At 43.1% G+C, this 135,593-nt stretch overlaps 16 protein-coding genes across 40 annotated transcripts; 10 read left to right on the top strand and 6 right to left on the bottom strand.

Moving 5' to 3' along the window:
• Window positions 1-16,675: 16,675 nt before the first annotated feature.
• Window positions 16,676-18,194, top strand: LOC6541924 (beta-1,4-glucuronyltransferase 1). Its single transcript, XM_001969668.3, has 2 exons — window positions 16,676-17,392; window positions 17,546-18,194. The coding sequence occupies exons 1-2, from the start codon at window positions 16,718-16,720 to the stop codon at window positions 18,092-18,094; spliced, it is 1,224 nt and encodes a 407-aa protein (XP_001969704.1). The 5' UTR covers window positions 16,676-16,717; the 3' UTR covers window positions 18,095-18,194.
• Window positions 18,195-34,138: 15,944 nt separating this feature from the next.
• On the bottom strand, window positions 34,139-50,711 carry LOC6542983 (multidrug resistance-associated protein 1). 19 transcript variants are annotated; one of them, XM_015159451.2, is made up of 13 exons: window positions 50,395-50,711; window positions 46,940-47,065; window positions 45,356-46,867; window positions 45,069-45,206; window positions 44,504-44,650; window positions 43,632-43,716; window positions 42,752-43,571; window positions 42,296-42,666; window positions 36,581-36,801; window positions 36,015-36,232; window positions 35,436-35,942; window positions 34,998-35,379; window positions 34,139-34,936 (listed from the first exon to the last, which is right to left on the bottom strand). In XM_015159451.2, exons 2-13 carry the CDS (start codon window positions 46,991-46,993, stop codon window positions 34,745-34,747), a joined length of 4,647 nt encoding a protein of 1,548 aa, XP_015014937.1. In that variant the 5' UTR covers window positions 46,994-47,065; window positions 50,395-50,711; the 3' UTR covers window positions 34,139-34,744. The 19 variants fall into 19 exon arrangements, 18 of the variants coding, with proteins under 18 accessions (XP_015014937.1, XP_026834846.1, XP_015014939.1 ...); XM_026979045.1 differs by lacking the exon at window positions 36,581-36,801 and adding an exon at window positions 38,547-38,770; XM_015159453.2 differs by lacking the exon at window positions 36,581-36,801 and adding an exon at window positions 40,208-40,428.
• On the top strand, window positions 47,563-56,679 carry LOC6542625 (PIH1 domain-containing protein 1). 4 transcript variants are annotated; one of them, XM_026979061.1, is made up of 6 exons: window positions 47,563-47,667; window positions 48,004-48,075; window positions 48,152-48,263; window positions 51,573-53,978; window positions 54,394-55,262; window positions 55,362-55,528. In XM_026979061.1, the coding sequence occupies exons 2-6, from the start codon at window positions 48,007-48,009 to the stop codon at window positions 55,419-55,421; spliced, it is 3,516 nt and encodes a 1,171-aa protein (XP_026834862.1). In that variant the 5' UTR covers window positions 47,563-47,667; window positions 48,004-48,006; the 3' UTR covers window positions 55,422-55,528. The 4 variants fall into 4 exon arrangements, with proteins under 4 accessions (XP_026834862.1, XP_026834861.1, XP_015014437.1 ...); XM_026979060.1 differs by having other exon boundaries at window positions 47,667-47,705; window positions 47,818-48,075; XM_015158951.2 differs by lacking the exons at window positions 47,563-47,667; window positions 51,573-53,978; window positions 54,394-55,262; window positions 55,362-55,528 and adding exons at window positions 55,623-56,263; window positions 56,344-56,487; window positions 56,549-56,679 and having other exon boundaries at window positions 47,698-48,075.
• A 348-nt stretch (window positions 56,680-57,027) lies between these two features.
• Window positions 57,028-60,623, top strand: LOC6541151 (uncharacterized transmembrane protein DDB_G0289901). The gene is made up of 3 exons (XM_026978323.1): window positions 57,028-58,984; window positions 59,196-60,046; window positions 60,111-60,623. The coding sequence occupies exons 1-3, from the start codon at window positions 57,211-57,213 to the stop codon at window positions 60,165-60,167; spliced, it is 2,682 nt and encodes an 893-aa protein (XP_026834124.1). The 5' UTR covers window positions 57,028-57,210; the 3' UTR covers window positions 60,168-60,623.
• Window positions 60,624-60,788: 165 nt separating this feature from the next.
• LOC6542355 (protein D3) lies at window positions 60,789-61,807 on the bottom strand. The gene has a single exon (XM_001969672.3). It carries the CDS (start codon window positions 61,702-61,704, stop codon window positions 60,937-60,939), a length of 768 nt encoding a protein of 255 aa, XP_001969708.2. The 5' UTR covers window positions 61,705-61,807; the 3' UTR covers window positions 60,789-60,936.
• A 35-nt stretch (window positions 61,808-61,842) lies between these two features.
• LOC6541658 lies at window positions 61,843-62,900 on the top strand. Its single transcript, XM_001969673.3, has one exon. The coding sequence runs from the start codon at window positions 61,945-61,947 to the stop codon at window positions 62,656-62,658; it is 714 nt and encodes a 237-aa protein (XP_001969709.1). The 5' UTR covers window positions 61,843-61,944; the 3' UTR covers window positions 62,659-62,900.
• Window positions 62,901-62,949: 49 nt separating this feature from the next.
• Window positions 62,950-65,145, bottom strand: LOC6542458 (magnesium transporter NIPA2). Its single transcript, XM_001969674.3, has 2 exons — window positions 64,582-65,145; window positions 62,950-64,037 (listed from the first exon to the last, which is right to left on the bottom strand). The coding sequence occupies exons 1-2, from the start codon at window positions 64,880-64,882 to the stop codon at window positions 63,181-63,183; spliced, it is 1,158 nt and encodes a 385-aa protein (XP_001969710.3). The 5' UTR covers window positions 64,883-65,145; the 3' UTR covers window positions 62,950-63,180.
• A 338-nt stretch (window positions 65,146-65,483) lies between these two features.
• Window positions 65,484-68,047, top strand: LOC6541959 (ATPase family protein 2 homolog). Its single transcript, XM_001969675.3, has 3 exons — window positions 65,484-65,941; window positions 66,000-66,491; window positions 66,545-68,047. The coding sequence occupies exons 1-3, from the start codon at window positions 65,536-65,538 to the stop codon at window positions 68,044-68,046; spliced, it is 2,400 nt and encodes a 799-aa protein (XP_001969711.1). The 5' UTR covers window positions 65,484-65,535; the 3' UTR covers window position 68,047.
• Window positions 68,048-69,654: 1,607 nt separating this feature from the next.
• On the top strand, window positions 69,655-71,421 carry LOC6541235 (folate transporter 1). The gene is made up of 2 exons (XM_001969676.3): window positions 69,655-70,631; window positions 70,690-71,421. Exons 1-2 carry the CDS (start codon window positions 69,723-69,725, stop codon window positions 71,242-71,244), a joined length of 1,464 nt encoding a protein of 487 aa, XP_001969712.2. The 5' UTR covers window positions 69,655-69,722; the 3' UTR covers window positions 71,245-71,421.
• LOC6541541 (PRKCA-binding protein) lies at window positions 71,395-75,426 on the bottom strand. 3 transcript variants are annotated; one of them, XM_026979176.1, is made up of 3 exons: window positions 74,935-75,281; window positions 74,001-74,112; window positions 71,395-72,944 (listed from the first exon to the last, which is right to left on the bottom strand). In XM_026979176.1, exons 1-3 carry the CDS (start codon window positions 75,030-75,032, stop codon window positions 71,592-71,594), a joined length of 1,563 nt encoding a protein of 520 aa, XP_026834977.1. In that variant the 5' UTR covers window positions 75,033-75,281; the 3' UTR covers window positions 71,395-71,591. The 3 variants fall into 3 exon arrangements, with proteins under 3 accessions (XP_026834977.1, XP_015014934.2, XP_001969713.2); XM_015159448.2 differs by lacking the exon at window positions 74,935-75,281 and adding an exon at window positions 74,250-74,268; XM_001969677.3 differs by lacking the exon at window positions 74,935-75,281 and adding an exon at window positions 75,294-75,426 and having other exon boundaries at window positions 71,397-72,944.
• LOC6542192 lies at window positions 72,978-73,993 on the top strand. The gene has a single exon (XM_001969678.3). The coding sequence runs from the start codon at window positions 73,140-73,142 to the stop codon at window positions 73,941-73,943; it is 804 nt and encodes a 267-aa protein (XP_001969714.1). The 5' UTR covers window positions 72,978-73,139; the 3' UTR covers window positions 73,944-73,993.
• A 50-nt stretch (window positions 75,427-75,476) lies between the features above and the next one.
• On the top strand, window positions 75,477-76,571 carry LOC6543091 (intraflagellar transport protein 43 homolog). Its single transcript, XM_001969679.3, has 5 exons — window positions 75,477-75,585; window positions 75,644-75,885; window positions 75,939-75,962; window positions 76,021-76,143; window positions 76,197-76,571. Exons 1-5 carry the CDS (start codon window positions 75,496-75,498, stop codon window positions 76,456-76,458), a joined length of 741 nt encoding a protein of 246 aa, XP_001969715.2. The 5' UTR covers window positions 75,477-75,495; the 3' UTR covers window positions 76,459-76,571.
• Window positions 76,481-77,598, bottom strand: LOC6543000 (PITH domain-containing protein CG6153). Its single transcript, XM_001969680.3, has 3 exons — window positions 77,166-77,598; window positions 76,766-76,956; window positions 76,481-76,709 (listed from the first exon to the last, which is right to left on the bottom strand). Exons 1-3 carry the CDS (start codon window positions 77,576-77,578, stop codon window positions 76,585-76,587), a joined length of 729 nt encoding a protein of 242 aa, XP_001969716.2. The 5' UTR covers window positions 77,579-77,598; the 3' UTR covers window positions 76,481-76,584.
• Window positions 77,599-77,603: 5 nt separating this feature from the next.
• LOC6541998 (T-complex protein 1 subunit delta) lies at window positions 77,604-80,278 on the top strand. The gene is made up of 5 exons (XM_001969681.3): window positions 77,604-77,862; window positions 78,385-79,037; window positions 79,104-79,243; window positions 79,303-79,987; window positions 80,055-80,278. The coding sequence occupies exons 1-5, from the start codon at window positions 77,757-77,759 to the stop codon at window positions 80,070-80,072; spliced, it is 1,602 nt and encodes a 533-aa protein (XP_001969717.1). The 5' UTR covers window positions 77,604-77,756; the 3' UTR covers window positions 80,073-80,278.
• Window positions 80,279-84,203: 3,925 nt separating this feature from the next.
• On the bottom strand, window positions 84,204-114,019 carry LOC6541560 (POU domain protein 2). Of its 2 annotated transcripts, XM_001969682.3 has the most exons (5): window positions 113,720-114,019; window positions 111,093-111,802; window positions 97,019-97,876; window positions 89,713-89,769; window positions 84,253-85,976 (listed from the first exon to the last, which is right to left on the bottom strand). In XM_001969682.3, exons 2-5 carry the CDS (start codon window positions 111,595-111,597, stop codon window positions 84,667-84,669), a joined length of 2,730 nt encoding a protein of 909 aa, XP_001969718.1. In that variant the 5' UTR covers window positions 111,598-111,802; window positions 113,720-114,019; the 3' UTR covers window positions 84,253-84,666. The 2 variants fall into 2 exon arrangements, with proteins under 2 accessions (XP_015014933.1, XP_001969718.1); XM_015159447.2 differs by lacking the exons at window positions 97,019-97,876; window positions 111,093-111,802; window positions 113,720-114,019 and adding an exon at window positions 91,619-91,960 and having other exon boundaries at window positions 84,204-85,976.
• Window positions 102,725-104,835, top strand: LOC6542467 (neprilysin). The gene has a single exon (XM_001969683.2). The coding sequence runs from the start codon at window positions 102,826-102,828 to the stop codon at window positions 104,833-104,835; it is 2,010 nt and encodes a 669-aa protein (XP_001969719.1). The 5' UTR covers window positions 102,725-102,825.
• Window positions 114,020-135,593: the final 21,574 nt, after the last annotated feature.

Consider the following 135,593-nt stretch of genomic DNA (forward strand, 5'->3'; position numbering starts at 1 on the left):
AATTGGTGCCATGTCTATGGCTATGGCTCATTTAAAAGTGCATGCTAAAGTTGCCACAAGACCGGCAACGTGGCGTATGAGTAACATACTCCAAATGGAGAACGGAGAACTGCAGAATTATGCGCAAAAGCCAAAAGCATAACAATAATTTGCTGACAGGGCAAAAAGGAACACAGCTGCAGTGGGGGCTACATGCCAAAACCACCATCAACTTTTTTTAACCCCACTTCGGGCCAGTCTGTCATTTTGGTTTATTGACTTTGGCGAATAGTTGTCGGCTCAGGTAATAACATCAATGCAGTTGCCATTTTTTGTAGCCGCCGCCCACTTAACTGGCCACCCTCTTCGCCGTTTCAACCGCAGAAATTTATAATCCTTTGCCAACTTTTTTCTACGCTGCCCTGTCGATGGGCATTGCATTTTATTAGCAACTATTACACGTCCCCAAAGGAAACCTTCTGGGTGGAAAAACCAGCGGCAGGCCACAGCGGACCACATAAAGCCAAGAATTATTATAATGTGATTATTATTATGATTATGCGATCGTTATCGTAAACAATTTTCAATGCTTCGCATGTGCTTGGACTACAATTTCCCTCCTTCCCTCGCCATTTCCGCCTGCTTATGGAAATCCGCTTTGGCTTTTCGCTCCTTTTTCACGCTTTTCTTTCTTGCGGTTTCGAAGGGACCTCGTTTATGACAAAAACATGAAAATGTAACTATCGGCCAGCGAAATTATCACATACTATGTCAGCTACTTAGAGCATTTTGCTCTATGCAGCAGTTCATAAAGCAAAATGCAAAGTGAACACAAGGAAAGTCCTCATCATTTTGGCCACAACGCATAAGAAGTACGCGAAATGCAAATTAGATGAAAACGAGACGAAGAAATGCGGTTGAATAAGACGAAAATGTATCTATCCGACTTTGCAGATACGACTTTACATACATATATGGAGTAATAGATAGTTTCGAACTTGGCGTTGACGCTCTGAAGATTTTCTTAGAACACTTTTTCTTTAATCACATTAAAGAGAAATGCAAATGAACTATCTTAAATAATCAGTTAATCACCTATTAGTTGGATAATAGCATGGCACCATATTTTAAAGAGTTACCATGAAATACAAATTGTAAGTAATTAGTAATTTTAAAGAAATATATATGCTATTTAAATTCGACATTACACATTTCATGTTAATAGCTGCTAATAAAACTGCGTTTCACATGATTTGCACTTATTGAATATGATTGATTGATAAATTGGAATTTTTATACAGGATGAGTTAATTTCCAAAAATGACCATCAAAACCAATGTTATAATGATTTATCTGAATTTCGCCCCCAGTCTGAACTGAGCCAGAATTATATTTTAGTTTTTGATTTAATTAGTGGGCGGCACTGACAAGTGAAATGAACTGCTAATTACAGCTAATAACGTAATAAGCGAGTTATCAGCCACTAGATTCATTACCATTCGCATTTAGTTACAGTCCACAGATGCGGAAGTCATTATTCAAGCTAATGCAAATCTATTAGAACGGCTGAATTAGACATCAAACTAAATGTGAATATTATTGAAGTGTTTGATTTCATTTTAAGTTTAGACATGTCTTCAATTACTTTAAGTGGTTCGTTTTCAGTGTTCTGTTCTGTGTTTCTTTGCATTTGTTTAACTAACCAACACTCTGCGTTATTAAATATCAATAAAAAGGAAAGCACCGTAGTGGAAAATTTAAATGCAAAGTAAGAAGGCTAATAAAACTATATTAACGATTTCTATGAACCACTTTGCTATGATTTATAATAAAATCTCCGGCTGCTTACTTGGTGGCAATGTAAAGCGATTATTTCGCCTTAACTTCAAGTTGCCCAGAAACATGGCACACGTTTCAGCTTCACATGAGGCGTTATATTAGCCAAGACACATTCGAAGTGAAATAAGAGTAAATAGAGAAACTAAACGGGGAACCGGGATCGAGACTCAAAGGACCGAAGTAAGCAGACAGGACGAAGCGACGAGGCAGCATCAACTAATCGCCTAATGGTCACTTTGCAGATAATTACCAAGGCTTATAGTTGCTTGTAGGATTAGGGGCGCGCTGGAATGGAGAATGGAGAATGGAGTCCGGCGAACAGGGATGAGCACGGAACTGTCCTGGCAGGACAACTCAAAATGCGGACAGGACAACTGAAGTCGGCCAGTGGGCGGGGCGGGTCGTGGGCGGGATGAACAGCTCTTGGCGCTCGCGAATGCAACAAGCAGCCCTTGGACACCAGCACACAACTCAAAGGGTCATAACCATGGAAAGGAAGAAGACGGAATACACTAAAAAACAAGGATTTCCTTCTCCTTAAGCCCTACTGCTTATATAAAAAGGAGTGCAAGCCTAAATATTTATTTTTGAAAGGTTTATCTCGAAGGATCCTCCTCTTACATACATATGAAAATACTCCACAGGTAAAACCTTCTCCAACATATATATCTGTTACTATTACTACTAAAACACGTGTACCTACTAATTTTTAAAGCAGTTTTTTTTACCTACCAAAGAACTATGTACCTTATCGTAATAATCTCCTCGCACAGTACACTTTTTTGCCCATGTGTACACGAACTGCTTGAAGAAAATCAGAGAAAATGAGAAAGGCAAAAACCCAACCCAAGACATAAAACACAACCAGAAAGAATGTCCGAAATGAGTGTAAATGAGGATGAAGGAGCCCTCGAAGTGCGATGGAAGTGTTTAGGCCTGCTCCTCCCATTTCATTCCCTTCCATACAATCCATTCACTCCCTCTCCATTGGCATCTGCCAATCTGTAGCGAACTGAACCCAATTAGGTCACATTAGGATTTGCGTGGTTTAATTAACTCAAATTGGTTGCACGGACTGCAAATTCTCGGGACAGATAGCCTTATCTTCGCCTTTGACCAAATCCATTTCCACGACGCAAAGGACTGCCGGGAAAATCGGGTTATCTTACGGCGCCTTGGTTACAAATAGACATGTAATATTGGCTAAGTACGAGCCCTGTCATGTGAACAAAGTCGGCTTAAATAGAGTCCATCAACGAAATTATTATTATGTGAGAAATAGAAAACAGAGCAAATGTGTTTTATATAGTCGTGGTCTATTCATCACTGATTCCATTGCATTTTGAAACCTTCCTATATTATAAACATAAGAGCGGAAAGAAAATATGCATTTAAATTTTACAATTTATTTGGTCTATAAAGCGTTCAATACAACATTGTTCCCCCATTGAAGGCCAATTTCTTTAACCTTTCCCTTTAAATTATGTATATACGTTCCAGCCATCGACTTTCGCTTACCGTTTTGGCCTATAATAAAAGGAGTTCTGCACGTGGGCAAAAGTTGGGCTGAGGGTGATTGGGTGATTGGGTGGTGTTTGGTAGCAACGGCAACAAAGGAGCCACCGAAAAACTACTCGAGAAACAACTGGGCAAAGTGGACTTGAAAAAGTTCGAGCACTCGAGCGTCGTCAGCATGTGTAATAAAGGTTATTTATGTATATTTTATCGCCACCCCCAATGCACCTGAAGACGAACAACCTTGCCACCCAACCAGCACCCACCACGCACTCGAGAGCCTTGAGATTGACCGGCCAACTTGTTCGAGTGGTTTTAGGCTAGGTCCAAGATTTATTTCGGCCATCCAGCTTAGCAATTAGACGAATGAAAAGTGGCTCATATAAATGCTAATTCCGCGGCTCGGTCGAAATTGCAATTGCAATTGCAGTGGCAATTGCAGCTCATTACGCGAGAGGAGGGAAATGAATTAAAATTCAAAAGGTGACACGGCATTAAGCTCAAGGAACCAAGCACCTTGTGCCAAAGTGTCGAAACGGAAGTAATAAGTGATAAAACGGAAACACAAAGACAAGGAGCAGGCACCGGATGCGCATACAGTGCCAGAACTATTGCCAAAGCTAATCGCAAAGCAAAAAGGGCAGGGAAAACTGGGTGGGCATAGAGATCCGGGTGGAAAACTTTGGAGGGCGAGTTGAAGAGGTGGCAAATTGACATGCAGCAATCGACCTTTATTAAAAAGTTTTTTTTTCGCCAACCGCCAAACGAAGCGGAGAAAAAAGAGCTAGTGGCCCCCAAGACGCAATATATATGGGAAAACTTCCACTCACTTCTGCCACACCCTCCGCCGGAAAATCCATCTGAGGGTGACCCTCGGGGCTCCGCTGGCAAACCAATAGAAAAATGTTTGTTTGTGGCAGCATCGGGAGCTGGAGCAGCAGTTGGTGATGTTGTCCTTCTCGCAAAAAGCCGGGATGCTGGGAACCCCGAGCGATGACAAAAGCTTATTGACAGATTATTCAACTGTTGGCACATATTGCCGCCATAGTTTGGCACCATCGGGCACAACAACACGGCCAACAAATCAACCAGCGGCGTCCAACAAATCGGCAAGTGTTTCAAGCAAATAATTAAAAAAGTTGCCATTATTAAAACTGAGCCAGGCCATCGGCAGCTATAGGAAAAATACGAGTAGCAGAAGGCATGTGGCTATGGGATATGATTTTCGCGTATTTGACTTTTGAAAGATTTTATATATCCTCCTAGTAAGTCTAATAGAAATACCATAGGCATATCAACTTAAGGAAATTATTTATTAAAGAAATAAGGTACTTAAATCCATTTATTATTACTTTAATATTTTAAATAATACCCATAAATATTTGTCGTTTAAGGTATGCCCGAGTCGAATTGAAGTTCTCCAAAATCCAAGAATCTGCAAAGGAATTTAACTTGCTGCTCCTTGTAGCAATTCGTTCTCTAGCTATAATCGGTCAAATTCATTGGTCTCAGTCATCAACTGTCGGTTGTTCAGCTGGCCCGAGGGAAAGTGTCTGCTTGTTGAACCTTGTCTTAGCCAGGATTCGAGATACTAGTAGCAATCGTTAAACCCACATTCCACATCCATTTCATCGAGGACCACCACATACCACACACACTCCAGGGCGCTGCATTCAACTGCTTTATTGCTTTGCAGAGCAAAAGTTTTTCTATAAAGCACAATATATGTCTGCGCATATAAGAAACTTATTTTTTTATGAGATATCCCCGTTTCTTGATATTATAGTCGCTTGCGTAATACTCTTATTATTTGTTACTGATTCTTGCAAACAAAAGACTAAAGAGTGCTTACTAGTCATAAAATATAAAAGATTTAAATATCACATCATGGCTTTACAAAACAAGGCACATTTATAAAGTGGTATATACTTTAAGTAACTATTAATTGAATTATTCATTAAAATATAAGCAATAGTTCAAAATCTTTGTGTAACACATATGCACTTGTTTGAGCTATAAGGGTGTGCCAACATTATCAAGTTTCAGTTGTCATAAAATTTAACCAATAGTTGTGGGATCTTATTTGTGTATGCGGGTGTGATATACATTGTCGATTGTTTTGGCATACTGTGAGATATTGGGCGAGGCAACGTGGATGCAGCTGCTGCCGGTGAGTGCTTCATCTTTCCGACCACTTGGCGTATACTTAATATGCAGCTGCAAGTGCAGCTGCAACTCAAACACACAAACACAATGGCAAGCACCCAGATACCCGAAGTGTAAGCTTACAGAAACCTACTTGCATTTCCATTTTCGCTCCCGACGGTCGCTTGGCAATTGGGTTGATTCATGAGCCAAATCTAATAAGCATTAGACAAGAGTAAATTTCCAGGTTTTTTCTTTCCATTTTGGTTTTGCATTTCCATGGACCGCAGAAGCCCAAAGAGCAAATGCACAAAACTAAAAACCAATGGACGCCAGCAACAACATGCGAAAATACGAAGCGAAAACCCAAAATAAATGAACGAAATTCAAACAGTTTTCCGAGAGTTGCCAGAAACCGTTTTCTTCTGACCACTCACACACACACTCACAAGGGAAAAAAAGAAAATGAAGAAAATTGGTAAGAAGGGGTGGGCGGTGAGCGAAGTGAAGTGAAGAGAGTGGAGCGAAACGAACCGAGTGAACCAGTGAAAAACAAATCAAGTTGAAGTTTTCTCATTTCCATAACTAATGCAAAAATCCAATTTCTTATGCAAACATAAAATTTTCCACTCGCAATGGGCTGTTCGAATGAGGGGCTCGGGGGGTTTTGGGGGGCCATGCATGCATACTATAAAATTCAGGTCAAGCAAACCATAAAATCATTCATCATTTTCGTGTAAGTGTTGGGCCACACGTACAAACAAAACTCATACTGGTCGCACACACACAATCACACACACTCGCACACACCATCAAGCTTAGAATCCTTGCCAGTCCTGTGTGTTGGTGGGCGCCTGTGGTGGCTTTAAAAAAACGGCCGACGTTCGCAGTTCCACAATAAAAATCAAGAAGCGAAAATGCCCCCAAAAAGCCCTACCCACATGCTAGATACACAAATATAAAACAAAATAAAAATAATAATAACAATAATGAACGAACCCCGAGACTGTGCAAGCGAGACAGGTGACAAGGGGCCTAGATACACTCACACACGCGAGCATTTGAATGCACTCAACGAAATAGCCAGATAAATATTCAAAATAGATATGCCAAAATAAGATATCATTTAAAGTTAAGATAATTGGACCAATTTTGTTGGTATTGCGGCATAAATAATACAAAAAACACTATTGAAAAGTATATAAATATGTTCGAATATTTTAAACACTGAAAAAGCTGCGAAAAAAAATTATACCTATATTTTATTTTAGGTGTAGAGTTTTAGAGTCGAAGGGAGACAAGGGATAAGTGTCAAAAGAATTTGGCAATGCCTCTATGGTATGCCCATTTTTTATGCATCGTGAGTTGTTGTTGTGTTGTGAGTGTGTGTGTGTTTTAATGGTAAATAGGGTACACCCCGGCCTTTAAATTTGTGCATCCCCTTCGTGTTTGTTGTCTGTGCCTGCGTAGGCAATTTAAGCTTTGCTGACTCGACCGCCAAGAAAATGTTCTCATCTCTGTCCCCCTCGTCTTATTTTTTATTTCCAAACCGAACCCACACATTTATTTCTTAGAATTTATTGTTGCCTACCTAAGAGCACAGATAAAATAGAAGAGAGCAAAAAGAAGGGCAACATAAAAGTTCAATTTAAATTCGTTTGGATGTTTTTTGTACATTTTTGCTATCTTAATTGCCGTCGATATTGCCCACAAATCAAATAAATTGTACCGGCACTGAGAAATCGTTTTCCTTACAAGTAAATTAAAATGTCAATTTAAATAAATCTTTTCAAGGTCCCAAAAGAGAATGTTTTTGGTTATTGAGACTTTAATTTTCGTATTTTCGTAAATTACATTTATGTTTTTCGATATTTTCATCATCTAGAAATTCAGAACTTCCAAGATGAAAGCTGAAAGATTCCTGCCACTCACTTATCGATATCGAACTTTATACTCATAAAGACAAAAAGACTAAAAAGACTAAAGACTAATTACGAAATGAAAGACAAATAATTCGATAAATGGCTAAATTGCAGTCCAGTTTCGACCTTGTCGAACCACCCAAAAAACCACCCAGTTGCCATGAACTCTTATTGGCTTTCAGCATAATTGTGTAACACAATGAACCAATTTGTGTTCGAGTGATCTATATCTTTTTACACAGACGCCGGAAAGTTGGTAACTTAATTTTTTAGCATCAACACTATAGAAAGTTGACCGATGATGTGATGTATAGTTTTCTCCTAACTCCATCTACAGAATGTGGCCACCAAATTGGTCGATAGCACCACCCACTGTGCGCCATTCAGGAAGACTCCCCCTGGCAAGTAATTTATTTTATTTCGGAATGAAGCTGCTGATGCCCATGCTAATCAAGGGCAAAAATGTCGTAGAATAATTTATTATAGTTTTGCTAACCGCTAACCACCGAACAAGACAACACACAACAATGTGCCCCAGTCCCACAGGCAACCGAAAGTACCCCCAAACACCCCCACCCAGCCATTGTGTGTAGGGGCAAAAATTAATTGAATTTTTGTACCACAAATTCTTGAGCATTTTCCTTCGCCGGCATTTTCTGTTTAATTGCTGCCATCAGCGTGGCGGTTAAATTTTAGAACCGAGAGGGAGCCAAGGCCCCCTTTGTCGGTTATTGTCCCTGCAGCTCACTGGGAAGTCCCGTCCACCATCCACCATCCACGTCTCATATTTAAAACGCATTTTTGCTATCACTCCACCATCCGCCCGACCTTTTATCCTTATCATAGTTGTGGTTTCTGCTCGGTGGGTGGGGGGTGGCTGCTTTGGGGTGGTGGGGTGGTGGGGCGATCGGCGGAGCAGCAGCCTTGACTGCTCGCCTTGCGGTTAGTGCCGCCGGCAATCAAAGCAATTGCTTCTGCTTAGGCCCCTTTTTCTCTAATAAAATAATTGAATTGCGGCCATGTGGTAATATCTCCCCACTTCAAAGCCAATGAGCCAAATGCAATTAACCAACAGGATCGAATAGAATGAATCAACTGAGTTGCTTTAAACTCAATTTGTAAGGGAACTCGGCCAGCTAGTTCAAAGGAATGTTTATTAGATATTCATAACGGAAATGCGAAAGACATTCATGTTGTTCATTAGATTATGAACCTCTCTGGAACACAATCGGTGTAGTTTTTAAGCATCACAATAATATTTAAAGTGGTACTGATTACATATACCAATCTTCAATTTATCTGTCTACTTTCTACAATCTAAACATACTCCTTGATCTGATTTTATTAACGTTTATAACGTTACAAATAATTGGACCTTTAACCGATTGAATCGCATTCCTTTTAAGCGATCAAGTACTCCTAAAGAATTCCTCACAGTCTCCGAATTTTCCCTTTTAATCGCTGCCTTTGAAGTTATTTCGCCAAAATGCCTGCAATTACCCCAAACTGAATTGGCTGACTAACTACCAACGAACAAGGCAATCTTATGAGCTCCCTTTGAGCACTACAAATTGGTGTAAGGAGTTTTGTAACGGCGGTAAAAGAAAGGGAAAGAAATCCTGCCAGGTCCTGGCTGCAACAAAGTGTTTGCTGTCGTCATAGTCGCTGATGCTCCACTTTACGCATATGCAAAATATTTAAGTGCAGCCGGCAAAGAGCAAAGCAAAGCCTCAAAACACACTCGGCTGGAATCCAGCAGGCTCGCCCACAATTTCACCCAACTGCCAGTGCAGTGGGTGGGTGCCACCCACCCAGCAACGAACCCATCGCTTTCCACATTCTCCGGCCCACATCAAACCATCTGCGGCAGCCCCAATTGCAGCCACGCACTCAAAAATGTTAACCGTCTTATTTTCGCCACGTCGGTGTTGGTGATGGCGACGTTTCCTTCCCAAAAACACCACCGCCTCCAAAAACTCCCACCTCCGCGCCCGCGCCCGCTCCTGCTGCACTGCGTCTGCAACACACATTTCTAGTGCTGCACAAACATTTGCACAGTGAAACGAAGCGAGGCTGTAGGTGTGGGTGGGAAAAGCGGCGCCTAAATGTATGCAGCATATAATTATTGATGGAGTGCGAGTGTTGGAGCAGGCCTGAAAATGATGAGAGTATACTTACTGGCTATGGGGATGCCAGGATACACGTATGTGTGGACTCCCTGCTAGTTAATGTTGTTAGCAGGTGCTCGAGACATTTGCATATGTTTGTGGTTCATTGCAAGTGCGAATCCATTAACATCAAGTGAAGCATTAGATAGAGTGCACTCAGAGAAAAGCTTTGAACATCAACATCAAAGTTTGGCATTTTTAAAGAGTGCAAAAAACCGAAAAAGATTTTTAAAACACCTCCAGAAACTTGATCAAACATAGGGGGACTATTACTTATTACTACTATAAAAAATAAAACTATTATTACATAGGTTTTCAGATGAAATCCTGAACCATTTGCACAGTGTGTAGTATTCTTTTGCTGATAGGAGAAATCGCAAGGTTTTTGGGGAGGACTAAGATGAAGAGCTTTTGAGCATGGGGAGGGATTCTTAAGTACCCCAGTGCCTGGTTATAATTTTCTCATTAGTCAGCCTAAGAATTTCTATATACCACAAAGGCAATAAATCCAAGGAATCCCAAAAAAGTAGGAACGAAAAAATTCCAAAGAAATTCTACAGACAGCAGCGGAAATTGAGGGAGTGCACAAAAGGGAGCGGGAATGTGGAGCAGAAAGAAAAAAGTCAATATAAGGAAATTAATTTCCAAAGTCCAGACCGACTGGGGCAGTAGTCGGGAAAGTGGGGCGTATTCGGGGGAAGACAATCTTAAGGATTGGCGACCAACACATAAAATTCAATTAACCCGCAAATACACACGGAGAAAAGGCGGGGAGCAGAGTTGGAGGGCAGTGCACCCCCTGGCACTTGTCAGCTCACTTGAAGGAGTTGCTTGGACTTGGACTGCACACACACACTCAACACCCCAACACCCTTAGTCACACACACATAAAAGCAATTGAAAGAACATGCGAAAAACAATAAAAAGGAATTAAGGTAAAGTAGCAGGCAACGAGAGGATCAAGGGGGCGGGAAAAGAATCATTGAATCATTTAATTAGCGTTTAGATTGCACACCCACACACACATACACATGCACACACACACACACACACATACTATCAGTTTATTGAATATGTAAGCTCGTGTGGGTGACAGAGGGGCCGGACCATTTTCAATTAGTTTGCCAACCAATTTATGTGGCCACTACAAGAAACGAGCCAAAATAATGAAGGAAAGAGGATAACATGGCAATGAGTCTACTTACACACATGTGTGTTCCAGTGAAATACAGTCAGTGCCTTCGTCACATTTTCGGTTAACGAAAGAAGCATACCAGACCCAACCAAAAAGGACCATAGCCAGGACATTCTCTCGGCAGCCTGAAAAGGACGAAAACCACAAAACCGCTGCCAACAACAAATAGGCCCAGCGGGCCTCACTGAGAAAATGAGCAAGGGTCCTTAAAAACGAATATTTTGCGATGTAGTTTCTGTCTTATATTGATCTTTTAATACCATAGGGCAGAGGGTAAAAAGCTTTGATGTATGAATAAAGTATTGAAAAAGCGCTAAATAATAAATAAGATTATTATTGGTATTGTTTTCCGCCTCATAATGTCAGTAATGTCATTTTTAATTTGCGTTAGCAATGCGAAAACTTATGGCACTCGAAATTAAAATATGGATCGCCTAGTAACATTAATAAAATATATGTTCTTATTATCTCATTTAAAATTTTATATTTATAATGAAAGAGTGAGGTGTAAAGCTCAATTGAAGGTTTTTTCAAGTGCTCAATCGGCTAACTAGAGCCATGGAACTGAAGCCTTCGCTTCGCATCCGCTCGCAGCCAAAACCACAACAAGCCAAATAAAATGTTCTTCTTTCTTTGGTTCGGCTTTTTTATCCATAAAAAATATACATTATATATGTATGTTCTTTTTGTTCTCCAGGCAGAATAAAGAAGCGGAGCGAATGGCGGAAAACAGAGACAAACTCAAAGTAGCCACGGGCAATTCACAAAAGAGTAAAAATTATTGATTTATTTGCTACGGTTTCATTATCCACCCACAGCTGAACCCGCTGCGAGATCATTTTTATAATAAAATTGCAACAACGGCGCCGGGAACAGCAGCGAACAGAATGCAGACATCCTTTAACAATTATTATTCAATATTTACAGACAGATACGAACCGTTGATTATCACGATTAATGGGAGAGAAAATTTAAGTGTAATTTGTCGGAAAATTCAGAAAAATTCCTCTGATTTGGATCTCTCAAAGGAGATGGTCGCAATGGTAGCAAGAAACTTTACGGCAATCAATTATATATACATTTTTTTTGCAAGGAAGAAAGATGAAATGTTTTCTTTTTACTAGGGAAAGATAAATTAACTGATAGATATTTATATTATAACAAATACAAATTTCTTCAGTCACTGAATGAGTCTATGCAAATCCTTCCCCTACGAAAAAAAAATACAATTTCGCAATGATTATTTTTCTGCGCAAAAGAGGTAAAAAGTAAATTATATACTTATACACAGCTTCATGTACAATGTAAGCGAACTTTTACATACTCGCAAAGGCAGCGAATACAAAAAGCCAATCATATGCAACAGCTACATAATAAATAATGTCAACACTTACGGCCCGCAGTCCCTGGATGTTGGGGGAGTGGCAAATCATATATACACAGTATTATATATGCATTGGCCGGTCAATTGAAATGGAATTGGATTCTGTCAAGGCATATCGATAGTGGCCGGAATGAATCGCCGTGGGATAAGGGTGAAGTGGGGGGCTTATGGTTGCATGGGTCCGATTCATCGTTGTCATCGCAGTTGAATGACACAAATTTTTATTGCCTTTTCAACGTTCGACGGATGGGACGAGAGAATATTAATACGGATACCTCAACCAATCTGAAGTTGACCAGCACGTCAGGTCAAAGGACTCACTTTCAGGGATGGCAGAAATAGTGTGTGCTCAGGCAATATCTAAAATATGCATTTTTGTTTAGGTCTTAAATGCAATATTTTCTATTACGTTTCCTAACCAAACACTATTATAGCTATGCAGTTTCCATCGATATTTCATGTCCCATATCTCTGATTTGTAAGCATCTCTACTAGTCCGATTTATACATACTCGTATATAGGTATAGCTATATATTGAGTGCGTGTGCAGCAGACCAAACCGCAGACAATAATGTACAATAACTATATAATAGAGCTATTACCTGAACACAAAATTGCCTTCGTCAAAGCAGCAAAGCCAAACCTTCGACCACAATTTTGACCCCTTGCTCCCTGCCTTTCTCAAAAATTTACTTGATGGGTTTTCGATGCGAATTATGGTCTGGAGATGCGGTAGGCCGAAATGCAACCCTCTCCTAAGCTGGAAAAACGGGCGGAAAAAAGCGCAGAGCAGGAGTGTTTGGGCCAAAAACTGTCACAGCAAATATTTTTCGACATCCCATCCGAAATGTGCCGGAATCAGTCAGACGTAGCTTAAGAGCCCCACCCCCACCCCCACACACACACCACACACACACACACACACACACATGAAGGAGGCAAAAAGGACTCGGGGCAGGACCCAAGCCAGATGAAGGCAAAAGACCGCACTAAAGCTATTTTAACAAGGAAAGGGACTGGAAACAACAGCGGCGAGCTGCGAGAGCCAAAGAAAAGGGGAAAAACTCCATTTACGCTTGCTTAGTTCCTTTTAGTATAAAGTTTAAGCTTAATCCAGCATAAAATCAACTGGTAAATTTTTTATGTGCCCCTGCCCGGCGATTCCCCCATCAAAAAGATTAAAGAGTTAAATGTTAAACCCGTTGAGAGCGCCTGGGAATCGAGCCCAGAACTATATCATGGCATCGAATATGATTATAGGGGTTCATTCATGCAATCCCTACTCCATGTTTGCCTTTTTATCTGCCTATGCAACGTAAGCCAGTTATGATAGAAAGGACATGTGATCTAATCAATTGGCTTACAATAAATTTGTCGAATGTACCACGCGCAGTTTACAGATCAATGCTGTGGATACTGAAAAAACAGCATCGAAATATGTGATGTGGATAAATTCAGTACAACTACAGTTCTTTTGGGCTACTTACAATTTACGTTTATGTGAAGAATTTGATTTTTATTACAAGAAAATTGCCTACATTTATTTCGGCAATTTATTTTAGCAAGCTTTTAAATAATAGTAATTTCTTGAACAACTTACGTTTAATTGTATTTTACTTTCCTTGACCGTGCTCATCCTGTAAATGTGGATATGGATCCAGGACCAGTCCTTGATTTCGGTCCAGATTCTGGGACTGATTCTGATTCGATTCTGGTTCAGGTGCGGTGCGTGCAGCTGATGGCGGAAGCACGTCTGCCGGCCATTTTGTTTGGAATGTGAAATCAAACCGGAAATGTTGAAATATGCAGCGTGCCTCTGACTCTCGACCCGACCACACCCCCTTCCGCCCCCTTCCGCCCCGTTCCGCCCAGTCCCGCCTTCCGGCTCATTTGCATTGTCCTGGACGAATGTTGACGTTGGCTGGTGTCGACAGGAGGACAGAGGGTCGCATTAAACGTCATCTGGCATATGTTGGAGTCGGCTTATGCTATACTCGGACCTTAAATAAAATACAAAATTCGAGTGCTCCGACGGGAAGCTGTTGCAACTGTGCTTCCGGCCAGTTTGTGTCTTGGTCTTGGTTATCCGGCGTTAAGGATTAGCAGTGAATCGGCTCAGGACAGAAACAATCGGCTCGATCGAATGGCAAATGCTAACACCGAAATTGAATTATGAACCATGCTCGCCAATGGAAAACATTTTATCTGGCAAATTAAAGCTCGGTGCGGAGCAAAGACATTTGAATTGAAAATCGTTTTCGGTTAGAAAATCAATTGGGCAAATGTGAACAAGTGAATAAACATCAATCTAAAATGAAATACCCATTGTTATATAAACTAGCAGAAAATACATTTCAAGTGTGACAGTTGCATTTCGTTATTGGAGGAGGAGTAAATAGAATTACGATTTGGCTTGGTTTTATATTGTTAGCCACTTTTTATTGGGCCACAACCACATTTTGATTTTTAATATCATTTCAGACCAATTGAGCAATTTAATATATTCATTAAATGAACATTCTTCACACTTTGTCCATGTTTTATTCAGGATTTTCTTAGTTTTATAGTTTAATAAGAAGGGCCTGGACTTCTAGGTAACAACTATGTATTTTGTCTTGTCAGCTGACTCTTCCTTTATGAAACCCTATCCACCTGATTGCCGCTTACTCGCCCTGCATTTTCCTGACATTTTTATGTCGAATGCACAGGCAAATATGATTTCTTTGGGAAAAAGCACTTTAACCTTTCTCCCGGGGCCATTGATCCGCCCTGCATCAAAAGTTGCACCTGACTTCGGTGCAGCTTCCCACATTTTTTCCTTCGCTCTATTATAAACTGATTTATTGGTTCATTTCCAGGCACCTGGATCAAGGACTAATGCCAGCTCGGTAAAAGTTGATCTGGCGCAGGGAGCCGAGTATTGGTGAGGAGCAAAGGTAGACAAGGTAAATTAGATTTGGCACTGCCCTGATGATGATGCATGCGACAAGTGAGTTAGGGTTGCAGGCAGAGTGGAGACTCAGGCTGGTGCCCAGCAAGTTGAAACAATAAGAGCAACAGACGGCGAACGCAACTTTAAGCCGATATCAAATCTTTCAATAATTAATATGGCCCACAGCCAACCCTACCAAGGTAGGGTGCACATTGGCGTCGAGCTGGCTGGGCAAACAAACGCCGGCTCATAAATAAACACACCGAACGTTTCAGTTGGCAAAGTTTTCCATGCCGCACACACACACTGCCCAAAAATCAACATCACATGCAAATTCATAAGCTTACACCTCGCAAATACCACAGGCAATATTTTGAGCCCACTCAAAAACACTGCATTTACTTACTACTGCTTTATGTTCATGGCACAAATTGAAATGGGCCGCACTGCTCTGCTGCAATACCAAGTAATGACCAGCAAGACACTCCTCTAAAAATGTGGAACATACTCCTAAAAGCGTTGTTATAATAATAAGTAAAAATTAAAAAAAAATCTATATTACTTTACCTTATTATAAGTGCTTCAGCAATCTAATTTTCGTGGGAATGGGGTTTGTTTCACAGTCTCGCCGGCTTAGTTATTTCTCCAAGTGCTGTGCTAGCACACATCAGAACGTGTTCATTTCCGGCTACAGCATTTACCGTGCATATCCTGCCGTGTATCCTTGGCCAACTCTCCTTCGACTGTTGCTGTTGCGTTGTGTCCTGTTTCTGTTCCTGTTGCTCCTACCAACTGTGGCTGCCTAAGCCGTGCTCCATCGTCGATACGGAAAGCTTTCAGATTTAATTTTAATTAGGTGCTATTGAATTTATAAATTTTTCAGCTGCTGTCGCCTTCCTGCGCCCTTTGTCCTTCGCCCTCGTCCGCGTCCTCGTCCTTCGTCCTTGGTCCTTCGCTCTGCGCCTCCTTTTGGCTGCTCCTCCACCGCACACGGCGAACTTTGCCAGGCATTGGCAAAAGTTTGCAGGGAAATCCCATCGGAGAGGCCCTGCCTGTTGCCTGACACTAATAACAATAATCGCAAATTGTATTTTCATGAATTTTCAACTCGTAATTACTAATATTTCAATATACATACAAATACATAATCTATATACACAGCAGCCCCATCGCGCGCCCAAATAGAAGCCAAAACTGGCGCATAATTAAAATTTGTTGTCCACGGCTGCTGTGAAAAGGGCCGTTGGAATGGTTGGATTTGGGGCGAGTTTGGGGATTTACCTTTAACAATGAACAATGTACATTAATTTTCCGTATTAATTGTTTATTTGCGCAGCCTGCATATTAAAATGTCTGCTAATCAATAATAAACCCCATTCGTAACTGATTATTTTTCGTTGGGATTTCGTTTTCAATTGTTGGGGGCGAGAAGCCTTTTGGGAGTGGTTGGCTTAATTGAGTTTTAAATGCTCCTTTAAGCTTTCAATTAAGGAGAGCTTTAAGCGTTTTTAGCCCTCAATTTGAATTTATAAATTCAAAATTTCTGCCAAAATCCAGTTCAATTTCAATACTACCCATCTATTTATCGAGGAAGCACAGTTCAGTTTGTGGGAAACGGAAAAAGAAAATCGTAACAATATGTTTCGACTCCTTGACCTTCTGATCTCTCTCGTACTCCTTACCCTTGTCCCGAGGATCAATTGCCTGCAGAATGGAACCCTGGCCAAGCTGAAAAGGTTTGTGAACTGCGAGGCTAAGAACTACAAGCCGAGCGAGGTGATCTATAGGGACTACTGGGTGCTGCAGAACTATGTGTTGGCGGGTCACGGCAGTATTCCGTGCTATGCAAATGTGACCTACACCAGCCATGCGGACTACAGGTATCTGGATAATGTGGTGCCCCTCCTGGAACGCTGGCGATCGCCCCTCAGCCTGGCCATATACGCTCCTGGCACGGACTTCGAGCCCACTATACGGAGCATTCTGTACCTGCTGCAGTGCCATCCTGGCAAGCACCTGGTTCGCGAGCTGTGCAGCTTTCATCTGTACTTCGACGTGGAGCACTTGCCCCAGGTGGTGCTTCCACCCGACACATCGCTGAGGGAGCAGGCCAACTGCAGCGGACCAGCGCCATATGAGAACGTCGTTAAGTCGGACATGTACAGGACTCGAAACACACTGAACTATCCCGTCAATATTGGACGCAACATCGCACGCAGGGCTTCGTTGACGCACTACGTCCTGGCCTCGGACATCGAGCTCTATCCCACGCCAGGATTGGTGCGCGACTTTTTGAATTTTCTTGGCCGCCAGGTAGGGTTCATTATTGAACTTCTGCTTATGAGCCTCCACTTTTACCACTCGTCAGTAGTGTGTTCGTCAGTGTGTCCAAGATCGATCCTGAACCAAATTAACCACATAGATATGTAGCTAAAAATGAAATTAATGCTGTAATCTAAATCCCAGGTGCTTGGAGTTCCAGGACAGCAGCGCACTTCGCCGATGGTCCATGCGCTGCGTATTTTCGAGGTGAAGGCCAATGTTTCTGTGCCGAGCAGCAAGTCGGAGTTGCAGGAGTTGTTGAAGTCGGGCGAGGCAGTTCCCTTCCACATGGAGATCTGCGAGGTGTGCCATAGGGGCCCAGGCCTGGAGGAGTGGATAAATGCGAGCGTGGTCTCCAAGGAACTCAATGTCTTCAATGTGGGTCGCCGCTCGGAAAATAACAGCAACTGGGAACCTATATTCCTGGGCACCGTTGACGATCCGCCCTACGACGAGCGATTGACTTGGGAGGGTCAGCGGGACAAAATGACCCAGGCCTATGCCATGTGCGTGCTGGACTACGAGTTCCATATCCTGGATAACGCTTTCCTGGTCCATAAGCCCGGCATCAAGCAGCCCGGCTATCGCAAGACAATCTTCTCTCAAACCCGCCGGACCGACGGCCTGATCAGTAGAAAGATCTCCAAGGAGTTGCGGATGATGTACGGCTTTCGAGATGGATGTGTTATTTAGGTGTGGTTCTTCATATGAAAGGGATATTTCAAATTCAATGTTAGCTGAAATGTTTGTCTACGATTTTGGAAAATACAAATTGTGATAAGTTGGGCTTAAGCTAATTGAAATGTTTGGAATAAGAGTAAATGTTATGTATTTAAAGTCATATCTAAGCTCGAAACTTTCATTACTTTTTAAAAAGGGCACTTAAAATTCGACATTGCTTTTCCGCTTCCGTCAATGTTTGCTTAACTTTTTCTGTTGTGCAGTTAACAAAAAAAATCAACAATCAACTGCAAACGCAACAGCATCAATAGTATAAAATATGAACTGCAAACCTAAATAAATATTTATTATTTGCTGCATTCTACTGGCTGTGTGGTGTGTGTGTGTTTTATATGCCAGCGAAATTTTTAGCTTAATTGAATATCAATTCGTTTTAAAATGCGCACTATAAAAAGGGGAGTGCGGCAGTAAAAAGAAATCGAATCGTGGGTCAGGATTTTTAGAGGCTGATTGGAGGGGAGACCGAAGGGATATGGAATATTTATAGCGCAAATTATTAGCATACAAAATGCAATTGATGCCCTCCAGTGATTAATTAAAATGTTTCCGAGCGCATATAAATTCATATTGTTTATTGCGGTTCGTGCACAGACACAATGCACTCGTGTAAGTGCCAATTGCGAGGTCATGCGCCATTTTTGTGGTTCACAGCACTTTGCGGATGACCCAAGTGCCTCGTGCCTCGCACCCATCCTGGTCACCTGGCAGCAATCCACAGGCTTTAAGGGCCAGATGTGGTTTAATAACATCGACTCAAGGGCCTGAGCTTCAACTGGCAACTACTTGAGTTTCTATAATACAACAAGCTCATCAGAAAAATATTCAACTCGAGTATTGCGGAAGTGAAAGGGTCTTCATAACCTCCACCATCACCTATTTCTAAAGATAATCTTACAAATACTCCATATGGCGTTTATACATCGATGGGTTCCTACTTCCCCATGTTGGGAACCTTATAGCGCCGAAAATGTCCTACTGTCATAAATATGCACCAACCATAAAAAAGTGACCAGTGCGAGCTTCCTATGCCCGTCACCATGACATGGCAACTTGGCGAAACAAAGTGAGACGAAAAGTTTTCCGAAAAGACAAATGACCCCCAAAGTTGAAACTAACAGTGACTAAATGGAGGCAAGAGCAAAAAATGTGGCTCTGCCCAGGGTGCATCCACATATACGACCATACGAGTGGGTTACTGGGTAGTCAATGGGTCGGGGATTGCCAGGATTGGATGAATGAAGGAGTACGGAAACGAAAGCAGCTGGAGCTGCTTGCAAATCTTTTAATTGCTGCCACCAGTAGCCAAGCAAGCAGAAGCCTTCCATTTGTCTTCCAGCCAACTGCTGACGTTGTAGGATTTGCCCCAAACTGAGAAGGAGACAGCCTGTTCGATTACGTCCACTGGGCAAGAAGGAGATGGCTGCACTTGGCCTGGAGCGGCGTGAAATTGCAAAACTGTTTCCCCTGAATGGGGCTGAATGGTCCAGGTGCCCATGCTCAGCAAACATCTGAGACTTTGCTCAATAGGACAGGGACAAATATGCAAAGAACAACATAGCTGGTTAGTCAAAACTATTCGGCGAGGAGCGTACTTATAAAACTATTTTCCAGCAGAGCCATTATCACAAAATGTAGTAAAATTATGATTATGATTTAGTTATTTATAAAGTTTCTACTAGAGGTTTGAATGCGATTCCGTAATTGAACTAACCTGAAAGCACGCGCTTTTCATTGAATTTTTCACGAAAAAATGCAATAAAAGGATATGCAAACCATTTTAAATGTCCCAAATGACCCCATCGTTTAGGCCCAAACACTTGATAGTTTAAGGAAACCTATGGAAGTCGAGCCGACCCCCGACCCAAGATGCCTTTAGCATTGACCACAATGGAGGACAAAACCAGAGCAGCATTCAATAAGTCCTTCGGCCCCAACAGAAACACCCAATTTCCCAGCTACCTCTATTGTTATAGAGTATGAAAAACTAGGGAAAGCGACGTCGGGGCGAAACAAACAAAACGAGGAAAATACAAAAGTACCCGAGGAGGAAAACTAAAAAAGTGAGCAACAGCGGAGAAAGAACTTCAAACAATAGGCAGCCCTCAAAGTGAGCGATTGTTGCAACGTGTCGGGGCATCAATAGAGGGTCCAAGTGGACAGCGAACCAGAGGCTAATTCCCCAAAAGTATAACAACTCACCCAGCTTGTTAGCCTTCTAAGTTAATAGTTTCTGGAAAACAATACAATCGTTTAGCATCGACTCTTACATTACCGGCGAATTCAAAGTAACTATTAAAATTAAAAGAAAAGATATTTTTATCTAGGCATTTTTTAGGCGATTCTAGATGCAGTTGCAACCTAGCAGCATACTCATGTTTTTTTCAGGAAGTTTACTTGTCTAGATGGACAAACTTAGGGATTTCCCCCTAGCCAAAACCATTGCGGCATCAATTTTTCTTTTGAATAAAAGATTGCAAAGATGCGTTGGCTTGGGAAACCTTTTGTGCCATAGAAATGCTTGTTTGAAAATGGCCAGAAACTTTCTTAAGATGCTGCCAGTTTTTTAGCACCCCTCTCAAAGACGCAGCTTGGGCAAACATCTACCATTGAGTGAATATCCTTTCAATACAAATGCCATATAGATAGATGGATGGAGCGTCTTAAGAAAATTGTAATTTTGATGTCAAACAACGATTAAAAGCAACGAGATTACCTGATGCATATTGCATGAATGCATTTATTGTGTTTGCCCAGAGTCTCAGCTCCTTCGTCCTGTTGGCATATCCATTCAGCAGAGGATTGGCGGAAAGGGGAGCCGGAGCAGACATCGTTGAGCTCATTTGCACTTTGACGCGTCCTCAGCTCACAATTCCATGGCACGGCATCGTATGGCACAGGACGAATCAGGACGAAACAGGACGAAACTGCAACGTCAGACAGGTGCAGGTGCAGGTGCAACTGACGGCAATGACGATGTTAACGAGTCCACAAAACAGCTCCAAAGAACTTGAGCCCACCTCCCCACCCCTTTTTGTGGACCGCAGAGCCAAAAACCATCGCATTGCCCCATCGCCCCCATCACCCCCTCGTTTGCCCCCGCAAATCGATGCAAATAAGCAAAAGGCGCCGCTATTGCCCAGTTTAGAAGTTGAGTCCCCAAAAGCCGAACGCGCTTCGATACCCTTTCAAAAGGTACTTTGATTGGGAGCACAAGGTTGGCGGAAGCATTGTCCCCTAAAATTCATAAGAATGGGATTTAAATCAATAATAACATACTTTTTACAGAATTCCAACTGCGTAATGCGATTCTTGGGGGAAGGATTTGGATTATTTGGCTTTGGATATAATACTTTTATATCTACCTATTGCTGTTTGAGAATTATTTGTTCCAAAACCCAGACTTGCCTCTGTTTTGCGAATTCGTAGTTTCGATTTTTTGCTCGCGTGGTTGGTTAGTGGAAATTTAAGCCGCAATGTTCAAAACACCAGCGGAACTGGAGGAGAAAATCTGTTAAAATTTCAACAGTGGCAATAGGCGCTTAAAAAACGCTAATGGAACATATGGCTGCCGGAGCAGGGCCAAGCGGATCTTAGCCCACTCAGACCACGCCCAGTCCCTCATGCCACCACATATTCCCACAAAACTGAAGGGGTTTCGATTGCCGCTCCGCCTTCCAAATGTGCGGTGCACTGAAACAAATTCATGGCTTGTGGTGAAGTTGTAACCCAACTTATAAGGCAGTTTATGAAGCGCCATTATTTATAATGTATTTGTTACTTTACCTAGGCAAATATTACGCATACGTACCGTGGGTGTCGCACACAAAATTTCAAACTGTTATATAGTTATCATGTATAAGTTATATTGCCTATATTCATTTGATAATTTAACTTTATAACAAAGAAATAAATCACATTATATTTTTATAAAAATTTATACTATATTTCCCGAAAACTGTGCTACCCAATTTCGAGCAGTGCATCCTCTCCACGTACAATTTCCGGCTGAACACATTTTGTGGTCGGGTGAAATGCATTTATATTTAAGCAGCAGAAGCAACTACAATTCAAGGGGGTGCGGGGGGAAGGGATCGGGGAAAGAGAAAGCTGGGAATCAGGGAAAGCGGAGAAAGCAGGGCAAGGGACTCGAGGGGGGCAAAAACAGAGTGAAGTTACCATCGGCGACGCTTTGGAAAGCTTAAGCCATTTCATTTTTGGTTCGTTGGCGTTTGTAGCATTTGCTATTTTGCACTATTTTTATGACTCACTGCGGGGGCGGACGTGGCACAGGGGCCTCTGGAGGGTTAAGACGAAAGGAATCGGGAGGCTGCAACTTGGAGCTGCCGCTCGACCAGCCACGGGGCACTCATATTTCTTGGAACTCATACAAACATACAAACACTCACAAAAACTAATAGAGAAGGCCATCGAGTGCCGAGCAATATAAACATTGGCAAGCCCGAGAACTAACACAAATAACAAAAAAAAAGCACCGATCAATAAATGGTATATGGAGGGCTTATGCTCCAACTTCCTTATTGTAATTATTTCCAAAAAGGATACTTGGGAGGATAAAGAGCGAATAGCTCGGGATAATCTTTATGGTACTGTCAACAACTGGCCACCAAATAGAGTGGTTTCGGCCATTAAATGGGCTCTATAAATGAATTATTATGACAGAAAGTTCGTAATTATTTTGCTTAGGATACCAAATTGCCTTTGTTTTGTAAACTCACTTCACCTTTTCGTATGAACAATATGCACTCACCCCACCAGCTCATTACTCAACCAGCATTTTCCCATAACTAAGCTTTTCCTGTTCCTCCTGAACTTTCACAGACTCGGCCAGTCCCCCCACATAGCAAACATAAAACCCAGAAACAATGCAAATGCCTCTACTTCGATGGCTTATCATAGAAAAATCCACTTGGGGTTGGGTTGGCGAGATGGAGCGAGGCTCCAAGTTCATTTGCAATTTATTAAACGCAGCTATAAACAAATCGAAAGCGAAATGCCCGCCACGACCCCCCAATGGCCGCATTTATGTCGATTTAAGCCATATCGGCTGGACCGAGCCCATAAAGGAAGCCGGCAGGGCCGGGGATGTGGGGAGTCACTAAGTCAGTTGGCTGTGCTTATGCCCGTCCATTGGAATTGTGGCACGGCGTATTTTGTGGACTGCAGACACGCACCGGCCTATGGAACATGCATGAGGTCTGATGGAAGAGGCGCAGATTGCACATAAATAGCAGTCAGAAGTCGGCCGAGCTACACTGGGAGAAAGCAAGCCACTTCTTATTACTAGTACTCTCGCTTTCAACACTCACTGCCAGTTGGCTCGAATTGAAGTGAATTTGGAATACCTCGAAGGGTTTTGTGCCGTGCACCGAGAGGCACTAAGCTAATTTACTTTCATATGAACCGAGCTGCGTCCCGTGCAGCAGGGGCGTCGTTGAAGGGGGCGTGGCGGGAGCGGACCTAGCCGAACTAAACTGAACTGAACTGAACTGAACGAACTGGAATGGAATGGAACCGAACCGAACCGAAGCGGAGCGGAGCGGGCTGAATGCAATGAGCATCTACATAACGCCCAGGAGTGATTTTCTGTGTCATTTGGTTGTAATCGTGTCTGTTGTTTGTTACTTATTAGTATGTGTGCTGGCATTTGGGTGTGTGAGCGCATACGTATATGGCATATTGCATGTCCTATGCCATATTGCGCCATTTGCATGGATGAGTGTCTCTATCGGAGGTCCTTTTTGGTGCCTGTGTGTGTGTGACTGTGCGCCGTGTGCGTTTGCAGTTTGACTTGTCTTAATGGTCATGTTAAACAAATGTTTATCAGGGCATGCAGCTGCTGTTTCCATCCGTTGGCCTCCACCGCATGGCCCTCTTAACCCACTAAGACCCACCTCCAGTCAAGGCCATTAGTCAATTCGATAGTGGTTGTTGCTGTTGCATTAGGGAGAGCATGAGCTCCGGCTTTGTGCAGCTCAGTAGCAGCACATGAAATATGCATAACTCTGCAAAGAAATTGCTAAGGTTAAGGTTAAAGTTAAGTGTTTTGCCAAATGTGCATCAGGCCAAATGGCAAACGGACAAATTTCGTATGCAAACAACTAATAGATTCCCAACACACAAATGCCTGTATGTTCATACACAAACAGGGGTTAACTTATGACAGCGATCTCGCAAACAAGCTGCTGCCCGTACATTCAACCGGAATTAGTTATTAAATTATTATTATGCTCCTTGCTTCGGCATTTCGGTATCATCTTAATTGGCCTGCCAAGCAGGATATTATATTATTATGCTCCGTATCTAAACTAATGCGTACTTTGGTAACATAGTTATTCTATTTGTTTTCGGATGTGTTATCTGATTAACCAAGTGTTTCTTAGGGAAATTTTAAAATGATCATTGGCATATATATAAATATTAGTATATATTGTGTCAATATATTGTGTTGTTGTGTCAAAGAATCGTTCGATAGTGTAAAACTGAAATGGGTTTAATGAATGACATAAATGAGCAATAAAAAGTATTCATCTCAATCAATTTTAATGGGGCCATTTAAAATTGATGGTTTTTGCTTTTAAAGACTCTGGAAACTACGTGAAATAAGTAATTGACTCAAATTGGAGCAGTTTTAAAGCATTTTGATGGCATCTTTAATACTTAAATCCAAACTGCCAGTTCAAGTTATTATACAGCCGCTAGCTCGTTTCGATGATTTACCATTGCACATGTTGATTTTAATGCATATATTTATTAACACTCGAAGCGCGTTTGAAGCCTCGTGCTGCTGGTCATTTCAAGTATTTGCACTAAAAATCGAACGTTTTTCAATGATGATGTTCGTGCTGAGTGAAAAGCGGGTTTTTTCTTCAATTAAATTATGTTGAAATCACACTCCTGCGGGAATGTTAATAGCATATTTTTAATGTGCTTCGAATCGGCGGGGAATTGATATTCACCACCTGGAAAATGGTGAGTTGGTGCAACGCAACAGGTGGAAAATGACTTTCCAGTTTTCCGTTCCATTTCCTCCTGTTCGCATACTTAGGAGCAAAAATCAAACTCAATGCGCTTGTCAAATAAATATTACGCACACACACAAAGGACAGCATTTGGGTTTGCTTAGTCACACACACACACACACTCCCATTCACTCACACACTCGCATGTAGAAGCGGAAGCTAAATGCTATAAAAGCGCACTCCCACTTCCGCTTCCTCACTCCGCTGAATTTCCACTCCTCACTGTTTGCGCTACGTTTTCAGTTGAAAGGCAAAATTAACAATATGCAAAATTCATGTTAAAATATCGGAAAAATATATATTTCTTTCCTGCGCACAGGCAAGCAATCCCTTTCTCCTCCCACCTCTCTCCGCCCCTTTCTCCTTTCTCCCTGCTCCCTTTTTTTCTGCCGCCTTTGCGCTCTTTTCGTTTGGGTTGGCAGCAGAAATAAAACAGCATACAAACGAAATAACCAGGAAACTGGCGGCAAGGATAATGCGGCAGTTCGAATATTAAATATCCTTCGAAACCCTTATTCGCCAGTATTTATTATTAATTATTACTAATTTGCCAGCCAATTTGTAATAATGTTGAAAAAATCGATCTTTGAATGTGCCAAAAAGTTATGTTTCTTATTAATGAAGATTGTATAAATAAGCGCATTTCATAGTGTAAGAAGGCTTAAGCAATCGAGTCTTAGTTTTGATTTGTAGTGAAATATATACCTGATATATAGTTGCCCGATTCCGGCACAGAGTATGCCGCACAAAAAGGCATTAAAGGGTTGTGTGTGTGTTTCTTTTTCTGGCGAAATGGAGGAATGGGTTCGCCGGGCGGCTTTCATATGCTCCATGCCAAGCAATAAAATTGTAACTCCTGTTGTTGTTGCTCATGTAGATGTGTTGCTCTTGTTGTTTTTGCTGGCAATCCGATGGCATTGAATGAATGAATGAATGAAAGCGTCGACCCATCGACGACTCAACTTCCACGAGATGCAGAATTGAATCGAATCTCGAAATTCTTTTGGCCCCAGCCAAGTGAGCTCCATCGGAATATATATATATATAGTGGGTGATGAGAAGTTGAGCGTGTGCATATAAAAATACAGTTATCTGTTCTATCTGAGCATTTATAAATATTTGTTGCCTCAGCTCTCGACATGCACATTAAACCAAAGGAACCAAGCCAAACCAAACCAAACCAAACGGAACCGAACCGAACCGAACCGAACCAAAGCAAAGCAAAACCATCCGAAGCCAACATTCTGCAGGATGGGAGACTCCTTTTCGCCTGAGTTATTGAATTGGGCTTTAGTCAAGTCGGTCGGGTTGGCAACCTTTGGCCCCGCATCCAATCCAAGCCCTTCGAATCCCACTTCGTCCACAGCCCATCCCTTTCGACCCGTGGGATGCTGCTGACATTCAAAAGAATCGGGCCAAAATCTCGACTCAACCTTTACCACTGCTCTTTTGTTCGGCTCCGGTCTTTACTTAAATTGTTTGGGCATAAGTATGTCAAATTTCAAACCATTTACTGACTCCGGCCAGTGCATAAAACCGAAAAAAAAGCTGAAAAAACTGAAAAAAAGTATTGGGAGCTGATGGTTTTAAAGCGTCTTTTGGGGGTTTCGATGTACCAAGGTCAGGAGTTCAGTGCTTGCCGGTCGGAAAATTTAATAAATATTATATTTATGAAGAGATTATGTTGCGGAGTGAGATATTGTAATAAAATGGTTGTATTTTAAATATTCAAAGGGTCAGTCAGCGCATTTCACATACGCTCGTGCAGTCGTTACGTGTAATTTAAATTACATATTTAATAATCGCATTAAGGTAGCTTTATTTCAAAGAGAGAGCTTTTTTAAAGATAGTTTATTTTTTGGTTTATTACCATCAGAAAAAATTGGCGCTTTTCTAACCAACTTTTTTGTAAAATATATGTGTAGTATAATGTCACGAAACGAACTGTCCTCTGGGAACATTTTTTTCAGATACGTAAAATATGCTTATTGGAAAAATCAAATTGACTTTCACGGCATATACATGAAAAATTGGAAAAGTTTAAAAACTATCTCCAGCAAGGACACCCAGCCAACTCCCCTGCGGCCCAGCCCCCCACCTGCTCAAGGTCATATGGCAGCAGAGCGTTACAGGAACGCTCTGAAAAGCTGAACAAAAAATAAGTAAAATTTCATTTTCAAATTGCACCCCAGTGACACATTTAGCCGAACTCCTAACCTTTCACTTGCCAGCAAACGCAGTCTCCTTCCACAGATACGTACCCCCTTCCGCCCATCCAACTCCCAAGACAATCGAAAAACTTTCAGACGAGTTTTCCGCTTCTCGTTTTCGTTTGTAGGAGTTTTTCATTGTTTTTCTTACGACTCATTTCACGTTTTAATTTCTAGGCGTTGCGCCGACTTTCTGCGTCATTTGACACCGACGACAAAAATTTGTCGAGCAGTTGGACTGGATGAAGTGGATGAATCCACGGAAAGAAATATTATGCCGAAAAATCCTACTCTATTTTCCTTTCATGTCAATAATTCATCAAGCTATTATTGTGCATTTTCAACTGGAAACGATTAAGAAACAGGTAAGCCCTATATTACAATTTATTTAGATGGAATGAATTGCACACGTTTTTCTTCAAGTGCTGCGGGGATTTTAAATATTTGTCTTTGCCGCTACTTGCACTAGAAATCCAAATTGCTTGCCCCACTAAGAGTTCAATTACGAGCAGCTCGTGGAGGATAATAATAGAGTGGGATGATGATTAGGATGATGGGCCAGATGATGGCCCACATTGATAGCAGCTGCGATTGATGAGCGCGCGGAGAGGATGGGATTTTGGCGGAAGTGAACTGGGAGGTCTAGGACTCGCGTCCGGCCAATGGTTTAAATTTTATTTATGAGCTGCCATCAAATCAGCATAAGTAGGTTAAACGCAAATGTCAATCGTAAATTCGCTGACTTCCAGCCACGCCCACCACTCAAGACGCCGCCGCCCCAGCAAAGCGGCCAAATAAATTAAATTGTCGCCCTGTCGCCGCAGCTGAGCTGAAATGCTAACCAAAGTACGTGCCACCATCGATGTGCAGCATCTCCGTCAGGGAACCAGAGCTGACATCTCGTCCTTCTCGTCCTGCCCCACCCACGGAAATGCGAAAAAAGTGTTCCGCAATATTTCATAAGGCGGCGACGAAGGACGCAGGACACGAGCGGCAGAAGCTGCTTTATAGAATTAGCTAATGCTGACATAGATACCCCGAAAAGGAACCTAATCCCGGGGCATCGTTTGTTTAGCCTAAATAGGGAAGAGCCACGCCAATTGTAACCAGCAAAGTGGGTGGGGCGGCCGGGTGGAAAATCAGAGGAAGGTAAGCGAGCACAGAGCTCCGCGATTAGAGGCTGCCAAGTCCAAATGGACACGCTAATTGGCATTTTGGGCCAGAGCGGAGTAACATTCATTTTATTTTTGCTCCTAATAATTGCCTTTGACGGCAAAGTGACGGCGAAAAAATGCAGGGGATTTAACGACGATTTTCGAATGAAAAAGTATCGGCATTGAATTAGCCATAATTTGATTATTCCATAAATGCGCACTCACAACTAGTAAAAAAAAATTAATTCGCTTTTCTGCTCTATTTAACTGCATTAGTTACGGCCAACATTTTGGTTTTATTTATCAGCTCTCTACGAGACACGTATGTATATGTGAATCCAATTAGCTTTAAAGTACACAATAGAACGATATTCTAACCAGCACAAATAACCGTAAGATAAAGCCATCAGTCAGGCAAAACTCACTCCTGTCCGGGAAAACTTCGCTTGTTCTCTAAAACAAAGGAAAAGCGCTATCAGATTTGCTAAACATTTTGCTACAATGCTATTCACATTGAAGTGAAGCCTTTCAGACCTTGGTCGGGAAATCTCAGCGAAGGAATCTTATGGTAATCATGGGCGTATTGAAGGGGATTATGCTTAATATACAATTGAACAGTTCCTGAATAATTCCCAGACAATAAAGCTTAAGCAGTGCAATTTGCGGAAAAACATGCACGTGATTAGTCAATTTTTTATTGAAAAATACGAGCACATGTATGTGTCCTTCTCCGGACACGCCTTTGTTGGCCACCATGCACACATACCCGCTGTGGGACACGTGTTCATCCAAGTCTTTCAGTTAAAACTCAAGCATTTCTCACTAATGATGAGGGTGCCCCATCATCATCCACACCACAGCTGTGGGGCCGCCCAGCCCCGCGCCCCTTCAGCTATTCCGGCCACTATCTCCACACTTGTCCTTAGCCTGGTTAAACCTGTTAACGTTAACTTTTGCTCCATCCCCCTGCTTACGGGTGCCCGCCTCCACACCTCCAATCCTGCCGTGCTCCATCTGGGGACAAATTGATGGAGCCTCCTTTGGGGCTGCCCCAGCTCCCCCAGCTCAGTCGTGCGCACTTGACCACACATTGGCGCATTGTCACGCGCCGGCCTCTCCAGACCCCCTTCGGAATCCCCCTCGCCGTCGCCGTCCCTGTCACATGTGAGTGACCCACCAGCATATTCATCAATAGAGCAGCGAATGCTTCTATGCCATCACCCCCGTGTCACTCCTCTTGGGTTAACAAAAAATCTGTTAAAATAAATCACAACAATTTGTACATTTTCGCCTCGTTGGAGACTGAGGGACTCCGAGGGTTCCGGGGAGGTAGTTTCCCACAGCGGCGAAGATGATGGCAGAGGCGACACATGGCAGCCAGCAGGAATCCTTGCGTCCGGGGAGGACAATGTCTCCGCTTGGCTTGATTTTTTGGGCGATTAGGCTGTCATTTGGCTGCGGGTGGGTGTCGCCCAAGCAGGGGCGTCGTTAACGGAGAATGGATTACAAGCAAATATAAGGTGGCGTAACTAAAAAGTAATAGTTTCTAAGCCATTTGATTGCAGGACTGTAGTTTGGTTGTCTGTAGTTGGAGGTTTTCGAAGGTGACCCTGGAGTATCCCTTTCAAGGACCTGCCTCTGCCTTGGTAAACCTGAACGTGACCTCAGTTATTTGTCCTTCCGGAAAGGCTGCGTGGGCGCTGTCCTGCTCAACTTATGACAGCTTTGATTGCAGTCAATTTATTAGCAGCTTGCTGCCAAAATAAATCTGTTTGCCAAAGGTGAGCCAAGTGCCTGGGCTGGTGCGTGGTGCGAGGTGCGATTATGTGTGTTGTACAAATGTCAGTCATAATTGCTTAATCCCGCTTTTTAATTAGCCGCCACCTGTGGCCGCCGCAACCGAAAACAAACAATGCAAAACAAACCGAAACCAAAACCATGTGAAGCGAGGCGAGTTGAAAAAAATGTTTCACGCAAAAAAGCTGTGAATGTTTGCCAGGATATGCTTAAAACCCTATTACCATGGTAATCCTTTTGACAAATGAATTTTAGCTCGGTCTCACACACTCACGTGCACCGGAAAAAATTCCAAGCATGGTATTGCTTTTCGAATAAATACATATTTCACAATTAAAGAACTTAGCTTGTTTTAAATGAGTTGTATGCGTGCTTCAAAAAAGGTTCCTTACTTGTTAAGTAGTCAAGTTAAAATTGATATTATGGTAATTATGTGGAATAGTTTCTTTTATTGCATAAGTTTAGTTCCTCGCTATATGAACTTTGAAATTCCATAAATTTTTTCAGGTGCACGCATCGCGAACCAACACACACCCGCAAATCTCACACCTAGACAGCTGTATGTCACTTGAATAGAAAGCGAAATAGACGGAGACTGACAGGGAAGGAGGCCCTAAAAAGCGTGCTATAAAATCCGTATGCTGAGTGTCACCTCTGCGGGAGTTGGCGCTTCGTTTCCATATGCCTTGCATCACAGACAGGACATGGAAACCGAATGAAAGCATTTGGGAGTTGGTGTCCGACAGCGATTCGGTTTTTAGGTAATTTGCTGTTTTCCTGCCAACCCAACTCACAGCGATTTGGACTTGTGTGAAACTCTTCAAGAATAGTTTGCATTGGCAATAAATATTTCATTTCATAATTTCCGATCTACACATATTGCAGGTTTTAAAATACATAATTAACACATTTAATACTTTAGGAATTTTTACTGAAATCTGCTTCCTTTAATGGAGGGCACGCACTTTCACTCGATTGACTTTCGTTTATTGCCCTTGCCAACACATTCAGTTACATAAAATAAAATATGAAAATATTTTTATACAACATTTTGATGCAGTACGCAACTGGAGAGCAATAGAAATTGAAGCGCCGCATGAGATCCACCATGGAGCTTTTGGCACATCCGAAATGGCTCCTTTGATGCGTGAGCCAGGCGAAGGACCTGCCCCCCAGGAGCTGGGGCAGGGTCCTCGAAATATATTTTGTTTACTTCCGTAACACGCACAATCCCACAGCGACCATAGGAGATGCCCCTGAGCCAGGAAGGGATCCTGTTCCGTCTCCGCACGGTGGGCAGAACAGTGACTCCAACTTGATATTTGATTTTAAATGAAGAAATCGAGCAATAGCTCTTGGTATAGAACGCGTTCCCTAGCCAAGTAGATTCACTACTGCTCCCACTGTGCTGGGGGCCTCAATGGGCTCCTATGACTGCTGCTGCACGGCGGGTGGCCAATTTCTGGGCACCAACTTGCCATACATCAAAAATCTTTCACTTGCTTTCGGCTGCCTCTGATGCGCGGGCAATAAAATATTCATTTGGCCCCTTTTTTGGTGGGGCCGATGCAACTTTCAAAGGAGTTCGAGAGAGGGCGGCACCGCGTCACGCCCTCCCATTCTTGTCTTGAAATTGGGGATTGACACTCCAGGAGTCGGGTGCCGGGTGCCGGGCACCCCTCATAAAAATGTAATTTCCAAACAGTGAAGAACAAAAACAAAATATATGCATTGATGTGGACGTGGACGTGGTTTTCAGGGGCTGCAAAATAAGCAAAACATTTGAAATTTTCAAATTGAATTTGCCGCACGCTTGAAGTTTTGTGCTCCCGTTCCCCAGTTCCCCAGCTCCCCAGCTGCCAAACCCACGACGAGATATATGCAAAAGCCATTCTCAAGATTACCGAGTGAAAGACCAGGCGGCACACATTGAAAGCCGGCGATGGGGCTGGCTAAAAGGGGCTTTGAAACATGGCCAAAAGTGTAAGTGACATGAAAGCGGGCACACAAAGCGCACACAAAACCTTTAATAACTTTACGCTTTTTGTTTTCAAGTGCACTCCGCAGCCACGCCCCCCAGCCGCCCACAAAAACGGATATACAAAGGCGCCTTGCAACTTTCACTTTGAAGTTCGTTTTGTCATGCTGAAAAACAATACAAAAGTAGGGCCTGGCCAAGGACATTTAATTTTTTTTTGTACTTGCATTTAGAAATTTGGAAAAGAACTCGCTCTCTAATGCTCAGCCTATTCAATTCGTAATTTATGACCTGTTTATTGTCAATAAATGCAGCCTCCGAGCAGCCATTTTGTGTCCGAGCCTAAATAAAGACAAATGGAATGCTCATTTTCAGTGGGTGTCTCCCGGCAAATGTCTAAAATAAATACATATATCTCAAGTTGGCTGGGTAATAGGTGGCTGGAAATTGTCTCCAAACAGTTTAGACTGCTTTTCGGCGCTTATAAATATAATTTATGGCCCTTCGCTGCCATATTAGTCAGGCAAAATGTGAGGCTAAGGCTTTAAGTTGTCAAAAGCCAAGCAAAAAGGTTCGAAGGATTTCCAAGATGACAACACATTTAAAGCTAAAGGCTATTTTATAAATGCACTGTTTACTTTATGCAAACTTTCGCAAAATACCAAGTTCTAGGCTACCTAAGCTGCAAATAAAAACAGGGTACAATCAAAGACACTAGAATAATAAGATGCGTCGCCATACGATTTTTTCGCACACGATTTTTTCGGGCTGGCTCTAGAATTTTTGTTCAAGAGCCAGAGAGAGAGAATACATACATACGTACATACATACATACATACATACATACATACATACATACATACGTACACACATACATACATACATACATACTTACATACACACATACATACATACATACATATATACATACATACATACCTACATGCATACATACATGCATACATACATGCATACATACATGCATACATACATCCATACATACATATATATATATATATATACATATATATATACATATATACACTACACATACACTACACTCACTGCTCGACCGGTAAGATAGATTACTTGAACTATTTTGCGACTCTAAATTAGAAGACTAAGGCATGTCTTCACTAGAACTAGTTGGGAATTATAGGGCTACAAGAAAATATGTTCCCTAAACAAAAATCTATATTATTTGTTCTCTGGCAATCGAGTACAAAGTACTCGTTAGTAAAAAGTAAAAAGGTCATATAAATATACGACCCCATTACAATTATAATGTCCACCCCGTGGTGTTCCCTGGGTACCAAAAAATACATATATTACAGGTAATTAATAATAAAAATATTTATATGTAAACGGTAGCTAATTCGAGCGGCGATTTTAACTAAAGAATATTTAAACATCTTCTTAAAAAAAAATAATAGTCACGGCATCAATTTTTGAATAATATTTAGCTCATATTACAACGAAATTGACCAAAACATTAATCAAATTCGTTTCTTAGATCAAAATTGATTTCGGACCGAAAATCGTTTTCTAGCACAACTTTTTTATGGCCAATTATGGCCGTTACGCATCTTATTATTCTAGTGTCTTTGGTACAATGCTATAGTCGAGTTCCCCGGCTATTAAATACCCGTTACTCAGCTAGTGGAAGTGCAAACTTCAACATTTTCCTGGAATATCGGTAGAAATTGGCAAAAAAGTAATAAATTGAAAAAAAGCGAATCTAGTATACCCTTTTACTCTACGAGCAACGGGTATATCACACAAAGTAAATTTTTATTTGTATAATAAAAAAGCACATCTAAATTTAATTCGCATTTTGTTGGGCGTTTATTTTTGATTTAAGTATACATTCTACAAAAGTTTTAATAAATTGATTTAACTACATTGACCATTTTTCTCACTGATTTTATCAGTTGAAGGCAAAAATTCTTGAGAGAGTTTAAGTAGTATCTCAATCTTCTGTTTTGTTAATTTAAGTACATACAATAATTATGTGGCATACATAAGAGTTATTTTTTCTTTCTGGGCTTATGCTCCATCTCGCTTATACCGGTTCATGTTGCATAGAAAACTAAGTACAATAGACAATAGAAAAATACACTTGACTATGTAAATACATATACATATTAAAAACGAACATAGCGTAACCGACGAAGGCGCAACTGGCTTGAATTATTTCGCTTAGTCTAATGAACATTTAGTTGGTATTTGCTAATTTCTTCCGCTTATTGTTCCTTTGTTGTGTAAGCTTTGTTTTTCTCATAGTTATTTGTTCTAGCCATGAGGTAGAGCTGTCAGTGCCAATGGCTTAAAGCTACTGTTGAATGATTTTCCTAGTGGTTTTTGTTGGCGGAAACACTCCTTCGTTTGAGTTTCGTGGAGTTTCAATTTGACATTCATGGATCTTAAACTAGGTTGGCGTCCTTGGCCATGCTATAGAAGGCCGATTTGGGATTGTCCAGGAGCTCCGTGGGCGAGGCAAACTCGGTGATCTGGCCCTTGTCCAGCACGATTACCTTGTCCGAATCCAAAATTGTGTTCAAGCGATGAGCAATTGTGAGAACAGTGCATTCCTTGAACTCCGTTCGGATGGTTTTCTATAAAAAAAAATATATTCATGTAATATTGTAAAAATGTATACAAGTTAATAGCGCCCACCTGAATCAAATCATCTGTTTCCAGATCCACAGCGGCGGTGGCTTCGTCCAGCACCAGGACCTTGGTCTTACGCAGCAGAGCACGCGCCAAACAAACCAACTGGCGCTGTCCCACGGACAGATTCTCACCACCCTCGGCAATCTCGTGGTTCAGACCAGCTGCCAAACTTTTCACAAAGGACTTCAGATGGGACAGCTCCAAGGCCTTCCATATTTCGTCATCGGTTTTGATTTCAAAGGGATCCAAGTTGATGCGCAGCGAACCAGAGAAGAGCACTGGATCCTGGGGGATAATTGTCAGGCGGGAACGCAACATGTGCAGACCCATTGAGGCAATGTCCACACCATCGATGGAGATGCGACCACCGGCAGCTTCAATTATTCTGAATGCAAATCAAGAATTAATGGTGACCTTAAATCATTTATTTATCTTGCTTACCTGAACAAGGCCAATGTGAGACTGGATTTACCGGCACCCGTGCGACCAACGATGCCAACCTTCTCGCCACCCTTGATATTGAAACTAACACCGCGCAGCACCAGGTCCAAGCCTTCGCGATAGCGCACCTGGAAGTTCTGGAACTCAACGCGTCCCTCCTGCGGCCAGTTCTTCGGCTTGTTCTTGTCCTGCTCCAGCTCCCAGGGAGCCTCCTGCTTGGTCTCGCCGTACTCCTTGATGCGCTCCACGGACACGATATTCGTCTCAATGTCGGATGACATGCGCACCAACCAGTTGAGGGTTTGGGTCACCTGCAGGGCGTAGCTTACCGACAGGCCCACCAGGCCGGGATTGGTTTGTCCTCCCAGGACGGCGAAGAGCGATGCGAACAGAATAATCAGATTGCCCACCATCTCCAAACGAATGGCCAGCCATCGGTTGGCAATCACGGACGGGTATTTGCAAACCTGGTTCTTGTCCACCTTGGCATCGGATTCCTCAATAAAACTGAAGCAATTAAGTAAATTGGAATCTTTAGACATTTTTGCTTTATTTTACAAATGATATCCAAATACATACCGATCACCCACATTGTAGGCACGAATAGTCGATGCTCCGGTGACAGTTTCGCTGAAGTGCGAGTAGATTGGTGACCGGGAGACGGATTCCAGACGCATCAGCTGCCGCGAAGTAGCCACGTAGAAGCGCTGGGCGAAGTAGTACAGGAAGGCGATGGGCACGATCACGGCCAGGAAAATCGGCGTGGACAGACTAATAACCACAATGGTAGCCAGAACCTAACCAATAGCAATATAGCAATGTAAGTAAGTGCTGTCCAGGTAAACAGAAAATATGTCATACGTGCGGGAAAATGCCGGGTGTTAATAGGAAAATCAAGATGAGTAGAAATTTATAATGAATTTCCCTTTGTTTTGGATCAAACGCTCAAACTCAATGACATCGCATATAAGGGATGGGATATAGAGACGGAGAAGCCATGAGGCGCCGCCATAAGGATATTAATCTGGTCTAGTTAGTCGTTTTATATGCACAGGGTTAAAATGTCACTGAGATTTCTTTCGATGTGTGTACACGTTTTGTAGCAATTTGAAGACGGTTCCTAGTGCAAAGTGCTGTGAAATTACCTCGTATGCACACCAAATGCAATCATTAATGACCTGCGGCATATTCTGGTCGACCGTTTCAACGTCTTTCGAGAATCGAGACAAGATGCGACCCACCGGCGTCGTATCGAACATGGTCATTGGTGCTCTCAGCACATTTTCGAGGAGCATCGAGTGCAGGACTCTTGCGGCATGCAAACTACCCAATGCCGGAGCCAGGTCCGATAAGAATGACGTGATACCTGCGATTAGGCAATTCAGTATGGATGAAGAGTTAAATTTCTCATCGATGGGCATAGCAATAGTCAACCAGCTGAATTCGATGCTCGAGAGGGGCTCTTCGAGTAGGAAAATCGTATAGAGGTTGGCCTGCCGATTCCACAAAGGAATACGTGGTTGGCTCACTCTACAACTTAACAAATGCACCGAACCTAAATCATTTTACTCGATTCAATTGATCCAATTTGGAAATTGGTAGGAGTATTCAAGTATTGAAAACTTAGAGAAGAGTATTTTGGTAACTTTTCTGCAGATTTTTTAACTTAAGATATAGATTTTGCGAAATACATCTTTATTGCGGTTAAGGTTGCCAAATTAAAATTGTTAAATATTTATGTTTTGCAAATAATGATATAAAATGCAGTAATTTGTTTAGTTTTTCGAGTTTTTTGCCCTCAAGATACGATTCCAAAAAAGGGGAGACAACCACAGGAATCTTAAGTTAGAGTGAATGAGATTGCGAGATTACAACATGCGCCCGCCCCGTAGATTCGAATACTTATTTACATACTACGCTCTAGGGATGCGGGTTGCCAGGGGGCTCCAAATTGCTACGGGCTGAGAGTTTTTACAATGATACTTGTTAGTCGGTATTAGTTAGAAAATGGTTCTTTAATTGTCGGTTAGTCACAGCGAACGTACCCGGAATATTTGCGAGTTAAACACGCGTATTAGTTCTGGCAATACCACATCCAACTTGTAAATATCGTTTGCCAAACGATCGAGAATTCGTGCCCGGGGCTTTAAGTCGAAAAACGCTTGTGGGGCATGCAAAATGTGGCCGAATAGCTGGATAAATATTTTCCGGGTCCCAATCAGGGCACCCAGGTAAACGATTACCACACTGCCTATATAGCTGCAGACTTGGGATTTCAAACGGAATTTATCCTTATAAGATCGGAACGTAACTTACTTAAAAGATTCGCTAGTCTATTTTTGAACGACTGAATACAAGATTTGGGACAAAGGTTAGGAGACAAACTATTATTAAGCCTAGGTTAGGGTTTCTTGGGACAATACAAATGAAACAAAGCTGCTGCTAAAAAACAATTCTAACGATATTTTTAAAATCGCTAAAAAAATGTTTGGACTTTGAAACAATACTGAAACTATAATAACATTCATAACCCACTACTGGTTTCGATGCTTTACTATTATAATTGCATTTACAAAAAAGTTAATATTGGTAAAAAAAAAGATGTCAAAGGTATAACCATGCTCGCTTGAACTCCACTTTAAGGGATTACCTGAAATGCCGTGCTCATGACCATTCTTATATTAAGCGGCATTACCAAGTCCAAACAATTGACATCGCTTGAGCAGCGATCCAAAATCCGACCCTTGGGCGTGGTATCGAAAAACTCGGAGGGACAATGCATGATGTTGTTAAAGAGTCGATGGAAAACTCTGGATGAGGCGTGTAGGGTGGCTGTGAAAAGTGATATGGCGGCGCCGTAATTGCAAAGACCTAGCTTGATTTGATGCGGTTTGGAGAAATAGAGAAAGAGATCAAATGAGATATGGAGATATTTCAAATGCTAGAGATATGTATGAAAACGTGGGCAAAATCTTTCTACAACGAAAGTTCTGCAGGTACAAACCGTAACTCTTTAAGGGCTACAAATCAAAAGTTATCAATCAATAATAACAATAAAGGGGGGAGGAGAAATATACTGTAAAAAATGAGCGAAATCAATTATGCAAATACCATAAAGATAAAGGTCATAAAGGAATCCATGGTGGCGGGCAACTCTTCGTCGACAACATCCATATCGCCGCTGAAGCTGTTCAAGAGTCGCCCGATCGGAGTGATGTCGAAGAAGCGGCACACGGAGCCTCGGATTATGACGGCCAGCAGCTCATTGTGGATGGTCTTTGCCGCCTGGAAGCCGCCCAGGTAGACGATGACCACCGCAAAGTAGGCTAGCACACCTGGTACAATCGGAAATGTGGAAGAGCGGAACAGGTGTGCCCGTGAGCACTCGGTGAGTGTCTGGAATACTCGATTCGCATGGATGGCTGACTAAATGAGGCGATCTTCTAAGTGGGTCGTTCAACCAAAGCATAACATCAGCTCCCACTTATAAAGAAACCTTAACACTTAGGGCTCTGAGACCAGTACATCTGCAGAGTGTTTTGTGACCATAGTCCCTGATTAAGAATGGGCTTAAGCCTAAGTGGTTTGAGTTCCCCTTTCGGGCATTCGCACACGCAACTCGCACATCCAAAGAATGGGTATTCTGTTTGATGAGTCTTATATTAAGAAGAGCTTTGATCCAAAATAAAAGGCAATACATTTTGCAAGGCACTAGTGAAATCTAGCATAACGCTTAAATGTCTGAGTGGTGAAAGGTGGGGTTTATGATAGTTTGTTCGATAGTGAAACTTGGGAAAAGAATGCGATAAAGTGAGAGTTATAGATGTTGCAGGGGATTTAACAGAATGCAGGTTGAACGAAAATTAGTAAATTGAAAGAATAGTGCGAAAGTGCAGTTTTCATAGTTAGTAGTATGCAAGCTTTTGTTAGGTTTCTGGCTTGGGATCTAAGCTTCTCCACATTCCATCGGGCAATGGAGGAGGTTAAAGGGTCAATCTTTACCGCGAAACATGTGTTTAACAACTGTACTGTTATCCCGGGCAGTACAGTGTCAACCGTATCGACATCTTTCGAGTACCGACTCAGAATGCGACCTAATGGCGTCGTGTCGAACAGTTCCATCGGCCATTTGAGGCCTGTGTTCAGCAGCTTGTTGAATACATTCATTGAGGAATGGAGTCCTCCGATGGCCAAGGCGAGACCCGATAAATATTTGGCTAGCACTGTATGTAACGTACATAAATCGGTTTAGGTGCTAGGCATTACAATTAGGTGTTAGGGGAAACTAACTTTCTAAATTGAACTTAAGATTCCACTGATCATGCTTCTAGAATTTGTTGGTTCTGTAAGCCCCCCTACAAAGTTAGTGTTCATATTTACATATAAATACACAACATAGATCGTTGGAGTTAGTGCCACATAGCATGAGGATAAGACTTCTTATTGGGAGAGTGCCAATTGAAACCAGTTAGTGTGCATCATCGATTCAGTCTAAGGAGAAGGGTATAAGGAAACACTGCAGTAGATTCTTAACAATAAGTGCAACAAACTATCACATTCCCAACGATTTCCTTCAACCATATCTAACGAAAAGCTTGGGATTCAGATTCTTGCAAGCAGCGTTTTTTACAATAAATTTAGAAAAGATAATTGTACTACTCAGCCGATTCGGAAATCTGTCCTTGGAACTAATCCGACTTATATTGCTCATGAAGGAAATGATGATATTCAACTATTGAAGTCTTGAAACGCCCGCCTTAATAGACATTTACCGCAAACGCTTGACTGATGACCATGCGCCAAAGCATCGGCAGGACATTGTCGATGGTATCGACGTCCTTTGAGAAGCGATTGACAAGGCGGCCTAGGGGCGTGGTATCAAACAGTTCCATGGGCCATCGGAATACATATGACAGGAGCGTCTCGTGCATCAGCTTGGAGCAGTAGATGCATCCAAGGGCCAGCGTGAGAGAACAAAAGAGGTATGAGGTAACTGGAAAGTTCAATTAAACATGTGTTTTACACATTGTTTTTATTAATTTTCATTGAATTGCTAGGCAAAAGCGTGGACAAAACATTCTAAAAGAACTGCACTCAGATCTGAGCTGAGTATGGGCGATGGCGATTTGTTTCGGACATGTACTTTTTTGGGATAATTACCGCATACAATTGCATAATGATGAACCGAAAACTGAATGGCAGAATATTGTCAATTGTATCTACGTCCTTGGAAAAACGGTTCACAATGCGACCCTGAGGTGTGATGTCGAACTTTTCCATAGGCCAACGCAAAGTGCCATAGAGCAGCACGTTGTGCATGTACCGGGCGCTAAAAACGCAACCCAATGAGAGGATCAGGTCGGATAGGTACGCTGAAACAACTTCGAAGAGAGCGACAGTACGGGTATACCGATTAGTGACCAGAACCTCTTGCCCACCGACGAAGTTTACTCAGTCGTGCTCTCATTTTAACTGCCTCATACTTCAAACATCAAATAAATCATTAATTGTTCCTAGTTACTATAAATATCAATTAAGTAAAGATAGTTCTTTGCAAAGCGTAAGAAGAAAATGGTCAATAAGAGATGGCTTCATTAAAATAAAGAGCACGAAGGAGTATTATTAGATATTAATGGTAGTGCATGATAAGCCGATCCATGATATATAGAATGATCCGATATTCCTGATAGATAAAATATGGCCGTGCATGGATCCACTCCAATCAATTACCATATATGCCTGACCCATGACGACACGAATGTTGAATGGCAGCACATTATCGATTGTATCGATATCTTTCGAGAAGCGATTGACAATCCTTCCCAGTGGCGTCGTGTCGAAGAGCTCCATTGGCCAGCGGAGATTGTAGTATAGAAGGGTCTGATGTAACAAGTGCGAGCACTTGAGACAACCCAATGAGATGGCGAGGGATGCGAAGAAGTTCGTAGCGACTAGAATTCGATATTTATTCGATTTTTTCGATTTTTGCCAATCATTAAAGATTAGTTTTGATTAGGTAGGGTCGGAAGGTATTCACAAATTATTGGTGAATAGGTTTATTTACTATGCAACACATTTACGCACACAGACATACACACACAAAAGGAGAACCGTTAGTAAAGTGATTTGACTATTATGTTCAAAATCGATAAACCAAAATCGATTTTCAAAACATTTTTGTGTGGAAATAATATTAATAGCATTTATTAATATGAAAAGCCTTTCGTGTTCAGTTTGCCAAGCGTGCAGCCATATAAGAACTAATTTGTTCGCGGTGTTGTTAGTGCTTTTGGATTTGTGTGCATTTTCGTAATTTTGTGTAGAAAGCCGAAGATAGTGTTAGCTAGTTAGGTACTTTAACCGGGACTGAAGGTTATTCAAACCGCCTACTGGTAGCTGAGCAGCATGTGTTCTCTTGGCGCCAAAGGAAGGAAGCAGTTAAGTAAGCAAAACATAAATGAAATCCCCCAACCAAACATAGAATACATCGAAATTAAATAAATGTAAAAAATATGGTTTCATAAATTTAAAACATTTGTTAATGCACTGATACTTTTAAAGTAGTGCATTATGTTCTTTTATTAGCTAAAGATCTTTGTATTACCTCACACCATTTGCTTTAATATTTTGAAACCATTTTTTTACGAGTTAAGTAAAAACAAATATAAGAAATAAAAAAACATAAATATAAAGGGCATAAAATAGCAGCAAAACTAATGCAGTTAATAAAATACAGTTAAAATATACATTTATAACAAAACAAACTTAAAATAAAACAACCAAATGGACAAAACGAACATGAAACAAGCATAACTTCAAACGAAGAATTTCAAAAGTAAATCGAATCACAGCGGACTTACCTTGGCCAAATCCGAAGGCACCATAAACACCCAGATACATGTCCCTGAGGCCAGTGTCGTTGGCGACATTTTGATCGTTCGCCCATTGAGTCAGCCACAGATTCGAGCCGATTTGGAAAGCTTGGAATACAAAGTTGAGTACCAATGTGGCAACCGATAGGAAGATGCCAACACTCTTGATGTAGTGCTTGTACACTGCGAACTCCACGCCACCAGTCTGCGATTTCTCAGTTTCAATCAGTTTGCCCTGTACCTCCTGCTTCTTTTTCAGGGAAGCGGCAGAGGCAACGGAATCGTGGGAGTCTTGTCGCTTTGTTCGCCGGCGGAGACTTCCTCCTCCGCCCATCAAACTATCAGCAGATGTAACCGAACTAAAAAAGAGAGTTCATTTAGAAAGTCAAATAGTTTTAAAATAAATAATGTTTACTTCATAGTCCTTTATGAAGATGTACTCACATGGAATCGGACAAGCTTTCCGTGCGCGCCAACTTAATGGCCTTTTCGACAGTGCCTAACAGCTCAGGGACATCTCCGGTGCTGGAGATCTGACGCTTGATCTGGTTAAGCTCCTCCTCCTCTTCGTTGCCATCCTGCAGATGCTGGATAATGAAGTCGGCGAAGGCGCCCTTGTTTTTGACCAGTTGGTCGAATGTACCGCTTTCGCTAATTTCGCCCATTTTCATCACATAGATGCTGTCCACCTGGGGCAGAAAAGTGACGCCGTGGGTGACCAGCACGCGGGATTTCCGTGCCAGTATACCCTTGGGTCCGATAACCTCCTCAAAGATGTGCTTGCCCACATGTGAGTCCACGGCGCTCAGAGGATCATCCAGCAGATACAGATCGGCATCGCTGTACACAGCACGGGCCAACGAGATGCGCTGCTTCTGGCCACCTGATAAATTAATGCCTTTCTCACCGATTTCCGTGAGATCTCCAGCCGACAGGATGTCGATATCGGCACGCAGGGCACAGGCGTCGATAACCTTGTTGTAGCGCTTTCGGTCGTACGTCTGACCAAACAGGATGTTGTCCCTCACCGTCGCATTCTGAATCCAAGCCTGCTGCGGTACATAGGCCAACTTGCCCACAGTGTTGACAACGCCCGCAAGTTTCTCCATTTCACCGAGGAAAGCCTGCACTACAGACGACTTGCCGGAACCGACCGTGCCAACCAGGGCCACCAGGCTGTTCTTCTTCACCTCGATATTAATATTGCGCAGCGTGATCTCATCGCCCCAAGAGAACTCGCCATTCTCAATGCTCATAGGGTGGGCTGTTTGTATACAAAATATATTAAGGTAAAGATCTTCACAAATTTCTTGAATGTCCTTACGTTTGGAGGAGTCGTGGAGAACGCTGTTGGGATCCAGTTCCTCACTGTTCAGAAACTTATTGATACGATTCACGGAAACTTGCGTCTATTCGTTCGCACATGCAATATGGGATATCAGTTAAAATTGTTTTGCAAAATATACTTTGTTTGCATACACAAAATATGTTAGTAATAGGTTTGGGAAAGGAAAAATAATGTGGATATGGGGAAAATGTATATATCCGAAACTGAATGAATAAGGAACATCCTCGGATCTCCGAGGATTTCATATACCCCTGCAGAACGAACAAAGTGTCGACGGTTCGGCTATGAGAAATGGTATTAAGTTAATCATTTTTCAAAAAGATTACTTAAAAAAACATATACATAAATGTATTGCATTGCAACAACAAACTGATTATTGATCCCATTGTTCTTTCAGACAAATTTCCTTGACATCGTTATAATTGTAATTAAATCCCCCTTAAATGCCCTCTGCAAGGGCATATTGAAACCCAAACAAATGGTTGCTACGGATGAAATAGGTAGCCCACCACCAGATATATGACAAATCGGAACTGGTTTGGTTCGGACAACTTTCAATCCCACATGAATGAAACGTTGAGTGTATAATTTTGGAATAAATGAGTGTAAGGATTTAGTGCTGGGTGGGGACTTTGGTTTGGGAGAATATAGTTCTGTGTAAGTTCGATTTGGCTAAAAAAGAATTCAAATTAAGTAAATAAACATAAATCACAATCACAAAACGGCACAAAATCGACGATCACAATGGGGCCGTGGATCGGCATAAGTAATAAGGGAAGTAGAATCCTCAGCCCCACTGTGATCGACTAGAGTGGTAGTATTTGGTATTGCAATCGGGCGTAACTTACTTGCACCAGGTTGGTGATCAGCATGGGCAACATTGTTAGCGGAAATCGTAGAATGTTGAATAATGATAATGAGACAAAGGTTTTGGTGGCATCAAGCACGTTATTTTCATCGATTAAAACGTAAGTGGCGAATGTAACTAATGAAACCTAAAAGATAATACACAATTTCGTTTAAGGCGTTGATAAAATGGTTGTTTTTGATCCTTGATCTGAAGTTGATGGATATAGGAGAGCGGAGGTGCACCATAGCCGAAGAGGTTGTTAATCCATCGCCATCGTGGGAGCCGTACCTCGGCTATGTCAACACTCAGCATGGGCAGGATGGTCAGCGGGAGTTTCATGAGGTCGAAGAGGGCGATTGAGACTAACACCTTCTCGACGCTCAGCTGATTCGCCTCGCTGGTCAGCACGTAAGTGGCGAACGTGACCAAGGAAACCTTTGTTTATTCGGACACGAAGTACATATATTTGCCAGATTAGTCCAATGCTACACGTCCAACTCATCTCAGTCAGCTGTAAAGAAATCTCGGAGGACTCAGAGCCCTGCTGGGCTGGCATATCTTACCAGGAAGGGGGCACAGGACCACAAAAACGAAGTTCCCGCGTTCAAATAGGCAGTGGATCGCAGCGTCGCAATCTCCTTGTCACGGATATCCAACACTTGCTTCTCGAAACTCGGTTCCCAGGCGTACAGCTTCAGCACCTATGCGGATTATAAAAACGGATTATAAAAACTTATTGGGGGACAAAGAATGCAGCATCGACTTCTGACAACAGTCAGCATGACAGAGGATAATTGTTGTACTTAAGAGATTAGGCTGCTACCTAATCCTTAGTCTTAAGACCCCTTACCTTAATGCCACTCAGTACTTCGTTCATCAACTTGACACGCTCATCTTTGTACTTCATCTGTCTGATCTGATAGGTCTTGATGCGACTGGCAATCACACCGTTCACAGGAATCAGGATAATCATCACAGCCAAACCGGCCAGCACAGAGGGTCCCAGTTGCTGCCAGAGGAAATACAGGGCCAGGGCGATCTGCAGGGGCGCGGACCAGATCATGTTCAGGTAGGTGGTCAGTTCCATGAATCGCTGGGCATCCACGGCCATCAGGTTGACGATCTCGCCCACGGTGGACTCCTTTTTGGTGGAGTTCGAAATGCGCAGGGCCTTGCGGTAGATGGCGTTGATTAAAGCTGTCCTGATTCGCAGGCCCACAATGAACATGCGGTGGAAGTACTGACCCAGAATAAAGGTCTGGGCAGCGGCCAAAACGAAAAGTAGGACAGCGTATAAGATACCCTTCCATTCGGGCTCGGCTTCTTGGGCCTCAACGAAGCTGATGATCAAACTCAGGACTTGGGGCTGGGCAAATGTGAGGACGTCGGTGAACAACTTCATCAGGGCGCCGAACAAAAAGACGCCTCCAAAGGACTTGTAAATTGGCGGCATAATACTGGCCATGCCTTTTTTCCGACCATTCTTCTCTCCATGAGGATTTTCAAAAGTCACATTGCCATTGCTAAACTGGGCCTTGGGTTCTACGCGGGCCTTGTTCCTGTAGTTCTTGCGCACGTTCTGGTTCCAGTGGTGGGCGAAGATGGGCATGACCTCGGAGCAGCTGTCCTGGGGCCTCAGGTCCCAAAGATCCTTCTCCTCCAGTGGGTTGCGATAGCCCTTGAGGGCCATTTTGTCGAACCACATATAGGTGATCCTGGAAAGGAAACTGGCTGACAGCTCGGGAATCTCGTTCTCACCCCTCTGGTACTTGGTCTGCCTGGGCAATCCGTCCGCAAAGCAGTTCAGGATCAGCATGATGCTGGTGAAGGTGAAGAAGATAAAGAAGCTAACGAACTGGTACTCCTCCCACGAAAAGTCCTGGTCCGAGGGCTGCTGCGAATCCAGAATCTTCTGTCGCTCCGAGTCCAGGCGAACTTCGGTGCGGCAGCGGGGAATCGACAGCACGGTAAGCAGGAACCAGAAGATGAACTGACACCCCGTGGTCTGCACGCCGTACTTCCGGTTCAACGGGATGAATATGAAGAGCAACAGGAAGGTGGCGAACTTGATGATGGGACCCCAGATATCCAGGTCGTAGAGGGGCAGCTCGGAGTCGCCGCCCTTCTTGATCAGGGCCATAATCAGGTCCAGGGCAGTGATCACCAGCAGACCCAGATTCACCAGCGCTTTGCTCACGTTCAGCTTGTTCCACGGTATATTCCTGTCCAGACTGGCCTTCAGGTAGTAGAAGTCAAAGATCACGAACACCCAGTAGAAGGCGCACGGTGTCCAGACCAGGGCCGTCTGCTCAAAGCACGGCGTGAAGTCCGGATCTTTGGTCCACCATGTCTCCGTCGCGTTCTGTTCGTTGGGCACACGGAAACCATACATTTACACATGCATTCGCATCGAACACCAAGCTCATCTACTCACCCAGAATGTGGATCCGCAGAATCTGTCCATCGGCGAGCTTGTATCCGTCGCCATGGTCACTCGTCTGCTCGGCAACCTCCTCCACGTGCAACTGGGCTATATAGACTATATCGGGCAATGTGGTAACTGTAAGGGCGACAGGGAAACAAACGGATCTATATTTTCTGGCCCACAGCTGTTCCTTCCCAAGCCGCACAACTACAACAACCGCTAATCGCGACAGTGGGAAGTTGTGTGCACCGAGACCTGGTATTTTCTGGTATTTCACGGCACAGTGGGTGTTGAATGGAAAGTATGCTTCTGATTAAATTGATGTAATGTTACTACATAAATTAGTAGGATTATAATTAATTGCGTGAGCATTCGCGTGACACGCGGAAATAAGCCACAATCGGAAGAGCATGAATTCAAATCAAATCTTTATTGAAGTTAGGGTTTTAACTTTATATAAAAAAATCTATAGAAATAAATCTCCTACATTCTTCTTTTATACTTTTACTGCCTCTAAGCACCCTGCACAGAAAAACCCCTCAATTCTAGTATTTTTAGAACATTCCATGGCATTCTTAGTATTTCCACGAAGGGTCACACTATCACAACGGATTTCATTTAAATTGAGTTGACAGCTCCGCTCTGGCAAATAAAAATTGTGTTTTTTGCTCGTCGCAAAACGAATAAATATCATTCGGATTCGATTAACTCAAAACTGGCTATTGAAATCGTGAAACATCGGAAGAGCATGAATTCAAATCAAATCTTTATTGAAGTTAGGGTTTTAACTTTATATAAAAAAATCTATAGAAATAAATCTCCTAAATTCTCCTTTTATACTTTTACTGTCTCTAAGCACCCTGCACAGAAAAACCCCTCAATTCTAGTATTTTTAGAACATTCCATGGCATTCTTAGTATTTCCACGAAGGGTCACACTATCACATCGGATTTCATTTAAATTGAGTTGACAGCTCCACTCTGGCAAATAAAAATTGTTTTTTGCTCGTCGCAAAACGAATAAATATCATTCGGATTCGATTAACTCAAAACTGGCTATTGAAATCGTGAAACAAAATGGCGCGTCGTTCCAATTTTATTGAAGGCAACGACAATTTTCGCGACCAGAACTTGCGATTTGTGAGGGTGAGCAAAACTTTGGAAATGCGACGTGAGGAACTCTCTTCGCCACTAAAGATGGACTTGTTTTTTTTAAATGCAGAACGAGTTCGAGGACAACATTAACCAGTTCTTCGGAGGTGCCAATCCGGAAGACAACGGCCCGCAGCAGAAGCCGCCGCCACGGGACTCTTTAATTGTCCAGCCGACCGCAGGTGAGTGGCGTCCATCGCAACAACCGGAGTTGCACATGGGCCGGAAATTACTGCCGGTGGCGCAGAGAATCCAGGCGATTCTAGCCGGTTAGTAGGCATGACTCTGAGTTGGTCTACATGGTCTACTTGGCACTTGTGTGCACAGTAATCTCTGCGATAAGCCTCTCGCGTCGACATCGATTTCGCGTAATCGTTCGGAATGGTACAGTGAACCCGCGATAAGGCGAACGGAGCACGTCATAGGGCAGATAAACATTAAACCTATGCTAATAACAGCCCGAGATACGGCCAAAAGTGTGTGTTTGCCATTTAAGTATTTCTATATACAAATTTAAAAGCCAATTACCAATATAAAGTTTAATTAACGGCTCTGAATTTATTAATTATCGCCGTGAGGTAGTTTTAATTTGACCATACTGTTTTTGTATATGCAATTTCACAAAATCAATTTAACTAAAGGTTATTAATTTGTATTAATGGATAATTTGGTCAAAACAAAACCATTATTTTGAGCAATTCATTTGTTTTTATGCATGCACTCTTCAATTCAAACCAATTATGCACATTGTTATTTGACGAACTATCCTATTATATCAAACGAGGGCTGGGAGGGTAGTTAGTATTGAGTTTGTAATCTAGCCATCGGTATTGTGTGCTACGGCAGAATTGTAGGTGTTTACATGTCCAGGGCCACTTGGAGGAAGGTCTCATGGCGCCCACTTGAAACGCCCAGCGATTGTTCATTGCCAATGACAAATGAGCGACAAAACGGGTTTTCCCGACCTCGAAGAAGAACTAACTTACACAAACATACAAAAAGAAAGACAAGACTCGAGCTAATCTTGACTGGAGCCGCAAAATTTCGTTTAAGGCTTTGGGCAAGTCACATTTTATGGGCGCCAAAAACTTGTTTGACCGTACACGCATGTGTTTTAAGCATTTGGCTTTAGATAAAATTCTAACACATCTGAAACGAGTATTTTCAGTTCGATATAATTAACGGAGAAACCTGTTCCCGCAGCGATTATATAAGAGCAACACAACGGGCCGACGAAAACCCCCTTACAAAACTAATATGCAATTGTACTAAAAGTGTGTTTTGCCTTTACACCAGCGCGAAATTTCTCTTCAAAAACAAAAACATCAAGTCACGATGAGCTGTCAAGCGAAATGGAATGGAGATCTCTTGACTGCCACAAAAAATCAAGGGAAAAACATGACTTTCTTGTGCAAAAACGCCTCTCTCTTCAAAACCTTAAACACAATTTGTTTGTTCTGGATCATGCCAGCCGGCATTAATTGTTTACGCCGCCAAAGAAGAGTGATTTGTTTACAAAGTATCAAAGACACTCCACACTTGATGTCTTTATAAGTATAGAAGAGTAGAGATAAGACTGACTGGCTGCATTTGGCCAAGTGCAAACTCTGAAAAAAGCAACTTCCCCGTGGCGAGAAGGCATTTTACTGACAGCTCCTTATCGGGGACCCCAGAACTGAACGTTATCGGGTGCCCCTACTAGAGGATTCTATTGTGTTTGTCGTTCCAGTTATGAATTGCACATTGTAATCCCTATATTGCTCCTTATCGCACAATAGTTTGCTCTACATGCTGCTGCTTCTCCACACATTCAGTCCGAGCTGATTACTATCGGGCTGGGAGAGAAGCTGTCGAAACTTTGGGCCGTAGACCATCTTTCAAGGCCTCTGACGTCAGTGGAGCCCACGAGGCAAATTACTACTGTGGCCGTGTAAAACGTATTCGTACGAACACAAAGACAGCCTTGCGCACTCGAATTTTACACTTTTTCTGTTATCAATTAAATAATTGCGGTGCGAGCATGACAAAACATTAATGGTTATTATCAAACAATTTTTAAAGTGAATCATTAATTTCTCGTTTTTTTGTCTTCGAGGAATGTTTGCGCGGGATTTTCTGGAGCCCTTCGAAAATTTCACAATTTCAGGCAAAGAATCTACACACAGATACACATCACATAGATACGAACGCACACTGGCACACTTGTTCCGCTTTGGCGGAATCCAACAACCACATATCGACATGGGAATCAAAAATGTACGGTGGTGGTGGTGTTGTTGGTATCGGTGGGACTAAAATGTCACTTATAATTACCTCTACGTAGAGAAAAACTCGCTGCGATTCAAACGATTCGGCTCTGATCGGAGTGAATAGAATCGAAACGAGCCGTAGCGGTTGGGATCGGATCGGTTTTTGGATGGAGGTCAGCGGCGAGCACTTCAAATCGACGGACAACCGGCTCGTAACGAGCAAAAAAGGCAACTGAATGCGAAGCGAGCGCTGCGAACAAACTTATTTGTTTTCCCTTTCCGTGCTCAAAAAAAAAATGAGATAATAGCTCCCACCTCGAAGAGCGTTGGAATTGGCTCTTTTTGTGTCGCTGGTCGCCCAATCAATTAAAACCCCATGCCGCTGAGGCCCGACTCTCCCATAATGCCGAGTTTGGTCAGAACAAAAACCCAGCTGAAAGATACTGACTCTCTTCCGCGGCTTTAAGTGCATGTTTTCCTACTCTGGTGAAATTATTCTGAACCGATCTAAACACGACGGACGACACTCTTAAACGTTTTGTTGTCCCAAGAGCAACAGAAGTTGGCCCAAATGATAACGATATCAACGGCAGTCGTACAATTGAGAGGAACTACTGGGTTTTTTGGCTGCGCAGGCTTCACGATTTTGGTATAAGCATGACCATACCTATTTAGTTTGTACGTGGTACTTCGCTTGATTATCAGTTTAATGTGTTTTGATGCCATAAATATATTTGTTATAAGCATACTTTTGCCCATGCAGTGCTCAGTAGTTTCTAGAGAACCGAAAGGATTCGATCTGAGTATCGAAATTACAAACAAAAATTTGTTAGAAATGCTAATCTAATCGATTTAAGCAAATGTTCAATTTAAAATATGAGATGGTTGCAGTGATAAATTTATAGATTGACAAAAAACATCAAGCTTAGTCAGCATTTTGTTAACGACCGAAAAGGCCATCAATGCAGTTAAAATTCACTTTTTTTACAATTACTCAAACCAATTAAACTTTGTAGATAAAAGGAAGTTAAAATAGTGGGAAAAAGTGCAAAATAAAGCAAATCGATTATATGTACATTAATAAAGTTAGTATATATATTTTAAGAGAGCACTGCAAATCAAGTTTATGCCGTCATGAGTAGATTAGATTGGAATTGGTGTGCTAAACGTGACCATAGCTCTAACCCAAAACGTGTCTGCTTTTCTAAATTTCAAATTTCATATGTGGTACCATGAAATTAGGAAGCAGCGAGCTGGACAATCGGCGCCAATTTCTCCGCGACCTGGGCGCCAGTCGGGTGTTGGCCAACGCCCTGGCACAGCGCACCTTCAATGTGCCCAAGTTCAACCTGCGCCAGTTCCAGCGCCAGAGGTTCCGCCTCAGCGTCGAGCTGGGCGACAGTCACCAGGATGTGGTGGACAAGGAGGTGCTTCGTGCCATCGAGGATGCGGTGGATGGCCACGACGAAGTCGAGTCGCGTCCACGCACTCCATCGCCCCCGCGGAACATTGATTGGCACTTTGCCAAGCGGGATAATTCGCCGGTGAGGAACGACCGATCACGCCCTAGGAATCGTCAAAGGGAGGAAAACTTCCCAGACCGGAGGGACAACAAGCGCGGAATCGTGGAACAGCGGGAGCCAATCAATAGGAATGCTGGGCCTGTAAATGCTCCGATCAATCGAAATCGGAATATTAATCGCAATAATCTTGCCGAGAATCCTACAGTCGAATTCAGTCGTAACAACCGTGGTGCAATCCAGCAGGATCCCAATCGCGGTAATCGTAATGCAAATGCGCAGGACATTAATCGAAATAGTCGGAATATGGACAGAACTGAATTTAATCGAAATAATCGCAACGCAAACGACCTAGAACCCAACCCGGATAATCGAAATGCAATTTTCAACAGAAATGAGAGTTCACGTCCTAATCCACAGGAATTCCGTGGTCCTAACAGAAATGCAAATCCCCAGGAATTCAATAGAAATACAAATGCCCAGGAATTCAAGCGCTCAAATAGAAATCAAAATCCACAGGATTTCAATCGCCCTATAAGAAATCAAAATCCCCAGGAGTTCAATCGCAATAATCGTAATGCCAATCCACAGGAATTCAATCGTAATATCCGTAATGCTAATGAGCAGAAATTTAATCACAATCGTTATGCAAGCAATGATGAATTCAATCGCAATAATCGTAATCGAAACAATGATGAATTCAATCGAAATAATCGTAATGCTAACAACAATGCATTCCCTCAGGGACCCAACCGTAATAACCGTCTTGCTAATGCACAATTCATTCGTAATACTTTTGAAGAGGAACCCAGCTTCAATAACCAACATGTTCAAGGACCAAATCACAACACCAACTATCGTGGTCAGGTGCCAAACAGAGTTCATCCCTCAAACTATGATCATTCCCAAGTAAACAACAATCGCAGGCCGGGTAATCAGAAATTCGTTCCTATTCAACAATCCAACTTGGATCGAAATGCTATGATCGATGACGACATACAGTTGCCCACAGATCGATTCCGTTCGCCTGAAGCCCACCCAAAACATGGGCCATATATTGATCAGGATCCAAGGACCAACCGTGGACCACAAACGGGTCGCAATTATCAGCGCATTGTGAATGACAATCAAATAATACTATGCCGTACCGACTGGACTAACTCAAACGAAGGGAGTCCAGATCACTATGGGCAAAACGAGTACGTACCCGATGAACGCGAGCTGCTTGAGGATGCACATTTCATGGACGACACAGATGAAGCAATTATGAATGATGATCATTCTGGAGAGGAGTACGAAACTTTTAGTAGCCCAGAAGAGCGCGAGTTCAATCGGCGTTCCAGGGGTAACCAACCCAACCACCGAGATCATAACATCGATGATCGTAATGCATATGGACGCAATCGCAACGATCGTAACTTCGAGGGCATTAGGCGCCAGTTCGATCGAGAACTCGATCGCCGCAACTTAAACGACGACTTCAATCAGCGAAACAACTCTTCGCGTGGCGGTGACATCCAACGCTTTCCCCGAAGGGAGGATGACACATTCCTAGACTCAAATAACCCTGATTTTCCGCCGAACTATCAACAAACTATTCGCCGTGGATCGGGTTCTGGAAATCGTTACCACGACTCCAGTTCTAACAGACCCATGGGTCCCAATCAAACCAGAGTTGGCCATTCCGGAGGTCCTATACAATACGGAACTAATTTGAACCCAAACAGATCCAGTCTAGATCGTAAAATGACTAAAAATATAAACCCTGGAAGGAAGCCACAAAGCAGATCGAGTTCATACATCAGTACTGGCGCTCCTAATCAACCCAGGTCAAATTCAATCACATCTCAAACTCGTGGTGGCAGCAATCCAAATCGATTGGCAAGTCAATATCGCAGTGCAACCTCACGGAATGTCAAATCGGGTGCTCCCAATCTAGGAAGCGCAAGTCCGAGCCTATCTCGATATGAAAATCCTGGCATTCCAAACCAAAATATCAAGAAGTCAGCGGTTCCACCCAACAAACCTATGATCACCAATCCTGGTGCATCCAAACTTGGCCAGCCGGTAATCAAACCGAAACCACAGGCAACTAAGAACAACGCGGCCATGGCGAAACCACGCGCTGGTAAGGGATAAGCTTTTAAATTCTTAATAAATTCCACATTTAATGCGAACCAATTACAGCTAGCTAAAGCTTTTTAATTGGTTTTAAATTCAAGAAATTGTTGCCCCATTTACTTAAAGCAACATTTGCAAGAACCTTGGAATGCAAACCCGTTCAAAAATATATTATTTTCAAGTATGACCTTAAAGGATCTTCCCGATTTCAAAATCAAACTACCTTAACGGAACCATCTTTCCCAAACTTTAAAAATTTTTAAAAGATCATTTTTGAAACACGTTTTCATGGATTACCAACACACTTGGTATAAAAACTGTACGTTATTCTTCGAGAAGCTGATTATAAAAGTCCTTTTGTATGGTTTGCATTCTTACATTTTCGGATATTCCCACAACAAAATACATGTTTAATTTTGCAGGGCAAAAAAGAAAAGCTGAGGCCACAAAGTTAGGGGCTAACAAAGCCGAGCCAAAACGCCAGAGAGCGGAAACAGATCGCAGCTTCATCATAGGCGGAATTAGCCTACCGTACATCAACAGCAATATCAAGCAGCTGCCACAACCGGAGGCGGAGTCGTACGCGGTGACCTTCTTCGAGCAAACGCCCATCTACAACACAAACATTTATGCCAATGACGATGGCGATGTTGATGAAGACGAAGATATGGACGAGGAGGACATGTCCGATGCTGAATCTCTGGACTCGGACCGGTCTGGTGTTCAGTCAAAAGTGAAAGGACGCAACTCCAAGAAGAAAATGAGCGCCCAGCTGCGCAAGGAGTGGACAAAAATCTATAGAACCAATAACTACAAGGACTGGCACGCCTGGTGGAGGGATTACAAGTGGTGCGGCAGCGAGATCAACAAAAAGCTGGACAAGTACGGAGACCGCAATCTGCGCCACCGCTTTGCTCCCATCGGCCCAAAAGGCTTGACCGAACAGGCGATCAATCAGATTTTCAAAGCGGGCTACATGGGTCTGGAGAAGAACACCTTCAGCCATTACCGCAACATGCGTTCGATTTTCCTTCTGATGAACGAAACGTTCCTCCAAAGTTTGTCTGATGAGCAAATGGAAAAGTTGCAGGACCTGATACGTGGCATACCAAATCACTTGTGGCTCTACAAGATCCGCAGCATGGTCTACCTTTGGGAAAGGTACCACGGCACTCTTAAAACCCAAGGGCCCAAAAATATCAAAAGCACTAAGGAAATTCAAACCATTGCGCGAAAATGGAAAAATCCAGTCTTTCACTGGTTAGCCAAGCAGGCCTTTGATGAGCTTAAGGTGAGAACAACATTTCCCACAGCTGAAAGCATCTGGAAACCTTAGAAAACCCATGTACTTTTATCTTCAACTGACAACAAACCTTATCTTTATTTATAGGCAATCAGCGAGATCGCGTGGCCGGATCATAATAAAATCTATCCCGGCTTGAAATCGTAATTAAATGCGCAACGTATTGCCAAATGACTTGTAGCTTGATGTGTTTTAGATTGTAAACGGAATAAAAGCCAAATAAAGCAAGGGTTTTTCTTCTGCAATGGACAATACGCTTGAATCACCTTCATATTTATTAGCAGCCAGAAACTTTGCAGATAACAAACAAATATAAGCTTGCTCACCTTTTCTTTTTTACCCCATTAGGAATCTGCGTGAAAAGCTTCAAGACAAATAGTGATGAGAAGTTCTTCATCAACGTGTGCCAGGCACCGGAAGTTCCAGCTCCGCAAGATGTCACCGAGGAGGAACTGATTGGCATACTCGAATCCACTACTCCCGGCTCGTTTCGAGTGCCCATGAGTATCTCAGAACCAAGACTCACTAAGGATCGTTCCGGTAAAACCGTCGATGTCTGCGATATCGCCGTGAACCCAAAGTTTCTGGTGAAGATCCAGAAGTCGCAGCTCTTCCAAAATTTCTTTATGCAAATTGTCGCTGAGGCAATGAGCGAAAAGTATAATGTTCAGCTCAACTTGGAAAAGACTTTAATTCTGAACAATCGCAAGTTCATTGGCACTTTGGTCACTCATCGTGTGCGCAACGATGATGTGAAAAGGGTCCAGCCTGTGTCCGGCGTACCGGCTGCTCTCAGCAACCAGGAAGAACCTGTGCCACCAGACAGCTCCGGGAAACTGGTGCAGGAGATCAACGACAAGGATGCAGCAGCCATAAGGGGGAGTCGACAACCAGCAGGCGTTGTTGAGGAGTTGCAGTACAAACTTTGCGCTCGAGTTCGTCAGGAGTCCGTTGATGAAATCCATGCTGAGATCTACTTACCGAACTTCGTAAGATTAAAGAGATGCCCATGCATCGTCTGTACGTTTAAACTCGATTTATGGAATGAAAAATACTATTTAATCCGCAGGTTTCCTCGCAGGAGTTCAGTCTCGTTGTTGGCGAGGATCGTATCGCAGTGGAGTCCCACAAACATGGCTATGTGTTCGACAAATTTGTCAACTACCGTCTGCAGCAGGAGCGGGCTCAAGCTCTTTTCGATAAGACCACCAAGGTGATGCGCCAAACCAAAAGTGGAGGATCTTAATTTTTAATTTCTGTTCTTTCTTCTTTAGATGCTTCAGGTTCGCATTCCTGTGTTCAGCAACTAAAAACAAAAAAAAAAAAATTTTAATCAATTCTTATGTTTGTCATAATGAATCATCGCCGCTGTGATAAAGTTAATAAAGGCACAAGTTTAAAAATAGTTTTCTTTTTCAATTTCATCACAAAATATCCCAGCTGATGGTTGGTAAAGAAAAGAAGCTTTATTGGACTTATTATACATTAAACTAATATCAAAAATGGAATTTAGAACAATTTTTGCTAAAGGTATTTTTTTAGAAGATGGTTCGATTTGTCCGATCGAACAAAACCGAAAACCCGTGTATGGAAAATCGAACATTCATTTGATGGAAAATCTACAAGCCGAAATTATATATGGATAAATTAAATAAATATTTAATGATATTTGAAGCTAATTTTAAGGCGGTATTTTTCATTTAAAGTTGGTATTTTCACCGAAAAATACCAACGTCAAATCGGACTTATTACCATTTTGTGCAGCCGGCTTTCATTGCTTTGCAACCCTGGCTGTCAGACAGAGAAAAAATCGGGGAAAGGAAAGCATTTTTTGGGGCGCGTTTGTTGTGTTGGAAAAAATTGCAGAGAAGCCAGTTAATTGGAAGTAGCGGCGAGTGCTCGACGAAAAGGTAACTCCGGGTAAGCACTATTCGGAATGGACTACCGCCAAATGAAGAACGACGCTTACGGCATTGGCCAACGGCGCGGAATGGGGAGCTCTAGCGTCGGTGGCGGAGGAGGCGGAAGCGGAGGCGGGATGTATTCCTCAAACTTCGGCGGTGGCCTTGGTAGTGGCGCCAATTTCGGCGGAGGCGGCAATACCAGCAGCGGAGGCTACGGCGGCAATTCAGGTGGCGGAGGCTACGGCGGCAACAAGAATTCCAGTCCAGATGGTGGCAACTTTAATCGCGGCGGTGGCTACAACAACATCAACAGTGGCGGCAACAACAGCTACCCGCGTTCTGGAGTTGGAGATCGGACCGGATTCAATCCAAGCAACCAGCGTTTCGGCGATAATTACCAGGACAACTTTCGTGGCGGCCCGTCCTCCAATTTCGGGCAAGCGAACAGGGGCTCATCCAACTCGGGCAACGTAGCCCGCTTGCTGGAACTGGAGAACCGCATACCCGGTAACTCTGGTAACTTTAACATGGACCGCAATACGGACAGCAACTATCGAGGTCCCCAGTCGCAGGGAAGCGGCGATAGATTTTGCAACGATGAACCCAGAAATCAAGGATCTTTCGGTAACTTCGGTCCCAATGATGGACTCGCATTTGGCGGCAACAATAGTTCCTCCTTTAGCGGGAACAATGGCCCCGCTTTTGGTGGAAATAATGGCCCCGCTTATGGAGGCAACAATGGACCTTCCTTTGGAGGAAGCGATGTCCCTTTTGCTGGAAACACTGGTCCTTCATTTGGAGGAAACAATCAACGCAACTTCAACAATGACAATTTCCCAAACAGAGGTCATAACTTTGATGACCAGCGTTCTGATTTAAATGATTCCTACGGGCGCGGTGGAAATCAGGGCAATTTTGTCCAGAACTCTGGAAACTTCGGGGACAACAATAGAGATATCGGAAACTTCAACAACCGCAGACCGGCTGGCGGTGGCTCCGGAGGCCTAGGCTTTAACCAAAATTCTGGAGGCAACTTTGGCAACAACAATGCCGGAGGCGGCTTTAGCAACAACATTAGTCGCACCTTCCAAGACTCTCGCAACAACTGGAACAAATCGCAATCCTCCTCGTTCCAGAGCTCTGGCTATCAATCGAACAGTAGAGGTGGTGGCGGCAGCGGCGGAGGAGGAGGAGGAGGTGGTGGCGGAGGAGGAGGTGGTGGCGGCGGAGGAGGAGTTGGTGCCGGTGGCTCTGGATGGGAGGCTAGCCAGCGCGCCTTCAACTCGAAGCGCAATCAGCTGCAGAAGATGAATTTAAACAATGGCGGATCTGTTCGCAAGCCAGGCCCACAGCCTGCCGCCAGAGCGGTCCAGAACTTGCGGAACAATCCCCAGAAGGCTGCAGCAATCGTTAAAACCGCGGTCGCGCCCAATTTGCCCAACAACAACAACAGGAACAACCAACCTAACAAGCCCGCCAACCTGCGTCCGGGCAATCCAGCTGGAGTACAAAAGAAGCTGCCCATTGCAGCACCAAATCAGTATAAAGTCAACAACTTGGCTCCTAAGGCGAGTACGGCTGTGGTAGCCAACAAGAAGCCAGCGGTGACTGGACAAGTCGTGAGGAGTGGACCCCAAGCAGCCAGGACGGGACCACCGGGATTGAAAACTGGACCACAGCTACAGAAGTCGGGACCAGTGGCACCTAGGCCTGGCCAGCAAGCGGTAAAGGGTGGACCACATCTAGGCAAGCCAGCGGGAGTGCCTAATAGGCCACCAAATGGTCCTGGATTCCCCGTCCAAGTTGGTAAGATTTCGTTTTCTTTTCTCAAACCATAATGCTCAAGTAAGCTTAAAAACAAATTTTGTAAACAAGTTTAGTTAGGCTGATATTATTATTCCAATAAGTATATTCCGTGATGCTACAAAACTCTTCCAAAAACTTGTTTTTGGTAGACATTTCCGCAATCAGGAATAATTTTACAACACTCAAGTCCCTAATATGTGATGCATTGCAGGCCAGAAGCGTGTAGCTCCAGCTCCACCGTTGGAAACTGAGGCTGCCTCCAAGTCGGTCAAGAAATGGCGACGCGTGGCACGTAAGCGCGGATTCCTAATTGGCGGATTCAAGATTCCCTATCTAAACGATCAGCCGAAAAAGCTCCCACAACCCGAGGCGGACTCGTATGCCTTGACCTTCTTCGAACAAACCTTCAACTACAGTACAAACCAGGACGCCACCGAGGAGGACTTCTTAGAGGCCGCCGTAGTGCTCAACGAGGATTCGGAAGACGAATCGGTTGCCGACGACGCCAAGTCGGCTCGCAAGAATGCAAAGCGCAACAGAAAGCGTATAAGGTCCGAGTGGGGTCCGCTGAGCGAGTCGAAGAAATATAAAGATTGGGGCAACTGGTGGAAGGACTACAAAAATGTGGGCGAGGAGATCGACCAACAGCTGGTGGAGTGCGGGAACCTGAACCTGGAGCACTGCTTCTTACCCAATCTGCCCAAGCTCTCCACAGAGCAGGTGGTTTACGCCATCATAAAGTCGGCACACTTTGGTCTCGAGAAGAATGCTGACGTACCGTACGACACTATGAAGACCATCTTTACGTTGATGAACCGCACCCTCCTGGAAAACCTTACGGAGCTGAATATGGTGGAGATCCAGGACATCATTCGCGGTATACCCAACGACCTCTGGGTATACAAGTTGCGCAGCATGGTCTTTCTGTGGGCCAAATACAAGACCATTATCAATTCCAAGTCCACCGCCGAGGACGACGTGAAGGATCAGCAGGCAATCGCGCGCGAATGGAAGAGTCCATGCTTCCACTGGCTGGCCAAACAGGCCTTCGATGAACTAGTGGTGAGTTGATCAAATATTCTGCAACCTTGTTATAATCAACTAACTCCGAACTTATTTATTATAGGCAATCAGCGAAACTGAATGGAATGACCACCGCACCGTCTTTCCCCCTATAGAGTAAAGCAATTTGAAAATTAGACATGCCCTCCTTCTCAACACCCGAACATACATTGGTCCCAACATAAGACCGAATCGAATGTAGGTTCTTCTTCAGCATTATTTTATGGATTTTATAATTTTGCATCTAGTTGTATTAGAGACCTTTATTACTGCACACATGAAACACGAAGAACCATCCTGACTTTAAGAAGTAGTCTGTAATTAAATCAGAATGCTTTTACAAATAAAAAAGTTACCCAGGCGTACTGTGCGCTCTGGGAATTACTATAATACTGATCAGAAACGTTCTTCCTACTCAGAAGGTCGATAGCAATTTGTGTTGTATCTTCAAAACATGTATTTTGGTAAGATATATTAATTCAAGTTCATGAAATTGTATATGACGCTAGAAGAATCCTATTGGTAAAGAAGTAGATTGTAATTGGAATGAATAAAAAATAAATAACCAGCTCAAAAACTATTTTCTCATTAGACGTTGACGTTGTCAAACTATTAATAGAGATTGATGAAAGCAGCGTTTGATTAATATTTGGAAGATCATTTTAAATTTAAAGGTATATTAGATAACATAATATTGAATAATGGTTGAACTAGACTTTAATAAGTGGGAGACTTAAGGTACTTAAGATGTCTTTAACAATTTTATTGCCAGCAACAATGTTTTCAAAGTGTACATGGGTGTCTTTCATTTCTAGGTTACAATAGATTTCCGAATGAGGAGCGAATCCAATTCAAACTGGCTTATATAAGCATGGTTCATGGCGTGCAAATTAGGCGCCCAGCTGCTTGTAGAGGATCGGCACATAATCGTCGTACTCCGCCTGGTAGAGGTTACCGGCAATGGGATTGCCGAGAGCGTACTTCCTTGCGAACTCGGCGATCTTGAAGCCGCCGCGTCCATCTCCGCTGTTGTTGGGCAGCCTCTTCTCGTCGAAGGTGAGCTTGCACCGCTGCTCGAAGATCAAGAAAACGTAGCGATGGAGCCCGGTGTCTGGTGGGGGACCGGATCCCACGTAGGCGGAGAGAACCTCGCCCTTGGCGACATCTCCACCGGGTATGTTGCCCACCAGCCAGTGGTGCCACTCCCTGAACTTGGGATCCTTGCGACTGGGCGCGTCCGGATCGGTCATGCAGAGGGTGTACAGCTTATTGGCGTCCGCCTCCCACTTCACGCACGGCTCATCCTTCACCTGGGTGGGGGTCAGCACCTGACCCGGCTTCACAACAATATCGCCGGGATATTCCACCACAGCCGTCTGCGCCGGAGCCTTGGCGATCACATCCGGTACCACGCAGTGCTCCTCCATGGTTTTGTCTATTTTTTCGCAAGAATACTGGCGCTGAGATGCGATAAATGCAGAGATTGGTTCCTTGGTTAGGAAAGAATTGCTAAAAGTTTTCAGCGTTCTAATGGCGGCCGGAAAGGTGACAGCTGGATAGTTGACATTCACAGCGGTTGATCGGGGTAAATCTTTTCCAAGTCCACTTAGAGCGCTGCGATTGAGATTACGCAACACCCTGAACCGCATAGAAATCATGTTTATTGTTTAAGTAAACCAAATTGGATTAATTAAAAAACGGTTTATTTTTCTATTTGCTGAATGTCAATCGATAAGCAGCGATTCACCGGGAAGCGTTTAACTTGCTTATCGGTATCGATAGCATGTAGTGTTTTTGAATTTCTATTCTTCTTCGAAAATATTTGCACAGTCTACTGGAAATAAGCTTTCCTGGATTTCAAAATAAAGTTGTGAGTACTTGAAGCAACTGACAGCATCATGGCATGGGTGCCCAGGACGCGGTTCGAGCACGATCTGGTGCAATTGGAGCCGGGCTTTAATCTGATTCATGGACAGATCGCCTACGAGCTGATGAAGAAACAGGAGTTCGCAGGAGTTGTTCCCATAAATACCTACGAGTACTTGGCAGCCCGGGAAGATCTGCTTGGATATGGGACGCCGGGCGGTAAGGGGCGGGAAATCCGTCAAAGTCTGCAAATGATGGAGAAGATTCAGAGAGTAGCTGGCACCAAGCCGCTGGGCGAGCACGCTACAATGGAGGACTGGGAGGACACCACAACGGTAGAGAAGGAGGCTTTGGCCATCATCCGGAATTTCGGAAGAATGTCCATTAGACAGGACTCAGTACCCCTCCATCCGGAGATCAGCTTACCAAACGTTGTTCAAAATGGAAGCCAGCGATTTCATCTGATCACAGATCGCAAATTCTTCGCGCCACGGAAGATTCGCAGACCAAAGGAGCTTCCGCCAGCGGAGTACATTCCTAATAACTCAACAGAAGACTCATTCCACACCGCTGAAAGTCTGAGCAGCTGCATCTGGCTGTATGGATCAAAATATCTAGAGAAGAATAGCAAGGAGAGTACGCCGGAAAGCACGGACACTTTGTTGAATTACATCAAGTCATTCCCAGTTGAAGTGGATAAAAACAAGACGAGAAGGAGGAAACAACGACCCAGCAAAAATCCATAAAATCAAATTATATTAGCTTACACGATTGGAGAGAATGTAAATTGGAAGATTTATATTACAAATTGTATAAAGAATTAGTCAAATGCGACCATAACCAAGCTATTGAGCATGTACTGAATTATTTAAAATAATTAAGTATGTTGCATATAGGACGAATTTAAGATTGTGATGATTAGAAGATTATAAATCGCTTTATAATCGTTTTAATCACAAAGACGGTTGACAATGAATATCCTATCAAAAACCGACCATACTTATTTCGGGCCTATATCACAAACAAAACTTCAACTATACGTTAGTAAATCGTGTTTAATACAATATAACCTAAACCTACGTTCTTATACTAGCGAATGTATGAATAACAAGAGCGAAGGAACAATTTATGGAGATGAGATGTGTGGATGAGAATGCAGGTGATATGCACAGATATTTAGACCAATGTTTCGTTTACGGCGTAAAGCAACCTTGTCTTCAGGTCAACCGCTGCAAGGGATGCAACTAGACCTGGTATCGCTGCTTGTGTCAGGCTTTCCGGAAGATGTCGCTGGATCCGTAGGACAGGCGGCGTTCCTTGGTATTGCTGGTGACCAGCACCTCCTCGTCGAACTGCGCCACCCGCTGCATTTTCGGCCGCATCAGACCTCGTACATCGTTCAGCGATATATCAATATCTCTGAAGGCGTTGAGCAGGAACACGGCTGTGATAACGATGAGGAAGCCGCACACATCGCCGAGGATATCGTCGAACCGCATGTGGGTGAACTCCTTGAACAGGATGGCAGAGGCAGCTATCACCAGAGTGGTGAACATCACATAGTACACTGGGGTCACTATACTCGTGTTGAATATATCCAGCGCCTTGTTCAGATAGTTCATCTGGATGGCTATGAAAGTGACGGTGAGCAGGATCAGGAACCATGGCATCCATGTGAGGAATACGTTTCCTCCATTATTCAGCGTCTGCCGAATGGCTAGGCCCAATGCCTTGCAAGACATCACAGTCAGAGACCCGATTCCGGAGCACAAGAAGATATAGACCACCACATTGCTGTGTCCATGGCGTGGGGCAACAAAGCAGGCCACAAACACCGTGGAGCCAACGATGCAGATCACGTACAGGATGAACACCGGGTCCAACAGCATGTCGAATAGAAGCTGGAGATCCTCAATCTCCTTCTCCTTGGGCGAGTGAATCACAATGATGGTGGATCCAAGTATGCACAGAAAGCAGCCTATCTTTCCCAGCAGGTTAAGCTTCTCGTTGAGGAATCTGGAGGCCATCACGGCTGAGATGATTACACTCAGAGCTCCCAACGGGGTGACCAATGAAGCGGGGGCAAAGGCGTAGGCCGCAAAGTTGGCCGCTTCTCCCACGCCCACTGTGAAAAATAAGCAGAGTATGTGAGTCATAGTGTCAGTGTGATAAGGGGTTCTGGTGTTCTGATAATATACCCTTGCAGGCGGTATTCAAATTTCGGGAGAGGGTTCGACACTTATATTTGATTCTATAGATTAAACAAGTTTGTATGCACTTGTTCATTATCTCTGTTTTAAATGCGTTTTGTTGATAGTTACAAATTGAAAACTATTACAGCCCGACTTGTGTTTTCTATTTCTGAACTTAAAAAACCAATCGGTCTTAATCAGATTGTTTTTGGAAATATTTAAATGACGCACATCAGGAACGGAAGTTTGTGATAGCACGACATTTTTCTATGGAAAATATATGAAAAATAATGATTTACTAATCACATTAGAAATGGAAAATATGGAAACGGTTTTTAAGGCTTTCCACGCTTAGTTATCTCTGCATTATAATTTCACAGTGTCAACACTATTACTCGTGGAACATATCAACACAAGAAAATTCACACTGCAAGGGTAATCCGGAAGCCAAGTGTTTTTGTTTTGTTCTTCACTCACTTGTTAGAAGACCTGCCCACCAGATCCACTCCCTCAGATATCCAAATCCTCCGGCTGACGCCCGCACCTCGCCGTACCTGCTCAGTCGAATGAGCGCCTTCTTCTTGATGATGAAGCTGGAGCCGATGAAGAAGCAGGAGGAGATCGCCAGGCCAACGCCGATGTAGAAGTCCTTGTTGGACACCGCCTCCGCCACCGAAAGCGGAGCGGTGTCAGGCGATTGGTTGGCTTCTCCCGGGAGCATGACCCCCACAGTCATCTGGGGCATCTGCAGTGATGAGGCTTCGCCGTCGCTGTTCATGGGTAATCCGCTATGTGATCCTCTCCTGCTTCTCGCACTAGGAAGTCTGAGTCACAAACCAACAATGAATCTCAGGAGTGGCTGCATGCGGACAGCCGGAAAATACCGCCCTTACCAACACTGTCAGTGATGGCAGCTCGGCTGACTGCGTTTGCGGGCCAAAGATAGCCATCATTTATGTAATTTAATTTTTTCGATTTGCTCTTTTCAAGTAAAACTCCTCGGGCTTCCTTTATTAACACTGTGAAATTGTGAAGGTTCTCTTATTTTTATTATTTATTAAATTTTTTTTTTTGCCATTCTATTCATAACAAACTCCTCAGGCTTTCTTTAAAGACTCTGCGAAATTGTGAGGGCTCCTTATTTTTTCGTTGTTTAAAGATTTACAGAATTAACGTTTAAATTTATGCGTGGGACCTTTGTCATGTTTTAACAACTGAATATATATATACTTTTTTATATAAAAATATTACGCAATGAAATTACTTATTAAAAAGCATTACTTATTCGCGGTAACTGTATTATCTATTTAGCTATCCCAAGATCTAGCTATTTTTGGCTAGATCTAGATCTGCCAGAGCTGGCCCTCAGTTGCCATTCACAACGAACGTTTCCACCCACAATGAAAACAAAACGTGCAACCGGCCAACGAAATGCCGCCAAAGTCGAGCAGCAAGAAAAACCAGGTTACCTGGTACCACTGCGAGTCCTGCGGTGCCCACATTCCCTCGAAAGCGAGAGAGAACCACGAGGGCTTGTGCTCCGCCATCAGCCAGGACGATGTTGGCCAGGATTCCGAGGCGGAGTACGTCCGGAGTGGGGCAATCTATACGAGAAGTCTTCAGCAGCGAAACTTTGAGGTGGAATCCCTGAAGGAACTGCCCGCCAAGTATGCCAATATGCTAGTCTTCGTATCCGAAGGTGCGATGCAATTGGCACAACTGCACATTGGGCAACATGTGGTGATGGAAGCTCCTTCATCGTCGGAGCAGCCGCTGGTTAGGATTGTATGGCCCACATCAGAGCAATTCCTCACCACAGTATTTGTGAGCGAAGGGGGTACGTTATTCGAACTTTAAAAAGGGTTCTGAGCACTAATGAACATATTTTTAACCAGATTTCAAACTCCATTGCACGCAACTAAGAGGAAAGCTACTAAAGATCTCTGCGCTGCATCCCAGTCGCCTCACTGCGGCTGCTAGCATTTCGCTGAAGCATATAAACAGCACAGAGACTTCCCTGAAGTTAGGACAACTACAGGACGCCGTTGCCCTTCTCAAAAGAGACATGGTCAATAGGGTATTCTGCAAGGACAGTCTGATACACATGAATTTCTTTAACAAATCGCTGACTTTTCGCCTGGAGCGATGGCAGAGCACTGTGGAAGAGGCTCTTGCAGGTCTCAGCCTAGATTCCAAGCCCTTGCAGTTCATCCAGGTTACCAACGTTACCAAACTCCAACTAATAGCTGAAAATGCAAATCAGCAGCAGGAAGAGCAGAAGAAAAGTCACAGAATCACCAAATCCAAAATAGGCGGGCTGGATAGGCAATTGCAACTGGTGGAGGAGAGCATGGAGTACGCTTTGGGCTTCCGAACGTTGCCTGCAGGTAAGTGGAACCTAAGACTCACATTGAACATATTTACTGTTCTCATCATTTAGGCCTCAGGGTTTCCCGTGGACTGCTTCTGTACGGCGCCACTGGCTGTGGCAAGTCCATGGTTCTGGAAGCCATGTGTGCTGTGGCAGAGGAACGCAGTCAAGTACATGTCCAGCTGATACGCATCAACAGCGGCGAAGTCTACAGCAAATTTCTGGGCGAAACGGAACAGAAACTGGGTGCTATTTTTGAGCGTGCCTACAATCACTTTCCGCATCCAACGTTGCTGCTGATTGAGGATGTCCACAACTTGTGTCCCAAGCAGGAAAGCAGCGATCTTGTCAAGCGAGTCTCATTGGCGTTTTTGTCCCTGCTGGATCAGCTAAGTAATCCTAGCCAGCTAAAGGGAAGCAAAACTTTTGTCCTGGCTACAAGTTCACAGATCGATGCCCTGCATCCGAGCATTCGGCGAGCTGGTCGATTGGACACTGAAGTGGAGTTGGGTGCTCCCAGCTCTCAGGCAAGGTTGGAAATTCTCGGATGCCTCATGCAGTCGATGGAGCATCAGCTGAGTGCTGAGGAAGTGGGGCACGTTGCATCTATTACCCATGGCTACGTGGGTGCAGATTTGGCAAATCTCGTTTATGCTGCCATGCTACAGGCGCAACCTAATCCTCTACAGATGCTGCATCTACAAGCTGCTTTGACCCGCATTAAACCATCGGCGATGCGGGAGGTGCTCATCGAATCACCCAATGTGCGGTGGTCAGACATTGGCGGTCAAGCCGAGCTCCGTTTGGCGATGCAGCAGGCCATCGAGTGGCCTCTGCTGCATGCGGATAAGTTCCAACGCCTGGGTATCAAGCCCCCAAGGGGTATCCTCATGTTTGGGCCGCCAGGCTGCTCAAAAACCATGATTGCCAAGGCCCTAGCCACCGAAAGCAAGCTTAATTTTCTGTCCATCAAGGGACCAGAGCTCTTTTCCATGTGGGTGGGCGAATCGGAGCGAGCGGTGCGTGAGGTCTTCCGAAAAGCTCGCCAGGTGGCACCCGCCATAGTTTTCTTCGACGAAATAGACGCCATCGGTGGTGAGCGTTCGGAGGGCGAGGGTTCCGGCTCTGGTGCCTCCGTAAAAGAGCGTGTTCTCACCCAACTGCTCACCGAACTGGACGGCGTGGAGACCCTGCAAAATGTCACCATAGTGGCTGCCACCAATCGTCCAGATATGATCGATAAGGCGCTGCTTCGTCCAGGCAGAATTGACCGAATTCTCTACGTAGGCCTACCCCAATGCGAAGCACGCAGGGAAATATTAAGGATCAAACTGCGTGCCATGCCGACATCGAACGATGTGGACATGGAAAGGTTGGTGCAGCTGACGGAGGGATATTCCGGAGCAGAAATACAAGCCGTGTGCCATGAGGCTGCCCTGAGAGCCCTGGAGCAAAGCTTCGAAGCGGAGGACGTTAAGTGGACGGACTTCGAGCACGCCTTGAAGGCGGTACCTCCGCGAACTAGCCCTGAATTGCTAAAACTCTATGAAGAGTACCTCAAACGAAAGTAGTTTTGTAGATCGGGGGAAAGTAAACTTTGCAAGCGAAGAGCAAATTCTTGTAACTATTTAAAGACTTTATTGTGATAACTGTTTGGCAGAAATGGAGATAAGATTAGCGAAAACAAATCTGCTTAATTTGTTTACACAAATTACCTCGTTATTAACTGTCCAAAGCTCTTGACTGGATCAGCCTTCAACTAAACTGCTTATTGTAAAGTGACACCGATTAGAGATATACGGCCGACTTTGGCGTTTATACAGTTCCAAAATTATAATTTAGTGTCTACAGATTAGACTATCACGATAAGATGGCGAAAGCAGACTTATCGGTGATAACGTGAATGCTCTATTTATACCCTCTACAACGAATGAGTATCAGTCTCTTGGATTGTGAATATCAAGTGCCACCGTTGAGCTTTAAACAAATATCCAATGCATGCGTCACTTAATTGCCAATAAAACGATGTGGAACAGCCCAAGAATCTTCATTTTTGTTGGTGTGTGATAATTTAGCAGACTTTGCAATCATGCGAGTGAAGAGCTGGGTGTCACCAACATAAGAGCTATTTAGAATTTATCACTCTTACTGCTCTGTGATCTATAACCCAATACATATGTGTGCCAAGTTATTGTTTTTGAAATGCTCCAAGTTAATTGAATGCAGATAAATGAATATTTCACGGTCTTTTGAGGTCATACAGTAGCAGCCAAAAATATGTGAATTCTATGACTGCAATATTGCACGGTGGCCTTCAAGGGGTGCTCGTATTACTCTGCACTTGGACCAGGCTGTTAATTTATTCTTAATTTCCAGCTATTAGCACAGAATTAATTCAGAATCACTGAATTCCTATATTCCATGGACTGTACTTCGGAATAAAGGATTCAAGTATTGCTTTAGCTACCGTATTCGAATTTTTGTTCGGTATCAGTAAATCACAGATGAGAGTGACTGCCATTGCCATTTTCTGATTTTGGTAGTGGTCCAATTGTATCTACTACTAGTCTATCAAATGCGTGTTCGGATATCTCTCATTGGAGTCTAGGTAAGATTAGCTATTTTTGTTCTTTGGCATGTTTGACATTTTTATGCACTCTTTTATGTGTATGTTGTATGTGTTATACAACTGAATTTCATTTTGAAGGAAACACCCAAACAAATATTTAATTATGTTTTTAGGGGTCTTATCATTAACATTAACTGTCATTGAACTTGCGCACATGGGTTAAACATATACATATGTGAATATTTTCAATATAGGAATTTTATGGTCAAACAGTAGCTACAGTAAATTTTATTGAACGAAAAGTTGAAATATTTCGGATCCATTTCCTTCTCTCAGCCGCATTTTAGTAATAAAATATTGAATCCAAAATATGTTTCATATAACTCAGCTTTACCTTCACCCTACCTTTTAAAATATAACTATATGATAGATTATGATAGATACATGATTAGATATGATAGATTTTTATTTCTAAATTAAAAATGAAAAGATGTTCTTGTGTTAATATATTGTTATATATTATTAACTCAAATAATCTTTGAAAATCCTCTTACATTTATCGTATTGCCTTGTGATGATAGTTCTCCAACCCCTTAAAGATTCAGATTAGATTCTAGTCTTCCGGTTGTTGTGTGTGGATACTGCTGGCCACCACTGTAGTCGCTTTGGCGGAGAGCGATGGGATACCTTGCGCTCTTAATTCGCGCGATCAGTTGCCGGCTGGCGTTCGTCGCGTTGGTTACGACACTAATTAGTTGGCGAAACATCTGTCGCCGGAGCAGCTTGGAGCTTGGGGCTTGGAGCTTCCATACGCATAGCCCACCTGGTATCGCGATTTACGACATGAAGAGCTGGCTGAAGATCTCGCTGCTGCTGTGCACGTTTGGCTTTTTCCGGGAGTTTCGACCCTCGGAGCCGTACGTCACGGAGTACCTGGCCTCGGATTATGGCAACCTGACCACGGATCAGATATACCAGGATGTGTATCCCTTTGGCACCTACTCGGTGCTGGCCCAGCTGGTCATTGTGTTCCTCATCACAGATCTGGTGAGGTACAAACCGGTTATCGTACTGTCGGCACTGGCTGGGATTGCCCTGTTTTCCATGCTTATCTGGACGGAGAGCGTGAGAATGTTGCAGCTGGCACAAGTGTTTTTTGGCACATTCACGGCCGCGGAGGTGGCCTACTACACATACATGTACGCCAAGGTCAACAAGGAGCAGTATCAGGTGGTCACTGGCCACACGAGAGCTGCCATCTTGAGCGGCAAGTTCCTCGGCGGCCTGTTTGCCCAGATATTGGTGTCCACCGACAGCATGGACTACCGGCAGCTGCATTACCTATCGCTGGCCACGCAGTTGATCTCCCTGGCCGTGTCCCTATTCCTGCCCAGTGTGCCGCGGAGCCTCTACTTCTACACGGATTTCGAAAAGAATCCCCCTCCCGGCCGAGACGAGACCGCTGCGAAGTTCTCCTTCCCCAACGCCTGCCGATTGCTGTGGTACCACCTGGTCAGTTCCTACTCGAATCCCGTGGTGCTCCAGTGGAGTATCTGGTGGGCACTGGCCACGTGCGGTCAAGTTCAAGTAAGTTGGGGGCTTATTGCAATATTAATTATTATTCATATTATATATGCTTCTCCAGGTGATCTCCTACATCCAGTTCCTGTGGAAGGAAGTGGCCCCGAATCACCTAAGCGTATACAATGGCGGAGTGGAGGCCGTGGCCACGCTGCTTGGAGCGATCGGAGCCATTCTGGCCGGCTTGCTGAACTCGAATAAGCGACGCAGGTCCTACATGACGGGCATATCCATCTGTGCCGCTGCCCTGGGCGCCCTGCTCATCTATGCTGCCAGGACGGAGGAGATCTGGGTGGCCTATGTGAACTATGTTCTCTTCTGCGCCGTATTCTTCTTCATCATCACGGTGGCGGGTGCCGTGGTGGCCGAGAATCTGGTGGAGGACAGTTTTGGCTTGATCTTCGGTATTAACACGTTGGTGGGTCTAATGCTCCAGACCATTCTGACCATTGCGGTTGTGGAGCGAGTTGGGTTCGCTCTGGAGCCGCGGGATCAGTACGTCGTTTACGGTAGCTATTTTTTGGTTTTGGGTGGAATATCTATAATTGGGTCTATCTGCGCGAAATTGTTTTGCACGAATAACAAGGCAAGTGCGGAAAATGTGGTTACTTTAACGTAAGATATTATACCATTTTAGACAATTCCAACAGGACAATATTTCCTGTAAATCATACATACTGGATTGTTAATAATTCAAAATAGGAAACTATCTTATTTATTCCATGCTGTACAACAAATATATTTAAACAAAAAGTACAAACAAACAAAATATAAGTAAGATATTTGCTAGAACAAAGAATTTGGTTTTCATAAATGTAAACTGTACGATAAAGAATATACGTGAACATTCGTAGCAACTTTTATCCTATTGAATTCAAAGACTATATATATTCTTTGATATCTTCACAAAATACTGAAACATTTAATATTTCTCTAAAGCAATTCTTAATATTTGTACTAAGGAGCTTATTGCAGGAGTAGATCCATCTCCTCCGCATTCGAGGACATCAGATCGCGCTCCAAACTGGTGGTGGCTGCAGTCGCCTGGTTTAGAAACAAGTCGAAGTCGTAGCCATCATTCTGGGCAGCAATGGAGTCCTTTTGATTGCTAATGGTCTGCGGATTGGAGAGCAGGTCCACGTCGTACAGGCCCAGTTCCTTGAGCAGCGTCTCGTTCTCGCTGGTGGATGGGAAGGTGGACGAATCAACAGACGCCTTGGGCTCCACGTTTATAATTGCCGCCGGCTGCTCCACAGCCTCGAAGCCGCAATCGACTTGCGAAGGAGCGGAATGGGGATGATTGTTGGCCTCGATTTCATCGTCGTCCAGCTCCTGCGGCTTCAGAGTGCTGGACTTGTACTGAAAGTCCGTCTCCTTGAAGTCCACTTCAATGGGAAAGAGCGGCGGTAGGGAGTCCAGTCGGTCCACCAAACTCCTGTGAAGTTCGGCCAAACTTTCCAGCAGGCTTCGCAGCTGCTTGTTCAGATCCATGGCATGTTTGCATTCCAGCAGCTCCATCTTTTCGAGAACATCGGTGCGGAGTTTGGCGAATTTGCTGCGTGCATCCTGGCGACATCTCAGAATCAAGCGGTACTCATAGTTGCCCGTCTCGACGCGATAAAGTGGCTCCTGCAGGGCAGCAAAGCCATGCTCCTCATCATCCATCTCCTTGACCTTCAGGCAGTACGAAAGATATGTGAACTTGGCATCCGCATAGCGTCGTACCGTGAGCTTTGTGTCCGGAATGGCTTTATTCAGATACGTTCCCAGATCGGCCAACACTGGCTTGATCTGTTTGATGATGCCCAGGCCATCCTTCTCCAAGGTGCGATGGAACTCGCCGAATGTTCGAAACGCCTCCGATGCCCGCTGTTGCGGTTCATGGACCGATATTTGGGTGAAGCAATCGCCAAAGGATTTATATGTCTGCAGGAGATCGTAGTAGGCCTTGAGCATCCGGCGGGCATGCTCTACGAGACCCTTGTACATCAATTCAGTGCCCTCCAGCTCCTCCAGTCGCTTGACCAGCGAATCATTGCATAGTATCGCGCGCGAGAGACCCAGAGTATCCGCCGTATTGCTCGACAAATTGTCCACAATCCGATGCTTCAGCTTCTTAAGGATGATGTCCAGCGTCTTGCCCTGTTCGGGATCGGCGTGCAGCTTGTTGTAATGGATTACCACTTCGTCAGTGGCCGTCTGGATCATCTTGGCCACCTCTACCTTCGTCTTGCCCTTCACGCTCACCGAGTTCACAGCCAACAGTTCATCTCCGGATTGCAGGGATCCCTCCCGAGCAGCGGGTGTTCCATCAAAGATCTAGTGTTCAAAACATATGGCATTATAGTATTGTATTTTTTGGCAAGCGATTGATTATAGTTTGTAAATCATGGTTGTAAATCATACAGTACACATTTTTATAAAACCAAGCTAATAGTAGTCATAACTTTAAGTTTCAAAATTATCGTTTAAGGTTAGTCCCTAGCAACTGAAACCGATTTGGTTAGCCGAATTATGACCATCGCCAACTGGTATAATTGGTCCGTTGCCGATTCTAGCAATGAGTCCTATGCCAGACCCAAGTTGATTCCGGGATTCGACCAGTTGGATGAGAGGGTGAAGGCAGCTCTTCAGGAGCAAGACTTGGAAAAGCATCAGCGTAAGCGAAAACAGGCGGGTGGTGTCCAAGACAAGAGAAAGCCCAAGAAGCTAAAGAGGACCAAGATGCAGACTCCACGGGTATGCGAGTTTCAGAAGGTTTACGCCGAGAAACGCAAGGAGCTAAAGCGGTTTGCCAACACGCAAAATGCGTTCCAGTTCCGAAGCAGACCTGTGCCCGATTTTGAGCGATCTCATCGGCGATTGGAAAGGCGCCGGTTGTACCTGAACTCTCTGCAAAAGGTGACCAAGCCCCGGTGCCCTGGCACCCTGGCCATGCCCATGAAGCCGCCAAACAGCCGTCCAAAGAAGCGAATGCAGTGCCGAAAGACATCCGACTTTATACCCCGAATCAATCCAGGATCTTCCATGGACTACCTCAACCGTCAGCCCTTTACACCGCATGTCAGGTCCTCCTACACCCATCCAAAACCTTTTCGTCTCCATACGTCGGCACGGGCTCTGAGCCGCCAACTGTATGACGAGAGGAAAAGGATACGGATGGATCTGCGGATGGAACAGCTGGCCAGCGATTGGTATGCTCGGGAAAGGAGCGAGTTTTTCAAGCTACGCAAAATGACAAATTTCCGGGCTACACCGAATCCCTGGAAGCAAACAAGGGTCACCACTGGAGTAGGCTCTCAGGGAGCCTATAAGTAATATTGCAAATCAAATTTGAAAATAAAGCTGTTTGCGGAAGCTGAAGATCACACTTACCTGAACAATATACAGACATGGACACATGGGTGCTCCACCGCCAATGCTAATGCCAATCAGGTTGCTCTGATCCTTTGTGATGACGACAGCATTCGTGCTGACAGTCATGCCCCTGAATGAAGGTTAGTAGAGGGTTAAGATATTAGTTTATACAATTGAGATATAGTTTAAAGCGTTATCTACGCGTGCTACATGACTTGAAGTATATGGTTACATGTGGGTGATTTCATATCAGTTTTCCATACGTACATCGATCGGTGCGATTTTCTAACTAGCCATGTTACCAGTTCTAGCAAGGCCATTGTACTATATCAAGTTTACCTTAGGCTGTTTGGGAAAACTGTTGATCGGGGCAGTTTATTCAAAGACTTGGTGATACTATCGATTTCGAAGGATGGGACTTGGAAAGCCAAAGGACGCCTCGAATTCAATATAGTTTGTTACTAGCTAGCCTAGTTATAGGCTATAATGTTACGTATAAGCAGCTAAAGCTCTACAAAGAAAATTCATATCTGTCCTTTTTTGGTGGAATTAAAAAACTATAAAAATAAAAATTTCGTTAGTTCTAATTCCGTAGGGCTTACTGTACAACAAAAGGCTATAGTACTGTGGTCGCTCTTTGAAAAAGGAAACAATAATACAGAAAAAAATGTAATTGCATTAATATCAAATGTAAAATCGTTAATTACAGAAATGTGTCAAAATAATTTTGATTTAAATGGCTACTCAAACGTAATATTTTAAAAATTATATGTTATTGTTCCCGAAATACACCAATTTATTAACTTAAAAGAATGGAGTATCGAAGAAAAAATCAAGTGTGAGAAAATTTTTTTAGAAACTACAGGACTATAAAAGCCATAATTTAGAAAACAGAGCTTCCACAGGAAATATGTAGTATTGGAACGGTTCCGGGTCAACGGAGTTGACTTACAAACGGTCTAACTCATACTTCTGCCTACTGGCGGACTCGATGCCGAACCTGTCCCCGGATGCGGAATCGGAGGAGAAGCCCGCCGGGGAGCAGAGCATAACGGTGGCCTCGTTGGGAGCGGCGGAGGCGGAGTAAGGCTCCAGCTGCTCCGGGCGATCCTTGTGCCGCCGGACAGCCTGAGCACCATCCCCATCCAACTGGATGAGCAGCGGTTCTGGCCTGATTCCAACAATATGTTTCAGTTGTGGCGATTATTGATTTTTAACAGTTACTCTTCGGCACATCGCAACAGATTGTTGTGCGCAAATAAAGCTGGACGGCGGTATTTCAGCAACAAACTGGTTTCAATGGACACTTACATCTTATCCTCCTCGAAGAAGAAGTCATCCTCCGTGTCCGTCAGCATTTTCCGCTATTAAAAAATAGGTATTTGTTTATTTTGGCAACTTGAAGCTCCTCCTCCAACTGTCATCGGCGATAGGTAACTGATTTGAAAACTATCGCATCGCGGGGCGAATGGCAAGCTCCGGGAGTTAACTTGGACATTCCCACGGAGTAACCATGACCACTTGTTGCCTAGGAAACGCTGAGCAAAAACGTAAACAAAAGATGATGGACTGGGCTGAAGAACTCAAGATGACCATAAGAAAGGTGAGAAAGTGTGTTTAAATGGGTGCATATTAAAGATTCGATATATTTTCCACCCTAGACGACGGCCAGGAAAGGTCGGCGCTCTAAGAGTCGCGATGTTCTGAAGGAGGAGGATTCCCAGGCGGCCGGTGGCTCCAAGGACATCTCCATCGACATCACTCTGAATGTCCAGGCGGGTACCCCACCCACCACCTCGGACACGGCCACCTCGTCCACATACAACAATGAATTCGAGTCCCATCGACCACCCATTCGTCGCATTTCGGGTGGCTGGGCGGATTCCGGATTCAAGGGATTAAAGTGGGTATGATTGACCTCTTTAGGCACTTTACTGATTGCCCATATCTTTATAGGTCCAAGAAGAACTCGTTTGACGAGTAAGTATGGGAAAGCTTAGGGTTATACGACACTCTTGTAGCAATTCGTTTTTTTTAGTGAGCGTTTTAGGCAAACAAAGTCGGCTACAAATTCCATACCAACGGATGACATTCCCGTCATTCCAGATATGGATGATGTCAAGGACGAAATCATGCTCAATGAGATTGTGGAACCGCCTGCGTAAGCCTGTCCTGGTTAATTCTGTCCACAACAATAATTAGGCATAATTTCAGTATCGGCACTTCGCGATCCGCCGTCTTGAAGGAGGCGAATTCCGATTTGCTCTCCCAGTACGCATTTTCGGCTGTGGATGGCTTCGATCTCTCAATCCTTACCGATTGCCTGGTTCCACAGGAGAGCCTTAACGAGAAAGATGATCTCTGGCAGTGGGACAAGCTGTTCACCGAGGTCACGGCTGAAATCCATTCGGATAAAGTGCCCAATATTGGCATGAAGATCGGACCCGACGTGGTTCCACCCACGCAATACGCTTAGTGCAATACAAATGCTCAATATGTTAAGCTAATACAAATACATTTCTTGCCTTAAATGATCACAAAATATACTTTACAGAGATACTCAATTAAATTGCGCACTTGTTATCTCTATATCCTTACTGGCTTACTGGATGGCTCTGCCCACTCCATCGAATGCCTTTTCCTTGTGATCCGCTGCATTGGCACGCGCTTCGTAGTTACATATGGTTACGCCATGATAATGAGCTTCCGTGAACTCTCCTCGAAGACCTTCGGATAGCGACTTGCTGTTAGATGGTAACTAAACATAGATTGTGTGCCCTTACCTATATAGTAAATGCGTGTACTGTCTTCGCCAAAGTTACTGGGAAAGTACAGGGAGAGATGGTGCACGGAGGAGAAGGTGACCACTTTGGGCGAGTACTCGATTTCTCCACGGGCATCGCGAGTCAGGTGGAACTCCTGGTCGGGTTTGGCTTTGGCATCGTCGAAGGTCATCCTGGGTCGGTTCTTAAAGCTGAAAAATAAGACATATGAATAGGAATCGGACGTCTAATGAAACCCATCGTCTTACTTAGACAAACTAATTTACATTAGTAAGCGGCTATCTTTTTTAGAACTTAATATTATGACAGTAGTTGAATGGTAGCATATTGAATATGGATATTGTTATAGTAATATTATGGTATTTATGTTCAAGGAGCCACCTTGACTGCTGTTCCTTACATTTTGACCATGTTTGGGTGGGAGTCATCGTTGGCCCCACTTATGATGATTCCCTTGAGCTTGATGTTGCCGGTGAAGGGAATGTTGAAGAGGAGCTCCTCGTCGCCATCGCTCTCCACGTACTTGGAGAGATCCTGGCGCTTCTCGTAGGGCTTGAAGACACTTTTGCCCTGGCCCTCCGTCTCCTCGTTCAGGCACTCCACGTTGTCCAGATCGATTTTCGTGTACAGGCTGTACTCAATGCCCATTTCCAGGGCGTGGTCCACGTCCGAGGCCTCATGGCTGCAGCCGCCGTGATCGTGCGAGTGTCCGTGCGGCATTATTTCAATTTCAAGTTCAAAAACCAAACAAAAATTGAATGTAAATAAACCAGCCGAGTCACTACGGAGAATACGGTCACCCGAAATTGCCATTCACGGGCAAAGATATAGCACTCGATAAGAATCGATAAAACAAGTTGGCGGTGTATTTAAGCTCACCGAGTGCGGCCACACTTTCCTTAACATTTCGCAGCAACGTGTTCTGTGTAAATCGCTGTGAATTTATTGTAGAATAACTGTGTTTTGTTAACAACCATAACTTAACCCTACAATGGCGCCCAAGGCAAAAACGGTCAACATCAAGCCAACGGCCAAGGCCTTCAAGGACAAGTCGAAGCCCACCGATGTGCGTTTGTCCAACATCCAGGCGGCCAAAGGTGAGAAAATGCGAGCAAATTGACAAAACTATGCACTTTTGTGTAGAAAATTGTTGGTGGATATGCTATTTATTGAGCTACGACCCATGTTCATTCAATTCGGAGCAATGCCTCTCTAGAAATTCCTGCAAATGGTCTATTGAAAAAGCAGTTGGATGCCGGCTGTCTGGAAACTTCTTGGGCGGAAGAAGAAGAAGCGAGCATTACTCATGTGATGAATTGAAGCAACCTAAAAATTGAGGTTTTCTAATACCCTTTTGAGAGGTCCTTTGGCTGCTATAAGGATTTTGTTGCTTACCTTTTAATATGAGTTCCATTGCAGATTGCTAAATTAACACACGTTAGACCATCTGTCTGCTGTTGTATGTACACATTTATGTACATATGTATGTAAATTAGTCATGCCGTTTTGGAGTTTTTTGTGTGAAACTAAGCACATGAACTCCACTTAGCTTAGTGTCTCCGTTAGGTGTAACATAATCAAAATACTAAGTAACTGATTGAAATACTTGTGCCTTCCAGCCGTTTCCGATGCCATCCGCACCAGTCTGGGCCCCCGAGGCATGGACAAGATGATCCAGGCCGGCAACGGCGAAGTGTCCATCACCAACGATGGAGCCACCATCCTGAAGCAGATGAACGTGCTGCACCCGGCCGCCAAGATGCTGGTGGAGCTGTCCCGCGCCCAGGATGTGGCCGCTGGTGACGGTACCACCTCCGTGGTTGTCATTGCCGGCGCCCTGCTGGAGGCCTGTGAGAAGTTGCTGCAGAAGGGTCTGCACCCCACGGCCATCTCGGACTCGTTCCAGCGCTGCTCGAACAAGGCCGTAGAGATCCTGAAACAGATGTCCACGCCCATTGAGCTGGACGACCGCGAGACGCTGATCAAGAGCGCCTCCACTTCGCTGAACTCCAAGGTGGTGTCGCAGCAGAGCAGCCTGCTGGCCCCCATTGCCGTTGATGCCGTGCTTAAGGTCACGGATCCCGGCAAGGAGACCTCTGTGGATCTCAAGAACATCAAGGTTATCTCCAGCCTGGGTGGCACCGTTGAGGACACCGAGCTGGTCGATGGATTGGTCTTCACCTGCCGCTCTGCCGGATCCAACGCTCCCAAGCGCATCGAGAAGGCCAAGATCGGTCTTATCCAGTTCTGCATTTCGGCCCCCAAGACCGATGTGAGTATTACGCGATGATCCATACAATTGTTTCATTGTTCTCAACAAGTAAACTTGAAATTACAGATGGATCACAATGTGATTGTGTCTGACTACGCTGCCATGGATCGTGTGCTGAAGGAGGAGCGTTCATACATCCTGAACATTGTGAAGCAGATCAAGAAGTCCGGATGCAATGTTCTTCTAGTTCAGAAGTCTATCCTGCGGTAGGTTTAGATCACTTGTGTTTTATCCACTTTGTGCTGATAGTTCCCCATTTATTTAGCGATGCCGTCTCTGATCTGGCCCAGCACTTCCTGGACAAGATCAAGTGCTTGGTGGTCAAGGATGTGGAGCGCGAGGATATTGAGTTCGTGTGCAAGACCCTCCACTGCCGTCCGATCGCTTCGCTCGATCACTTCACAGCCGAAAACCTGTCTAGTGCCGATCTGGTTGAGGAGGTGGCCAGTGGCACCAACAAGTTTGTGAAGATCACCGGTATCCAGAACATGGGACGCACGGTCTCGATCATCTGCCGCGGATCCAACAAGCTGGTGCTCGAGGAGGCTGCTCGCTCCCTGCACGATGCCCTCTGTGTCGTGCGTTGCCTGGTGAAGCTGCGCGCCCAGATTGTGGGCGGTGGTGCGCCGGAGATTGAGATGGCCCTGCAGCTGGCCGCATTGGCTCAAACAGTGGAGGGTGTGGATGCGTATTGCTTCCGCGCATTTGCCGATGCCTTGGAGGTGATTCCTTCGACGCTGGCTGAGAACGCCGGCTTAAATCCCATTGCCACGGTCACGGAGCTGCGCAACCGCCACGCTCAGGGTGAGAAGAACGCCGGTATTAATGTGCGCAAGGGCGCCATCACAGACATTTTTGCGGAGAACGTGGTGCAACCGCTGCTGGTCAGTATTTCGTCGATCACCCTGGCCACCGAGACGATTCGCTCTATCTTGAAGATCGACGATATTGTAAGTGATACACGAATTGATTGATTGACTAAATTGATTGCTAATCACTGTGCTCATTTGTTCTCAGGTCAACACCTTCAGTTAAGCAGTGTGACCCGGATTTTACGGTTGTCTGTCGCTGATCAAGATCAATCTTCACGCAAATTCATCTAAAGCCTCACATCTTATACCCATTATGCGGTTGCGCATTAAATTTTGAATAAAATTCACATATACACTACGCCTCACCAGCTTAACATGTATTTAAAAATAAAACTAAATGATTAAATACTTCGCTAACCCACATAAAAACTTGATTTTAATTTCGGACTTATGGGAATATAATTGTCCATTCTCCTAAGTTGAGGACAAATTGGACTTGGGAGCATTTTATTTGCATAGGAATTATGGTTTCCCAGTCCGGAAAATTATAAGATTATGAAACTATCATACCAGATTTTGTTTTATAAATGTTTGATTCAAACCTAATACAGTATTTATGAAAATTGTGAGTCTTAACAGGAATATATATGCATTTGTGGATATGTATTTTCATAACCTATATCTAACAAGCTTTGCAATATAGTACAGCCTAAAAGTTTATCAACTAACAGAATCCTTATCCAGTGTGCAGCTCATTTTACTCGTTTTCAGCCACCACCTTGGGTTTCAAAGGGATAGCTCAGCCCCAACCACTTCGCACCCCCGCCCCAATCATTGTAGTTTTGGGGGTCCTTTTCGTCCTGGGCGTGTAAATAAAAATCACTTGATGCGATTTTTATGATGTGCGTTAAATGATTAAACCACTTGAACTGGTTTCAAATTGACAAAAAGGAAGACTTAGGGGTTGGGTTGCGAAAGGGTCTTTATCCTTTTGTTTTCTTAGCCCCATTTTGGAACTTCATGCGGGCGGGGTTTTCGCTTGGGTGTGATTAGACGGGGACTATCTATCGTGTCCGGAAACTTTCGGCGCGTGTAAGTTAATTAAATGTGTAAACATGTCAAAGGGATCAAGTTTGCCAGCCCACTATCTTCCACCACCCATCTAGGTGATGATGGCCGAGATGGTGTTGATTTCGGATCACGCCCTTGATTGGCTTTGATTTTTTAGCCCTCAAATAAAAGCTATTCCGCTAATTGGCTGATGAAAAGTTTGGGTGGTGGTTTTCCACCAGTTTACCGGGTTTCGCATGCAAATTTCCATTTTAAAGTTTGTTTCCCCAGCAGCCATTGATTTGTGTTTCCATTTTGGCTTGCAGAGGGTGGAAAAGCCAGCGCTCCCTTTCTTCGATTTACGTTTAAGGTGAAGCATATTCCATGTTTTTGAATGAGATATATATGATGATTACATAGGATCATTGTTGGCTCATTTTTGTAATCCCAACTGTAGAAATAGTTAATACATTTTTCCGAGGTATTAAGAGTACCAATCTCAAGCCTACATTTTAGCCAGCCAAAAGAATGAACTAAGCTTACGTCCATGTAGGGTATCAACTCATTCGATTTGAGCAGCTCCCATTTTAGTTATTTATTCTATTTTCGCAACTTTTATATTTTTTAGCTGTTTGCTCGACTGTCTTGGGGCATCGCCGTTCCACGTCCTCGTTCCCATTTCTTTCTTGAGCAAATATTGAATTTGCGCTTTTTTCCCGAGCTATTTGCCAGAGCCAGTGGCCCACACTTTTGAAACTTTTTATTTCGGGGGTTTTTCCTTTGTTTCGCCTGTTTGCTTAATTTCTGTATGCGATTTTCTTCATCTGCTTTTTGCTCATTTCATATTTTCATTGTAATTCAATTGTGTTTTCCCCCGCGCTGCTGTTGTTTTCGCCCAAATGTTTGCACAAGTCTTATGTTCTCCACTCGGGCGAAAAGGGCGAAAAGGGCGCAAAGGGGTGTGTCCTGTGAGTCCTGTGTGTCCTTGTTACATTTCTTTTTGCTAGACGAATTGAAATTCAAAGCACCAAATTGTCAGCCAGTCACGCAGAAATTTAACATATGTTCGCCATATAATTTGCGAGCACTTTTCATTTCGCCAAACTGAACTCAACTGAAATTGCCAGTGTCTGCTATATCTTAGCGCTCGAGTATCTAGCAGATTGAACAAAGGAATATGCAATAAATCAAAAAGGTTGCAAAATCTTAAGTTTAATAGTGTGCTTAGGGATTTCTTACCTTATCTATTTATATCTTCCATAACTTGTATCTACAATTCTTATTATTATTTCAGGAAATAAATAATCCATTTCCATTGGAAAAAAGATTTCAAGTGTTTAGTTAATGGTCCAAGCATTTAAGAGCTCAGTTCAACGAAATACTTTCATCTAGTTCATGCCACTCAAGGGGGCAACACCGAAATGAGCAACAAGAATAGAAATGCTGCAGCAAAAGCATAAAGGAAACTTAATTTTCGTTAGTCCTGCCAAGTGGCGAGTGATTAATGATGGCAGGACCACGACAATATTATGAAAACGCATTCGAAAATTTCATTAAATTGTTATAAATGAACCGGGCGAAATGAGAATGAAACATATTCCGGCTACAAAAATTCAATTTGCAAATGCAGCAAATGTTTGCCGTCCGCCAAACAGAAAGGAAATCGATCAAACGAAGCCCGAATGAAATCTCGACCGGACGATCTGCAACCACCGGGGGAATCCCCTGAATAATAGCCCACGGGGCTTATCAACCCACTTGGACCAGCTCAGGCTTAGGGCACTTTGAATATGACCAATGCAATTGAAGTTTCCGTCCCCCATTGAAAACCTGAAATTGCTCAAAGCCATTCTTTACATTTTGGCCATGTGGAATGGACGTACGTCGTCTGCACTGGACTGATAACATTGAAAGAGTCCCAAGCCCCAGGCTTCCCGAGCTTCCCGAGATTCGAGTGCTCGCCAATTCGCCAATTAAGTGTGAGTGCTGGCATCGATGGGCTATTCCTTTGGCCTCCGTTTGATGTGTGCTCGAGTGTGGGCGAATGGCCTGCAAATTAAATGGGGTAGGCATTCTGGTCGAGATTTCACTTCTGGCCAGATTAAAAATTTATTCGCAACTCCAGTCAGTTGCAGGCAAGTAAGTCTGCAGGTTTTGAATAAATATCGGTGAGGAACTAGAGTGCCTGAATGTGAAATTATTTAATATCATAGAACACTTTATTAAAATCGAATTTGGAGTACCCCTATAATATCAATATGTAAAAGACATATTGAGGATATTTTTGAGCTTTCCTAAAATGCATAGCAAATATTACTCAATAATATTTATCCAGCTTTAAAAAAGACAAAAGCCAGTGCTAAGCACATGTGTCCTTTCCACTCCTTTCCACAATCATTTACCTAATTTATGGGCACACCTCCATTAAGATATCTCCATCGAGGACTTGACTCGCTTAAGCGATTTCCAAAGGATACAACTGGGACAACATGAAATACTTCCACTGCCCACATCGGATTCCCGAAACAGCAAACAACAGGAGCTGCAGCCAGTACACGACCAAAATCAACCACCGAGGCCAGGAGCATATGACATAACCATGTGTGAATTGATGGCATGAACCCTTTGCCAACTTCCCCAACTCTATCATTTTTTAGAGATTCGTGCCCTAAACGAATCAGAACCCGGCAAACTTTTGGGAGCAGGGGCAGGCAATCCGGGCTGAGGGATCGGGGGTTGGGGTTGATAAAAAAGGATTTACACGCTTGCCTCGATATACAAATAAGGGTTCTGTCCGGGCTCTGGCTGCCATATTGACTGTCGCCGGGCCCAAAAAGATGAAGTGATTTCTTATCCAGCAAATCCACACTCGACAACCAAGCCGAACATGGAAAAAGGGGTTGCTGGTGTGGGTCCTTCGCATCCTTCGCATCCTTTGCTGTGCTGGCCCGCGTTTGCCAGGAAGTTTATTAAAAAATGGTCTTGTTTGCCTTTGTCGCGTGGCTGGCAAACGCTTTTGGAGCGGGCCAAGGAAATCAGTTAACTAAATACCTCGTTCAATATTTATTTAGGCGCTGCCTAATGAGATTCGAGTGCAAATCCTAAGCGCTGGCTAATTGAAAAATAAGCTAGGGCGTTTCAAAAACATGACAGATCTTTAAATATATTAGTACAATTTAATCTAACTAAATACTATTTAATAACAAATTAAACGAGGTGGTGCTAGACTGTATATCTCGAATTGGATCTACATAAGTTTGATCATGGCTTGCACCCAATATTAAAAGACAGTATATCGTTTTGTATAAATTATTTTATCGGAATAATTTTATTGAAATTTTCGAATGTTACGATCTAAGTGTGTTCAAGATCAATTTACAATTGGACATCGTACAACAACATCGGTATACATACACATCTAAGTCAATACACATTACTCGTAAATACAACTAGGGGACTGATTTGTGGCATAGTGGATATGGGGGCACAACAGATACACGTATGGCATTTGGGGAATAGTTAGAACTAGGAACTCTATATGCATACAGACACGAATAGGTAGTGTAGTGGAGCTATATGTACTCATAAATTCGTAATGGATTTTCTGATACGACTGGCTATCACCTAGTTTACTAAATACATCCATGGCATTGTTTGCATTTGATATGGAGAGAGAGTGGCGTGTGGAATGTTGTGGAAGAATTTGGAGTATAAGCTGACTATGTACAAGATTGGATGGATGGACTTCCACGGTAATCCCGCTTCTCCTATTCCCCGGAACTGATGGAGCTGCCGCAGAAGGAGCCCGATCCGGCCTCCATTTGCATGTGGGACATGTTCAGAGCCTGGGGTGGATACCCAAAGGCGTGACTGCTCAGTGGAGTGCCCGTGGGACTGTCCAGATCCAGTGAGGGATTGATGCGCTTCTCCTTCTGGCGGCGATTGCAGAACCACACCCGGATCACCTCCTTGTCCATGTTCAGGCGCTCCGACAGCTGGCTGATCTCCTCCGACGTGGGCTTGCAGTTCATCAGGAAGGCCTTCTCCAGCGTGGTCCGCACCGTGGTCTCGATGGAGGTGCGCTTCTTCCGCCTGCGTCCCAGGATGCTTTCCGGCGTGCTGCTCAGTGTGCTGGTCATCGTGTTGATGTTGAACACTCCGCCGCCCGACTTGGCCACTGTGCTGTCCGCATCCTCCAGCCATTTCTGGAGCAGCGGCTTCAGCTTGCACATGTTCTTGAAGCTCAGATTGAGGGCTTCGAAGCGGGAAATCGTGGTCTGCGAGAAGTCATTGCCGTACAGCTTGCCCATGGCCAGACCCACATCGCCCTGGGTGAAGCCCAGCTTGATTCTCCGCTGCTTGAAGGTCTTGGCGAACTGCTCCAGCTCCTCCAGATCGGTGGTCTCCTCCGGCGATTGCTCCAGCTTGGCCATGGCGGATGCCACAGTTAGTCCACTCGTGGGCTTGGGAGTGCTCTGCTGCTGCTGCGGCTGCTGCTGCATGCTGGGCGTATTGGGAGTCATCACGGCACTGCTCAGTCCCAGGGAATTGGCAGACATCGAGTTTGGCGGAGTTCGCTGCTGGGACTTGCTGTGCCTGGGCACCGGACTCAGGGAGGGACTTCTCAAAGGTGATTTGGTTAGGGGGGTGGAGTAACTGGGCAGAGGATCCTCCCTCTGCTGCTGCTTCATCTGCTGCAGGGCCTGAAACTGCGCCAAGGCTTGCAGGGAGTTCTGCAGCAGGAACTGCGTGGCCAGGTTGGGATTGGGAAAGGCCTCCGGCGCCAATTGGCGAACCATTTCTATGTAGCTGTGCAACTGCAGTTGCAGCGCCTGATGCATCTCCTCCGGCGCAAATCCCAAGGCCTGTGCTGGATTGGCGCTGGCTACCTTTTCCTCCTCCCGCTCCTCCTGCAAGTGGGCTTCCGCCAATCTCTTCGGTGGCGGAGCCAGGTCCAGGACCTCGTTTTCCAGCTCAGAATCCAGTTCCCTGGCCTGGCGCTTGCTGCTCAGGTTCTGTGGCATCTCGCCGTTCTCGCCCAGCTCCAGTTCTTCCTCCTCGAAGCTCTTGCCGCAGTCTGTAAGTAAGGGAAAAGGATATTTTTTATAGTAGATGATTGTGGGTAGTTTGCTTTTCAATTTTCCAACTCAATGAAGTTCAAGTAGCCGGACTGGTCAACGCACGCGTGGCATAATTTGATTTTAACCAAAAGACACTGCAAGTTTTTCAATATTTCTGCAGCTATTTGAAAGGGTATTTGAAAGGGTATTTCAAGGGTTTCATGCATTTGAAATCTGGCTTGAAAGGAGAAAAATAAATACCGAAAAAGCCCGTCTAGCGGGCTAAGCAAATTAATTACTTTTAATTTAAATAGGAGTTTTTAAGAAAATAATGTAATATGTATTTCCCGAATCCCTTTTAGGGCTTTTCTATTCACGCACAAAGTGTATTCATCCACCGTCTTTCGGTAAACATTTTCTCCTCAGCCTTTTTAAGTCAAATTTTATTCAATCTTCCAATCGAATGCCCATCCTTTCCCAGCTATCCTGTCCAATGTCTGCGTCCTGCGGTTAGCTGCGATAGACGCTCAGGCGGAAGGGTTCTCCTTTGTGGCCTCCACTCCCCCATTAACCTTCGACATACCCCAACATCCTTGTTGAAAACCCAACCATGCATAATAATTGAAAAATAGCCATACATCAGAGGCCACGGCGGAGTCAAACAGGATGCTTGCTCCTTTGTCTCCGATAAATGCGCAGTAGAGCAGCGAAAGGAGCTCAGATTTCATAATTTCTTAAAAGAGAATTATTGATTTTGATGGGAAATATAATAATGAGTATTTAACTTCCGACTGGAGAAATATGATCAAAGGTCTCGCGATCGATTCGATAATATAAAAGCTTCTCTATTTATAGCACATTTATAGCACTTTTCCGCTTTCGGTCCATCAAAAATCAACTTTCAAACATTTGTCTGAACTGTAAAAAATGTTAAACCGATTTCGAAATAAAGAGTATTGATAGTTTTAAGCGGATTCAACCCCATGTTAAACTCGATTCAGCGGATTAGGAAATGTTTCCAAAAATATACGAGTATATCCAATGCGGGCGTTTGAACTTTGCAAAATAAATTGCATGTGGGCAGCTGTTTTTATGACTCCCTTTATGTAGAACGGCGAAAGTTGAATACGCCGTAATAAAATTAGCCATTGAAAATGTATTGGAACCAGTCAGAAATGAAAATCATCCAAGGGTTAGGCATAGTCAAAAATTTGTCACCCTTTTTGCTTTGCGTTTTCAACCCTCCGCCGGCAGCGCAGTTGCGAATTTAAAATTCGTTACAATTTCGAATGCACGAGTTGCGGATTAGAACCGAATGCATCTCGCCATTGGGTGGAGATTTCCAAGTGGAGGAAAGGGTTCCAAGTTGCATTGTTTGGCTTCAAAAAAAAGGAAAGAAAGGAGGCAAGTCAAGAAGCCTCGCGAGCAAGTTCAAACCACTGTTGTGATCCTTTGTAAGTGCAATGCGCCTGCAGCGAGCGATCCACGAGCATCGAAACTCGATTTTTTCGAAACCCAAAACCAGGTGATGCCGCTTTGTCTGTCGCCGGGGCAGATGTGTTATCCTGCTGATGAGGACTACATGGTGAATGCCCGTTCCTCGTCCAGCCACAATGGCAATGTGTGAATGTTTCCACTGACAAATGAAGTGTTGCCTCTATTTGAAAACTCCAAATTTTCTGAAATTCTGGGTACTCCTTTTGCATGCAGTATTTAGGGGTTGCTTTTGCCTCTATGCCATAAAAGGGCATGTAAAGTGCGTTTCGATTTATCGGAAAGATACAACCGAAAATTCGGAAAGTGCACTGAAAGATGCGAGAAGGGTGATTCAGGGCAATCCAATTATGCTTGCATATCGCAAGCTGTTTATCTACATACAGGCTGGGAGTAAAAACCACTTTCAGAAATAAAATGAAACTTCCTGAATAGTCTTATATTGTAGCTAGAAATAAAATCTCGCAAAATAATCGGTACTTTTTAAGTCGATTTCTTATGTTCCCCATTATTTAAATTTAATGCTGAAGCACCTTCATTAAGTTTACTTAACCCTTCATCAAGAGCGCGTCACGCCCATCGACTCTTTTAAACTTGTTTGCATGCCACAATAACGCCCTTGAAACGCCCTCTGAACAAAGTTTTTAGAACTGCGAATAAATAAAGAGCACCCAATCAAAGCGGCTGATTGTAATATCCTTTTCGCGCTTCCTCTCCGGAATTACCCCTTAATTAACTTCACGCAACCAAAATCCTTTCAATTTGAATAACCAGAACGAGGGGAGATCGCTCAACAAGTGGTGCTTAAAAAATGAGGTGGCAAGGGTAACCCTTTGCTTAGGGTTACCCCCTCAATCGACTTCACACCTCGGCGCTATTCAAATGATATGTTAAACAGGGTTGAGCCGGATCAACAGTTTGCCTTTTTTGTGTGCGATGCTAATGTTACGGCACTTGAGTTTTTTAGCGGTTTAACAACCCTTTATTTGAAAAAAGGGTTCCCTCCTCCCGATTATTTTGACAACATTTGAATATGCATAATGGGAGGAGGAGGAGGGGTGTGAGAGGGGCTAGGGGCGCCCTGGGCTCGATTGACTCGCCTAATTTGTGTAAACCAATAAAAATGCAAGTTTAATTGTCAACTACTATCGGATGGCATTGGCAACCCTCTTAATGCGCCGCATTTATTCAAATGGGGTGGATTTCCATGCATGTTTTTGCATAGATTAGTTGCACTTCGTTAGGGGTTGTTGGCCTTGGTTTCGGGGTACTTACATAATTGCTCGACCCATCATTTAAATGCGCCAATGCAGAAATTTACATTTTGACAAATTGTTATTTCTGTTTGTTTGCGAACAGAAGAGGGTCGTGTTAGGGTCACCGGGGGAGGTGGAGGTGGAGGTCAAAAGAGCATATAGGGGTCTCACCAGGATGATCTCTGGCTTAAGCTTGTTGCCATGTGGGGGTTGTTTTCTCGGGGGAGTTTTTGGTGGGTGTGGTAGCGCAGATTTTGGGTGGCATTCCATGGAAATGGTTGAATAGCCGTTAAGGCTTGCATAATTTATACAAAGGCACATAATGAATGCGTGTTTATACCAATTATTTTCAATGTTGGGACCCAAAACTACTCAAATGTATAATACATAAATAAATCCAACTATTTTTAGCTAAAGTAGTTTTGAAAAATATATCTTTTGAATAAGTAAATTTGCTACTAAGATAAGCTCCTACAAAGTGTTAAAATTTTTGGTTCATTAAGTTTTCAGGTGGTTTTCCTATTTGTGCCCATGTTTTTTCACATTTTTGAATGATGAAGCTAAACATGTAGCCTTCGACCTCCTCGAGATCTCGAATTTATTTTTCAATCTCAAAGGCTTCTGGCCCAGCCTCGGTCACACTTCAGTCACGTGCTGGTTGCCCAAGAGCACCTATAAATATGATAGGTGTCCTAACCGAATGCCTCATTACCAATAACAGAACCAGGAACTCGGCAGTCCTTGGCCGCACTTCTGAGTTACTACCTAAGCCAAACCCTCAATATAGAGCCAAATGTGGATAGGGGATGCGGAAAGGGGATGCGTGGCTTATTGCATATTGCAAAAAGAGGAAAACTGAAAACTATAAAAATTGTCTGTCGTGTGAGTAATCAATTTAGCCACAAAGTAGCCACGTTCCGCCACGAGTCGGGCGCAGGATAAAAAGGACATGACGGCTGTATGCTGCCCAAGGATTAGCCATATTATATGTACATTTATTTACCTGATAGCGAGCGCAGTGGTGAGGGCGGTGTGGGAGAGTTCGACATGTGCCGCATAACTGCAAAGAGAAACAAAATATGTTTTTAATTTTTAATAATGCTTCAAAGCAGAAAACTCAAATGCAAATGACACGTACTCGTCATCCCAGACAGAATGGACAGTACAAACAGTGCTGAACCAAGAAGTGGGGATGGTGTCTTGGTGTCAGGGTGTTTTCATTTCATGTCTGGCTCGTAAAATGTCCATTAGGAGTTCGGACATAACACATTTCTTATGGCGTATATAACATGCAAAAATGTTTCCAGCTCTCAGCTGAGTGCTCGGTGGTGTAAAGTTTTTAAGGGTCAATTTCCGAGTGCAAATGGCTGGCATAGTTTTCACGCAATTTTTTATAGGCTAGGAAAAGTGCACTGCACGTAATGCCAAGGAATCGAAATGTATCTCAAATAGTTATACCAGTAGTATAATGCAACTCTAAGTTGTTGATTTAAATGAAACCCTTCAAAAGAACGGGGACCAAATCCTCACCATCTTTTACCCATTTCCAACCGTCTTTTCTCATCCTCCCTCGGATCTTTTTTGTGCCATTTGGTTTTTTGTTTTGCAAAGTAGATATTAAATTTATAGCTCCCTCGGGGCGTAAGCAAAGTAGTATCCTGGCCAGAAAAGGACAACGGGCAGCAGGGAAAAAGTAACATATTTTTACGACAATATATTGTGTGAGGACGCTCTGACTTGGGGAATCCTTGTGCATAATGTCCAGTGCAGAACAATATAAATATACAGATTACCATTGGACATTGGCCATGGGAATGGCGGTGTCCTTGTGGTTGGGTAATGGTTTGGCCCGATGGGATTGGGGTCGGCTTAGTTGGAGGCGGTGGTTGACCTCACACCTCACTTGTTGGCAGGATAACAAGTGGCATTAGTCAAAGGATATTTGGGATTTTAGCCGTGCACATGATCTGCATGCTGGAATTGCTCTTCCTTTTTATATCCACACACACCTTCGGCTTAAATGTAATTACAGAAAATTTGCCTTTTGTGGCTAATTTGGTTTCTTTCCTTTGTGCCATGCAAATAAAAATTACCTACGTCCTAGGCTGGAAAACGGTTTTCGCCCTAAAAAACTAAGGAAATGCCAGGAATGTTAAGAAAAAAAACAGCGTTTCCTTTCTCCTTTGTTTTCATGCAAAATACCCTCATGGAAGGCGGACAACGTCTGGGGCACAGGTAAAAAGGACACTGCCAGGATGCAAATGCAAACACAAGAAATCTAAAAACTACGATCACACGCTCGCACAGTGGGACACTCAAGGACAGCAGCTGCCCAAAAAAGGACACCGTCAGCAGCAGGACATCGCATCAAATCTATGGCAAAACGCCATGAAATCGTTCATCTGATAGGGAAATTGTGTGTGCCTCTTCTATATACCATGCGATCTGATCTGGACCTGGGATAATGTGTGGGCGTGTAATGATAATCGGTGGCCTTTGTGTGTCCTTAGTCCCTTTCTGACCAGATTTATTGCTTGAGAAAGTGAAAAGTTTCTGTAACAGGTACGGGTTGCTATAAATCTTGGTTTTCATTTGGTAAGTTGTTTTGGTTGACTTCCTGGCTGTGTATTATTTAAAAAATCAATAAAGCATTTCGATGCGTTAGATGAATAAACAGATTAAAAATTTTAAACATTTTAAAATTTTTCAATATTTAAATCCTGCTTTGTTGGTTGTTCTGACTGATCTAACCTTAAAAACTGAAATGAATTTCCAATTTTTAATAAATATTAAAATCTAACAAATTCCTCAATATGTTCGCCGAAGTCCGTGTGCACGTGACAACTCTAGCCACACGTATCGAAAAGCTTCCATGGCTGGTTGTAGGGTGGCAACCCTGAAAAACTCACATGTGTGTGCCGCTGTTGTTGCATTTTCCTGATGGCAAACTTTTGTTGGCGTGCTTTCCGCATTCGCCGATTGTTGTGCTTGTGTATTTGTGTTACTGGTTGTTGTTGCATCCCAGAGACGCTGTTGTTGTTGCTGTAGCACCATCATTTTTGCAATTTTTGCTTAACAAATGTCTTAAAAATTTAAATAATCCGTTGGTCACTTAAGCATGCACAAGAAAGGCAGTCTACGATTTCCTAATTTCCCGGTCTGCTCTTTTCGATTTCAGTAGTTGTCACGAGTACGGAAACCGGACCGTCTAGCTTCAACTTCTTCGCTCGAATGCAACTTAGAAACTGAATTGAGGAATCGTATTTTGCTGCATTCTCTGCTATGTGCATGCCACCTCTCACTCGCACTCGCTGCCCTCTCTCTCACTCTCTCTTCTGGTTGCTAGAGTGTGTGTGTGATATGCTTTATGATTTGCAGCCGTAGTTTTCCTCACTTCCTCTCCGCTCTCTCGCTCAGTTTCCCCAGCTATCAACCCCTGCACCGTTAGCCGAGTTTCAGTGTGTGTGTGTGGTGTGGAACGTATTCTTTGTCGCCGTGCATTCTGATCAGAATATCCTGGGACTTCATTGTGTTGGCCCTCTCCTGCATTCTCACATTTTCCTGCATTTCCACATTTTCCTGCATTAGCATAGGCCACAAGTTGACTTCTCCTGCGAAATGGGTGTGGCCTATGTATTATGCATTCTCCGACTTTCTGCGCAGTATGCAGCATTTCTTTGCATATCCCGACTTTCCCCCAGTTGCAAGTAAATCATAATTAAGTGCGGGTTTTATGTGCTCCTGGGAAGGTGTTGTCTGGCTTCTACATGGCTTATACATGGTTCGGATTGAACGGGTAGTTTTTTGGAGAAATCCCGGGAGCTCAGTTTGCTCAGATTCATTTTTATAATAGTTCATTTGCTTCCTTCTGACTTTACATTGAATGCATCACTCTTACTCGTATAATGAGTAATAGTAATCAAGTTAAATTATATAATATTTTGGAAGGTAAACGTTTTAACATATAAATCCGTTGTGTATATACTTTAGTAAATGTTTTATATGTGGAATATGAGATATATTAAGATGCTTTTATTGAAGGTTTATTATTTGTAAATCATTTAACTTTTCATTTTCTCTTCGCATATAAAGAATATTTTTAAACTTGAAACAAGAGTCCAACTCCAAATTGATAATGCCAGTTAGAATGCCACCACTTTTAATTGTTAAACTATGAATCTCAATCCAGCTTTTTCCGAATCCTGCAAAACTGCAGTTCACCCATCAAGCTGAGCATTTGGTGTGATTATATAAACACAAAGCTCATTCATATAAACATCAGCGCAGCCATTGAACCGAGACTTGCTCGAGTAATTACAACAAGTGTTGTTGCGCTCTCCAGCTGCCTCCGCCCCTTTTTCTTTTCCATTTTCCACCTCCCACCCATTCGATTTTCCTGCATTTCTGTGGGGGAAAAGCGGGAGAGAAGGACCTTTGCAGCCCTGGCGACAGCGCATACACTTTATGATTATGACTGTGACTGCACTTGCCTTTGCTTTCCTTTCTTTCTCTTTTCGCCAAAGTTTGTGGGTGTTGCAGGGAAAATGCTTTCTTGAGGGAAAATCATTCCCAGTCCCCTTCTCATTCCACCAACTTGGGCTCATTTCCCGTTTCGTCTGAAGCATTTTAATTAAAACTGCAAAATTAATGTTTCTGCCTTCAGGACTCGATTTCCTCTTGGCTCCGAGGACCAAAACAATTAAAGAATTTTGAAAGCACCAATAAAAGCAAACGAAATATAAACGAGCACTTATGAATATAAGCCTTCTTATTATTTTGTTATTTTTTTTATTATATAAAAGATTCGTTTAATAGATTCATAATTTAATACAAGACTGAAAAACAAGGACCTTTAATTTATTGTTGGTTGATACGGGTAATAATTATTAAGGTATTCCTAAAATATTTTACCTACAGAAACTTATGTATCCACTATAAATATTTACGCATTACTGCACATTAAAGTGCAAAAATGATTTAAGGAACAGAGGGAAGGCCAGAAAAATCAATAGCAATCGTTCAAGTCTCCCCCAAACTAATTTCAATAGTTATCCTTTTTGGTACTGGCGTTGCTGCTGCTGCTGCTGCTGATTAAACTTGTCACAGGGAGACAAAAGATAAACAGTTCCTCACTTTGGATAGTTTTCCCTGTGTTATTTTGCCTAGTTCTTGGGCGGTGTCTAGGCAATTTGATTATTTGCCAGGAGCAGACGGCACAGACAGCCAGGACATCACTGGACACAACGGGCAGGACCAACAAAAAGAAAGGGGGACGAACACCCAAATACGCACACATGTGCATAGCGACGTACGAGGTTTTTGGGCATTGAAATTAATCAAGAAAATAAACGCTTCGCAGCATCGCCGGAAAATCGAAAGGAAAAGGGAGTTTTGCGTGGATGTGAAAGCCTCACACACTTTGCATGACGAAAACAGACGGGACAAGGACAAGGACATCGCCAGGATCGCCGGCGGAGGAGGAAAGTGGAAAGTGGTTGTGGGCGCAGCACTAACCCGGAACCAAACAATGTCGGGTGGTTGTGAAAACTACGACATTTCCCTGTCGCTTCTTGTTGTTGCAACGCATTAAAATGACATACCAATTTGCGTTAAGCAAATAAGACGAGACTAGCATTCCGTCCTCAAGTTGATTGTACATTTTGGATAGGGAAATCGAAGGGGGAGCTCAAGTGGCTGGGGCAGTGGTCACAGTTGGGGCTCACATCTTTCGTCCTTTTGTGGGGCTTCTTCAGGGGTTTATGGGCATTAGTTGGCGTTTTAGTGATGGTACTGAAGCGTAGTTTAGTTTATGCAAATTTATGCCTAAGATATTCAAATTAGCAGCACAACTTGGCTGAAGCTGAGCTACTTAATGGCGTTGATATTTGAAACTACATTTTTATAAAATACCCGTTTTCCCATCATAAAAACCTACAACTTTGGAAACGAAATACAACCCGAAAGTAACGGTTTTCTTGAAAAACATTTCATTTTCTCTATCCAAAATGGGTTAAAAGCAGGCACATAAATCAATAGTGTTTTGCCCAAAAAATTGTGAGAAAATTTTGCGAGAATTCCGTTAGATATCCCGTACTTAATCAGAGTCCTGGCACCCAAAAGTAAAAAAGGAACCGCAATTCTCACCCTCCCCGAAGGCACAAAAATCGCACAAAAAATCACCCAAAAAATTGGCCATTGTTCAATTTGAATTTCTTTCAATTTCGAGCCGTTTTTACCTTAAAAAATTACGCATTATTGGGGTACATTCACCCTTAGGTAGCCGAAGCCAAGGGGTTGCAACCCCTCGTGAGTTTACCTTACAGCTAAGCCGTGGAAGATCTCGGGTAATCCTCGACAGTGATCCTCAATTTTTACCCTTGAGTCTCTGCTCTGCACGGTTTCTTCGGTTTTCTGTCCCAAAAAAACGCACTGAAAAAACGGCGCGCAATTTTCTTCGGCATTGTGCGGCGAAAAAATGTGAAGAAAATTCATTATTTTCTGTTGAAATATCAGACTATGGTCTTCGCCGAAGGGTTGCAGCGCCGATTGACAGCGATTTTCTGTGGCAGATTGCCGCTGGGCAAGTCGAAATCAATAAACGTTAATAAATAATCCAAGAAGGGCAGAATATGCGGCGCTACAAATGCGGAAGTAAAAGGACATTTAGAGGATGCTTTGTGCTCTTCCTCTATTGATTTCCGTTGCTGAGGTTTCCTCATCGATTTGCGCTCGCTTTAATCGGGTTCCTTTCTACTATTTTGGCGCGCTATTTTTGTGGGTTTTTTGTACAAGATGTACTCGGTGTTTTTGGATCAGCAGATGGAATGAGTTGAAAAGTTTTGGAGGGAGCGATTCGAGAGGGTTCCTTTTCTACCAACGATTGACGGCTTGGAAAACTTTCAATGGCTTTAACAGTACAAAAGCATAAATATCTATCGTGCTGGGTTTGAGATAAAACTTTTTAAGAGTAACAAATAACAGCATACTTAAATGGTAATTTGAAGCATTAGTGCGTTCCCTATGAATGCTTTACATATTTTAAATAAGTCATATTTAGTTTTTAGTGGTATAATAGAATTTACTGCAAAGTACAATTTTATTAACTTCCTCAGACATTAGCCGATTATTTTGATAGTTCTATAGAAGTACTTAAAATAATTCAAAAAATGCTACTTTATTTATAGATTTTTGATAAAAACTGAATGGCTACACTAATGACTCCATTTTTGACAATCCAACATTTTTTACAAATCAATCTATGCAAATCTAACCCTTATGGCGATGCGCAACCATTTTAGAGTCGGTGGAAAAATGTAAATCGCATTTAAATGGAGGTGCGGTGGTGGGTGAAAAACAAAAATGGATTTATGATCTTTGCTTTACAGCTTGTAAAGCGTTTTTATTGGATTTACGGCCACCCTCGGTTTGGAGTTTGGTCCCCGAGGCGGGGCTCAATTGGCCATAAGCTGCTCAGGGTACCGGGTCACAGTTGGTAGTGACACCAGTTTCACAGTTTTCAGAGCTTTTCACTTTGGATTTTCCCTGCTCGCCCATTGTTGGCGCGGGGTGGGTTCTATTTTCCTATTTTCGCTTTTTGTTGTGTCCCTGTCAAAGGTTACCTCATGCAATTGTGGTTCGGTTTTTTAGAACGCCGCAAGCAACCTTTTCGGGCAGCCCGACAACCACCCACCAAATGACCCCAGTCTGACCCACCCACCCAGTGGGCGGACAAAGTGGTTTTAAATTCCATTAAATAAAGTTGTAAAGGTTGCGCTGGTGTACTTGAGAATTTTCACGCATATTTCGTTCGCACTTTTGTAAAATTTATTAATATTTTAGTGATTTTAAATGGAGTTTGTATGTTGGCAATTCTGATGGGGTATTCTCCCCACTTTCTTCTCTTTTCCCTGTGAACTTTGCTTGGGGTGGCTGAGGGTGCAGAGGTATTGTATTAAGTTGAGAGCTTGTAATTGAGTTGAATTCGGTTTTATTCTGAACTTTTTGAGTGGTTGGATTTGGGTTACCTTGAATTAGATGTGAAATGTGGAATGATGTCTTTCTTTTTGAGAGTACAAAAAAATTGTAGAAAGTTATCTACTATGACATAATTGGATAATTATGAATTTTAAGTAGATTCCTCAATAGTTTAAATAAAAAATAGTCACAACATAACTACTAATTTTAACTTTAGATTGACCGATGTATGGCTTGGCTAAACAAATATGTGTATTGAACATATTATCACCATTTACTAACTAATCCATTCCTTCTCGTACCTGCTAAGCAATTAATTCGAGCATAAAACTTACCTTTGTTGGCAGGACGACAATGTCGGCCATTTGGTGCTGGCTGCTCGTAAATGCCGGGCTCCTTGGGCGGATCCGCAATAGTCGAGAAGGACGTGGAGTGGGGTGGCAGGACCTCTCTGACTGGCGCTTGCTGATGTGATGGCAGTGGTGTAGGTCCGGCCCTTGGTGGGGCAATGTGGAGCAGCCTCGTGGCATGGCCATTGGCATCGCAAACGACGCCATGCCAATGATGTTTGTGCTCCAGCTCAGATGGAGCATCGTGGGGCTTCCCCAGCGTTTCCTGCCTCTGCTCCTCGTCCTGCTCCTGTTCCTGTTCCTGAAGGACTTCCTCCTCGTCACGCAATTGCTGATGCTTGAGCTGGTGCTCCCGAATGAGGCGATCTCGTTCGTGAAAGTGCCGGACGAAGGAGTGGTCACCGGTGTGGTTCTGGTGATTTTGGTGATTCTGGTGATTTTGGTGGTGCTGCAGTGCTTTCGGTGGGGTTAACGACTTGAACGTCTCTGCTTTTTGGGGGGGATACCCGACCAAGCCGTGTGGCAGACTATTAATTAATGTGCCCATTGTCCTTTGCTGGTAATGATGTTGTTGCTGGAACATAATTTCGTGCAGCGGTATTAGAAAGTCTGGCAGGGATTTCTGTCTCTGTTTGATAGATGCCAGCGTCTCCATGCCAAAATACGAGACTGGCAGACATGTCTGGCCATCGCCACATGCGGAAGTCATCTGCTGGCCAACATCCTTGTTGATTTCCCCGCTCCCGTTGTTGTTGCTATTATAATTATGATATCCAATGCCGTCGGCGGGCCTTAGATACCAAGGATTTAATATTGTTTTGCCACGACAGCTTGTAGCCAGCGCTATAAATCACAGGGAAATATGTGGAAAAGCGGGGAGAAAAAGGGTTAAGCAATTGCATTTTTATAGACTAAACGAAATGAAGTGAGAATTTGGCGGAAAAAAGTGCTGATAAAATGGGGCAAAAAAGGGTAAAAAAAGGGTTTCAATATCATTATCAACACTTGCCGGCTTTTCACCCCTCCGATGGTAAGCAGCCCTCTTTCAGCTCCCCCAACCCCTTTCCCCGAGCATATTGCCAATGGAAACCGTTTATGTCACTATCAATTACTCATCATTATGGAACTTTGATACGCCTTTCCACCTTGTAACCCCCTCGATGCTGCACCCTTAGCCCATTTGGTTATGCTGCTGTTTTCGCTTTTTAGTGGGGGTTGTACGCCATACTCGCCATATCCAGTTTTCAATCAGTTTTTTGTTCTACGGCGCTCTTTTCACTTATGACTTTGATTGATTATGAAATCTGTACATAATTTTGATTTTATAGTTTTCGCATAGGCAGCGGAGGGAGTGAAATCCGAACATTTGTTCATCGAAGTGTGGGCGTTGTACGTCATCATTCTGAGTGACACGCCCTACACTGAGCGATGGGGTGACTCTATTAGTTGGATTTTAGGACTACTAATGGCGTAAAATTGAATCAGACGGGTAACAAGTACATTTTAAACATTTGTTACGTTCTATAAGTACTTTTAGCTTGCAGTTAGAGGAATATTGTATCCTTACCTATTTCTTATCAGGAGTTGTAGATATTTACTGGAAATATTTACTCTATATCAGGATTTGGTATAATATGCTCAAATTAAATAATTAAGAATAAGCGCCGTCATTTACAAAACTTCCCTTTACATTCCGATGCCCCATTTATTTACCCGCCGACAATTGCTACTGTATGGCATATGATCACTTCATTGTGGATCATTTATGAGCCAGCACCCGCGGAAAAACACAGAACACTTTATGAATGAAACTCTGACCTATGGCTAATGATGCACAAAAATCAAAAAGCACCAAACACAATTGCCTGCGCTTCCAACCAAGTCCAACCAAGGTAACCACAAAATGTTCATTAGAGCGCCAAAAACCGTCTGAATAATGAGAGAAGTTCACGAAACACGAGTCCCAGTTAATTGTGATTGGAGGCAGTAGTCAGATGGGATCAGAGCCCATGTTATGGGTATTAATTTGATTTATGGCCGGGGGTCAGGTAGAACAAAGCCGGCAAAGCCGCAGGAAAGCCATTTCCCCTTCTGAGTGCCGCACAGATTGAAGCGGATTCTTTAGCATAACGATAGGAAAAATATTAGTTAACGCTTAACCCCTTGTCACCCCTTCGAATCGTGTTGGCCACGCGACATCTCAAAGATGCAAAAAGGGTAGTCACACCGGAAATAGTGAAAATACATCTGATGCGAACTGTGCTGTTGGCCTTAGCTTGTTTCAAGCCAAGTTATTCGAGTGTAAAATGTCAATTCTTAGGAATAATGTAGATATTTATGGATTTAAATCGAAGAGTAAAAGGGTAAAAGAGTAAAAGGGTATACTAGATTCGTTCAAATTTAAAAATCTATTTAAAAAATTTTTTTTTTAAATTTTTTTGATGTACAAATTCAAAAAAATTAAAAAATGTCCCAAGGCTAAAGTTCTAAACTCCATAACTCAACTTATCCTTATCGGATTTTGAAGTGGCATACCTCTAAATGTTTCTGGTGCAATTCTCTATAAAACTGCATTCAAATTTAGAAATTATTTTTTTTTTAATTTTTTTTGTAATTTTTTTTGTAATTTTTTTGGTGTGATGTTGAAGAAATTCAAAAAAATTAAAAAATGACCCAAGGCTAAATTTCTAAACTTCATAACTCAGCATATCTTAATCGGATTTTGAAGTGGCATACCTCTAAATATTTCTGGTGCAATTCTCTAAAAAACTGCATTCAAATTTTGAAATCTATTTTTTTTCAATTTTTTTGTAATTTTTTTGATGTGATGCTGTTGTAGATATTAAATAAGTTAAAAAATGTCCCAAGGCTGAATGTCTATACTCCATAACTCAACTTATCTTTTTCGGATTTTGAAGTGGCATACCTCTAAATTTTTCTCGCAAAATTCTCTGAAAAACTGCATTCAAATTTAGAAATTTATTTTTTTTAAATTTTTTTGTTATTTTTTTGATGTTAGGAATTCGAAAAAAGTAAAAAATTACACAAGGCTGAAGTTCTATGCTCCATAACTCAACTTATCGTAATCGGATTTTGAAGTGGCATACCTCTAAATGTTTCTAGTCCAATACTCTAAAAAACTGCATTCAAATTAAAAAATTAATTTTTTTTAAATTTTTTTGTAGTTTTTTTGATATTATGAAATTCAAAAAAATTAAAATTGTCCCATGGCTGAAGTTCTAAAATCCATAACTCAACTTATCTTAATCGGATTTTGAAGTGGCATACCTCTAAATGTTTCTGATGCAATTCTCTCTAAAACTGCATTCAAATTTAGAAATTAATTTTTTTTAATTTTTTTTGTAATTTTTTTGGTGTGATGTTGAAGAAATTCAAAAAAATTAAAAAATGACCCAAGGCTAAATTTCTAAACTTCATAACTCAGCATATCTTAATCGGATTTTGAAGTGGCATACCTCTAAATATTTCTGGTGCAATTCTCTAAAAAACTGCATTCAAATATAGAAATTCATTTTTTTTAAATTTGTTTGTAATTTTTTTGATGTGATGCTGTTGTAGATATTAAATAAGTTAAAAAATGTCCCAAGGCTGAAGTTCTAAACTTCATAACTCAGCAAATCTTTATCGGATTTTGAAGTGGCATACCTCTAAATTATTCTGGCGAAATTCTCTAAAAGTCTGCATTCAAATTTAGAAAATTTGTCTGATGTATGTTGAAATTTCTTATTTGTTTATCTAATAGTCGGGGAACTCGACTATAGCATTTTACTTTGTTTTATCCTGTGCAGTTATAAATCCATGTATTATAGTTTCATTTAAAATACTTATAATAAAATGTAAATTTTGAGAAATAATTCATATTAGCAATGTTGTAAGTTGACTTTTTTGCAAAGACTGTGTGCCACCTCTGACTGCGAAGCGTGCCGAGTATTATGAAAATGAAATGAGGGCGGTTCGGGCAGAAAGCTGACTTTCAATAATTGGAAAGGCTTCCTGATTCTTATACGCGATTCCTGTGTCGTTGCTGCTGTCAATGTGCCTGAATGCGCGTGCCAGTCAAGGTCCTTTTTCGAAATGCAATCCGTCGAGGGGGAAAACTCTCGCTGACAGATGAAGATCCAAAGGTGAAAGTTTCAATCAAATGAGGGGACGAAGAAAGGATGCCTTGCTTGCACAGTTGCCATCGGAGGAGCAGCTGCTGCTCTAGCCGCACAAGCCGCAATTGTTAAAAAACTGAACATTAAATCCTTTTTTCAGGCTCAATTTGCTACTGATGCCGTGCATCCTTTGGCCCCGTGCACCCTAAGCCTGGCAAGCTGTTTCAACTAAATCGAAGGCGCTCCAAGGAATCCTCCTGCCATTGCCAACCAGTTTCCCCGCTTTTTTTTTTTTGGCATTGTTACTTTGTGCGATTATATTTACCTGCAACATGGCGATTAACGCGCATCCTGCTCACTACCTGGTCCCTCCTCATTGCTATCCTATGCGCTTTGATTTCCCATTGCGGCAATATCCTTTATCCTTTGTGCCCCTTTGTTGCATGCACCGGCTGGCAAACACATTAGAAAAAGTGAAACGCGGGGGAAAGGAAAGGGGCAGCCCCGCAAAAGTGTCAGGAGCTCAATGCATTCGCAGTTGGCTTGTTCCCTTGGATCCTTTAAGGATTTCCAATTACGCAATGCCTGCGAAGGAAATTCGCTGAATATCTTTGTTTTCAGTCGATCGAAATGAGTTTTTTTTATGATTTTTCTGTGGAAGTACTTTTAATTGAGAAATCGGACCACACATCAGGCACTTGGCTGATTGTGTGAAGTATTAAAGGTTATTAAAATTTGTGGCTAACAGCAGATGTGGTCATAAAAGGCAGATTTTTATAGAAAATCATTAATTTTTGGGCAGTAAATACATTTATTATTTGTTTTCTGTTTAAAAAAATATATATAATCTTTATATCAAATTCCTTTCAGTGCACCATATAACGAAACGTGCCAGTAAAATGCTATTAGAAATGTCACAAATTGATTAATATTAAATTGAAATGTAGCTCTATTTTTAAACCATCATTTTGTGTGGCTCCGTTTTGATCATTAAAATGGGTATTATTCGTAGCGCTTTTCCAAGGCCCCCTCCCCACAAATTTCTCTCTGTCTACTGACTGATGTAACGAGTCTATTCGCAGACAAATACGTAACACATAAATATATAAAAAATAAAATGCCCAGATGAGAGAGTTAAAAACCATTTAGAAATGTTTGCATTATAATTGCGGTGATTATTTCGGAACGGGGTCATTCACATGTGACATTCACAAACAAAAAAGAAACTGAAAAACAAATAAACAAATTCGAAGAGAAGCGGTCTGGTATGAGATCCACAAAGAGCGATTAAATAGTAAAATCCGCTTTCTAGAGTGATAAGAACTCTTGTGGAGAATTGCGGTTAATTGAAGAATGCCAAGATTTGTGCGGAAGATTCAGCTCTACCTACGATAGAACCATAAATTGTTCCACTAATGTGAATTCTGTGGTGAATCCGAGTGTGTTGTATTACCTAACCCACTGAAGCGTGTGCCCAGCCCCCCTTTAACCCCCGAATGCCCCCTTTTTGCCTTTTGGTTTTGGCCCGATCATGATTGTATAAATTGCCAAAGCGCGTTGCCAAAAAAGTTTAGAACTTTTCTGTCTGCTGCCGGGCGCGCAACTCGAATTTAATTATTGCTCTCACCTGAATCGTGTGTGTGTGTTTGTGTGTACTCGAGTGTTTTTTGGACCATGGTCAACGCTTTGTGGGCCACGTTAATATCGCTCATTATAATCGGCCGTGCTCTAGCCAACGATCTGTTTTCCCTGCCACCCGCCACGCATCACAGAGAGGAATTGCTCGAGGATTATGGCCGCTTCCTGATGTCCACCATGAACAGGAGCATCGATCCCTGCGAGAACTTTTACGAATTCAGCTGCGGCGGCTGGAAGAAGGCGGAATTGGTGCCGGAACAGGCCAGGAACACCAGTTTCCTGCACGCCATCCAGCACAAGATCGACGAGCAGGTTCAGGCATTCCTGCAGAATGCCACCAAACGAGAGCTGGAGGATCTGGGAGTCAATGGCACCAAATCGGCGGAGATTAAAGCCAAGCAATTCTATGCCAGCTGTGTGGAAATGAAGGCCAACTTGTCGATGGGCTATCAGTATTTTGTGGAACTCGCTGAGGATCGTTTAAGGAAGCGCAATGCGACCTACGATTGGATGTACATCAACTTTATGTCCAAATACGACATTTATCCTCTACTTACTCTCAAAGTGCACTATAGCACTTCGTCCAGGAAGTTCGATTTGCTTTTAACGCTGCCCAGCAAAGTTTTAGCTGGTTTTAGTGGGGAGCAGTTGAAGAATATGACCAGAGAGTTTGGCTTGGACTCGAGTGCAGAGAAAGCCAAACAATTTGTGGAGAACTTCACCAACCTCACGCAGTTCGAAAGAAATTTAGTCTCCTTAGCCAAAAGTCGCAATGAAACAGAGCAGTTGAGTCTCAAGGAGTTTCTGGTGAAACATAAACACGATCGTTTGAATTGGACGCGATTTTTTGACCTGGCCTTCAATGGCAGTCAGGAGTCCCACTGGCCAGTGCTCAATCAATTGGATAATATCAACGAATTGGTTTTCTTTCTGGAACAAACCAATCTGGAAACGCTGAAAGGTTATATAAAAATGCGAGAGCTGCTCAAGTTTTATGGCTTGTGGAAAACTGCAACTAAAACAGGGGGAGTTCAAAGTGAATGTCGCTCTTTGTCGGAGACGTATTTCAATTACGCTTTGTTGCCCTGGTTTATTGGAAAGGTTTTCGATAAGGAGCGGCGTGCAGATATACTGAGTGTTGCCAAGGACATCAAGGACACGTTCTATGATCTGCTGGACCATCACACCTGGCTGGATGAAGATACTCGTTCGCAGGCAAAGACCAAACTGGCCTCCATGGATATTTTGGTGGGCTACACGGATGATCTGCAGCATCGCGAGGTGATTGATGATATCTACAACGATATCAATATAACCGCAAATTGGTTCGAGAACCTGTGTACCCTGGAGGGCAGTAGAGCCCGGATACGCCTGCGATCGGTGGACAAGGCTCTGATTCCCCTGCTCATGCCCACGAGAACCGTGAATGCGTATTATGCAGATTTCCTCAACCTGGCCTTCATAACCATCGGTATGGCTCAGTGGCCTTTCTATCACATAGACTTCCCCGATGTCCTGAAATACGGCGGAGTGGGCAACATTATAGGCCATGAAATGGCCCACGGATTCGATAACTATTGTTATCAGTACAACTATGATGGCAAGAAGACGAACTGGTGGTCCTCGGCTTCACTGAGAAACTTCAAGGAGCGATATCGCTGCCTCGAATCGCAGTATAACAAATTTATTCTGATGGGCGTCCAAACTAATGGCACTCTCACCTCTGGCGATAATATTGCCGATAATGTCGGCACTCGAATGGCTTACTATGCATTTAAGCGGAAAACTGGCGACAAGGCTTGGTTGGAAAAACCCCTGCGAGGTGTGCATTTCAATAACAAGCAGCTGTTCTTCGTTAAGTTTGCCCAAACCTGGTGCAACGGCAAGGATAATGGCGACAAGCTCCGGAGACTGAAGACTGATGTCCACGCCTATGATGAGTTCCGGGTTCAGGGCACCTTGAGCAATATGCCCGAGTTCAGCGAGGCTTTCAATTGTAAGCTGGGCACCGAGATGAATCCGCTCAAGAAGTGCGTGGTTTGGTGAAATAAAATCGATTTGCGAAGAGAATGGCGGGCTGTGTTTACTATAATTATTGGGTGGAACGCAAATCAAACTAGTAAATGTCAACACGAAAAATACTGCAAGAGTAGTCAAAAGTAATTTAATGTCTTAAAGAAATAGATATTATAGTATATAAGTAAATAATTATTTAGTTAATTAGGTATAATATATCATATTTCCGAGTTGCTCTTCCTGTTTTAAGAGTCTAAAAATCTTGGAACTAGAAAGGGGAATAAATATTGTTTTGCCCGCCGCGATGACGTCTTCATTTAGCCAGGCCAAGTATTTTCCGCTTGAAAACCATAGACTTTGCAGTTCTTCTGCAGGCAGAAAATCAATATTTCATGGACCAGACCAACGCCCCCCACTTGGAACAGCTGATGGCGATCGAACAGAGCCGAAACACTAATTGATTTGATGCAGAACCTGCCGGAGGAACCACCCATCGGCTAGGGGAACTCGAACTGTGGGCGGGTCCTGGCAATATTTGTCTTTGACTTTGCAGCGATGACACCTTTCTCATTACGAATTAATGGCATTTTCGGCCGACGAACAAAAGGTGCAACAATGGAGCGAAAAGAAAGTCACCGACTAGCAGAAGAAAAGGTGCAGAACGTGAGGATTCAGTTGGAAAACTGTTGCCGTGTTCTGTTTTTCCCAAAAAGAAAAACAGTTGCCACCATCATTAGTCGTCACTTGAGAGTCAGATACGGAGAACAAAACCCAAATGTGTTAGCCCGGCCAAAAACTCCGGCTGGGAGTCAAAAAGGAAGCCAAGCCGTTGGATCTAGCCTGCCGTCTGCATACGAAATAAGGATATGTATTTGCTTAAGGACTCAGGATTTCGGGCTTATCTCGGCCGTCCCAGCGACGGCATAACGGATTTTCGTGCATTTGTTATGGATTTTCGGCGCCAGGTCTCTTATTAGCTGGCCAGGTAAGTGATCCTGCTGCCTTTCGCATCCTCGCAGCGGGGTGTCCTGACTCCTGGCAGGTCGTAACAATCTGGCTCACGCATTGCAGATAGATCATTAATTTAATGGCTTTGTGCACGAGGAAATGCAAAGTGCAATTCTGTGCCACATACCCACATCAAACAACCGATCGTGGAGGTGGTCTTCCAGCCGACCAAATTGCAAAATCTCCTCGGCTGGGAAATTCGAGACGGCAGTGCTCTAGCTCATAATTGCATTCGCCAGCACAATGGACCAGTCAAATTAGCCTTCATTTGTAATCTTCTGGCACAGGTTCTTGGGTCTACGCCCCCCTTCCCCCTACCGCCGCCACTTCTCGACCATCGACCATCTAGATCCCCCGCCTGGATCGCATTAATTCCGTTTATGTAAACCATTTCAAAGAGGGCTTGTCGCTAGTAATTCGAAAGGCGTAGTCGTTGTAATAAAAAATCAACTTGCTGTGGATAGCACTTGGCGGGCAGAGGGGGTGGCGTCCACACTGGGTGGGTGCTGTACGGGATTGGGCCTATAGTGGGAAATATGGCCGAGCTAAAAGGGTTGCCAGGTATTGAAAGATACAAAAATGTGCAATTTAAAAGAAGTTCGTTTAATAGTCCTGCCAAGAAGAAAGCGGCACATTACAGAAGACTGCAATGAGCGGATTTTACACGCTAACTTGGCAACCCTGTGACACTGCGACCTGTGCGAGCAACTGGCCAAAACCATGTTTCCATAATTACATGCAGAATGCCCCCTACGCCACGCAGCCTGCTTCCGCCGCTTAGCCAACAATGCCTCATCCAACCCGCAGCCATCACCCCTTGCCATCCTCTTCCTCATCCTCGTCCTCGTCCTGGCCACCATCTCCATCTGCCTCCACCATCGCAGCCGAAATTGAACGAAAGGGGCGTCGTCGCAGGCCAAGTTAAGAGTTAAGCTTAGCCGGGCCAACAGCCAGGTAGAAACTACCAAAACAGTTGCACTGGGGTGGGGTTTCGGGGGGGCAGGGACTAGGATCGGCAGGAATCCATCGGTGCACTAGCTGCCAAGTCGGGTGTTCATGGTGAATTATGAAAATCGTTGCGAAATTAAGTTAAGAACTTTTCCCCAGCTTAGCAGGAAGCAAAAAGGCAGAAGCACTGGATGTGGCAGCGTGCGAAGATCGTGAGTCGCATATCATATATTGGAGACTTTAATAAAAAGCGGTAACTGATTTCAAAACCAACTAAAAATGTTATTAGCCGTTTTGCAGTAGAGCACAAGATGCTATAATAAATTGCTTGCTGTTGCAAAGAGTCATTCTATATTGATTTGGTATATTGAATAAATAGTAATTATTATTATTAAATTACTATTTTTGATCTCTAGCTTTCTCTTCGCATCGTAAAGCGCTGATGAAGAAACAAATTTTAGTTCTGGACTTGGTCTTATTTCAAGTTAGCTCACGCTGCCACCTCTGGCAAGCTGCAACCATTGAACCCGTAGGTTTATTAAATGGAGATGATCAATTTAAATATTTTGCAATTGTTGTTGCCGGTGGTGCGTGAGCGTTCTGACCCTCAGCTGTGGCGGTGCTCCTCCACAAGGAGCCGCCGCCAGGAGGAGCATCTTTGGAGCGGGGCAAGTGCATGCGGATCTTGATGCAACCTGCTGCTGCAGATGCTGCCGATGCTGCCGATGCTGCTGATGCTGCCGCCTCCTCTCGATTTGTGTAAAAAATGTGCTTCATTTTATTTGGCCGCGACCGGCGTCCGCCTCCATGGGTTAACGCCCCAACCGGCAACTGCCAACTTCAACTTGGAAACTCCGAATGGCCAGCTCCAAAAAACGCGGGCCAGCCAAAAATGCAGCCAAACAAATCGCATTTGGATCGCATGGATCGCCGTGGATTCTGCCTGCCCGTGGCTTCTGCTGGATGTTCTGTATTATTTTTTTCGCCAACGATTATCTAAATTGCATACGAAATTATTTTAATTAAAAATCTAATTTTCTTAGCCGCCTTACGCGGTACGAGGCAACCTCGTCTTTTTAATTCCCTTTTTGGATCAGTGGTGTTCCTCTTTCCCAGCCACAACATTTTTGTTTACCATACATTGATCTTGGGGTGATGGGAATTCTCGAGTGGAGTTGACTTGTTTGTTCATTGAACCTTTAATTTGACGCGATTAAAACGATATTAGTGCTGCACGTAGCCACATCTGTTGCAAGGGTTTTCCAGCGGCAATTCCTTGAACCTTCCCTGTGGAAGGTGTGAAGATGTGACGGCGTCAGCTGGGCATCATCTCTCCAAATGCGACCATTTATTGATTAATGATGCATAATTCGGTGGGGAATATTAGTCGGGTCTTGCCTAATTTACGCCTTTCCGGTGTGGTTTCTTCCAAATGGGCTCAGAACGGCCAGAAGTACGTGAACCAATTGTTTTGGGCGGATAAAGAGAGCAAATAAAGGTACAATTTCCAATATGGGTTGTCAAACAGAAGTTCGACAGCAAACATAAAAATGCTGCTCGAAAATTAGTTGCTTCGCTCTAATAAAGTTTAAATTTTATTTGTAAACCATTAGACTGTATTCCAACCATCTCGAATCGCACTCATCTTCAGTAGCTGCAGGAAAGTCCCAGCTCAATGCAATTCAATCAACCACCAACCGATGCATAAAATTTAAATAAATGTTTGATTTGAATTTAATTGCTGCGGCTGGAGCGGCAGAACCTGTCTGCCTTCCGTCTCACAGAACCTCAATTGAATATAAATCAAATGCAACCGACAGCCGCACATCAGCGTGGATCAAAGGGGCGCGCTAATCACACGCTGGGCCCAATAGGATCTAATTTCCACACAAGAAAAGCCCATTTTTTATGTGGATATACGTGTATGTGGCTAGGGAATACATAGGGAATAGCTCGTATGGAGATGCGTTTATAGAGAGATCAGGTGCCGTCGTTGAGCATTCAAATTTCGCGCATCTCGGGAGGATGGAAGATAAATGATGGGGCAGGTAAGACAGGTAGAGAGAAACCAGGCAGGTAACCCAACCATTTCAATTTGAATTTCGACAATAATTAGGCGCACAATGGATTTATTGGGTTTTCCTCAACTGGAAACCATCGAATTCATCAGTCGCTGCGGTTCCCGCTGCCAGTGATCCTACAATTAGTCGGGGAACCGAGGAGCCCATAAACATAACATACCTTTAGTAGACAGTAGAGCAACCCATCCGATCTCGTGGCAGTTGCAATTATCATAATTATTTTCATTCATGCGGCGATGCATTGAGCATCTGAGCATCTGAGCGTCTGACAGTTCATCTCGGTTCTGGCGGAGATTGGCGAGATAAATCCGAGGCCGTTCTGAATGAAATCTTTGCGTTCTTAACGCCGTTTCCCTTTTGTTAACCCGGACCTCATGTTCTCACCGTTCCCAGTGGCAGCCACTGGGGAAAGAGGATGCATCCGAATGTTTTCTTTTTCCTTGCATTTCCGGCACTTGCTGCATGCACAGCACTTATTTTGAATACACTTATGCCTATGTTTGTATTGCTTCCTAAGATCTTGATGGAAAATTCGTGCCCGAAACTGCCGTCTTATATTGTTTTATAAGGCCTATGTTTGTGTGCAGCATTTGCTTGATTCGAAGCCAGGAAAAACATCCTTTTATAAGCATGCTGAAGATAGTTTTACTTCAAATTTAAATGAAATAACGGCTTAAAGGAGGCTAAGCAGTGGGAATGTTTAATGCTGTGCAACTTTCTTTCTTTTCCAAGTTCCCAATGTATCAGAATGGGATTCACTAGCTTAGGATTGCATCTACCAGCTAGTCAGACCACTTCCCATCATTTATCCGCCGCAGATGTGGCATTATGTGGAGTTGGCTCATTTATGGCAAATTATTGTTCAAATCGTAATGGGAGGCTTGCTTCGGATTCAGACTGGGTGATGGATAGCCTCAGATGCTAACGATCTTGGGACTGGATGAATATCACGAATATCTAACAGAAAATCTAATCAAAGAAACCAACTTCGGTGAGTTACATTTGCCTAAATCGACCTTAATTTCCGGTCGCGTGTTGAGCTTATTCGTTTTTCCCTGTGTTTTACATTAAATTTTTGATAATTGCGCACTTAAGGAGGTTTGATTTTTTGTGAGTTTTGCATGTTATGGGAGCATTTCCGAGCTGGACCAGAGGAAATGGATTTACATATAAAGATGAATGGTAATGAGCCTATTTAAATGGGTATTGGACGAATTGGGGTCTCGGTTTGCCTGGCTTTAAATAACAATTGAGGTCACGAGAAGTGTTTTCAAGTCCCCCGAGTGAGATCATCAAACGGCAAAATGGCAATTTCAATAATCGAAAGAAAACAAGATGTTGCAACCCCCTTTTTCGGGTTAAGCAGCAGCAACAGGATGTGCGGCGCCCTCTTGAACCCCTTGTGGTTCTCCTTGTCCTGCTCCCTTAAGACGGATGAAGTGTTTGACAACCCTTTCAATCTTCATAAATGTTCGCACTCGTGGCACGGCACCACACTCTGTTGCAATATTAGCCCGGGTAGCTCTGGGTCCCTTGTGTCGCATCCTTTTTCTTGGCTCTATCAAGATGACGACGACCCTTGCCAATAAAAAATGAAATCTGTTTCGATGCATAAAAAATTGAAAATCCCATAAGCATGCGTTTGGCACGAGTTTTTTTCCCCCCCGCTTCTTCAGACCATGAAAAATGGCCGTGCTCTTGTTAACACGTTGTAAATACCTCATTTTTCACTTAACGGGTTTTTAAATACACATATGCATTTGGGTGGATGCTTTTGGGCGGGGAAACTGGGCGGCAGGCTGAAAAGGGTTAACTTTTTAGGGGGTTTTATGGGCTCAGACAAGTTTGCCAGGTGGATAAATTACAGTTGTTTAAATAAAGATTGAAAATAAGAAATATTTTAATATATTTGACTTAGGTAGCACTCAAAGTGGGCGAACTTATGGCAAACGAATTGATAATGATTAAATTAGCGGTCGAATATAAAAAATATATTTTAGATTTCATAAATACATAAGTGCTGCAAGTAATGGACTATACTACACTTCTTGCTTCACTAACAATATTTTCAAATAAATAAGCTTTTCACGAAAATAATTTGCAATTAATTATATACATCGACTAATAGTCTAGTATGGACTTTAGCAAGTTGTGTAAAATATTTAAAACGTTTTTATAATCATTGAATACCTAAGCATTGCTACTTAGCCGTATGATATATGCCATTCCCATGAGAAGAGGTCAACTCACCTGAATTAGCTGGTGTTTGCTGGTGGCTAATGGGATGGCAGCTGGGCCCCTCTGGAGGCGACTCCATGAATTCCTGCTTGACTTGTATCTGTGGCAGGCGCAGCAATCCCTCAAATGCCTGCTCGCTGGTGGGTGGAACTGGTGGGCAGTTGTCTTTAGTGTTAAAGCCATTCAAATGGCCAACGTTAGCGGCATAATTAGCCGGCAGTTGCAGTTGATCGTCGACGAGAGTGGCCGAAACGCCTTGGCCAGTAATTTGAACATTAACACCTGCTGCCGATGTTGCTGCAGCAAGGCAATGAGTTGCTGCTGTCGGCGAAGTCAGCAACATGGTTGCTGCTGCTGCTGCAGTTGCTGCTGCTTTGGCTGTTGCTGTTGCTGCTGCTTTGGCTGTTGCTGTTGCTGCTGCTGCTGCTGTCTCTGCTGCGGCTGTCTCTGCTGCTGTTGTGCTCAAGTGTTGATGATGGGAATTGTTGGCAAGTGTTGTTGCCAGTAGTAATGGCATAGTTGTTGCGGCTGCTGCTGATGTTGCTCTTGTTGCTGCTGCTGCGTTGCAGTTCGTCAGCAGCAAATTGCGTCGCTTTGATTTATGGGCAACTCAGCTGCTCCTTGCTGCCTGTGGCGACTTGTTTGCCGCTCCGGTTGCTGCCTCAGATTATGATATTGACCCATGGACCGTTGGCGATATATATTCCTGCCTCCTCTGCTGCCTGCAAATGGTTGGTAATTAAAAGTGTCTTCTGCTGCTGAAAGCCTAATTTGCTGTTAAGTGCGCTTTAAAAAGCTGTTATTAAATATGCGCATATAGCGCTGTGATCTCAACGACTCGATAGCGGAAGTAATTGATTTTCCCTTAAAGTAACTGGCCAATCCACATTTTCCTACACGTGACTTTTCACTTTGCAGGTGGAAATAGTGGACTTCTTTCAAATCCAACGGATGTTTGCATACTTTATAACTGAGATTAACTAGTTTAGTTATTAACTGGCTCATGAGTAATGCTTTGTCTGCCCCTTCTGCGATTACAAGTTCGAATTTTGATAAAAGAGAACTTGAGGGTACGTCATCCAATGGAGAAGTTACTAAGCATTAAACGAACTTGTCATAAAAGTACCCATCGCAATTTAAATAGTTCACAAGTTTGCTCTCCTAAATTTGTTCATGAGCAGTGCAAACATTTCTTTCAAATTTCCCAGGCCTGCCAAATCAGCTCCCACAAGTGAAAAGTGGTTGTATAAAACTTTACAGCAGTAGACGCCATAAAAGGCACTAAAACCTAAACCTATTATTATTATGCAAACAAAATAGGAGTATGGAATGGAATGGAAATGGGCACACTTACCAAATGTGGCTTGAAACGAAATTGTCGTAAATTGAAAGCAAATTGAAGTCAAATGAGATAAGGAGTGGGTGGGAGTCGAAAAATCACGGCAAAAGGCGATGAAATCAAAGGAAATAGAAATGGGAAATTAAACTACAACCGCCACGATCAAATGCCCCGAACAACAAGTCAACTCGCCCAGATAAGATACGGCGCTGAAAAGTGCATCGCGTTTATGGAAATGGTTATTTACATACAACACCGAACGGGTATATGAACTATAGAGGCTAAAAGGAGGCGGGTCGGGGCAACTAACATTAATGGCACTTGTAAACAAATCAATTGAGTTGTCAGTATCGACGGCAAATTGGCCGCAACCAAAGTGCCACACGAAGATTGTTTATCAATTTTGCCAATACAGTCGGTAAATTATGTTCTTTGCATGTCAGCAACCAATTGCCAGCAATCCATATATATATCTACCCATCTACCGGTAAGATCAAAGACGCCGACTAAATGCAGTCACTTATTCCTCGGTGCTACTTTCAATAATTCCCAATCGGCAATTCAGCACGGTAATTCCTTATTGGGCCGACGATACCGGGGCTTTCGCTATTTTTGTTTAACTTTATCTTGTTTTAAAATTAAACACAATTGCTTACTCGAATTGGAATTGGAATCGTATCGCCTATCGTATAATACCGAACATAGCGATTGTTTGTCTTCAATTTGGAATTTGTGTTTTCATAATTTCCTATTGGGTGTACACAGTTCGGTTGTAAAGATACGAGGGAACTAAGTTCGATGATGTGATTTGCCTGACTTGCGGTTGAGAAATGGTTTGTCGTGATTATCGAATCATTGCCAGAAGTGGCACTGTAAAAAGCCCATAAAAATATATGTGCCACATCGAAGATAGTGTACCCAAATCCCAGGATGATAAGGGAAAACTATGAAATGGCAAATATTTAGAAAAAGCTCTTCCTTAAATCAAATAATATATCGCATACTCGCATGTGCTAATTAAAATATATATTCCGACCAAGATCTCTATGACGGACTCAGTTCGCCATATCGGGACACTTGTTGGCCCTCAAACGCATATGGCCAATTAAGGACGCAGAAATACGCGCCGACACTTGGGAAAGCTGATTAGCCATCTGACAAGCCAGAAGAAACAGTTCCCCCCTCTCTGCTGCCACATCTGCCCCATCCATCTGGCTGATCCATCGATCCCACCGAGTGTGGGCGTTGCAAGACAAGCTCCTTGACACACTGAGTGGGTCCTAAAAAGTGGTAAACTCACTTGGGCTGGAAGATGGCGCACCTCCTTGCTGCTTTTTCCTCCGCTATTTTCTGCCGCCTGTCACGAATTATAATTTAATTGTTTATTTTGCCACACTTTTGTAAATTGCAATTGCCAGCGAGAATCGCGACAGCTTCACGCCCTGGCTGCATTCTCTATGCTCTGTGGGCCGTCGAGGTGAAGTGAGGTGAAGCGGTGAGGTGATCTCTGTCTTTTGGGACAATTCTCCGAGACACGCTTTTTGATTGACTTCCGACAAACGACTGACTTAAAAAAACGCGCAAGGAGATATGGGCAAAAAGTAAAAAGTGGAAAAAAATCAGACTAAAGAAAAGAGAAAGAGCAAAAAGAAGCAAAGTTCGCGACGACTTCCGACGACGTCCGACGTATCCACAAAATGTCAAGCGAGTACAAAAAATACTTTTTTTTATAGAAGATGTTGGAGAGAGTGAGTGAGTGTGAGTGTGCCAGTGTATTGGTCTGCCTGCAATGTGCCAGTGTGCGTGTGTGTGTGTGTGTTTGTGGGGGGTGGGGGAGGGAGCCATAAAACAGGTGGAGGGGGTGGTGCGTGGGTGTTTTGGGGCGTTTGACTTCGTTTTTCTTTCTTCTTTCTCTTACTTCTTTTTTTCTTTGCAGGAGGTTTTAAAATGAAAAGCTTGTATTGTGTGGGTGGAATATGGTGCTCTGCATGTGTGTGTGTGTGTGTGTTCTATATATATATGGGTGGGTGGCTCTTATCGGATTCCGAATTATGTATGTATTGACTGCCGCTGCTTCTGTTCGCTGAGGGAAGAAATAATATGGGGGCTCCTAAGTTGATTTGTAGTTTAGAGCGGCAGGAAAATTTCCTTTTAAATGGGATAGAGGAGGAGAAAGGCGAGTTACCGAGTAATTGAGTTTGTAAAATAAAATATTATACATTTTTTCTTATTCATTCAAGTTCTATTTAGCATGGTATTGGGCTCAAATAATAAAATTAGTTTTATCTGCTGAGATATCATAAATAGATTACACTCTTCGTCAAATAAACATTTCTTTATACTTATATTGTTTTTCGGAAATAAAAAACTATTTGTGAAACAAAAGCAGAGGGCGAAAACCTTTGAATACTCCATTGATTTTAAGGGCAAAACAGATTTTATTCCTTTCAAAATACAATGTTCCGACGGCATTGCACTTGCCAGAAATCACAGAACGACTCGCGTTACGCATACGCCCCGTTGACAAGTCGGAATATCAGCGAAATAAAAAAGTTGGCATTGCAAAGATGGCAGAACCGCGAATTATTCGCCGTGCTGTCAAAATGCGAATGTCAAGGCAAAAAAAGAAGCAAATCCAGCAAGATAGCCAACTGAATCCGCTGAAACGGCGGCAGGAGGCAAAAAGCGATAAACGCATAAATTAAAATAATTACAAGAGGCGTCCTCAGATTATTGTTGTTGCTGTCACGCACACACAGCTAGTTGAAAAGTCGGGGGAAAAAATAAACAAGAAAAGTCGCGAGGACGACAACCGACAAACGGCCAACGGAGTGGCAACTGAAAAACTGCAATTGAATGCAACTTGACCAGGCCAAAGCAGCTAGAAGAAGAGCAGTACTAGCTGAGCAAATGTAAGAAGAAGCACCACCATCAACTATAGTAATCATACACTTAAAAAAACATGTCCTTAATTCTAGTAGCTTAAAATGGCACCTTTTTATAATTTACCGCAAATATAACCTTTTTCCCTTTTTTTCCAAGAAAATATTTACAATGGACGCCTTATAAAGTTGTTGAGCTTTAATCGAAATAATATTATAACAAATACATAACACTTTTCCGAGTGTAGAATCAGTTGATTTTTCTCGACAACTTGGGATCCACATTGTTGCAACAACGTAGTGGCTGCCGTAGTTGTAGCTGTTGATTTTATTCAAAATGGTTTGTTTATGCCTGAACAGAAAGAGAACGTGAGAGAGAAAGTGCGGAGGGAAAGGCAGAAAATCTTGGGGAAATATATCCAACGAGCGCGCTCTCTCCCACACACCCACACTCACTCAAAGTGGGCAGCCGGCAGCCAATCGGCTTGAAGCTTTGGCGCTCTCTTGTGGCGCATGCTCGCTCTTTGTGGGGAGCTCTCTCTCTCTCTTTCGCCGTTGGCCATTGTGTGTGCATGTGCGCGAATTCGCCGCGGCGTCCAGATGCTGCGGGGGCATAAAAGAGAGCGAGAGGGCTTTTACCTTTTGACTGCTAATTTCCGTTCATTAAAGTTGGCAGTAGCTCGCCTCGCCTCGCTTCGCTTCGCTCACTATTCTATATGTGCCACTCCCCCTCGTTATGCCGCCCCCTTAGTAGTGAGTCCTTAAAGATATTTCGCCTTGGCCGCAACTTTAATTTCATTGATTAGCGCCGAGGAAATTCCCTTCTTGGCCCTTTTATTTTTGGTTTGTCACTTCTATTCACTTGTCTGCCCGTCTGCTTGTGTTTTGGTTTCCTCCGCAGTCTCCTTTACATCCTCTTCTCCACTACTCTCGTTTTGTAAGCATTTAAGTTGTCGCTGTTTCGAGATGCTTAAATCCAACTAATCGATGGGCTCCGTCTGAAAATGGTATAGTTTGTGGTGGTAGGTTCTGGGCAGCGTGGCCCAACTATTCACGGGGTAACTATTTGGCAGTTAAAAGATAGTTATGAAATAAAGAAGTTGGGGAACAATAAAACTGATGCGAGGGTACTTATTACAGATTCTACTTACAGCACTTTTGTGTCCATCTATTAAGAAAAACCTGTACAAAAAATAATAGTGTATGCTAAAAAATAATATTGCAGGCTTATAGAGTACTTTTATATAAGAAAGTCACATTTTATTAATTGATTAATAGTACAAATAGTGATATGGAAAGAAATAGTTGTTGTTGATGTCTATTTTTCGTAACTATGATTCATGTGTTTTGAATGCCTATATTACTATTTTTTATTTTTGTTGAATAACAAAACAATTTGATGAGTTACAAAATATTATTGTTACTATATGCAGAACACGCTCTAAAACTTAGGCACCCACCCCAGAAATTCTGCCTTTACATTTTCCATTTGCTACTCCACATTCCGTATACGCCCCATAAAACTTGAAAACATCGCCCAGCCCCAAAATTTCAGCTGCCTTCCCTGGCTCATTTTTCATATTGAAGGGCGAGCACCTAAGGACCAACCAACAAAGCTAAGCTGACGGGTGCCTAAGTTATGGTTCCTGCCACATCATCCACACTCCCCGCGTTCTGTGGAAACTTTTTAGAATTTTGCACTTTTCCTTTTTTTGGGTGTCGTATGCTCTTACATATCGCAAACATTTCCTGTCTCTTTTTATTTACATTACCCAGCGAGGACGAGGCGACATAAAAGTTGAAAGTTTCCCATGATGTTTATGTGTATATAAGTGCTTGCGGGTGGTATTTGTTGTATATAGGGAAACAAAGAGGAGAAATATTTTTTTTCTTTCCTAAGGCTGTATTTCAGCGGTATTCTTTTCTTATTTTCTTATTTTCCGTTTCGCAGTTGTGACTTTTCATTTTTCATATGCTGACTGCCGCACAACCACACTCTCATACTCACTCACACACACACACGTGCACTAACACGTCCTTTTTCTCTTTCTCTCTGAGGCTCTGAGTTTTCCATCTCCCTTGGCTTTCCTACGTTGCCCAAGTAAATGGCTTTTGCATTGTAAAATGTTGCATACATTTCCCTCTACTTTGCCTTCGATGTGTACATATGTATATTGTACAAATATATAACCACGTATGGCTGGCATTTACCGTTATACACGGATGGAGCAGGACAAAAGAAGCACACACCCAAGGCTCGCTCTCTCACTCGCTCACCCAGCGCTGCCGCCTGCCCATGGTATATTTTAAAATTTATGAAAAATAATATTTTTCCATCTCTCCATGCTCGCACACACACACATACACTCGTGTATATATAGGAGCCCTGAAGGAGTCCTGGGCCATAAGGCGCACAATCAGAATACAATGGCTGCCTAGGGCGCCCAGAGGGGGTGGTGGTGTATGTATATACCACCGCCATGAAGGGGCGGGTAGGTGCAGGGCAATATGGCACAGTTGGCTTCGCTTGCATTTACGTACAGAGTTGCAGGATAGAGGTGCTTAAGCCAGGGTTGCCAGCCTTATAGAGAGAGTAATGGGGTCGGCGGGACCCGACCGTAAGATACTGTTTATTTTCCCAACCCACATATGAAAGGATTTTAATTGGATTTTTTAACATATCTTAAACAAGATAACTAGTAATGTTTCCATAGGTAAATGGAAAAAACTGTTAAATAATTGAACTTTATGCTAAATAGATAAAATTGTTTGTCAATTAAAATTGAATCCTAAGTTCCTGTTAGGCAATTTCAATAATTGTATAAGCATACACAAATGTAATGTGCGATTCTAACAATGAAAATACAAAACATAGATATAGAAAAATAAAATAAAACATTAATTAATTTTAGACAAAGCAGGTTTTTATACTTTAGTAAATCACAATTAATGAAGGAAAGAAGTAAGACCGATATAGTATTCAATTATATTTGCGAACTATTTGCTCGCTGGCAACCCTGGTCACTCAAGTCAAAAGCATTTCCATTATGATAATGTAAGTGCACAATTTTCCCAACTTGAATGCGCACACAGATGCACTCAGTCTGTCTCTCTTCCTGCGCCGTGCCTCTCTTTCGCACGCGCACTCACAGTCCGCAGGACTCCACTCGTTCATTGCGCTTGGAAAATTTTCATATCCTGGCTGGTGCACATGAGAGCATGGAACATGAAAAACTGCACAAATGTGCAGAAAATGTTGCAAAACTACATGACCTGTGGGGGCGCTAGGAACGGGGGCTGTGTGCATGGCAAACCGAAAAATAGAGGTCCTGGTAGCAGGACAACGAAGCACTTGCACATAAAATACGATAACGTTGGACCAAAGTGCTACATATGAAAGGTAGTTCTTGGGAGTGCTCCCCATCTACGGTTTCCCCCCTTCCGCCCTGATTTCACCACCCCGCAGTCACTCTACATACACAAGTTTTAGAGTATAAAAGGCGTTTCCTTGTTCTGATGTGGGAGGTCGTATATAATTACGCTTGCTCCCTCTTTTGCACCTTTGAGAACCTCCGCAATACGAAGCCACATGTACGAACCCACATGGAACTGTAAAACATATAATTTGATGGCCGCTTATATAAGCCAAATATGCCTTCTTTCCTTGCCATCCTCGCTGAAACTTTGGCATTTATGCCATAAAATGAAGTATGAAATTGAAAAATCGCTCACAGGCAAGTGCACACATCAGCGCAGGCCCCTCAATATATTGTGAAATTAATTTTTAAATATTTATGAGCCCGAACCAAACTGTACCAAAGGCCACACGAGCGGTGGAAACTTTTCTATATTTGTTTACGTTGGCATGAGAGTGGCCGAAAATACGTACTAACCTCGCAGGAGGTCAAAGCTATTGCTCATTTTCGATTTTGATCAATTTCTTCCTTCTTTTTTATTGAATTTCCAAGTGGAGTGTGCTACAGTTCATTTTGTAGTTTCCTTTACATGAAATGTGGGAGAGAAATTTCATTTCGCTAAGCAGAAGGCCGCCACAGGGCGTATGAGTAATGTGCTTTTCGTGTTTTACGTTGGCTGGAACTGAATCGAATTTAATAGGAAAATTACTCTTACTTCCAGCGGAAGGTAAAAAAGAGTGTATGCTTATACTTTTCTCCCTGATAAGAGTGGGAATGGCAATCAATTTTATAATTGAAATGGAGCCAACAAATATTTAGCATTGGTATTCATTTTCTTCATTCAGTCATTTATGTGTGCAATGTTTTGCTCTCTTTAAATTACCATTTTTAGAACATAAGACCATCTCAGCATGTCATCTTCAGTTGAGCAATTAGTGCTGAAACTCTTCATCGTAAGATAGTTTGATAGCGATAGTGATAATGATGCCCCGTGTGCAACTCCACCTTGACCAAACTGATTATGATAATAGTGCGTGATCGGGTTAAGCGCGGAAATTGCTACCTTCTTATAAGCCATGCTCTTGGCCTTTTTTCAGCCTTGCTTAATAAGCCCAAAGAACTGGGGTCTTAAGAGGTCCACAAGCCAAAAGTCGGGCACACAATGTGGAACCGTGTTGCTGCCTTTGTTTTTGTTGGAGGCACAAGTGCTTAACAAGCTGTTTTGCATGGGGCCAGATCTCTCAGGTGCCCTACGAACCACCGAACCACCGAACCACCGAACCACATTCAAGCCCGGTAGCCCAGAAACAATGCACTTAATGTGGGAAAAAACGTCAAGAATTTGCACGCCAGCCACAAGACCACAAGAGAATTCGCCAATTTCCCTCGGTTCCTCGTTGCTGCCTCAGTTGCTTCATATGCAAAAAGCCTGCACTGAGGCAGCTGCAAGTTGGACCGAAACTGTATACCCTTCCACGCGGTTTTCTCATAGGGGCTGATATGGAATGCAAAAAATATATTTTTTTAAACTTCTGGTAATTAAAATAAAGTCAAAATAGACCTCAGCTTTCGAAACAACAGTTTCCTAAAGTTTGCGGCTTGCTAAATCATTCATTTAATATACATATATTCATGTAGGTTAAAGGTTAAGTAAGCTATTTGTGTAATACTTAAATAGACAGGCTTAATGAACTAAAAATTGTATTTTTTTTAAATACATAAAGTAAATTCCAAAGGGTATTTGAAAGTTTGGTGTTAATCTCAAACGAGGGTATTCGAAAGTTTGGTCTTTGGGAAACCGATTTTAGGCCTTACCTGCTGCTTGAACTTATCTGGCCAACTTAGCTCTGGGCACGAAACAATTCACACTTGGCCAAGAGCTCGAGGGGAACGCGGGGGAGCGGGGAAGAGGGCCGCGTTGCGTGTCGGCTGCTCTGCGGCCGCTGATCATTTGCTTAAATAGCCCAAAGGGGACAACGGACGATCCGATTCATTGCGGAATATGGGTGGCTTGGCTCAAATCTCATTTGGCCACAAGGAGCAGGCCCATGAACCAGAACAAAAAGGTGTTGAGTGTGTGGAGCGGATTTTGCGTGTTTATCGCGATGCACAAGCCAAAGAAAATTATTATGGTTTTTAATGGTTCAATGGAGTGGGAAGCAGTGAGGCATGGGTATGAGTTGTAAGTAATGAAAAAACATATGAAAGTAAATACATTATTAAACTGGCTTTTCCTATCATTTCTTTACCATATTTCTTGGTATCTCCTTACAGATTTGGAAGATCAGGCCTCCAACGATCGCCATCTGGGAGAGGGACAACCAGAGTCGCCCGCGAATCGCGAAGCGATTATGAGAATCCAAGCTGGCACCATGACACCATACCACTGGGTTTCTCCATTCCCCTTACGATTCCAGGTGCTTTCAGCCACCCACATAAAACCGAATGTGGTTTACCCACCGGCTGCTCAATGGCGGGCTAATAGACATTTTGCCTATTTTAATAAGTGGCAAAAAGGCGTGAAATAGTGACTGCCTGCGGGATGTTTGGGAAATACCTACGGTGGGCTCTATCGCAGCCTATCAATGGCAGGAGCTGCAGACTTGGCCACCTTGGTGGCTGAACTGGAAGTTAAAGTTGTTGCCTTGCTCGCCAGCTAAATATGATTTTTTCTGCAGCTGTTTTTGTCCCTACCTTTCCCCATGCCTGACTGTCAGTCCTCCGAAAGGGCACTGAGCGAAAATTCGGGTAAATGCTACCAGAAGTAGCAGTAGCAGTAGAAAACCTGGGCTCAGAAGCTCTAAGTTCTCTACTTTGAGTACTCTACTTTGAACAATTTTTATTTTTAATATAATAATAAGTTAAACAATGAATAAGTTGTACTAAAATGTAATGTGTTTTCTACAAAGACATGAAATCTAATAAGTGCATTACCATTGGGTTCCTGCTATATCATTTCTTTGAGTGCAGCACCTCGAAATGGAAGTCGCAGCTTTAGCTTTAGCCTCAGCCTGAGCTTGAGCCCAACTCCAATTTGAGCTGCAGTCGAAACGGACCACAAGGTGAGAAATGAGATTTTAATCGGACGTGTCTGATTTCAAATGAGCCTTAATGGGGAAGCCATTTAGCCCGGCACTTACCACTATCCGTGGTGTGGCAGTAACCTCCGCCGGAGGGAGGCCTTCCTTCGGTCCTCCCTGGACTCCTCCAAGAGCCGTCCTTAAGTTCGGTTCACTTTAGTTTATTTATTTTTATATTTACTTCGTTTTTGTTGGCTTGCTATGGTTTTTTCGCTGCCCATGTGCTGTGGATCGCTTTGGTTCACTTTCAGCGGAGCAGAGCAAATAAAGTAGACGTACCGCATTGGGACCAGCGGTATCAATAGTCCGAGATAAGTATTGATGTTTTCGATTTTAATTGAGTTCAGTACTAGATTTTGTTCCTGAATATATCAAAGTAAACTTCCTTTTTTCTGTAAACATGCTGGAAAAGAAACTTTCTATTAGTAATAAGTAATTGCCAAGGCTTACACGTTAGTTCAATCATAAGATTTGCTTTTCCACAGTTTGAAGCTGGCATCCGTTTAACTTTTATCCGGCTGCCTTTCTTATCACTGGCATTTATCCTTCGCTCACGCAACAAAAAAAAAAAAACAGAAGAGGAAACCGAACCAAATGAAAGAGGCAGCCACAATTTTTCGCAATTAACTTTTTGCGATTTTTAAATATTATGGAACACGCACCAGCGAGAAAAGCTGAGGAGCCGAGGATGCACACGTGTAAATGGCTACGTAGCTCCCACAGCTCCCACACAACGAGATCCCAAAAAACCAGCAGTGCCCCGTCCGTCGCCCCTTCGGATCGGGAGCACTTGCCACCAGCACATCTGGGGCTCGATTCGGGCTGCCTCCCAGCGATCTGATAAGGTCTTGCAACAGAACCACCGAGTCCAGCAATTTACCGGCCGAAAAAGATGAAGCTGATCCTAACCTTGCCCAATCCGCTGGCTGCTGTGCGGTCCGATCTTCGCTGGCTTCCGCTAGCAGGGTTCAGTCCTCCCTGATCCAGGGTATGCACTGGAAAAAAATTGAAGTCAAATGTAATCATATAGTTTCAAAGGCTATGTTTTTTCATTGGAACATCATTTTCATTGGAAAAGATGTTCTACTTTGTACAAGCTCGGAAGTTCTTAAGACACCTCTTTATACCGCAGTGTGGTATATAGGTAAGCACATTTTTTCCAGTGCATCCCAACAGATCAGTACTCAGTTTGCTTGTGGCTACAATTTTATTTACGAGTCATGCGCGCGACCGTCGCCTTCGAGACGCGAAATCAGTTTGCCTCCCCCAACTCTCCACATTGAAGGCTCCCCTTCTTCTTTGCGTGCTGCAGTACCTCTTTAATTTTTATGCTTTTTATTCATACTCATTCATTCATGGGCTTCACTGTACACGCACCTAATAATTGTTGATTAGAATGCGCCTGGCATTGAGTTTGGCTTGGCGTGGGTTAATTAAAACTGAACCAACCGAAAAGGTAATTGGAAATTTGAATTTCGTTTCCTCATTCAAAAATCCCCAAAAATATTCGTGAAATTCGCCTCAAACTAAACTCATTCAGACTACTTCAAAATTGAGATTTATATAATTAAATAATTTATTAGCTCTGTCCACGTAGATTTCACTTGGAAATGTATTCATGTTTAACATATATATTTCTTCAAAAATAGTCCTCATGTAGTTCTTAGTTCTTAATTTGAATCCTTGAAACAATATTGTAAAACGTAACAGGTATAGACTTATACTTATTATAATTTACAGATTTATTTAATCATGTTGTGGTTCCAAATTGATCTCAGAATGAGTAAAACTGCTCTTGGGAATGCCGTCGGTAAGTTGCTGTAGGCCGAAAAAAACTTACCACAAACGACGGATTTTGACCAAAACAAGCGCAAACTGTTGATTTCTATAACGTGCCACCCCTTTTAGTGACCTGCCCCACCCCTCTGGCTGACCTCATCTGGCCAGCACTTATTTATCTCACTTTCGCCGCAAAACTTGATTATTTTTTCGCGCGAATTTTTCACTTGCACTGTGGCCTCTTCCATTGACCTTCGTGTTGGCCTCGCGGGGGGAGGCAAACAACACCCCCCGCCCAGCAGTTTGTCTGCCCGGATTTGTGGCATGTCCTTGACTCCTGCGTCTTGGCCACCGACTGTGTCCAATTGTATTGTGTTTCCTTCTTTGTAGCCAGTTTTCACTTTTCCGCTGGCTCATAAAACTGCAAGTACGAGTATTTAGCAGTGGGCACTTTCCCACTCTCTCCGCATCTGTTACTTGTATCTCTGTATCTTTGTATCGCTGTATCCTTAGGGTTCATCGACTGCACTCGATTTGGCAAATGTCCTGCGTTATGTAAACCGTCTGGTTACAATTCATACACTGAAATCCCACGAAATTCACGTTAGGTCAGCCTAGGTCAATTCTCTTCTGGAGGTCAGGTTATAAATGCTCTAGATAACTGCTCGGGTCATTAAATTTTCACGGTGAATTGATCAAAGGATAAGGTTAAAGGGTTCATGTGTGGAATGACCTGCAATCAAAATATTGCCCAAAAACCTGAACCAAATGTACTCGCGCTGTTTTTTTTTGGCAATAACGCAGGTTAAAAATTCTGGATGGTTATGATAATAAATTGGCTTGTTTAATTGCTTCGGTCATTTAATTTATTTGCTGAAAAAGGGCTACAAGATTGATGCAGAATATAGTTATCAAATTAGAAAGCTCACAAGCACTATTATCCTGCGCATTAAATTTTCCTAGAAATAGTAAAGTGTTAAAAATAAGAGCTTTCACTCTGAAGCTGCTTAGATCGATCTTCGTTGACTGGGTCCCATTTTTCCTGGCCTATTCCAAGCCGAATGCCCACCATTCCCTGGACGAATCAGAGCTGCAGCATTCAGCACCGACAGTCGGAGGCGTTACCCAAATAAACCAAAAACATAGCTCGGGAATCGGGATGTACATACGCACAGCGGATGATGAAGGGACAACCTGGGCTGGGGGGTCTAGGGGATCCAGAAGGAGTTAACCAGAGGAGCTGGACTCCATCCACGATTGCCGCCTTTCATTGTTCCGCGCTGTCTACTTTGATATGCATCCAATCACTGCGCGCCATTTGCCCCGACGTCCTGGTGTCCCAGTGTCCCACTGTCCCAGTGTCCAAGTGTCCAAGTGTCCCGAGGTCCCGGACTCTGCGAGTTGGGCCTGTCAAAGTCTGGAGCTCTTCAGCTGTCTGGGCATCGTCATCGCATGGGGATCGGCGGCATCTTGCTGCCGAGCTGTGCCAGTGTCCACTGGTCGGTCCGGCGTCCACTTATATAGAGTTTTATGCCACCATAACAATTGTACTTTTTCACATACTCAGGCGTTCCCAGCCAGATTCCACCATCTTCTTCATTCGGCCTTTCTGTGTTCCTTCTCGCCGACGTCCTTTGCTCCTCATTTTTTGTTGCTCTCCTGCCCACTTGTTGTTGTTTGTACATTTTTATTGCATTTTTCAAGCAATTACTTTGAATATCACCAGTCAGTCCTGGATATACAGAGAAGATCCGAGTCCAGTCCGGTTGTCAACGTCGCTGCCCGTCAGTGGCTGAGTTGGTGAGGAGATCGTGAAACTATCGCTTGTGCCGATACTCTTTTTTTTCTGTTTTTATCTGCTTTTTTTTTACTATAGACTTCAATATATTTTAGAATGAATGTCATTGGAAGCTCACATTATATTCTAGTAATGATTATAAGCTACTAAAACAAAAGAGTTTTTTTCGCTGACAGTTTGGGTTTAAAGCTAGAAAGATATCTTGTTCTAGGTGATTAAATTATTATTAAGTAATGAATTTAATATTATTGCCATATAGCGATATATATATTTATATGTTTCCATATGCTTCCAAGACTCCTATCACGCATCCATCACAGAGCACTGCTTCAGTCGAAAGTCTGATTTAAATCTCCTGGTCTACCCCAACCCGGACTCCATCTTCAGGTCCATCGCCATCGCCATCACCATCGCCATCTCCATCCTGGCAACTGCAACTCCAACTCATGGTAATTGCCTCTGGAGCTCCTCTTTGCATTATGGCTGCCGGCGATGCCGCCTTGGACTTGAAAGTCGCACCGACGTGGCCGTCCTCGTCTGGCGTCAGTTGGTGGCGACATCGACATGTCCTCGGATCCTCCGCTCCAGCTCCGCTGCTCCGGACTCCCTTGGCAATGGCTTTCGGGCAATTAATGGATGAATACTTTAAGTGAGTGATGGAATGACACTTTTGTGTACTTGTAAAGCATTTTTATACTCGTACTTTATCTGCGCCTTCGCTTTTCGTTGGAGTTTCTGGTCCAGGTAAGAATCCTCAGTGGCTGGAAAGCATTAATTGGCTGTCAAGTGGAAGGGGCTGGAGCTGCGCCAATTAGTTGTCAACTCAAAATGCTAGACGATTGCCATAGAATTTATGAAAATTATCACAGATATGCGGTGAATTATTTGGGATAATTAACTAAAAGTTATTTTCATCGCTCTGCTTTAAGGGATTCCATGCGAAGCACTAAAAAAGCTGAGTTCCTCCAGACTCTGTTGCAAATAAAAGACGTTTAATATATAGCCCAGCCCATTCAGACGAAATCGGTTGTAGATTGGCATAGAACAGAGATTCAAAAACATCCGACTGCCGAAGATGCCACATTCCTTGCACCACTTTTTACACCCGTGCAGCGAAAACACAATGAGCGAGTCATAATCATAATGAGTGCACGATGGTGAAAAAGTATCGGATCGAGCCTAAGCCATTGGACAGCTCGTGCACGCGTTTCGCGTACTCCTCCAGATAGCAATCTCTGGATGGCATCGGCGCGATGGAGGAGCAGGAGCCCCAGATGGGCTCAGGAGGAGGCATCGGCTCCTGCTCTGCATAGACGACGGGCAAGTGCAGCTCAGTTTTGAGTGCTTACCATATCGAGGCGGCCCATCTCGAGTCCGCTTCCACCTCCCACTACCATTGCCAATCCCGACCAGATCTTGTATCTCTGCCATCTCTGGCCTCATTACGGGCCAAGTTCGGCCTGTTAATGGCCTAGACCAGTGCAGGGAGATGCTGGCGATAAATATGCGACGATCACGTATCGGAAATGATTTTGTGTACTCACTTTTTGCACACATCGCGTGGCTTTTTTTAGCTTCACTCACTGCTGATTAGCCAAAATTAACATGCGTAAGAAGCCTTCGACAAATGAGCTGCATTCCACTTGGGTTTATCACCGTTTAACTTGCTGATAACCTTCAGCCATAGTAAAAAAACAGAAAGAAACTGAACCGCTTGTTATTAATGAATTTATGTTCGTTGATACCCAGCAATCTTTGTTTGCCTACAATTTTAACAATTCTAATTTTCGGAAAATCAAATCATATTGCCTGAAAAAGATGTACCACGTAATTGAATTTAAAGGAAATAATTATGGCTGCTTATCACATTGCCTATCGATGGGGCTTTCACCTAGAGATGAGGGCTTTACAAAGACTTTGTCTAAGAAAATATTATGAACTTTTGCCCATATTACTTCTAGCCAAAAGATGCAAGGCTGCCAAAAACATTTTGGCAGAAGTTGCTTATAGTTCCAAATACAAATTGGCCCGCAAGTAAGCAGTACAAATTGCGAAAATCGATTTAAAATTGATCTTAAATTATTATAAATTCTTCTTCCCTATGCATTTTAAGTATTTAACTTCGAGTGTGCCACCTCTAGCACCCAAATGGAAACCGAAAATTCGATTCTGCTCTTATCACTCCGAGCTGACATCTTTTTCATTTGCTCATATCGTTCTTTTTTCGGCGGCTGACGACGATATCTCTCTGCCAGCTTTAGTCTATTTTCGTGGCGTTTAATACGCTTTTAGTTATTGTACGCATTATTGTAAATTTAATGACTTCACCTCAAAGCGACACATGCGAATGGATGTCAGTGGTGGAGGGGGAGGGGGAGGGGGAGGGGGAGGGGGACCCCGAAGATACAATGGAATCGTTTCTGTTATTAAATTTGTGTCATGTTGTGTGGCCGTGCTACGGTTTTTGCCCCATTGCCACTTGGCTGGATGTCGGTTGTCATTGCTGACACATTTGTGCGGATCGTAAATACATTAGTAATACATAGTCATAGTGCATATGTACATACATATATGTTTATGCGCTTAATTGTCGTGGACTGACCGCCTGGCCAAGCAGCCCACCAATAACGTATTAATAACGAAAACATTTACGATTTCAGTCCGACATCCGACTTTCATTGTCACTGCGAATGGGAACGGGCACTTAATTAATTTATGCGTAATGGTGACGCTCATTAAAGCGATTCTTTAATTGCTATTCGCAATTACTTACTGTCATTGCTTTAGCATAAGGTGTAAAACATGTTTTTACGAGGTCCCTTTGCCGTTTCTATACCAATGAAATTAGCCTGGGATATTATTAATTTGCAGTATTTATGTCTGGATAAATAGGCTGCAACAATTCATAGTAACTGAGCGAAATCGAGTCTTAACTCCCCCAATTGCAAAGTAGTACATTTGTGCAACTTTTCCCATCGAAATCGAAGACAATTTAATTAAACTCCCGTTTTCGCAATTACATTTTCCGCTTGCTTTTAATCAAATTTAAATTCACTGTCTTCGTTTATTGCGCTTCAAGTGGGCGGCGTTTTTCTGTCAATACGAGGGCGACAAGCTTTGAAGCGCCACCCAGAGGCGTGGAAAAGGGGATTGCGATCATGATCCGCTAAAAGGATACCTCCTATAGTATGCTATATAAAAAAACCATCAATACTTTCAGATATATTGGAAGTAATGCATAATTAATAAATAATATATTTAAAATATGAATTAAATTTACTATTTTTTTGATATATTTGTAATATTTGTTGATTGGGAAATTATCATACTACTTCTAGAGCGTCGATATATATTCAAAAGTAACTGAAATATGGTTTTTGACATCTGGAAAGACCTTTTGCTAAGTAGCTTTTGACCCCCGCCTTACACCTCTGCCTTCCCCCTTTCGCCTCGATTTCACCAATTAAACCTTAAATTAATTTGCTTGACTTTCGTGGGAGCCTCATCTGGCCTTCTGTTCTCCAGCCGAACTCCTTGTGTCTTTGTGCCCCCAGCAACTGGTACTCCTCGTTTCCATCTGGCTCGCCTTGTACGCAGCGATCATTCAATTCGATTACATTGAAATAAATTAAACGTTCTTCAATTGAATAATTAGCCAGAGTAGTTCCGTATCGATTTCGAGTGAGCTCGCACCACTCCCCTCGCTTTTTTCCCTACAAAAAATGTCGTTGGGCCTCCTTTGGGCGTCAGTTACAATTAGCCATTTGGGTTTGCTGAGAACTACGAGTACAAATGTGTTTGCTATCCAGAGATCGATTGACAAATTTCGCTGCTCACTGGACAGCATTGACTTCTCAGGGGCCATAAATTCTCATTGCATTTTGTTTTATGTAAAAAACTAACAACCACTCAATGTGGCAGATCTGAGCTGCGTGGGCTGATCAGCGGCTTAATTAATTAATTGGCTTCAGATACTTGCCGCGGCCCTCAATTGAATGCATAATTGTTATGAGGGTCATTTAAATAAAATTGTATGCCACCAAATTCTTGGGGATGAAAGTGCTGTATAGCAAAAATGTAAGATTAACCATATATTTGTTTAGGTATTTTTATTATTTACTTCTTTTTCAAGCAAGGAGTAAAGATAAGTTCTTAAAATGTACATAAAATTTATGAACAGGTTGGAAATTGTATGACATAACGTCGGCAAATATTCCCAAATACGCAAAACCCAGTACGATAAGCAAATAGAAACTAGCCACTTTTTAAAGCCAATAAAGGCGTTTCTTATCGCGCGGCGAGTGAACATTTTAAGAATTTAAATTTCATGCATAGAAAGATAGACGAGCGGTTCGACCGATAGACAGATTCCACACGGAATGACCGATTATATGTGAACGACATTCGAGCGACTGATATAGCGGGGAATATCTGGGGACGCGGGACATGATTTCATTAAAGAGGTGGACAAACCTGAGACCTGTCATGGCCTAAATAAATAAACGGAGTATCGGTGTATCAGGCCAACTGATAATGCACACAATAATCGGGCGCGTAATTCAATTAAAATTGTATGGGGGGTGGAGGCGGAGGCGGAGGTGGAGGGAACAACCAATTAATAAATTTCCGGAATCGAGCGGAACGCAGCGATTGTAATTGCTATCGATGAATAAACAAATTTCGGTCGTTCTTGTTGTTGTCGAATTTATACTTCTTATTTGTTTATGATATTTACGCTGAGCACCTTTTCACAGGTGACGATGCGGCGCGCTTATCTCAATTTTTCAGACTGATATAAAATAACAAATATTGAAATTCCTAGAAACACAGCGACGATTTCCCGCACAAAACCAAGTATCGATGGGTATATGCATTACAAGCACTCGAACAGGGCAAAGTCAAAGTCCAAGTGCATTTCGATACTGGTTACGAGCGGAAATGCCAGCGGAAAGTCGCAGTTCAGGCTGCCACTTCAGTCAGCCATTTTATGGGGCTCCCAAGATTTTTGCATTCTCCTCCTTTTTTTGCGCCGCCCTTAGCCCCCGACCCCCGACCCCCAACCCCCAGTCCCCAGCCGTTGGCAGGCCAATCAATCAAGTTTTTTGTCCCATCGCCTTTTGCATGCACCGCCAAGATTCAAGATGGAGTTCAGGCCACCTCCATCCATGGGCCCCGCCATCCATCGCAGAAAACATAAATATGCAAGCCTCTCGCGGTGCCAGAAAAACGATCCTAACTTCCAGAGGTGCACTGGTGTATAGTGGTCAAATTTACATTGCAGGTGCTGGACAGCCTCGAATTAAAAACCTGTCTTAAATACCCTTTCAAAGTATTTTTCAGAACGTATTTTTAAAAGTATTTTTACAAAGTATTTTTAAAACGGTGCACAATATAAGCCAAAGGCTAGCATACTTCGCTCAAATGGAATTCAGGCCCTTTTGTTTAGAGCCAACTAACTAAATATTAATTAGTTACTAGAGTCTAAGCTGAGATATAAAATTCAAAGAGAAATCCCCTTCATTTTAACTCAGACATTAATAAAAAAAATTTTATGAATGAATTGATTTTATGAATTATTTAAATATTTACTTACACATTTTTAAATGCTCATAAAATGTGAAAATTAATAATAGATAGAAATACATTCTTCTTCAAAACGGAATAAAATATGTGTATGCATGTGTTTCATGACTGTATAATTTATTTATAAATATTTTGCATTTATTAGCACAAAAGGTTAGCACATTGGTTTAGTCAAGCGATTAAATTCTAATTTCTAATGCAGTTTAAGGACACTTACTGTGTAGCTAATGTGCCCTTGTATCTGGTATCTGGTCGTCTTGTTGCCCAAGTCACAATGACAAACTGCTCTCTGGGCGCAGTCATCCAGCGGTCCAAGTCCATCCTTGGGTCCGCTGGTCCCATGCTCATCCAGCACAAGAAGTGGAGACGGAGATGCATCCACATCCAGCGACAGCAGTGGGTTCCTGTATCTGGTATCTGCATTCTGCTCGGCTTGCCACTTTTTGCCCAACTGGGGACTGGTCGGATCTTAATTTATGCGCTTCGAGCGTTCGATATGCAATTTTAACTCTGCTTTGCGACGACTTCTAATGGCGCGTATCTGGTGGTTGGTCGTCGGTTGGATTCCAGTTTGGTCCTTGGTCGCTTGTTTGCCGCTCGCTGGCTGCTGTTTATCTTGTAATGTGTGTTGAACTTAATGAAAGACAAATAATTACATAAATTGCATTTAAAATGCAATAATTATCATATTATGCGCAGGCTGATAAGCGACGTCAACATGGGAACATGAAAATTAATTAATATTGATTTTGAGATAATGGTTTACTTTTTACCAACCTCCTTCGCTACAGTAAATATTGCATTATTTTTTTACCATTTTCCCATGGAATAAATTTCACATAAAAATAGCCATGACTGTCCATTAAAAATGGTATAACTGATTTGCATTTTGTGCCCATATTCCCAAGAGGGTGCGCAGTTCCTTGACAAATTTCGTCAACATCGAGCAACTTTCATGCAAAATGCAAACGAAAGGCAACCGATCGGGGTTGAGAATGTCCATCCAGCTAACGCGATTTGGTTTCGGATTGAAAGTAACCCCGGCTGGACGCCCTATCAAAACGGGGAATAAAAAAGGGTGGTGCAAGTTGGTACCAAAAAAAAAAAAAAATAAAGAATTGAATAAAACAAAATCCACGACAATCATTGAATCCGTATTACAGTCATTATCGATGCGTTCTTGTGGTCGTCGTGCGGTTACTTGCGACCAACCCCCCTCCCCTTTGGCGGGCGTTGGGTTTCATTTTTTATCTGTTTTTTATCAGAGGGTGGAGTCGCATCATTTACCAACTAATTTCAGCTTAGTTGCGCAAACGAGCGCGACGCGTGTCCTGCGGCAATTTTCAGCCTGCTAGGCGTGCTCCTTTTCCCCGGCCGCCTACATTTTTAACTGTATCCCAAGCAGTTCCCGGTGAGAACTGTCGTCCTTGCCGGCATTTCATCCATCGTTTAGCGTATTAATTGTCACAAAGTATCGCATGGCCAGGACCTGCTGGTCAAAATGCCGGCTAAGAGTCGCCAGGGGTGTGGTCTTCCACAGTTCTCTCTACCTTTGATTGCAACGTTTATCGCATTCCAATTTATTTGTATTCGAATCGTATTTGCTTCGCTCATCATATTGAATTTCAATTTCAGATCTCCCACTCTTCAGGCGGAGAACTCGTTTATTCCATTTGCTTTTTAGTTAATTTGCTAAGTAAATATGTGGGTACGAATGCATAGGTGGTGTAACTCGTAGGTGCTATGTGTCATCATATGGGTGTGTTCGATATTGATGATTGAGTGACATGGGCAACTAGCTAACATGGGCTTATACAGCTTAACGGCCGTTGAAAGGGCAACTACTTATGCCCTTTTTGGTTCATAAAAGAAAATAAATGCAACAAATGTCTGCTTAAGTTCGGCAGAACTAGATTTTTTAGTTGAAAAAGGTCTAATAGATACAACATACAAACAACAAAAAACATTAACCCAATTTGTGCAATTTTTGAAGCTCTCGCTAATGAACATCTCATTACAAGCCTTTGAGCCAGGTATATTTAAATTAGATAGAAAAGGTACTACTTGTAATTAGAGCTACTTACCTTCAATTGTGTATAATTGAATGTAGTTCGTATTCAAATGAAAAGATGAAAGTCAGCCAATTGTGAATCTCGTTAGACACAGACAGTTGACTTCGACGTCTACCAAACCAAAAAGATATGCTTTTCAGCATGACAGTCAAATAGTTTCCCTCCCTTTTATCAAACGTGCAATTAATCAAATAGAAATTTGTTTATTCAAAAGCAGGCATTTAGATGCTGAAACTCTGAATTCAATTGGCCATTTAATAGTGCACGATATGAATCGTTCGGGGAGTTAGGGAAATGATTTGCATTTTTGGAAATAAATAAAGGAGGAACAAGTTCCTTGGGGATTGTTCCGAAAAGAGGATAAAACTGGGAAATGGAAATGCGGAATCATTCATGAAAATTCGGTTGAAATATAACTATTTCCCCACCATTAAACGGTAACAAGCAACGTTTTTCAGTCTATATGCAGTGTCCTTCAGCATTCGTGAATTATTCACAATATTTTGTCGGTTTCAGTAAAGCAATTTCCACAAATTTTCACAGCACCTTGCGTGACTCTAAGTAACGGAAATGTCCGCTAACTAGCACGGGAAATCCAGAAGGAACAAGTTTCCCATTACGACCACCCTCTGACCGCGACAGCTGACGGCTTTTGGTTTCGATTCATTGGAACAATATGAATAATTGGGCATAGCCAATAAGACCAGTTACTGGCACACCCGAAAATGATTGACAGCTGTGTGTGCTGCTAGCTGTTGTCATTTCAAACGTCAACACGTCCCCGTAATGACCAAAACCCCATTGAACTCGCTGGCCACCAGACAGAACTTGGCCGGCAAATTAATTTCTATCGAGTGGGAATATGTTTATGAATTATTACTCAATTGCCGTGTTTTCTACACCTGATCGATTATGTCTGTTGTCATCGGTTAGGGGACTTTACAGGGGGTGTTCCGTTCAAAAAACAATAAATATTATGACATATTGCATGTTTTGTGTATAATTTCTGTGGTCAGCAGGAACCAGTAAGAGGGCCGTTGAGTGATTAACCCATATCTACAACCCATATCTTTAACCAATAAAAACTAAAAAAGTATACATTTCTGTCATTAAGCAGAAAGGTTCCACGAAATTGTGTATTCCTTGATATTTCATTGTTAATAACAAATGCAGTATTTTTGATCTCGACCCACCTCGTTCATAGTGGGTTAATCATAACCATTTTTCCAGTTCTTAGCCAAATGCCAATTGGTAATTCGTAAACCAGTTCGGGGCGCCACTTTATCCAATTGAAATGCCAAACGACTGCCACGCCCCCCGGCATCCAGTCGGCCCCCAGGTCCTCCTCCGCCCTCCTCCGTCTTATTCGCAATACGAAATTAATTCTTTGCATATTGGCATGGTATTGTATAAATTAAATTTGCTTACACTGTCCACGCCCCTTGCATGTTGTTTAGCATATGCCACGCCCCCAATTGGGGCTTGCAGCACTTCGCATCCTTTTCGGTCGCTTAATTATAGCTTATCACATTTCCATAGCCGCGGATCGAGCTCGTTTTTCATCTTTGTCATTCTGCGGCTCTGTAATTGTGGGTCTGCGATATTTTCACAGTCGCATAAATCAAAACGGGGAGTTAACAGCCTTTGACTCCTCGAATGGAAATGCCCACTTCGCCTCGCCTCCTCGCGACCTTGGGTTTCATAATATTCGTAATAAAATCGCAAACCGTTAGGCGCTTTAGGCCACAAAAACTAATTGCAAAACAAAGGCATTCGCCAAAAATACCACAGCAAAGTAAAGCCCCGAAAAAAGGCGAAAACTTTCGAGAGGCGCACAAAAAATGTCGCAGACATAGGGGAATGCAGTGTTTTTTCCGCCCCTCCCTCATTGTTTGCTATTTAAATTTTGATGGCATTGTGAACACCAACAACGATCGCTCTTCAAAGCGGTGCCGAAAGTCCTTTCGACGGCCAGAGGGGCGGGGCATCGAGATCCGGTGCGGAATACAGTAGCTATAGAATACGGCCAGCATTAGCATCGATCTGCCTTTGATGTATCTTTGTATCTGCTCTTGCCATTTCGTCATCGTCGAAGGCTCGACGTCGACAGCTACTAGCGGTAGTTTTCAGGGTTGCCAGGCTGACAAGTAAGTTACTAAAAAAAAAGTGTCTTCAAATTTATGTAATGTTCAACAAGTATTTAAAAACTATTTATGATTACTTTTTCATGTAATAATTCAAAATATGTTTGAACAGAAAGGATATATATTATATTACTTTAACATTTGCTTGTGATTTTAAATTGATCTATTCGCATAAAATATTTTACGCTTAAAAATGCTTATTTAGTATCATAATAATTGTCATACAAAATATTCATAGTTTTCTTAATGTAGAAACAATATTATTTGATACCATATGTGTATATTTTTCAAGATTTCTGTAAATTTGTTGATTAATTTGGCAACTCTGGTCGGCGTTTTTGTTTGCCTCAGCAGACAGAATGTTGGCGATTTAAATTTTTTGGCCGCGGCAAGAGGCGGCTGCAACTGCAAAGGCGAAAG

The sequence above is a fragment of the Drosophila erecta genome, unplaced genomic scaffold (genome assembly GCF_003286155.1).
Source record: "Drosophila erecta strain 14021-0224.00,06,07 unplaced genomic scaffold, DereRS2 tig00000055-arrow-pilon, whole genome shotgun sequence".
Taxonomy (NCBI): Eukaryota; Metazoa; Arthropoda; class Insecta; order Diptera; family Drosophilidae; genus Drosophila; species Drosophila erecta.

Excerpts from the sequence above, each read along its gene's own strand:
- LOC6542192 (XM_001969678.3), top strand. The coding sequence starts at position 73,140 with ATGACCATCGCCAACTGGTATAATTGGTCCGTTGCCGATTCTAGCAAT.
- LOC6541560 (XM_001969682.3), bottom strand. The coding sequence starts at position 111,597 with ATGCCATTACTACTGGCAACAACACTTGCCAACAATTCCCATCATCAA. Across the intron at positions 97,877-111,092 it reads GCAAACACCAGCTAATTCAG|CGCTGGCTACAAGCTGTCGT; the intron begins GTGAGTTGACCT and ends TGTGATTTATAG. Across the intron at positions 85,977-89,712 it reads ACCACTGCGCTCGCTATCAG|ACTGCGGCAAGAGCTTCGAG; the intron begins GTAAATAAATGT and ends CCTTACTTACAG.
- LOC6541151 (XM_026978323.1), top strand. The coding sequence starts at position 57,211 with ATGGACTACCGCCAAATGAAGAACGACGCTTACGGCATTGGCCAACGG. Across the intron at positions 58,985-59,195 it reads TGGATTCCCCGTCCAAGTTG|GCCAGAAGCGTGTAGCTCCA; the intron begins GTAAGATTTCGT and ends GATGCATTGCAG. Across the intron at positions 60,047-60,110 it reads AGGCCTTCGATGAACTAGTG|GCAATCAGCGAAACTGAATG; the intron begins GTGAGTTGATCA and ends TATTTATTATAG.
- LOC6541235 (XM_001969676.3), top strand. The coding sequence starts at position 69,723 with ATGGGATACCTTGCGCTCTTAATTCGCGCGATCAGTTGCCGGCTGGCG. Across the intron at positions 70,632-70,689 it reads CCACGTGCGGTCAAGTTCAA|GTGATCTCCTACATCCAGTT; the intron begins GTAAGTTGGGGG and ends ATGCTTCTCCAG.
- LOC6543091 (XM_001969679.3), top strand. The coding sequence starts at position 75,496 with ATGACCACTTGTTGCCTAGGAAACGCTGAGCAAAAACGTAAACAAAAG. Across the intron at positions 75,886-75,938 it reads TCCGGATTCAAGGGATTAAA|GTCCAAGAAGAACTCGTTTG; the intron begins GTGGGTATGATT and ends ATATCTTTATAG. Across the intron at positions 76,144-76,196 it reads GAGATTGTGGAACCGCCTGC|TATCGGCACTTCGCGATCCG; the intron begins GTAAGCCTGTCC and ends GCATAATTTCAG.
- LOC6542625 (XM_026979061.1), top strand. The coding sequence starts at position 48,007 with ATGGCGCGTCGTTCCAATTTTATTGAAGGCAACGACAATTTTCGCGAC. Across the intron at positions 48,264-51,572 it reads AATTGTCCAGCCGACCGCAG|GAAGCAGCGAGCTGGACAAT; the intron begins GTGAGTGGCGTC and ends CCATGAAATTAG. Across the intron at positions 53,979-54,393 it reads CATGGCGAAACCACGCGCTG|GGCAAAAAAGAAAAGCTGAG; the intron begins GTAAGGGATAAG and ends TTAATTTTGCAG.
- LOC6541924 (XM_001969668.3), top strand. The coding sequence starts at position 16,718 with ATGTTTCGACTCCTTGACCTTCTGATCTCTCTCGTACTCCTTACCCTT. Across the intron at positions 17,393-17,545 it reads TGAATTTTCTTGGCCGCCAG|GTGCTTGGAGTTCCAGGACA; the intron begins GTAGGGTTCATT and ends TCTAAATCCCAG.
- LOC6541541 (XM_026979176.1), bottom strand. The coding sequence starts at position 75,032 with ATGCTCTGCTCCCCGGCGGGCTTCTCCTCCGATTCCGCATCCGGGGAC. Across the intron at positions 74,113-74,934 it reads AAGTATGAGTTAGACCGTTT|GGGCATGACTGTCAGCACGA; the intron begins GTAAGTCAACTC and ends ACCTTCATTCAG. Across the intron at positions 72,945-74,000 it reads CATGTCTGTATATTGTTCAG|ATCTTTGATGGAACACCCGC; the intron begins GTAAGTGTGATC and ends TTTGAACACTAG.
- LOC6543000 (XM_001969680.3), bottom strand. The coding sequence starts at position 77,578 with ATGGCAATTTCGGGTGACCGTATTCTCCGTAGTGACTCGGCTGGTTTA. Across the intron at positions 76,957-77,165 it reads CACCCAAACATGGTCAAAAT|CTTTAAGAACCGACCCAGGA; the intron begins GTAAGGAACAGC and ends CTTATTTTTCAG. Across the intron at positions 76,710-76,765 it reads TACACGCATTTACTATATAG|GTCTTCGAGGAGAGTTCACG; the intron begins GTAAGGGCACAC and ends CGCTATCCGAAG.
- LOC6542458 (XM_001969674.3), bottom strand. The coding sequence starts at position 64,882 with ATGAACAGCGACGGCGAAGCCTCATCACTGCAGATGCCCCAGATGACT. Across the intron at positions 64,038-64,581 it reads GTGGGCAGGTCTTCTAACAA|TGGGCGTGGGAGAAGCGGCC; the intron begins GTGAGTGAAGAA and ends TATTTTTCACAG.
- LOC6541658 (XM_001969673.3), top strand. The coding sequence starts at position 61,945 with ATGGCATGGGTGCCCAGGACGCGGTTCGAGCACGATCTGGTGCAATTG.
- LOC6542467 (XM_001969683.2), top strand. The coding sequence starts at position 102,826 with ATGGTCAACGCTTTGTGGGCCACGTTAATATCGCTCATTATAATCGGC.
- LOC6541959 (XM_001969675.3), top strand. The coding sequence starts at position 65,536 with ATGCCGCCAAAGTCGAGCAGCAAGAAAAACCAGGTTACCTGGTACCAC. Across the intron at positions 65,942-65,999 it reads AGTATTTGTGAGCGAAGGGG|ATTTCAAACTCCATTGCACG; the intron begins GTACGTTATTCG and ends ATTTTTAACCAG. Across the intron at positions 66,492-66,544 it reads CTTCCGAACGTTGCCTGCAG|GCCTCAGGGTTTCCCGTGGA; the intron begins GTAAGTGGAACC and ends CTCATCATTTAG.
- LOC6541998 (XM_001969681.3), top strand. The coding sequence starts at position 77,757 with ATGGCGCCCAAGGCAAAAACGGTCAACATCAAGCCAACGGCCAAGGCC. Across the intron at positions 79,038-79,103 it reads TTTCGGCCCCCAAGACCGAT|ATGGATCACAATGTGATTGT; the intron begins GTGAGTATTACG and ends TTGAAATTACAG. Across the intron at positions 79,244-79,302 it reads GTTCAGAAGTCTATCCTGCG|CGATGCCGTCTCTGATCTGG; the intron begins GTAGGTTTAGAT and ends CCATTTATTTAG.
- LOC6542355 (XM_001969672.3), bottom strand. The coding sequence starts at position 61,704 with ATGATTTCTATGCGGTTCAGGGTGTTGCGTAATCTCAATCGCAGCGCT.
- LOC6542983 (XM_026979045.1), bottom strand. The coding sequence starts at position 46,993 with ATGGCGACGGATACAAGCTCGCCGATGGACAGATTCTGCGGATCCACA. Across the intron at positions 44,651-45,068 it reads GGTCCTGTGCCCCCTTCCTG|GTTTCATTAGTTACATTCGC; the intron begins GTAAGATATGCC and ends ATTATCTTTTAG. Across the intron at positions 34,937-34,997 it reads AAACAGATGATTTGATTCAG|AAAACCATCCGAACGGAGTT; the intron begins GTGGGCGCTATT and ends TTTTTTTTATAG.